The 144,179-nt window shown below is 33.4% G+C and overlaps 11 protein-coding genes and 3 long non-coding RNA genes across 21 annotated transcripts; 4 read left to right on the top strand and 10 right to left on the bottom strand.

Moving 5' to 3' along the window:
• Positions 1 to 3,960: 3,960 nt before the first annotated feature.
• Positions 3,961 to 5,686, bottom strand: LOC126674098 (uncharacterized). Its single transcript, XR_007639437.2, has 2 exons — positions 5,394 to 5,686; positions 3,961 to 4,328 (listed from the first exon to the last, which is right to left on the bottom strand). It is a non-coding gene; the product is annotated as an uncharacterized LOC126674098 (long non-coding RNA).
• A 5,367-nt stretch (positions 5,687 to 11,053) lies between these two features.
• LOC126671702 (protein DETOXIFICATION 12-like) lies at positions 11,054 to 16,026 on the bottom strand. 2 transcript variants are annotated; one of them, XM_050365493.2, is made up of 8 exons: positions 15,614 to 16,026; positions 13,111 to 13,655; positions 12,941 to 13,027; positions 12,716 to 12,772; positions 12,362 to 12,600; positions 11,645 to 11,850; positions 11,358 to 11,437; positions 11,054 to 11,245 (listed from the first exon to the last, which is right to left on the bottom strand). In XM_050365493.2, the coding sequence occupies exons 1-7, from the start codon at positions 15,902 to 15,904 to the stop codon at positions 11,375 to 11,377; spliced, it is 1,488 nt and encodes a 495-aa protein (XP_050221450.1). In that variant the 5' UTR covers positions 15,905 to 16,026; the 3' UTR covers positions 11,054 to 11,245; positions 11,358 to 11,374. The 2 variants fall into 2 exon arrangements, with proteins under 2 accessions (XP_050221450.1, XP_050221451.1); XM_050365494.2 differs by having other exon boundaries at positions 11,361 to 11,437.
• Positions 16,027 to 34,783: 18,757 nt separating this feature from the next.
• Positions 34,784 to 36,850, top strand: LOC126670982 (uncharacterized). Its single transcript, XR_007638898.2, has 5 exons — positions 34,784 to 34,959; positions 35,226 to 35,257; positions 35,328 to 35,385; positions 36,441 to 36,530; positions 36,741 to 36,850. It is a non-coding gene; the product is annotated as an uncharacterized LOC126670982 (long non-coding RNA).
• Positions 36,851 to 66,657: 29,807 nt separating this feature from the next.
• LOC126671675 (uncharacterized) lies at positions 66,658 to 70,110 on the top strand. Of its 5 annotated transcripts, XR_008790251.1 has the most exons (9): positions 66,658 to 67,144; positions 67,400 to 67,468; positions 67,705 to 67,756; positions 67,852 to 68,579; positions 68,735 to 68,784; positions 68,903 to 69,040; positions 69,219 to 69,330; positions 69,426 to 69,462; positions 69,926 to 70,110. It is a non-coding gene; the product is annotated as an uncharacterized LOC126671675 (long non-coding RNA). The 5 variants fall into 5 exon arrangements; XR_007639075.2 differs by lacking the exon at positions 69,426 to 69,462; XR_008790250.1 differs by having other exon boundaries at positions 69,219 to 69,462.
• A 1,644-nt stretch (positions 70,111 to 71,754) lies between these two features.
• On the bottom strand, positions 71,755 to 75,620 carry LOC126673125 (protein DETOXIFICATION 12-like). 2 transcript variants are annotated; one of them, XM_050367113.2, is made up of 7 exons: positions 75,225 to 75,620; positions 73,577 to 74,121; positions 73,386 to 73,472; positions 73,214 to 73,270; positions 72,676 to 72,914; positions 72,388 to 72,593; positions 71,755 to 72,199 (listed from the first exon to the last, which is right to left on the bottom strand). In XM_050367113.2, exons 1-7 carry the CDS (start codon positions 75,489 to 75,491, stop codon positions 72,137 to 72,139), a joined length of 1,464 nt encoding a protein of 487 aa, XP_050223070.1. In that variant the 5' UTR covers positions 75,492 to 75,620; the 3' UTR covers positions 71,755 to 72,136. The 2 variants fall into 2 exon arrangements, with proteins under 2 accessions (XP_050223070.1, XP_050223071.1); XM_050367114.2 differs by having other exon boundaries at positions 73,577 to 74,149; positions 75,225 to 75,315.
• Positions 75,621 to 75,650: 30 nt separating this feature from the next.
• Positions 75,651 to 77,766, bottom strand: LOC126672759 (uncharacterized). Its single transcript, XM_050366713.1, has 2 exons — positions 76,018 to 77,766; positions 75,651 to 75,956 (listed from the first exon to the last, which is right to left on the bottom strand). Exons 1-2 carry the CDS (start codon positions 77,764 to 77,766, stop codon positions 75,651 to 75,653), a joined length of 2,055 nt encoding a protein of 684 aa, XP_050222670.1.
• A 6,217-nt stretch (positions 77,767 to 83,983) lies between these two features.
• LOC126672758 (uncharacterized) lies at positions 83,984 to 85,783 on the bottom strand. Its single transcript, XM_050366712.1, has one exon. It carries the CDS (start codon positions 85,781 to 85,783, stop codon positions 83,984 to 83,986), a length of 1,800 nt encoding a protein of 599 aa, XP_050222669.1.
• Positions 85,784 to 89,856: 4,073 nt separating this feature from the next.
• On the bottom strand, positions 89,857 to 90,457 carry LOC126673128 (uncharacterized). The gene is made up of 2 exons (XM_050367117.2): positions 90,205 to 90,457; positions 89,857 to 90,127 (listed from the first exon to the last, which is right to left on the bottom strand). Exons 1-2 carry the CDS (start codon positions 90,394 to 90,396, stop codon positions 89,873 to 89,875), a joined length of 447 nt encoding a protein of 148 aa, XP_050223074.1. The 5' UTR covers positions 90,397 to 90,457; the 3' UTR covers positions 89,857 to 89,872.
• Positions 90,458 to 92,954: 2,497 nt separating this feature from the next.
• Positions 92,955 to 93,732, top strand: LOC126673126 (VQ motif-containing protein 31-like). The gene has a single exon (XM_050367115.2). The coding sequence runs from the start codon at positions 93,053 to 93,055 to the stop codon at positions 93,614 to 93,616; it is 564 nt and encodes a 187-aa protein (XP_050223072.2). The 5' UTR covers positions 92,955 to 93,052; the 3' UTR covers positions 93,617 to 93,732.
• Positions 93,733 to 93,993: 261 nt separating this feature from the next.
• Positions 93,994 to 94,850, bottom strand: LOC126673127 (VQ motif-containing protein 31-like). Its single transcript, XM_050367116.2, has one exon. It carries the CDS (start codon positions 94,750 to 94,752, stop codon positions 94,189 to 94,191), a length of 564 nt encoding a protein of 187 aa, XP_050223073.2. The 5' UTR covers positions 94,753 to 94,850; the 3' UTR covers positions 93,994 to 94,188.
• Positions 94,851 to 97,347: 2,497 nt separating this feature from the next.
• Positions 97,348 to 99,502, top strand: LOC126673129 (uncharacterized). The gene is made up of 3 exons (XM_050367118.2): positions 97,348 to 97,600; positions 97,678 to 97,821; positions 99,306 to 99,502. Exons 1-3 carry the CDS (start codon positions 97,409 to 97,411, stop codon positions 99,324 to 99,326), a joined length of 357 nt encoding a protein of 118 aa, XP_050223075.1. The 5' UTR covers positions 97,348 to 97,408; the 3' UTR covers positions 99,327 to 99,502.
• A 2,594-nt stretch (positions 99,503 to 102,096) lies between these two features.
• On the bottom strand, positions 102,097 to 105,788 carry LOC126673124 (protein DETOXIFICATION 12-like). The gene is made up of 7 exons (XM_050367112.2): positions 105,253 to 105,788; positions 103,904 to 104,448; positions 103,721 to 103,807; positions 103,550 to 103,606; positions 103,018 to 103,256; positions 102,730 to 102,935; positions 102,097 to 102,553 (listed from the first exon to the last, which is right to left on the bottom strand). The coding sequence occupies exons 1-7, from the start codon at positions 105,544 to 105,546 to the stop codon at positions 102,488 to 102,490; spliced, it is 1,494 nt and encodes a 497-aa protein (XP_050223069.1). The 5' UTR covers positions 105,547 to 105,788; the 3' UTR covers positions 102,097 to 102,487.
• A 3,742-nt stretch (positions 105,789 to 109,530) lies between these two features.
• LOC126674021 (uncharacterized) lies at positions 109,531 to 122,927 on the bottom strand. 2 transcript variants are annotated; one of them, XM_050368373.2, is made up of 31 exons: positions 122,435 to 122,927; positions 121,923 to 122,346; positions 121,548 to 121,805; positions 121,241 to 121,453; positions 120,985 to 121,116; positions 120,768 to 120,897; positions 120,630 to 120,676; positions 120,446 to 120,547; positions 120,290 to 120,361; positions 119,684 to 119,826; positions 119,501 to 119,595; positions 119,324 to 119,402; positions 119,187 to 119,238; positions 119,022 to 119,102; positions 117,252 to 117,347; positions 117,051 to 117,154; positions 114,567 to 115,032; positions 113,519 to 113,560; positions 113,222 to 113,423; positions 112,446 to 112,582; positions 112,170 to 112,350; positions 111,841 to 112,070; positions 111,644 to 111,739; positions 111,285 to 111,374; positions 111,143 to 111,175; positions 110,925 to 111,056; positions 110,738 to 110,798; positions 110,601 to 110,656; positions 110,451 to 110,507; positions 110,260 to 110,380; positions 109,531 to 109,996 (listed from the first exon to the last, which is right to left on the bottom strand). In XM_050368373.2, the coding sequence occupies exons 1-31, from the start codon at positions 122,803 to 122,805 to the stop codon at positions 109,872 to 109,874; spliced, it is 4,428 nt and encodes a 1,475-aa protein (XP_050224330.1). In that variant the 5' UTR covers positions 122,806 to 122,927; the 3' UTR covers positions 109,531 to 109,871. The 2 variants fall into 2 exon arrangements, with proteins under 2 accessions (XP_050224330.1, XP_050224331.1); XM_050368374.2 differs by having other exon boundaries at positions 113,519 to 113,554.
• Positions 122,928 to 124,105: 1,178 nt separating this feature from the next.
• On the bottom strand, positions 124,106 to 128,039 carry LOC126674772 (uncharacterized). The gene is made up of 5 exons (XM_050369277.2): positions 127,335 to 128,039; positions 126,443 to 126,705; positions 125,831 to 125,968; positions 124,961 to 125,200; positions 124,106 to 124,381 (listed from the first exon to the last, which is right to left on the bottom strand). Exons 1-5 carry the CDS (start codon positions 127,948 to 127,950, stop codon positions 124,268 to 124,270), a joined length of 1,371 nt encoding a protein of 456 aa, XP_050225234.1. The 5' UTR covers positions 127,951 to 128,039; the 3' UTR covers positions 124,106 to 124,267.
• Between the last annotated feature and the right edge of the window lie 16,140 nt (positions 128,040 to 144,179).

Here is a 144,179-nt window from a genome sequence, read left to right as displayed (position 1 = left end):
ATTTCAAATGTAATTAATAGATACATGGTTGATACATAATTTATACATGATAATATAAAAATTAAAGACACTTAATAGATACATCATTGATACAAGAGTTATACATGATAGGTACAATTTTTAAAATTAAATGGATATGTCGTTGATAAATAATTTATACATAATATATACACTTTTATAAATATATTTAATAAATATATTTCTGATACATAATATATATGGTAGATATATTATTTATACATTAGATTCGTATTCAGTTTGTATTAACAATGTATCTGATGCATAATTCATAAAATTATTATTTTTTTAAAAATTGTATCATTTGTGTATTTTTATATTTTAAAATTAAAATTAAAATTTAAATATTTAAATAAATATATAAATAAATTATTTATTTTATTAAAAAAAATAAAAAACAATTAAGTATAAAACAAATACCTAATTCAGCTTTCTGAATTGGGCACAAAATGCATTGGACCCAATTCAGCTTAATGAATTGGGTCCAATTCATACATTGACCCGCGCGTGATGCGCGGGTCAATGTTATTTGATCTGGTGCACCAGCCAGATAACGCGTCAGCTGGCCTGACGCACGCGTCAGGCCAGCTGGCGCGCGCTGACGTTAGTGTGCGTCAGGCTGACGCACACTGACGTCAGAAAATGGTAGTGTTGTAAAAAAAAATTTAAAAATGGCAGAGATGAAATTTTTCCTAATGGCATGATAATGTGTGAAAATAGAAGCTATTTTTTGGCAATTTTGTTATTTTCTCTTTTTTATTTTAAATTCAGTTGATTATATTTTCTACTATTAAATTAATAAAATTATTTTTATTTTTTTCTTATGTGAATGCGTAATTGGATTACTCATATAATAATCGTGAAGTCCATAATCTAATACTAATTTTTGTGAAAACGATTCATTACCTTGATAGAATTATATATTTTTTTATATATATATATATTGTTATTTTTGACAAAAAAATTTGAAAAAGTGATTACTAATTGACGCGTATATTGATTTTGTTAGCTTTTTCATCTAATATTTAAACATATATACAAATATAAATAACGCACATTCAATTAAAAAATCATTCTACCTGTTCTTCTACTTTAAGATTTTAATTATGAGTTCAAATATATTTTTTTATTTAGTTTTCTTAAATAATCTTCTAAATAAAAAATTTAATACTTAATTTTTTAATTTTTTCTATCAATTGGTGTCAAAGTCAATTTTATTTAGAATTACCTATATTTAATAATTATATATAAAAATGTTATTATTAATTTATATTTATATAATCATTTTATAAATTCATAATTTTATAAGAAAATTATACTAAAATTTGAGTTAAACGTATTTTTGTTAATAAGAAATAATTTTGTTCTGATAAATAAATTAAATTCGGATTAGTTATTAAATTTTCCGATTTTCTGATATAGTTTTCGGACTCTCTTGTATGATTTGGATCTGATTAATTTTGGATGATTTTTTTTTTTGCCAAAGATAACAATATATAAATATATAGAAAAATGACCATCCCATGAAGGAAATGAACCATTCTTTAAACAATAAATAATAAGTGGACTTTGTAGCTACTATATGAGCCATCCAAATACACATCCATTTAACAAATTAAGATAAACTAAAGTTTAATTAATTTGTTAAACAAACGGTAGAACGATAAAATAAATTGACAATATTAAATAAACACATACCATTATTAGGAGTAAAATGATAATAGTAGTACCTTGTGAGTTTATAGCAACATTTAGTAGCGCAGGTTGATAAAATATCCAAAATGAATTTCCTAGCATAGTATACATGTTCATATATTTCTTAAAAATAAAATAATAGTTTAGTGTAATCATACTTGAAGCTGGAGGAGACTTCTCGAGATATCTGATATCGGAGAAGTCTTCTCGAATCATCTACCGAGAATAATAGTTAGAAGGGCCGCTTGTGAGGCCCCTCTTTTCTAGATGAGTTTACATTAGAACAATTAATTAATATTTTAAATTTTATATTAATTTACTCGATGCATTTTATTCAATGTAATTTATTTAAAAGTACATTTTGTTTATTATATATTCTCAAATGTAAATAAATATTAAATTTCCTTCAATATTGTGTGTGTATAGTGTCATCCCCTCTTCGATATTGTGTGTATATAATGTAGCGTTGAGACGAAACGGCCGGACGTGCCAAATTAGTCATAAAACATTTGTCCATTTAATCTGCAGATCTTTGTAAGATTTGGTTTTTTACTAAAAGATTGGGTATTAATTATGGCTCAACAGGTAAATTAGAGTACATTATCTAGTCGTTTTAGAAACAATTGCTTTCTTCAAATGAAAACCTCAGTTCTATTCCTTCAAAGAATATTTGTTTTATTTATGTTGATTAAATAGCAAAAGATCTGAAAATTAGGGCAGACTGGAAAAAAGAGCCTTAAAAATCATTCTTGAATTTTACTAAGTGTTATTATTAAAACACTTATCATTTCTTAAAAGCCATATTCTCCAACTTATTACTATCATCAAATTACGTTGATAAGAAGTATCATGACCATACAAGATTATTGGATATACTATTTAAACTGAAAATTTTCAATTAATCCAAAAAAATTATTTCAATTAATGCAGAACCGCATAAGGAATACAATAACCTCACAAGGAGTACATAATCTCACAGGAAGTATAAAACCTCAAAAGGAGTACAATAACCTCAAAAGGAGTACAAAACCTCACAAGGAGTAGACAATGAGTACAAAACCTCACAAGGAGTACAAAACCTCACAAGGAGTACAAAACCTCATAAGGAGTACACCAATATATTCAGTATCCTCGTTAGTATTCGCCTTATATTAGTTTAAGAGTTTGTGCATTTGATTAATAGCGCAATGAATGATGAAATATATAAAATATAAGTTCAAAAATGAAAATTAAAAACATATTTTCACATGATTTCTGTTTTTTTGTATACAATTAGTCACTATCTAATTTAAGAAAAAAAGAATTCAATAATAAAAATGCTGAAATAGAAACAAAGATGATTATTGAAAATTTATTTTATGATATATTATTCATTATTATTAAAAATTATCTTTATTTATTATAACATGCTCTTTATAATAAAATACAATTAAGAAATTTTGATTGTGCTTAAAGGATGAACAATTTGCATAATAAAATTCGATAAAATATAATAATTTTAAGATCGTATCATTTTCGGTTACAATTAATTAAATTTAAGTCTCATAGCGAAAAGAAAAAAACCTACTCAAATCATTTGTAATAATGGAAACGCAAAAATATAAAACAACTTTTGTTTGCCTTCAACATACAAACATGCATAGTAATTTTTTTACTATTCAAATCGATTAAATTAAAAAAAATGTAAAATCCACTATAACCAATTTAAAGGTTCAAAAAACATATTAAAACATTGTATTATTAATTGAAAAAGTTTAAAAATGAAAAGTAAAATCAACAACAATCCAGAAAAAGAACTTGACTATCTTATTTCATGCATAAACTTTTCAATTTTCAATTGTCGGACAATTTTTGGATCCATTGAAAGTTGATAATATTAACTTTTGTTATTTTTAATGATTTGAAAGTTACAAAATTAATGGAAAAAAATAATAATGAAACATGATGTGTGTTAGAAATCAAACCTGAAAATTGGAGGAATATAGCGGCTTTGTAGAAATAATTATTCCTTTTCAATATGATGGCTTCTTCTTTTCATGGCCTTACCGGTTTCATTGTTCCATGGAATTTCACTCTCGTTTACGGGAGACAAACTTTTGGCGGTGATCGGTACCATTAAAGAAACTTATATTTTCCATGATAGCTTGATGTCGTATCGTTTGGTAAAAACATCAGTATAATCAGACAGGTAGATTTAGTTATCTTCAGAAAAAATTTATTGCAAAAGAATGGTAGGATGTTTCCAGCTAATTCCAAAGGGCCGTTATATCGATCATGAAAAATGGCCAACATACAAAAAACAAATTTAAGATATTTATGCATATTTCTCACAATTTCATATCTGAGAACTTGCTCAAATAATTGAGGTTAATAAAGATCCCTTGACAATGATTTCAGGACTCAGAATTTCATATTTGATTGACAATTAAAGATAAAAAAACAAAGAGATCACAAATAACAAGTCTACCAGACATACCCCTCTACTGCCACAAGACACCGGCTTTTGGGAAGTAATCGAAGGAAAGAAGCCTTTTCACCTACTGACTCAGATCGAGCGCATTGAACTGAACACTGCAACATGTCAGATTTTTGGGCATTTTTGCAATAGATATTTGCTGCACATGCAATTATTCGATAACAAAAACAACTTTAACTGTAAATACTATCAATATTAATATGAATGCTAAATATAGACCCTTCATAAAGCCAAATCTCAATCATTAAGTAATTGTTATGATGCACACCACACCACAAGATAGCACATAGCTAAAATAGAATGTAAGAAAAAGTAAATTAGTAAAGGAGTTGCCAATGGCATGGCACTAAAAGGAAGAATTGGCCTCATGCCGATTTTTTTAGAATCAGTGTTCCAACAGTTTAGATTCTTAATTATAGGTTATTGAGTATCGACTATGTTCACAGAAGTCGGAAGAATAAAAACTGCTTATGAGCTTCTACACCCACACTATGCCCATTTCTCAAATAATAAAAATAGTAAACCCAGAATTTTAAAAATTGAAAAAGAATCAGAAAATAAATAGAGAGAAATACAAAAAAAATTGAATATGAAAAATATAGAGAGCATTAAAGCAGACTATTGTATTTTGAATTTTGATTTTTCGTCTAGATAATAGATTTGAAACACTAATTAAATTTTGTTTTTGCAAGTTTATTGAAAATTAGAAACACTCCTTTTGAATTATGATTAGAAGAATTAGTTTGATTCTCTTGATATATCACATAATCATAAAAAAGACAACACATTATAACAAATTGGAAGCGGTTATCATTATTCGGAAACAGTTATCATCGTCTCCATACCCATTTGAAGAACAGAGTTTTGGAATCCTACACTCACTACAGAAATTGATACCTTGACTATGCAGAGAGTTATTATTTCTAACAGAAGAATAATCCAAGCGATGATCAGATAGTGTGCTGGCAATAAGAATGTAAAAGAAGAAACAATTTGCTAGCAGGCAAATCATAAACAACCATGCAAATAAGAGACCATGACAAATCTGTACGGTATTTTGTTCAGTAAACATGAACAAACAAGAAACAAAAAAAATTGAAATTTGATAATAAGAATTGAGAATAAAAATGAAAAACAGCGGTTACCATCTTTGTGAAATTTTCCTGTTTTTGCCTTCTCGATCATCAATCATGAAGAAATTTACCTGATTTGGTTTCGACGGTTATTCCATTTTTTGCAAAAACACCGCTATTTTCCATCTGGGATGTAAACCGGAGACGGAACGTTGGCGACGGAAGTCCTGATGACGGTGACGGTGACGCCTCTGGCCGTGAATTTGCTAATCGATTTTGTCTTGCTATTAAATGAGGAAGCAATTGATAATTTTGGATGATTGAGATTAAAAATATTTAAAGTTATTAAATTAAATTTTTGGACCACTTTGATCAGGTTTGTGCAAATATGTTGCACCTTTACTTTATGCATTATTTCGTTTAGTGTGCAAATTTGAAATGCATTGTTTCGTTAAGTGTGTAATTTTGGAATGTTGCACTCTTTCGCGCAGAAGCCAAGAAGCGCACGCTCATTTAGCAAGAAATCTGGGTTTGTAGCAAGAGATATGTTATTACCCATACAGTTCTATTATTTTACCAAATTTCCTGTAAAGTTATCTATTGAGTTCGAAATAATTTACAGTTTGGTCCAAATTATAAACTTTTAACCAAAATTCATCCTTAATTCTCAATACACACACACACACACATATATATATATATATATATATATACTATCTTAATAATATTATGGACTTACATTATATTTTAAAATTTACTGATTAATTATAATAACATTAAATTATATATATTTAGTTCACTTGAATTTATTTACAACAACAGTCACCAAAGTGGTTCCATTGTTCTATTTTTCTTATTGTGAATTATATATGATTTTTTTCATGCGAACAATATATTTTTCTAAAGAAAAGCTATTATTTGGCAGGAATTTACACATACATGTAGTAATGAGTTATATAGTTATTAGACGTTCATTGTAAATATTTATTCGGTCCGAAGAAAGATTAAATATTTTACTGGATATAATTATATTTTTATTAGATTATTGCACTAAAAAACTCAACTATAAGTTAATTTTCTATTCAAAGATTAGATTTGATGTAACTATGATTATCTTTAAATATGTTATTATTATTATTATTATTATTATTATTAATGTAATAATCACTATTTGGTTTCAACTTTTCTGTTATGTGTGAGCTTATTATTTTATTTATACATTGTTCTTTTCTGATTTTGTTGATGCTTATTCGATTATTGCCACAATCAATATCATTATGATGCTTAGTGGTAGTAATTTTAAAATTCGGAAAAACAAAGTGATCATGATATTGGAATGCATGAAATTAGATCTCGCATTGAGAGAGTCAATATCCTACACCTGTTACGAATCCAAACTCTACTGAAGATCGGAAGGATTTTAAGATATGATATTGCTCTAACTGCGTGACTAATGATTATGAAGAATATCGTTCATAAGTTTCAGGACACTATATCCGGAGAAACTAATGGTAAATGATTTCTTGATACCCTTGAAGATCGCTTTGCTAAAAGTGATCAGACAGAGACAAGTGCATCTTTAAACAAACTTATTTTTTTATGATGTATAAGGGTAACATGAGAACAGGAGAGTATTTTTTAGAATTTTTTTATCTTTCAGGAAAACTAAAGACATTAAAAATAGAGCTTTCAAAAGACTTGCTCTTTCATTTAGAGTTAATATTAGTTACTCCCAAATTTGGATAGTTTGAGGTGAATTGTAATTGTCAAAAGTATAAATGGATATTTAATGAGCTTATTTCCCACTTAGAGGGAGAGGAAGAGAAGATGAAACAGTATAAGACTGTAAGTGATCATTTTGCATCAACCTCCTTCAGTCATAAAAGGTCGTTCGTTGGACATCAATAAAAGAAGTGCTTCTTTTGTAAGGAATCTTCTCATAGGAAGAAAGATTGTGTTAAATTAATACCACACTTGGCGTGTGAAGAAAGGTACGTCTTGTTTGTATTTGAGGTTAATTTGATTTCAGTACTAATATATAGTTGGTGATTGGATTCTGCTGCAATAACTAGCATAAGTATATCTATGCAGGATTACCTGAATTACCAAAGACCCAATGATGATGAGAAATACGTTTGTCTGGATACTGGAAATCCGTTTGAAATTTTAGGTATAGGGACTTTCTGTTGTTAAGTACTGGTTTTTATCTAGAATTATAAAAACTTTGCTATATTGTCTTTTAGATGTAATTTGATTTTAATAATTGTTTTTGAAAAATAAGAATTTGTTTGTTCATTTGGAAGCAAAATGTGTAATGTTTATATTAATCTTTTGCTTGTTGAATCTAGTACTCCCTCCGTCCCACTCTAATTGACAAAATAACTAAATTACAATAACCAATACAAACTAATAAATGACATAGAGAGTTACTTGTATACCCTTCTATTGATAATAGAGCTAATTAATGCTATTAGTATATTAGTCAAATTTTCATTAAATATTTACCATTTTTTCATAAGAGACATGACTTTAAATGAGGGTAAAGATGGAAAATTAAAGGAAAAAATTATAGTTATGTTAGTTTTGCCAATTAGAATGGGACACCAAAAACTCCATATTTTGTCAATTAGAGTGGGACGGAGGGAGTATATTATATGATTATGACAACCTTTATTTACTTTATATGATAAATTTGTATAATAAGTCTCATCATGTTGAAACCAAAGGCATTAAATGCAAATTCTCAGATGAGAACTCTTTTACAATATGAAATAAGCGCTAGGGTCATGTCTCGAAAACAAAAATTGATAGGCTTTTATGAAGGAATTTTTAAAATTTTTGATGAATCAAACAATTAATTTTGTGTTGTATGGGTAAAAGGTAAATGATCCATTCACTATTCATGAAGCAATTAAATTTTTTAATCCATAAATGAGGAAATGAAATATATGAAACACAATGACGTTTGAGATCTTGTTCCACTGCCTAAAGTTGTGAAACAATTCGTTGTAAATGGATTTTTAAAACCAAAAGGGATTCGTATAGAAATATTAGGAGATATAAAGCTCGTCTTATCACTAAAGGATTTACTCTTAGATAAGACATTGATTACAAAGAGACTTTCTCTCACTACTAGAAAACTGCTTAATCGCGACGGATTTTAGCGACGGATTTTAAATCCGTCGCTAAAATGAAGATTACCGACGGATTTAGCGACGGATTTTATATCCGTCGCTAAATCCTACTAAAAATTGGCGGGATTCATCCCGCCATTTCCGTCGCTAAAATGGCGGGATGAATCCCGCAAAAAAAAAATGCACTTCTAGCGACGGATTTTAGAATCCGTCGCTAAAAGTATATCAATTAGCGACAGATAGTTTAATCCGTCGCTAATGTCTAAATTTTAGCGACGGATTAAATTATCCGTCGCTAAAAGTCCTATTTTATTAAAAAAAATATTAATTAACAAAAAAATATTTATTAATTAAAAATATTTATTTATTAAAAATAAGTAATTATTAAAAATAATTAACTATTAAAAAGTAATTAATTAATTGTTTTTATTTAAAATAATTATTAAAATAATTATTTATTAATTATTTATTTAAAAAATAATTTGTATGAAAAATAATTATTTTATAATGCGGGAGTATATAAATTACGAGAGTAAATATTTTCTCATTTTAGTTATATTTAAATATAATATACATACATATGTAATAAGAGTTTGAGTTGGTTAAGATGTAGCTGCGCGCGGGGGAACTCCAAAGTTAAAGAGCTTTGGATGGGAGCAATTCAATAATGGGTGACCTACTGGGAAGTTAGGTCGATTGCGAGGATTGTTGGTGGGTGACAGTGTGTGGTCTATCGCGGGTGAGTGGGTTACGGTGGGCTATTGATTAAATAAAATTTCATTTTACGATTTTAATTAAAAAATATATTTTTTTAATTTTAAAAAATTAGCGACGGATTAAAATCCGTCGCTAAATTCCGTCGCTAATTTTTTTTAAATCCGTCGCTAATTTTTTTTCTGTCGGTAAAAAATTTTGCGACCAGAAATCCACCGCCGAACTGAGTCCGTCGGTAATCCGTCGCTAATATCAATTAGCGACGGATTTTAGGCATTTAGCGACAGAAAAATCCGTCGCTAAATGCCTGATTTCTAGTAGTGTCTCTAGTTTCATCAAAAGAATCTTTTAGGATTATTTTGGCACTTATGGATCAAAAAGATCCAGAGTACCAACAGATGTTCAAGAATCATTTTGCATCAATTTATAACCTACAAGTGTAGTTTGTTCAGTTGGCTAGTACTCTGCAAGCAAAAAACTAGGGAGTGTTTCTATCCACTACTGAAGCAAATCCGAGAGAGCAAGTTAAGGCAATAACACTAAGGAGTGCAAAGGTGTTACTAGAGCCTTATTATTAGAAGGTTGCATTAGAGGTGGGCAAAGAGTAATGTGCGGGTAGTACAGTCGAGCCACAAGTGTCAAAACCTTATGTGCCATCTTCACCATATGTTCATAAGGTGTCATTCCCATATAAAGTGAAAAAACTACAAGAAATTTCAGAAGTTTCTTGAGACGTTCAAGAAGCTCAAATCAATATCAGCATGGCAGATGTTCTTTAAGAGATGTTTCACTATGCAAAATTCTTGAAGAATATCATTATGAACAAACACTTGGGATGAGACGATACAGTCCTATTCATTGAGAATTGCAGCTCAATTACATTGAGAAAATTTCCCATGAAGCTAAAAGACCTAGGGAGTTTTTCTATTCATTGTACTATTGGTGATTTAAAAACTTCTGATTTACTGTGTGATTTGGATGCCAATATAAATTTAATGCATCCGTCTTTGTTTAGACAATTGCTTAGTGACCAATAGGTTAAGGCTACCCCGATGATATTGCAGCTGGGTGATCATTCGATCAAGAAGTTGTATGAGGTTGTGGAGGATGTATTAGTTAATGTCGATAAATTCATCTTTCTGGTGGATTTTATCGTCCTCGACTATGAGATTGAGAAAGAATGCCTTATGATATTGGCGACCCATTTATGAACACAAGAAGGGCATTCATTAATGTGCATATTGACAAGCTGACTCTATGAATTGAGGAAGAAAGCGTAGAGTTCGGTATGAAGAAGAGCAAGTGCAACCCTAATGAATAAGCAAAATGCACTAGGGTCGAAAATGTGTATAATTGTTAAATGAATTCATGGTATTGGTAGAGTCAAGCACATTATAAATATGATTAGTGTGAGAGCGATTGAAATAACATAATTAGGATGGATCAGGTGGATGTGTTATCGATCCCATGCGATTAGAAAAGATCGATTGGTTGTGTTATTAGTTTCATGCGATAACGATTAGGATGAATCGATTGGCTGTGCTATCTATCCCATGCGTTTTGTTTACATCGGTTGGTTGTGCTATCAATATCATGAGGTTAGGAAAGATCGGTTGACTGTGCTATCGGTTTCAAGCGGTTAGAATTGATCGGTTGGATTTGCTATCAGTTCCATGTGGTTAGTTCACATTGGTTGCTTGTGTCATCGATGTGCAAGCGGGTGAGACTGAGAAATTATGATTATGAGTTATAGGTTTAATTGATTATAGTAAATACTTTATATAAATACTTTCAAAGTATACGAAAGAGTTTTAATAGTGAGTTTGAATGTAAGCTTTTTAAATCATTTTCAAAGGCTTTGAATTTACGTAAAGTAGTTTTAAAGTGTTTTTCACTTTATATAATATTTATTAGTAATAATGTGAACTCACCTAATTTTATACTGACCTCATTATTCCTTCAAATATTCAGGAAAGCAAGAGTTGATTTGAAGAAAGCTTTCAAAGTTTTATTTTCTCGGAAGTCATTTTATACAGGACTTGAACGAAGATTTTATATTCTGGACCTCCACACCATGAAGTTTGAACCCATAACTTTTACACCATGAGAGAGAACCTATCACTAGACCATACCACCTGGTTCATAAAAAAAAACAGTTGATCTAAGCAAAATTAAAGATCATAATTTTTTATTGATTCATCAAATTCATTTGACAAAACGTAAATATAATTCTGAAAATAGGCTCACCACCTGTATCTTGCAGTTCACATTGTTCTGTCATCAACGGAACATCTACCTTTACATACCAATTCTCTTGCCTTCCTTGCCTGCACACACAAACATGAAAGGGAAATCCATCCATAGATCAGATCTCGATCTCAGTTTCGATGGAGTTGGAATTGAGTTTTGATCTTTACGTTTTAGAGTCGAACTCCATTCGAACTTGATATTGTTTCGACTCGACTCGATTACATCCATCAATACAAACATGAGGATTTAGGATAAGCATATAGCTGCTGAATAAGAAAGAGTACCTGTTTTTCCCAATTTACACAACCTGTAACAACAGAAAGTAGCACTATTTGTGCAAAGGCGCCAACTTGTACACCAATCCAAAGGCCCACACCTCTTAACTCTAACCGGAAACCCAAAAGGGCGGCAACCGGAATCCCGCAAAGATAGAAGGCGCCGAGATTGACATAAGCTCCTATATGCTGCCATCCGCACCCCCTTGCAACTCCTGAACCATATATATTTCAGAAATCCTAATTATAATTAACATATGCAAGAAATTTTCAAGCACTGACAACAGTCATAGGTTAACGGAATTTAGCCATTTTGAGTTACTCGAGATTGATTCAAAATATATTTGAAACCAACTTGATGTCAATCGAGTAGAGCTCGAGTTTGAGCTACTCGAGCCAACTACATAGTAGATCTTTGCTCAACAGGCTCGCGAGAAAATCAATTTTTGATTGGTTGAGCCTAATCGTGAACACTGAATAGCCCTTATTTTTATTTAATTTTCAAATTTATGAATATATATAATCGAGTTGAGTAAGTCGAACTCAATTCTCATTATTTTACTGAACACTAGCTCGAGCTCCTAAAATCATATTAGATAGAGTTCGAGTCAAGTTTCAAGCTTTGAATTTGATAGTCGAGTCGAGCTTCAAATTCTATAATCGAGTTGAGATCGATCTTGAAAGTGTTTCGACTCAATTACACACCTAATACGGGCATAAACTAACCTGAAAGCACTGCTTCCAAGCTGCTCGTTGCAAATGACAAACAAACCAGAGGAGACATGGTTGTAACATAATCCACTACTTCCTTTTCGTTGCTGAAAATGTAACCGAATATATGACGGCTGGCAAAGAGTGTACTACTAACTATAGTTGTCTGCACCACGGCAAGAAACATCACTACATAAACAGCAATCCGAGCAGCTTGTGAGTTTCCTGCTCCTAATTCATTTGACACTCTAGTGCTACAAAACAAAAATTATCGAACATCAAAAAGTTAGGTATCAAGTATCACACCTCATTTATACGACGAAACTAAAATAGTATTTGTTCATGTAATATAAGATATGAAAAACAGACCTTACTGCAGCACCAAATCCATACGGTATTGCATAGAGCGTAGAAACAGTTTCAATACTGCATCAATGTATATAATAGATTAAGAACAAAATTCATTCTAGCCATTATATATACAAGGATATCATAAGCTTCGAATCATAGTATCAGTTTTATGATACGAGTTAGATTAATCTGTCATGGGCAACCCGACCTAACTACAAAAAATAGCATTTAAGGAAAACGTACCAGACAGATAGAACAGAGGTTTCAAGCTGTGGGTTTGGCAAGAGTCCTGAGAGCAAGACAAGCAGTTCAAATGTCCACCACTCGAGGCTACAATAACATCAAAATAATCAAGAATAATGTACAGTTGAAATGAACTTATTCTACAAGAACACTAGAATTAGATGAATTACCAGGTCATTACTGCAGAAGGGACAGCCAAGCCAAAGAATTCTCTAATCCCATGGAACAGCTCCATAGAAACCGGGGCACGAGTTTCATCACAAGAAGAAGAGTACTTCATGAATAGTCCAAGGACAATCACATTCAGCCAGTTTGAAATACACATTGCTAATGCGGCTCCAACATTTTCGAGTCCCGATTTAAATACTAAAACCCAACAGATAGGTATATGGAAACAGAGAGTTACACAAGAACTAATTAGCATGGGAGCGATCAGGCTTTGCATTTGAAAGTATCGTATTAGCGGCTGAAGAATTGCATAGGCGAAGAGTGAAGGAACAAGCCACATTACAAATTTACCAGCTGCATACGAAATTTCAGGGTCTTGGCCGATGAAAACAAGAACCCTCCCCATGAATATCCAAATAATAGAAACAGGAATGCAAACTAAGATTAAACAGAATATTGCAGTATGCGTTAGAATTCCCAGTTTTTTGTACTGTTTAGCACCGTAAGCTTGACCGCATAAAGTTTCCAATGCACTTGACATTCCCAACTGTTGCATTGCATACAAATCACAGAATTTTGTTACTTAGGTGAAGGCATGTTAACAAAAAACATATATATTACGGAAACTCGTCGAGTGTTACATATCAGCATCTTATTTCTGTTTCCGGGAAGCACTTTTGAGATTTTGAAATTTTATATTTATAACCTATTTTTACATAAAATACTTTTCGAGGTTTAGCATTATCAACTCTTTTTTTCTGTCTCGAGCAGCATAACAGAAAACCAAGTCCATGAATTTTGTTAATAAACCATTAATACCTGTCAAGTGTTAAAAACTCATCAAATCCTTTGAATGAAATGCAAGGCTAATTTTCCTGCCTAATTAACACTAAAATATGTATCGTTCAGAAAAGCATACTTGCAATTCTGTTGATGTAATTAAGGACATTGTAATGCCACTTCAAAGTGTTAAGATCATGGTTACAACTATAGTATAGTATAAGAACTTTTCATTATTTATGTTCTGAAATTTATTTAAAGAAATCTCTTATATTCCTTTGTCTCATACTAATTTATATTCTAATTGACAATTTTCATTTATATTACATTTTTAACGCAAATGTTTCTTTTTACTTCCATATCTTTGACCAAAATTATTAATATATCACTAAAAGAAACATTTTAACAATTTAGTCCGTCAATGTTACGATTTGTGAAAATTATATCCAATCTTTAGTTAAAATTTATTTTTGAAATCTAATTTATAGTTGATAATTTAATTTTTGATTCCATTTATAATTATTTTACATGATTAATTTTCTATTTTCGTTTAAGAAAGGTTGTGCGGGTTTAAAATGAGAGTTATGTGCTCCATAATAAGTCTAAATTGAGAGTTTGATGAATTCGTAACAAATTACAATACAAATTATAAAATTGACGGAACATATTGTCGTATTTTTTTAAGGATATATTTATCATTTTGATCAAAGTTACGCATATAAAAAATTGCCTATTTTTAGTCTAATTCTTCTATTTTTTCCCTCTTTCATTAGTACAACTTTTTTCAATAAAGTTTGAAGTATTTAACGTGATAGAAGATATAAAAGTAAGGCAAAATATATCTGTCAACCCACAACTCTAACATATTTGTTGTATATATCATGATCTTTATCTTTCAATTCTGTTATGTATAACGTCACTTTATCAATCTTTGCCAAATAAGCTACGACTCATTTAGTACTGATGTGTGACGATGCTATTTGTTTACATATACAAAATAATCCTACCATAGCATATATAATATCGTGTCGCCTCCACTGACGGAGGGAGGGGGAGTCATGGGATTATCATTGCCCCCTCCAAATTTTAAAATTGTTGAAATTAGCACCAAAAAAATTATATTTTACTATTTAACCAACCAGCCACCCCCCCCCCCCCCCCCCCCCGGAAAAAAAAAATTAAGATTGCATACATATATTGCATATTACAATTTGACCCTTCTTATGTTGAAATCCTAGCTCTGTCACTGCTCAGCTTCAAACAGATTGCGAGTATATTGACAAAGAATGACAAGATGATGGTATATATGGCAATATTTAAAGATCATGATATGTAAGGAAATAAGTAATGGTTTAAGTTTTTCATTATGCATTTAGAGTAATGCTATATAACCCTCCTTTTTAATCCACCTTCTTTAACCCACCTTATGTGGCATTAAAAGAGTGGATGAATTAAAAATTGAAATTTAAGATATACACTTTTGGAGGAGGATTTGACGAATTAAATGCTGTCACGTAAGGAGGGACAATGAAGGTGATATAAAATGGTGGGTTAAATAGCATTTTCCATGCATTTATACCTCTCTAAATCAATTTATAGGCAAATTAATTTATGCATGCCTAATCAAGTTAAACTTTAATTTAATGGCAAAATACCCAAAACAGAAAGAAAGTTAAAATGAAGAAAAATAAAAAGAGAAAGAAAAAGATGATAAAAGGAACTTACAAGAAGGCTAAAGCCAGTGACACCAGCAAGAGAAATGGCTATGGCAGAGCTAGAAAGAGCAAGTTTACCAAGATGACCCACCATCATCAACGAAATAACTTGCAGAAGATACTGTGAAAGAACAACCGCCGCCATTGGTCCTGATAAGTAACCCTGTTTTTTCACTTCTTCCCTGAATCCGCCCCATGTCACTGCACTTCTTGAACCCCCTTCTTCTTCTTCTTCTTCGTTTTCCTCTCTTCTCTTAAGTAACAGAGACTGTTGCATGGCTTTATCAGCTGTGTCCGCCATTGCTATGGCGCTTGCTGCTAGTGTTCTCCTTTTCTCCTTTGGTTTTGATTATGGACTGTATTTATGATGGCGAGAGAAAAAGCAGAAATGATGAGACGTGGGAATTCGAAACAGAACCACACGTGCTATTATTACCCAACCTTTATATTAAAGCTACACAAAATATTGCTATACCGATTTCTCTTCAAAGTTTATTTTTCTTCGATGTTAACGAAAATTGCAAGTTTTTGTATTATTTAAGGATAAAATCATTAAACCCAACTAAATAAAAAGGATACATTATACTATATCTTTCTGATATTTTTTTTTAAAATACAAATCATTAAACCCAACTATTTAAGGATAAAATCATTAAACCCAACTAAATCTGTCGGTAACGTATACCAACGGAAACAGTCCGTCGGTAAGACCTGAATTCCGTCGGTAAGCGTCGGCTAGCTTATCGACGAAGTTCCGACTTATTGCCGACGGATAATCCGTCGGCAATATCCGTCGAAAAATGTTTCTTTTGCCGACATATAATCCGTCGGCAAAGGTGTCTTTCGGTCGTAAATGGGGAAGTATTTGGAGACGGAATATTCGTCCGTAAATTCAGATATTCCGTCAGCAACGTAGGCAAATTTTCGGCAGATTTTTTCTGTTTCCCGGTAATTTTTTGGATTTTTCCTGTCAAATCAAACATGTTTCATACATGTTATTAATACATATAAACACGTTGAATATCAGTCAATAAAAAGTATTATATATAATATATAAAACAAACGTTTACAAAATTATTCGGTAACATAATACTGAATCTAAAAACCTGCAATCTAGTAATGTCCTCGTCATCCGGGCCTCGTGGGGGCTGCGGCGGGAAAAGACTTGGCGGCAGAGAAGTCATCATCCTCGCCAGCTCCGCACGGACTCTATCGGCAATCCGCTTGTCCATGGTAGCCTCTACGTCCCTCTGAACCTGCCCTCGCACCCGCTCCTCCATCCCTTGGACCCGTGCCTCGACCTCTCTCTAGATACTCTCCTCTATTTCCTCTGGTGTCTGAGTCTGCTGGGACGACGAGGAACTTCCACGGAAACGGCTGGTCTGTGACGCCAGGTTCAAAACCCAACACTCTGCCATGATTTTCAGCCAACGAATCCCCCACAATACTAGTAAATCCAACACCGGCCTGGTCTTCTTTAGCATCAATCATCCAACCAAAGGCCCCTAACTAACCAGCGGCATCCCCATCAGTCACTGCAGCTATACGACGAGCAATGACACCAATCCCTTATGCTTGACAAGCAACAGAAGCCACCAGACCCTCTGTAGAAACACAAACTCGACGAGCAGCAGAAGCTGGATGAGGTAGAAGTCCAGAATCCACACGAGCTCGACGAGTACGACCACCAACATAATTAGTTGAATCCGAATAACTACAGGAGGTACTCGACGTGCAGGATGCACAAAATTGCAAATATACAATATCGTGATTAAGTAATATATAGTAAGTAGAGTGTCGAACCCACGGGAAATGAATCTAATACCAAAATAGTTAGCTAAACTATTATTTGAGCAACCAAATATATGATGATTTTGTAATTAAAATTAAACTAATAAAAATAAAAAATACTATGTACAAAAGAAATTAACAATGATAACAAACAACCTAAAATATTGCTTTCACATTGGTTCTTGATGCCTTACAAATCTAACTCATATCAATCCTATTTAATCATTCATTGCAACGGAGGATAGATCAAATGTTAACCCCTATTTAGTAAACGATGTCAACCTATTAATTATAATCTGATTACCCTGAATTGTCCTTACTGTAATGACTTTCAGAATAATAGAAAATAACCCAACAAGCATTAAGAATAAGTTATTTATATAGACAAGGCAATGCAAATATAGTGGACAGATTCATGTTTTATAATTACATTTTTATTATCTTTACCAACCAACTTGTTTTAATGACACCACTACAAGAAATTAGTTATTGTGAACAATTTTTATTTTGAGTAAATATATTTTATTACAAATTTATAATTTAATAAAATATATTGTCATAATGTATATGATGATGAAAATTGTTGGCGAATTCTATCAAAAGAGTATATTATAATTTTTTTTATTCATGCAATCTTCATTTATAAGAAACATAATCAGTACAATACCATGTTACTAACTAATAGGAAAAGGAATTGATAAAAAATTTATTTACTTTAAATACAAAAAGGATAAATAATAATTCAACAAAATTGACTATATAAATTATAAATACAAGAATCCTGAAATCTATATCTATACTATACTATAATTCTGAGCTACCAAAAAACTTCTCACACAATTATGACAAGTGGCACTCTATTATGCTGACATGTGGACTTTAGGACTTGTAAAATTCTAAAACGTAAGACAACTGTTCATTGAAATGTGCAGCTCTGTTTAGTTCATACAACTCTTAAATGACATTTACTACTCCATCTCAGGTCCATTAAACTCCTATTTACTTAGCTGAATTAATCTATCTTAGACCTATCTTTTCCGTTTCAGTTGGGTATAGCATGAGCCTGAGCTTGAGCCATAAGCCAAAAGACAAAGACGAGATACCGCTTATTAAACACCATATTTTCATATTGATGTTTTATATTACTCTGTTTTCTATAATATGTTCGGTTTGCTTAATGCTATGAAACTTTCGCACATAAGCTGTTATTGGTGATGGACCATCAAAGCACTCTAATAATATTATTGATGATGCTCGTGTTTTTAGTAGACTAACTAAAACTGATGTTAAGCAACTTTTATCAAATTTGGAAACTAGAAAGAACTTCAAAATTAATTGCCCTTAAAAGCCTGATTTTGATTTATATTTATATTGTTAATTTTATTTTTCATTGCAGTAGATTCTTTAGCATGCTTTTTCTTTTCTGGTCAATAGGCATCCCTGGTAGAGTTTATCTATGATTTTATGTTGAAAATTGATCTTTCTAAAAGTGTTAATCAGAAATTGACCGTTGGTCACTCTTATTTTCTTGTCAAAAGAATGTACTTCATTCAAGTTAGTCAGTCTTTAAAAAATTAGTTACCGATGAAAAGTCAAGCTTTTCTTCACATCTTAAAGGTCATTTTAAAGCAATTATGAAAAGAATTGCAAAACAAAACAAAACCATTTGGTTTTATAGTTTCAACTATTACGTTCACCTTCATAAGAAAACCATGCTTCAAGATTTAGTGACAAGAAACTAAGAAAACCGTACTTCAATATAGCCAAAACTTTGAGTTTAATTTTTTAAAATTCAAAGCTTTACATCTTTTATTAAGACCAAATTCTAAAAAAATTGTCTAACTTTTAAAAAGAGTTATAAATTTTTTGTCGCAATTGATAAAAATTGAAAGATTTGAATTTTAAAAAATAAAATTTCAAGTTTTGGCTATAACTGCAAAAAAGTTTTCAAATTAGACATAATTGTAAATATTAAAAGATTTGGTCGTAATTGATAAAAAACGCAAACGTTTGGAAATGGTTAGGCCAAATATAATCTTATTTGAATTCTAAGAGCATTATAGCTATGAAGTTTAAAGAATTTGATAAATTGTTAATATTTATATGTTTTTCATATATTTGTAAAAACAATAAAATCTTTCACCTTTCACGTTTGTAGCAATTTAAGTATATTTTTTTAATTTTATTAAATAGATAAAAAGTAAAAAAATTTAGTGGTCAGGTTTTTGAAGGTGTACTTAAATCGCTATAAATGTACATGATATTTTTTTTTCTTTCAAATAAACATATATTATATTATAGTAGTATAATATAATACAATTATATTAATTTAATAATGTAATTCTAATATTAAATTATATTATTAAATTAATATATCTAAAGTTTGAGCTACCTACATGATTTGCATAAATTATATATTAATCAACTAATTAAATAAATATATAAAATAAAATAAATTTATTTTAAAATCAAAATAATATTTTTAAAATATTACCTAATAACATCCGCGTAACACGCGGGTATCGACCTAGTTCTAATATAATATCAAGATAAAAACAAAACAAAAAATAACCAAACAAAATTTAATAGAATATCTATTTGGATGTTGTTTCTTTACCAACTCATCAACTTCGATCTGCAATAAAAATAAACATCAAATAATTAGATTTAAAAAATGACATTTGTGAGAAATGAATTTTGTGAAAAAAAAGTAAAAGCACAATTCAAATCAACAAACAGAAAAGTATAATTTAGGGGTATTGGCGAAATAAATCCCAACATTTCACTTTTTTAGCGATTTAAGCCTAACGTTTAAAACTTTATGAAACAAATCCTAACTTTTTCAATTTTTTCAAATTGTAGCCCAAGTTCTAATTTCAGGCATTTTGTCATCTTTTTTATGCTACAAGTTGCAAAAATGCGAAACGTTGGGGTTTTTTTTACAAAATTTTAAAACGTTGGGATTTAATATACCAATAATACGGCTGCCGCATAAGCAAACAATGGCCGGAAAACGGCTTAGGCTACAATTTGCAAAAATTAGAAAGGTTAGGATTTGTTTCGCAAAGTTTTAAACGTTAGGTTTAAATCGCAAAAAAAAAAATGAAACGTTAGGATTTGTTTTGCCAATACCCCTATAATTTAAGAGTCGAGAATTCTTCAATAGCCAAATTAAAGTAAACTAACCTCGGTGTTTGATGAAATTAAATTTCATAGTCTCTGCAAAAGCTCATTAGTTGGACAATCATAGTAACCATTTTATCCCACATTTTTAATTTCAGTCTAAACTAATCATCACAATAATAGACTAATGATTTCGAACTGAATCTGAAACACTAGCAGAAGTAAACTGATATCCATATAACAAATTTATTCATTTTTACGAATTAGAGTCCCATCATCAAGAACAAAACAAACCCACATAAATAGTAAGTAGAAGACAGATAAATATGAAACAGCTTAGTGTACAAAGATATAAATACTATTGGCTTCAAATGCGCAAAAAAAAGTTACATATTTAGAATCCAAGAAGGAAATCGGAAAAGAAAGTGGTGAGATGAAAATGAGACAAATTAAAAAAACAATTTGAGATTTAAGAAAATTATTGTTAAGAGTTGGAAATTATACGTGAAACAAAAAAGAAAAAGCAGACTGAAGGGGTGTTTCGTGGGTGAAATGAATAAAACAAGGTTAGAAAAAACTGCTAAATATTAATGCTTAAGATGTGTTGAGAAAATTTAAGGGTTAATGTCAAAAAAAATCACGAACTTTACACGTTTTCTCATTTTAATCACATAATTTAAATTTTCTCATTTTCATGCACAAACTACCACTTTTCTCCAAATTCATGCATGGCGTTGAGGTGGCACTCATTCATTGGTGTAAAATGACCTCCACCTCAGCAAATTACACCAATGGAGTCGTGACACCTTAGCATCGTGCATGAATTTGAGAAAAAGTGGTAGTTCGTGCATGAAAATGAGAAAATTTAAACTACATGATTAAAATGAGAAAACGTGTAAAGTTGGTGAATTTTTATGACATTAACCCAAAATTTAATTCAATGATCCAAATTGATTCTAGAAACCTGTATGGATTGACATGGTTTTCAAATGGCCTAATTACTTAAAAAAACCTCACCTTATAACGTTTTTTCGTTTATACCATGATCTAGGAAAAAGTTCATTTCCACTCTTTTTTTGATTTTTCGTTTTCAACCGTACCCTGAAGCATCAAATTGAACATTTTTTATTTTTAAAAAAGTTTAAAATAGTCCTTCATTTTTTAACTTAAATTCTATTTAGACTTTAATAATATTAATAGTACAAAAATACCTTCTTCTTTGCAAAATTGAACTTATAATAATTATTTAATTTATATTAATTATCAAAACCGAAAAAATATATAATTTTTGAATAAAAAAATTTCCGACCTGTCAAAATAGGAGCCCACTGCTCCTCCTTCATGAAAGGAGGAGCGGCTGCTGCTCCTCCGGAAAAAATAAAAAAAACATTATTTTTTGAAAAAAATTATCGGATTTTAATAGCGGATTCGTAAATCGAAGGCGTACAATGGTGGGTTGGAAGTTTTTTAAATAACAAATTTCAAACTATTAATTTTAGGATTTATTTGAATAGTTTTAAAGTCAAAGGGTTTGTTTGTATTTTTACAAATATAAAAAAAGTATAATATAACTCCTCTATTTAATTATTTTTAATATTTGCATCCTTTAGTTAATTAAATTTTCAAAAAAATAAAATTTAGGGTACAGTTGAAAACGAAAAATCAAAAAAAGGGTACAAATGAACTTTTTCGTAGGTCAGGGCATAAACGAAAAAATGTTATAAGGTGTTTTTTTTTTAAATAATTAGGCCTTTTTAAATAGAGAGAGGATATATTTACCTAAAAAAAGAAAATAATTTAATTTTTTACCTCAACATGGAAAAGTCAACAAAAATACTCCATAATTTTAACTTTTTTGTATTTGTACACTCCGTGTCCTAAAAAATTATAATTTTACTCTGAGCCATATAATACATGCACCTAACATGTTAACACAACTCTATTAGAAGGAGTTATATTAAGTGTTAATTGAATCGGATACAGTGAGTTTGTGGGTGTTTGGAGACATTTGAACGAAGAGTGATTGAAGACGGCACTTGATTCGCGAAACAGTTAGTAATTTATTTTTATTTTTGTAAGTAAGTTCTGCGAATCATGCATCATGTTGTCTGTTTCATGTCAGGTCATCGGGTTTAGTTTTCAAATTATCCCGAGTTTCTTACAAATGTAACTGTTTCATATCAAATTAATGAGATCCGATGAATTCAAAAAAAAAAAACTCTATTAACTTTCTTTGATTTATTCATTCAGTTTTTTTTCATTCTTTAAATTAATAAATGTACAGATTATTTGATGTCTTTTTTTATCTCTTTAACTTTTTAAAACAATATTTTACTTTTATAATAATATTTTCATAATAAATAATATAGTTTATTTTTAATTTTTTAAATTACTAAAAGGATGTTAATAATAAAAAAAAGTTTTTATAAAATATTTAAATATATTTTGTTTAAAAAATATTTATTTTTTTGTATTTAATAATTATTTATTAATTTTTTTATCTTTAACATCCTCCCTATCATAACATTTTTAAAAAACTATCGTGGTATTATCATGAGCTTATCATAACAATAACATTGATATAATTATGTACGTATTATCACGTTATCATCTCGTTATCATAAGTTTTCTGTAATTTGTTTTCATGCATGTTCCATATTATCATTTTATTATCATAAAACTTTAAACTTTATTATACTATTATCTTCACATTATCATCTCTATATCATAATTTTTTTCATACATGTATCATATTATCATATTATTATCTTCACATTATCATCTCGTTATCATAATGTTTCTGTAATTTTTTTCATACAGGTATCATACTATTATCATAACTTTATTATTTTATCATCATCTAGTTATCATACTGGTATCATGAATTTTTTTATAATTATAGTTTCACGTACGTTATCATCCAATTATCATACTTCATTATCCTCTAATTATCATACTCAAATGTTATGATAACGATATGATAATATAGTGATACTCACATGATAATCAGAAATTGTTTTATAATACATTATCATGGATATTATCATAACATTATCATATAGGTACCATAAATATTATCATCTCGGTATCATAGTGATATTAACATGATAATCAGAAACTGATTTAGTTATCATAACATTATCATTCTATTATCATGAAATCCTTCTATATTTTTTTACATACGTTATCATAACCTTATCATACATCATTATCACATAGTTATCATACATCATTATCACATAGTTATCATAACATTATCACACTAGAGTGTTATGATAACAGCATGATAATAAAGCGATACTCATATGATAATCAGAGGCTATTATCTATAAGAAAAATATTTTTTTCTGCAGTGTTATGATAATGTGATTATAATGCTGTGATACTCATGATGATCATATGCTGTTTTGTTTTTACAAAAAATCATTTTTTGTGCAGAAAATCGTTTTTTTCATCATAAAATCGTTTTTTATGCAGATTTTTAGATATAAAATTGAAAAAATCAAAGAGTAATTTATTTAGATATGAAAATTAACATAAATCGTATTAATCACCACGAGGAGGAGCATGAAGGAGGAGCTCCTCAGAAAAAAAAATTAAAAAAATTATTTATTTTTTGTAAAAAATATTTATCGGATTTTGGTAGCGGATTCGTAAATCAAAGGAGTACAATGGTGGGTCGGAAGTTTTTTAAATAAAGAATTTTAAAACGATTAATTTTTAGGATTAATTTGAATAGTTTTAAAGTTTAAGGATTTATTTGTATTTTTACCAATAGAAAAAAAAAATATAACCCTTCTATTTGTTTGTTTTTAATATTTGCATCCTTTAATTTATTAAATTGTCAAAAAAATAAATTTTAGGGCATAGTTGGAAATGAAAAATCAAAAAAATGGTGCAAATGAACCTTTTTTCTTGGTCGGTGTATAAACGAAATATTATTACAAGATGGGGTTTTTTCAAGTAATTAGGCCTTTGAAATAATGAACAAAGGATCACTTTCACCCCCGAACTTGCGTGAAAATATCAAAAAAGTCCAAAACTGAAAAACCGGATAATTTATACCCTGAACTTGTGTAAACCGGCTCAAAAAGGCCCTTATGCTGACGCGGCACCTTAATTGGAGAGTGAGATTTATAAAAAATCACAATTAACTCTAATTATTCACATTTAAATACTAATTAACCATGATTAAATATTAATTCATCCTAATTAAAATAGATTAAATTAATAACCTTTTTATTCTTTGAAAATTTTTTTTAAAAAATAAGTCTCAAGCAAGGAGGAGGAGCAGCCTATTCGCCTAAGACGAGGAGTAAGATGCTGTCACGACCCAAAATTATTGAGCCGCAACCGGTGCTAGGGAACGGGAGTGGTAGCTCCGAACTCGTAGCAAGCCTCAAACCGCTAATAATTTTTCGCAAATAATAAACAAATCACCTTAAACAACGGAAGCAAATATACATATATATATATATATATATATATATATATATACACAATATTTACACTAACTGTGTTGTTAACCTCGCGGGCTCTAATTACCGTACCCTGTATGAACTGGCCTCGCGGTACTATATACAAAAAATAGTGTAATAAAACATATCACTGTCATATGGGGCCGTGAACAAAACATATTACATGTAGCCTATCAAAAACATATAAACAAGACAGCATGTAATATGTACAATCAAAATGTACTGCTGTCTAGGCTACGACTCTATCACACGGGACCACTACTGCAGCATTCACAGAAGTCAGAAACTATACATACACAGCTGACTTCTGGACTTCAAAATTGGCTTCTAGCTAATTCCACAAACTAAGCACCTGAAAGACATCAAAGGTGAAGGGTCAGTATTTGGGAAAATACTGAGTGAGTTGGCATTTACTAACGGTATTATCATAAAAACATAGCATCGCATTTCAAGAAAACAATAATTTGAAATACATATAAACAGGTATTTGATCCGTACGAAACTAATATCCTAGCATGCGTCACATCTCTTGAATAATCAAATCATACTAATCATATATCGTCCAATCTAATCATTACATTTCAAGTTGTGAGTCCAACTCACTGGTGGGTCCAACCCACTAGATACGGGGACTCTAGGTTATACCGTAACCGAGTGCTCACTCGTATCAAATCATTATTCAACTTCGAATTTCTTATTCATGTCTTGTCATACATATCGATTTATTTCTTCAAATGCAAACACACTAGACTGACTCGATACTGGTGATCACACAGCCTATTGACACCCAATATGTAGCTAGTTTCTTCGGATCGCATACTAGTCCTCGTATATATACTTAATTGAAATATCTAACATTTAATCAAACCATATAACATGCGATGCGTATATACAATATAAACATCTATATGAAATAACTTTAATATATAATACACGAAAGTAAAGTGCAACTCACAGTGACCGCTATCCACTCTATAATATAGTCAATGGGGTGGTATGCTCGTACTAGTCCTCGTCTAATGCCATGACTGATTGCTCGTACGTCTAATACATATAGTTTAGTTTAATAGATAGATATTAATCTCGTGATTTTATACGTATATTAATTTAAATTCTAGGGTTATATTTTATTCTTAGTGTTATTCGTGATCTCGATATTCCTTTATCGTATTCACGATATAACGAATCTTGGTTCTCGTATTCGAGAAACGTATACTATCTTTAGTGTTTTCCATTATCATTGCCCACGTAAAACGTCGAGTTAAAACTTCACTTTTTAAATTATCGGGGTCCTTAATCGTTTTTAGGGTCTAATATTCGAAAATACTAAAATCCCGCTCAATTAGGGCTAAAAGCCCATTTTGGTCCCTGTGGACCCACTGTGCGGGCGCAGAAGAATAATGTGCGTCCGCACAGTGTAATGTGCAGACGCACACTGAAGTGTTTGCACACTACAGTGTGCGAACGCACACTTGGAAGTGTGCGTTCGCACACTGCAAGTGTGCTTTCGTGAATACGATCGCATACCGAGTGCAGCCCAAGCACAGCCCCGGAAACATTGTTTCCGGGCTTTTTCGTCGCACCACGACTTCCCTAATACCTTCAAAACGTTATTTCCAACAAAACCCGTAACTTCACTTTTCCAAAAACGATAAAACCGAGCTAAAATCGATAAATTTTCATTTTATACTAAAATCGCCATAATAATCCGATTTTAACACCAAATCTCGAAATATTACCTTGAAACAAAGCTTAGAATCGATAGAGCTCTCGATTCTGAGGAGATTGCCGCGAGAATCACTCGATTCGGACGTCGAACAGCGAAACGGCAGCGAAACGACGGTATCGGTCGAATTTTCTCCAACTCTCTCGACTCTTCTTCTGTTCTCAGATCCAATCTTTCGTTTCTTATATAATTCGGCTAAAATTCCACTTTGGTGCTTGTTCTTTTTATTTCTTATCATTTATCCTTTAAACTTTTCATTCGAACGATTTAGTCCATAACTAAATTAATAAATTCTTAAATTATAACTTATACGTATTATTTATATCCGATAAATAACGAGAAGCTCGATATTAGGACTTTCCCGTCAAAACCTACAATTTCCATTTTTCGACACAAAGTGGCTAAATTACCACTTTGGTCTCTGCACTTTATTTTGGGCTTGTCTTGATATTTTTCCATTTAATTCCAATTCTAATTTTAGAATTGAAATATATCATTAAATGCTTTGCTATTATCTTTTTCAAAACCGACCTACTAAAAGTTATGTATCTTTATTTTATCGGAAAACTTTCCGATAACGCCTCTCGGGCGAGTCCAAACTGGACATGTGGCCTAAATAAATAATTAAATTTTTTGGAATATTACAGATGCTCCTTGTAAAAACGAGAAACAGAGCTCCTCGTGAAGAACAGACTAAGCTGGATCTGTTTTTCTTTAAGGAAGAACATTCTTCTTTAAAGGAAGAGGAGACCTAATGTTGGGTCTCCTCTTCCTAAGGAAGAGGTGACCCAATGATGGGTCTCCTCTTCCTTCGAGAAAGTGTTTCTTCCTTATAGGAAGAACAAACCCAGCGCTGGATATGTTCTTCCTATAAGGAAGAACACTCTTCCTTAAAGGAAGAATAGACCCAGCTGAGTCTGTGCTTCTTTAACGAAGAACAAACCTAGCTGCATTTGTTCTTCACGAGGAGCTCTGCTCCTCGTTTTTAAGAGGAGCATATGCTCCTCGTTGTTCCTCGAAACGGAGGAGCTGCTGCTCCACACCGGAGCAACATCTCCTTGTCGGAGCCTCCTCGCCTGAGACTAATTTTTTTTTTTAAAAAAATAATTTACAAAGAGGTCCTCTATTTTTTTTAGTTAATATTAATTTAATATATATAATTTTAAAACTAAAAGGATTATTTTGTTTTTTTTATTATGTGTTGAAAGAAAAAATCTAAAAATATTTAGGACCAATTTAAATCTTTTTACTATAAAAACCCACTTTATCAACAAAACCACTGTTCAAAACCGGAGAGTGTACCTCACTCTCTGAGGTGAGAGTGGGGGGGTTGAACAAAAATACACAAATTCAGGGTATAAGTGATCCCATTTTCCAGTTTTGGACTTTTTTGATATTTTGACGTAAGTTCGGGGGTGAAAGTGATCCTTTGTTCTTGAAATAATATTCGTGGTCCTAATGATTTTCCGCACGAATTATACCAAACTGTTAGAAATAAATTTTCAAACCGAACAGTACTCAAAGATAAAATCTAAAGCCAGTGACACCAGAAAGAGAAACATAAAAAGGAAAAAGAAGAAGAAAAAGGACTTACAAGAACGCTAAAGTCAGTGACACCAGAAAGAGAAGTGGCTATGGCGGTGCTAGAAAGAGCAAGTTCATCAAGATGACCCGCCATTATCAAGCAAATTACTTGCAGAAGATACTGTGGAAGAATAACCACCGCAAGTAATTTGCTTCCACAGTATCTCTGAAAGTCCTTTTTCTTCTTCAGAAGATACTGTGGAAGCAAATTACTTGCAGAAGATACTGTGGAAGCAAATTAATTCCTATTTCTAAATATTGTTCTATGATTGCTAATGAATTAATTCATTTAGCAAATAGGCGAAAGGATAAACTGCTTGTTCTAAAGATTGATTTTCAAAAGGCTTTTGACACTATTGATTGGGAGTATTTGTTGTCGGTTATGCGTTGTATGGGTCTTCCGCAGCTATGGCTTGATTGGATGTCGTACTGTCTTTCTTCCGCTACCACGGCAATTTTGGTTAATGGTAGTCCTGTGGATCCAATTAAGCTACAACGGGGAGTTCGGCAGGGAGATCCTATTTCCCCTTATTTGTTTGTATTAGCAGTTGAAGGACTAAAATGCATTCTTGATAAATCTCGCCATTTGGGTTTTACTCGAGGCTATTCTTTTGCAGATGATTATGATCCAATTTCTCTCTTGCAATTTGCTGATGACACTCTTATTTTTGTTCCTTATGATTTAGAGCATCTAAAGAATTTGACTCGGATTCTTCGATGTTTTGAAGTTGTGTCTGGTTTGAAGATTAATTTCCATAAAAGCTCCATTATGGGAATTAATATTAATACTGAGGATGTAGCTGCAGCTGCTCATATGGTGGGTTGTAAGGTTGAATCTCTCCCTATTAAGTATCTTGGTCTGCCGTTGGTGCGACGGCAGCTGGCTTCTGGGTTTTGGGATCACGTTGTGGACAGATTCAAAGCTAAGTTGGCATTATGGAAGGGGTCTCTGCTTTCTCCTGCAGGAAGGTTAGTCCTTATAAAATCTGTCCTGTTTAGTGTGCCAGTTTACTTTATGTCTGTATTCAGTATGCCTTGTGGGGTTCAGAGAAAGCTGGAATCTTACATGAAACGCTTTCTCTGGAAAGGTGATTCTTCATCTAGAACCCTTTGTAAAGTTTCTTGGAAGGTTATTTGCCAAGATTTTGATACGGGTGGTTTGGGTATTTCTAATCTTAGAGTTAGAAATCAGAGTTTGTTATTCAAATGGGTGTGGAAGTTGCGTTTTAATAACAGGAGTTCACTATGGTTTAATGTTGTTTCGAGTTGCTCCAATATCTCTGATTGGGATTCATTACGTTTCGGAGATTCTACAAAAATGTCAAGTATTTGGAAAGGAATAAAAAAGAAGTATTGTGGTGATGATTTTATGTGGAGACTTTTCATTAATAATGTTCAGTATAAGGTTGGGGATGGTGGCTGTGTGATGTTTTGGCATGATAATTGGTTGGGAAATGGTATGGCTATGGATTTATTCGCTAAACTTTTCAATCTTTCTAATCAAAAACATGCTCGTATTGCTGATATTAGGCGAGACGGATGGAGGTGGAGAAGACGTTTGAGAGGGTCAGAGTTACTGCTTCTTAGTAATTTTCAGATTTTATTTAATGAGCTTCATTTTATAGATGACAGATTGGATGAAATTTCATGGAATAGTCCTTCAGGTATTTATTCGGCAGCTTCATTTTGTAAGTTGGTGTCAAAAGCAAATTCTCCTTTGCATGAGCAGCCCTATGCACGTACAGTAGTAGTCGAAGGCAGTGAGATTTTTCATCGTGGTGAGCCTCCTTTGTCCTTGCGTGCTGCTGACTTTATTAATGAGTTGATGCCATTTCCCACTTCTCATCATAATTTAAATGTTGGGCGTGGGTTAAGGGATTGGGCAGTGGACATGGAAACTAATAATATTAATGCTAATATGGGTAGTGATGGTTCAGTTGTTAATTGTGAAGTGAACCCATCATCCTTTGCTCAGGTTTGGAATTCTCAGGCTCCACCTCGTGTTAAATTTTTTATTTGGGTTGCTTTACACAATCGAGTTCCCACATTAGAATTTTTAGCACGACGTTTTATAGTCACCATTGATAACTCGATGTGCTCTCTTTGTAATATGGTGGAGTCGCAGGATCACTTGTTTATTCATTGTGTTTTTGCAAGGAGTATTTGGTGTGGTGTGATTCAGAAATTGGATATAGCTTGGGTGTTTCCGAACTCTTTTGAAGGATTTATGCTTCAGTGGCACTATATTGTCCCGAGGGGTCCTTACTGGAAACTTTGGCAGATTCTATGGTCCTTAGTGGTTTGGGAGATATGGAAATGTAGAAATTGCAGAGTCTTTCGGAACGAAAGCTCTTCTAAGGAGGCATTGATTTTTTATTGCTTTATTAGAGCAGCTTTTCTTTTTAAGTGTAGTAATAGGAATTTTTGTTACTCGGGTTTAGATTTCTACAGAAATCCTTTCTGTATTTTGTATTCGAACAGGTGATTTTTTTTAGTTCGTTTCCTATAGCCTAAGCCTTTAGTGTGCCACTTTGAGTGTGCCACTTCTTGTGCGAAAGCTATAAGTTTCGGCTTTGCCACTTCTTGTGGCTGTTATATAAAATTCTATTCATCAAAAAAAAACTACATCACCATCTTTAAGTAACAGAGGTTGTTCCATTTCTCTTAATTGCTTTTGTTTTCTTTTTCTTAAGCTTTTGATAACGGGGAATGAGAAAAAGGAGAATGAAACATTGGAACTCGAAGCACTGGCATGGTACAACTGTCGGGTTCAGCCAGTGTCCTTTTTTTATTTTTCTTCAGAGATACTTCGTTTAGTTTATTAATTCTTTTCATTAAAGCCGTTACAAAGTCCATCAATTTAATGTGTTCTTTCTTACACGTATGAATTATAAAAATGACAGCCACCGATCTGAATCTTACTTAGGGCTGGGCAAAAACACCGGTCAAACCGATTAACCGTACTGAAACAGTAAAACCGAATAAAAAAATATGGTTAACCGGTCCAAAAATTAAGGTTTAGGATTTAATTTTTAATATTTATCGTTAATGGTTTAGGTTTAGGTTTTGGAGTTTTAAAAACTAGATACAAAAAAGAAGAAAAAGTATAGATAAAATTTTAATGATTAACCGATTTAATAGTGAACCGTTTAGAGTTTGAGGTTTAGATTTTTAATTTTAAAAATCGTACTACTATGTACCGGTTTATAAATTACTTTCGCAGACCGGTTAACCGGTTCATGCCCATCACTAATCTTACCTCAATGTTACTTTGTCAATGTTGATTTTTTGGCTTAATCTATTATTTGTAAGGCGGTTCGATTTTATGGTTTTACTTTTTTTTTTGGCTTAATATCTTAAAAATCCTGACCTTTCAACCCCTTTTCAATCCTACCCTGACGTTGCAAATCTTTCAATTTTACCCTATTTTGCATTTTTTTTCATTTCAATACCGTAAAGCATAAAATTGACCTTTTTTTATTTGGCAAAAAATCTCTAAATTGACCCTTTTTGCATTAAATTAACTTTTTATATTAAATTAACCATTTTAAAAAAAAATATTGAACTTTTGTTAAATAAATAAAGGTCAATTTTATGCTTTAGGGTACAATTAAAATGAAAAAAATACAAACTGGGGTAAAATTGATAATTTTTCAACGTCAGGGTAGGATTGAGAAAGGGATGAAAGGTCGGGGTTTTTTTAAAGCATTAAGCCTTAAATTGTTGTTAAGGTGGGCATTTTTAAAATAAATTGAACTCATGACCTAGCAGATTGTTGTCAAGCGCTTATACTATTTATCTTCTACTTTAAATTGTTTTATTTTAAAACATTTACTTTTATTTTAAAGTTTATTTTTATTCTAATTATCTTAAAAGAAAATTTATTGTAAGCGCGTCACCTAAGACCGATAGGTTATGGATTCGAATCATCACAGAGGTAGGAGTGAAATCGTTTAATTCTCATAAATGTTTTTAGTAATTTCATAAAAATCATGACTTTTACACGAAATTTCATTTTAATCACAACCTTTAAAAGTTGTCATATAAAATCATGACTTTTTTATTTTATTTTTGGCTTAATTACTTAAAAAACCTTCACCTTATAATATTTTTTCGTTTATACCATGACCTAGGAAAAAGTTCATTTGTACCCTTTTTTTGATTTTTTGTTTTCAACTCTACCCTGAAGCACTAAATTTAACTTTTTTTATCTAGAAAAAGCTTAAAATAATCCTTCATTTTTTAACTTATTTGTATTTTTTTCAAATAGAAAAAAGATGATATAACCCTTCTATTTAATTATTTTTAATATTTTCATCCTATAATTATTAAATTGTCAAAAAATAAAATTTTGGGGTACAATTGAAAACGAAAAATCAAAAAAAGGGTACAAATGAACTTTTTCCTAGATCAGGGTATAAACGAAAAATTGTTTCAAGGTGGGGTTTTTTTTAAGTAATTAGGTCTTTATTTGTCAAATCTATCATTTTAGTGTATTTTTTGACTAAATTTTTCATTAATCCAATCATTAAAGACCCAAATTATAAACTGACAACAAATACTATTATCTTTCGGTTAGAGTATGTAGGATTAGTAATTTTTGTCAAAAAGAATACACCTAATTTTACTTTAATGATAGATTAGAAACAAAATGAAAGGTCGTGCCTTTAAATGCCAACTTTTAAAGATTGTGATTAAAATGAAATTTCGTGTAAAGGTCGTGATTTTTTTATGGAATTAACTCGTGTTTTTATAAAAAAAAAAATTAGCATTATCATTAATAAGGATGAAATGTAAAAAAAAAAAAATGTATACATTTTAATTTTTAATTCCCTCCAGTTCATTATTTTTGATGCTTTATATTTTATATAGATTAAAAAATAATTAAAGTACCTTGCTTTATATGATTTTTTGTTTGATTGTTCATATTAACTTTTATTATTTTTATATTTAACTATATTTTTTAGTCTTATTAATAGATATAAAATTTAAAAATATAATTGAGGTTTTGATATGAAAAGTATTATAAACTAAAATAAATTCAAAATGATAAATATCACACTGAAAAGAGTATAGAAGAAGAAATGAGACTTTTGAAATGAAAAGAATAAAATATTTTTTTAGTCAAATTATATGTCGCCTAAAAATCGGCTGCACTAATCATTGCGAGCAATAAATTAGACTAATAATTATCCATAACCCTTAAATTTAGCCTTCCTTACAACGAACTTTCTAAACTTCATTTTTGGTCAGTAGCCCCCTGAGCTTTAAGGTAGCATTTTAACCCTTTCCGTCCAAATTTTAAGAATATTTTGGATATTATATATTTATAAAATGTTTTGATGACGTGTTAAGTGATGTGGAGCTGTATGTATTTTTTAAAATGATAACTCAACAATAGTTAACATTGTTAAATATTTTTTAGCCGAAAGGTGTTTACAAGCCAAAATCCTAAAGTTTAGAGTTTACTGACTACAAATGGTAATTATAGAGTTTGTTGGAAGGCAGTTCTAAAATTAGAAGTTATGGGTGATTATTAATCTAGCAAATTAACAAATTTCCTAACTCCTTTAATCCTAAAACAGATATGCATCGTAAAAAAACAGCTCTAAATATCCTAATTCACAATCCCTCGACCGAACGTCCTTCCCATAACAGAGAAACCCTAGCAGCCGCATTCCTTCTTTTGCCATGGGAGGTGATTTTTGGTCTTCTTAGACTAAAAATCACCTTCCTAAATCCACAATTTAGCTTGTTTTTTTTTTTATTTCTTCAGTATCATCTTAGTGTTTTTCAGGCTTTCAATTTTTTTCTCTCTCAACCATTTTTTGTTTAGATTTAGAAATTCTTCTAGTTGTGCCTTAGTTGGGTTAGATTTATTCTAATCTAACCACTACCACATAAGTCACTTTCAGCAACACTAACACAGCAACACTTTCAATACCATTGCAATAGTATATATAAGGCAACATAAAAGTTACAGTTAAAAACCGTTGCAAAGAAATTAACAAAATTCACAAATTTATAACATAAGGTAACAGATATAGAATACTGCTGCATTAGCTTAAGAAAATACAACAGTTTGACTGAATCTAGCAACACTTTTAAACTGTTGTCTTATCTTAAATACAATAAAAAAAATTGAAAATTTTTAATTATAATTTTTCATTAAAATGTGAAATCTTTTACTATATTTTCATTAAAAAATTCAAAATCACTCTCTTAAATTTTGAATTAAAATCTCAAATTTTTTAGTTTTGAAATTTTTTTATAATTTAATTTTTCTCTTATTATGTTATATTTGTAATTATCATTCTCCACTATTTTTTCTAAAAATATTTAACAATCCATTTCTTCTAGGATAGTTAAGTCATAGTTTTTTTGCTAAATTTTTTATTTTTGCATTGTACCAGTTCCACAAATTTGTACAAATTTCATAAATATGATGACAAGCAGCAGTAGATGATGAGATATTAGAATTATTTTTCAATCTCAACAATCACTAAATAACTCTATGTTTGGTTTCATTAAAGCTTCACCAAATTACTAAAATCAATGTCAATCTCCGAGTAAGTACCATAAACCTAATCAAACCAATGTCAATCTCCATATTCTTTTTTGTAATCTCTCTTCGCCATCTCTCTTCGATTAAAGGTAAGCGATCGTTCTTCATTTTCATTTTTGATTTTATTTTCAATTTCAATTTGATTTACAGTGCACAACCTAGGGTTTATGGATCATTTGAAGGTAATCTCAATTTCAATCTCATTCTCTTCTCCATCGATTAAAGTTAATCTCATTTTCAATTTCATTTATAGTGCGCAACCTAGGGTTTACATATTATTTGAAGGTAATCTCATTTTTAATCCATTCTCTTCTCCATCGATCGAGGCTAATCTCATTTTCAATTTCATTTACAGTGCGCAACCTAGGGTTTACGGATAATTTGAAGGTAATCTTATTTTTAATCTATTCTTTTCTCCATCGATTAAAGCTAATCTCATTTTCAATTTCATTTACAGTGTGCAACCTACAGTTTACGGATAATTTGAAGATCTCTTTAATGTCTTCACCTACTAAGTAAGTATAATTTTAAATATAATTATGCGTGTTTTGGTATACTTTTGATAGTAATAATTTAGCTAAATTAATTTATCTGAATTTGATTTTCATTTTTCTAAATATGATATCTGAATTAATCTATCTATTTTGATTTAATAGAGATTAGAATTGTTATCGATTAATCAGTTAAAATTCTTGATATTCTGGTTATGATTTGATTGTGTGAAGTTTAGATTTATTTTGCCAAGTTTTGATTACAATGGAGCAGTGAGCTTAAGTTTGAGCATTTATAAGGGTGATTTTATTTATCACACAAAGCTTTTGATTGTGTATTAGTATCTAATATTTATGATTAAATTATGTGTTTAGACATAATTGTTAGATTCAACAGTTTGTTGTACAACTTGTTTTGAATTGTTTATCAGCCTGCTTTTACTTAGTTCCGAGTTTGCTCTTCTTTTATTGACATAATCTCAAGAGAAATTTTAAATGATTCAGATGTAACCTTAATGATAGCAAAAGTGGTTCTATGTCATAGCTTTTATTTTTTTTTATTTTGCCTTTCATGCTCATTTACTTTTATTAAGCCAATTTCTCTACTGTCAACTTTTAAACAATGGAGGCTACATGTTTTTACTTTGGACATAGCTATTTGCGTTTCACCATGAATTGATATAGAGAACTATAATGTTCCAATATATTATACCGATATTTCTGTTTCAGGAGTTATTCTTTTGCTTATTCTTTGTTGTGATGCTAGTGATACCATTTTGAGTTTAAATGAGCATCAGAATGGTATGCAGTGCAGTTTGCGTAGTCTACTAAATTAGTATTCGTTGTTACTAAGTTATGATAGTACATAGTTTGTTACAGACATACATGAGTATACTATAATTGCCAACTCAATAAACATTTAGGTGAATAATCATTGTAGTTATTATTTCAGTTACCTACTTTATATTTGAATATGATATTGGACTTTTGTTAATGAATCATTGAATGTTTTTATACATGTTTAAAGGTATGTATGCTTGGTCTGAGTTTTGGTTTGCTTATGTTGAATATCTTTGCAGAGTTGCTGACTGGAATTAGGAAGGAAGCAGAGACCGACTTTAAATGTTACAGCAGGAATGGAAGAAGTTCTCCAGAATATTAGAAATGCAGTAAGTATTATACCTGAAACACCTATTTAGTGCACCACATTATGTATGTTCTAGTAGCATTTAATTTCTGAACCTGCAACTAATATGAGATAGACCACATGAATTGTATTCTCTGACTCTTTTTGTGACCCTAGAAATTTTGTTTGCTTTTTCTCGTCTGCATTTGTTTATGAGATAAGTGTGGTCTTTTATGCATTATCTTTTATGCAGGTTTGATAAAGAGCTTAACTAAAAAGTTGCCATCATTGGCGGAAATGTTCATTGCCACGCGCAAGAGAAAAGCAGGCCGTTTTTACAAGGAATTAAGGGAAGATACAACTAGCAAGATTGTAAGATTCCCATCTATAACTCTGTTTTTGCAACCAGAAATTGTTTCTACTGTACTTTTGTTAAATTTTGTGTTTTATCCAAATAGTGGTTTATATCCAGTTATAGGTTAGCATTATATCCACATTTACAATGATGAAACTTGTTGTTTGAAGGGAAAATCATACTTGTCCTGAAGTCAAAGTCAAAAAGTGTTGTTTAATTTGTTTTTAATTTAGTGACTTTAAATAAAACACAATATCAAGAATTAATCAAGAGAATTTAGCTTTAACTAAACAATGAAAGTGTTGTCTCAAGTGAATCCGATGGAAAATGAACGAAGTGAAAAATCGGATTCTAAAAGCGCTTAATTTTGAATGCTCCTCTAGTTAAGTACTTGTTCTTTTGCACATTTATCTTATTATATATTATGCTTGCATATTTTCAGTATTATTGTTTGTGGTTTTGCAGGATTTCAGGAAAATATTTGTGGAAAATGGTTCCGTAGCAGAAAAGGCGTTCAACGTTTAGTTATTTTTGATGAATACTTTAGTGAACATTTTCTGTTTGTGATGTAATGGATGGATGAAATATTTTCCGATTCTGAATTTTATGAATAATTTCCGTTTTCTAATTTTGGTGAATATTTTATGTTATTCCAATTTAGTGAATGTTTTCCGTTTCTAAATTTAGCGAATAATTTTAATTTTTGCTTTTAATTTTTGTTCCTCAAATATAAACTGTTGCGTTTTCTATAAACCATTGCATATAATACTATCCAAATCGTTGCCTTATGAAAAAATATGTTGCCTAAAGTATTATCCAAATCGTTGCGTCATAAAATTAAATGTTGCCTTTATAAAAATAAATGTTGCGTAAAGTACTATAAAAATCGTTGCCTAATAAAAATAGATGTTGCCTAAAGTACATTATAAAATCGTTACAATAGATGTTTGAAACCGTTGCTTTTGCTATTAATTGCAACAGTTTTATTTCTATTACAATAGTATAAAAAAACTGTTGCAATAGCTATCAAAGCCTACTGCAGCGGCCGCAAATGTAGCTGATTGAAAAGCGTTGCAATAGGCCTAAGACAATGGTTTTTATACATACAGCAACACTTATCCAGTGTTGCTGAAAGTGACTTATGTGGTAGTGAACTTAAGGTTAGTATGTCTCCACTTTATGGAGTAGTTTTTGAGTTCGAGAGAATCGAATTCTGGCAATCTGGCGGTTTGCGATGTCTGTTCCGACGACTCCAGCCTTGTCTGTCGGTTTCAACCATCTCTGGAATCTTTTCTGGCGTGTTCAGCCGTTCAGAGACTCCACAGGAATGGTTCAAGCTGCTGATTTCAAAATTCACACTGCAATCCGAGAAGGCATCATCATAGCAAAGGAAACCAATCTAATTCCTTTTGAAGTAAGATCAGACCCAACAGTTGCAATAGAGGCATCCAGTAACCACAAAATGTTGTGTATTGATGTGAGCTTAACAGCGGAAGACATCATAAGTCCATTTAATAGTGAGGAATGTATTTGTATTTCTTGTTGTAATAGGGGTACTTATATGCTTATCCATTGTTTAGCTAGAGATGGTTTAGCAACCAATGTTAGGAGCAGTGTTTGTAGGGACTGTGTCCCACAAAAGTTTCAAAATCATGTTCTAACCGATCATATGACTTTTTGATTAATGAAATTTTATGAGTTTCAAAAAAAATATCTGAATTTGCTTAGACGTATGTTTAGAGATTATAGACTGAGCTTCTCTATATTATATTCAGTTCATTAATTTCCCACCTGTAGTAGGAGTTTTTAAACTTAATTATGATACTGCTACGAATAAAAGATTCAAATTTGGAAACAATAGGAGTGATAGCTAAAGATAATTCAAGAAATACTCAAGTCAGGTTCACATCTTTTTTCAGATACATTTAGGATCCAAGTGTGTTAGAGTTTTTAACTTTTCGATTAGCAATAATTATTTGTTTGATGAATGTAAATATATATAGAAAAAGTTGCGAGGAGAATCACAAAAAACTCTAACTCAAGCACTTTCGCACAAGAAGTGCCAGATAGAAAGTTGCATACTATAGACTATGATACAAGAGAAATAGGATACAAAACCAAAAGAACCTAGAAAGAAATACAATCCGGCGATCTAAAGAAGTATATACTAGAGTAAAGAACTCTAGAATCATTATATTTATAAATAAATCCCGCTTTATAAACCCACTGAAAATCACTTCTTGCACTATATAAGAAGAATTTTCAAAAACAAAATTGTTAGGATTCTTCCATAATTCCCAAATGGTATTATCCCAAAGAGATTGTCAAAGTTTCCATTTAGAACCGGAAGATATAATAGAACTTCATTGAATAAGAAAAGGCTAATCCCCTGAAAAACCCCCCACCTTTCAATCCCCCTTCGTTTGCACCCTCACCTTTCAAAATCTCCAATTTTACCCAAATTCTCACCTTTCATTTTCAATTGCACCCTAAAAGTATTAAATTAGCCCCTTTTCACTATAAAAAAGTTCAAATCGATAATTTATATTTTAATTCATATTCTAAATAGTCCTCAATGTTTAAATTTCAACAATAAAACAATATTTTCTAAAATTTTAAAAGTTAATTTTTTTTATATAAAATATAAATCAATTAAAAATCTCATTAAATATGGTTTTGTTGTTGAAATTTAAACATTAAGAACTATTTAGAACATAAATTAAATTATAAAGTATCGATTTCAACTTTTTTCTAGTGACAAAAGCCCAATTTAATACTTCTAGGGTGCAATTGAAAATGAAAGGTGATAATTTGGGTAAAATTGGAGATTTTGAAAGGTGAGGGTGCAAACGAAGGGGGGTTGAAAGGTGGGGGGTTTTTCAGAGGTTAAGCCATAAGAAAATCCTTCAGGAGACGAGGCATAACCCATGAAATCCTTATTTTAGAAAACATTCAGCTCCAAACAGCTGCTGCAAATGACCTATGCAACAAAATATGCTCTTGAAATTCAACATCACCATAAAAAGCATAATACTCCATATCAACAGCCACAATACTTCAGCGAAAAAGGAGGATATTAAACTCCCTGGGTTACTCAAGACTCAGGAAATCTCAAAAGGTCATTAAAGTCAATTTTCTTACAAAATGGTCACTGAACTATATCTTTCATTACAAAAGGGTTCACCCATATAAAACAACGCAAAAATCTAACATTTTTGCTTACGTGGCAAGCCAAAATTACAAAAAAGAAAATAGTTCAGTGACCTTTTTGTAATAAAAGAAATAATCCAATGATTTTTTTGTAATTCACAAAAAATTTAGTGTTCTTTTCGTAATAATAAAAATATTTTTGTAATAAAAGGTATAGTTCAGATAAGAAAATTGACTTTAGTGACTTTTTTGAAATTTCCAGAGACTTAAATGATCCATGGAGTTTAATATCCCGAAAAAGGAAGAGCAGCGAGGGAACTCATCCGTGAATAGCAACCCATGCAAAGAACTCGATTCTTGGATGACATATAGACTTCTAAACCTGCATAAACGGCTTGAATGCAGCTGGAGAAATTCTTGTAATTCTCTATTTGACGAATATGGAGCAGATTGTTATTTCCAGCAAATCATATCTCTTTCAGATGTTGCAGAGAAAAGCTCAATTGCATTCTGAAGATTAACTTACTATCGCGTCTTGTTTAATCGTAATCTATGAGTCCAAGCCCAACCCGAATCTTAACCTCCTAAACTATCGCCATGTTCTGCTTTGAAAGATTAAATATGCGAGTATAAGTGATTGCTAGAGTACCTAAAGAACACTAATTATCTAACCAAAAATAAACTGAATCTCCCGCCTGAACATTGATGCTAACATTAGATGTGAAAGCAAGCCAACTCTGATTGTCTAGGCACCAACTTCTTCTAATACCTTTCCAAATAAATGAAAAACTTGCCACATTCGAAAGCAAAATAGAATCCCAATTTTTGATATTGGTAAATAAAATAGCTTTAAGCCAAGGAATTGTACTGACTAAAATGGAGTTTCCAAATCCATTTCAACAAAAGACTTTGGTTTCCGAATACACAGCCTGTATAGGCCTAGGTCGGATATTAAACTCCCTGGGTCACTAGACTTACCTCGAATTACATAATGATCACTAAACTTCATTTTGTTACAAAATGGTCACTGAACTATACCTTTTATTACAAAGGGGTGTCACTCATATAAAACGCAACGTTTTGGCTTACATGGCGAGCTATAATTACAAAAAGGTATCAGTGACCTTTTTGCAATAAAAAGTATAAATCAATGACTTTTTTGTAATTCATGAAAAGTTTAGTATTTTTTTTGTAACAACTTAAGCATGAAAACGATGCGTTTTATATGGGTGACACCCCTTTGTAATAAAAGGTATAGTTCAGTGACCATTTTGTAACAAAATGAAGTTTAGTGATCATTATGTAATTTGAGGTAACCCTAGTGTAATATCCCGTAAAATTTTAAATTTATTTTTTTTATTTCCGACGTGGTTCCGGATGTATTTTATGGGGTATTCGAAGTTTCGTAAATTTTTTGTGGTTCGATTCATCCTCGGTTCGGTTTTTTAAAAAAAATATATTCTCCTTTGGGTCTTGGTTCAACCAAATGGTTGAACCAAGGGGGTAAACCAGGTCTCGTAAGAGACCTGATGAAATCCCGTATGGTCCCGTACGGGACTGGGCCTGTCCCGTACGGGACTGTGCAAAATTTGCACTGGTCCCGTTCGGGACCAGGCCTTTCCCGAACGGGATCAGGCCAAATTTTGGCCTTTCCGTTCGGGAATGGCAGCAGGCTCTTGACCCTTCCATCCGGCCCTGTTCGATCTCGTTTTCGGCTCACTTCCCTTCGTTATTTAAAGTCGATTCCTTCACAAAAACCCTAGATCACGCTACAAGCTAGCCCTAGCCGTTTTCCGTTCGTCCATTCGCTGAGAAACGAAGCCGAAATCATCATCCAAACTCTGCTGTTCCGGTTAGTCTTATAATTTCTCTTTTCCAGATTTCATTTTGAAACGCCTTACGGTTTTCTGATTCGTTCTCTTTCGTTTCTAGATCGAAATTGATTCCGTTCGATTCCAGACGATCTAGACTCACGTATCTACGTTTCCCTACCTCATTTTCGCTGAACGGTACGCCGTCGATCTCGTTTCAATCGCCGCACGATTTCCGTTTTCTGTTTTGTTCAAGCTGTTCTTGTTTCTTTTTGTTGCTGCCGATTTCTTCTTGATTGCTTGGCTTTAAATCATTCACTTTAATTGTTATAAATAGCTTGATAAGTTAGTTGCTGATTGATTAAACTCAGTTTGATGTCGTTTCATTGTTTCGGTTTGCTTTATATCCCTGTTTTGGGTTTTTGAAGTTTCTGCCGCACCCTTGTTCTTGAGTTTCTGTTATTGGGTTTTGCTAGGTGATTAGGTTTGTTCCTTGTTCATGAGTAATGTGTTGTTCTTGTATGGATTAAATTGCTTTGGTGATGAGGTTTGATGTGTGAGCTTAGTTTTAGAATCAAAAATGGTGAAATGGGTTGGTTGAGCATGGCGGGTCTGTTTCTTTTTTTGAATTTGAGAATGATGGTTAAAAAGCTATCTTGATCATCACTTTTGTTTAACTTAATCAAATGAATTCCCTTAGTTTTAATTTTTAACTTTGATTTATGGTAACTTTCTAATTCGTAATAAATCGTAATTGATATTTTGTAAAGCGATAATTAACTATAAAATAAGTTAATTTAATTACTCGGGTAATTATATTTGCCTTTAAATGTCGTTTTGTCAAAAGTTGGCTAAATTACAATTTAGCCCCTAAACTTATTTTATAACTTAATTAAGTGGATTTTTGGTTATTAACTTTATTGTTGGTTTTAATTATAAAATAAAAGTAATTAATTTGATTTTTGGAAATCAAATTGGCTAAAGTGCAATTTAGCCCCTAATTGGCAAAAGTACAATTTGGTCCCTAATTGGTTAAAGTACAAATTGGTCCCTGAACTTTATTTGACTTATATGATTAAGTTTTTGGGGTTGTAACTTGAGTTACTTGAAATTGAAGTTATTGAGTTCCGCTTTTAAATTGGATTATTATTTTGTTAAATTGTTTTATAAATATAAACTCGGGTTTATATTTGGTAAACGTTTTGAGTCGGATTAGACTTGGGTCATCCGACAAGTGAGGTTAGCTTGGTAGTTATTTGGTAACTCGGCAAACCCACTATTTGTAAATTATTTATTATTTAAAGTTATTAAATAATATTTATAAATTGGATTTAAGCGGGAACTCAATAGACTTATATTAATTGGGCTTTATTACCTTTTGGATATATTTGTGTTATTTTGGATTGATTAATTGCTACGTGATTATTTGTGCTAGTCTTGTGTGGTGTCTAGTACTCTCTAGAGTTAGGGTCTAATTTTATAATTATTTTATTTGTCTAGACTCGTCTACTGTTCGTGCTTCAGAGGCGAACCAGAGTTAGTTGCTTGCCGGTATTCACGCGGATTAGCAAGCAGTGAGTTTATATTTACTATTTACCGCTTTATTAAGTAAATTGTTATTTTAATATTAAATATATATACTGTACGTATATTTCGAACTGTTTTTATATTATGGCTCTTAGTTGGAACGTGCTACCTAATGGGCATCATTAGGACTGCGTGCGCACCGGTATTGATCTGGGTAAGGTATTTATGGAAATGTGGTAACTCGGTGTGAGCATAGCTCTCGGGACCAGGTAGAGTAACTCGGTGTAGCTCAGCTCTCGGGACTCTGGTATAAGTGTGGTCAGTGGTAACTCGGTGTAGCTCCGCTCTCGGGACCAGACCTATTGGATTATGATTATTATTTAGAATTGTGGATTAGGGTTCCAACTATTATCCGTAATATCGTTATTAAATGTTTTAAACGTTTTAAAGGTTTTCCACTTAATAAATGTAGATAGTGGTATGAACTCATCTCAGTATATCTGACCCCGTTGTTTTCCCAATTTTCCCCAGGGTTATTATCTGAGAGAGTCTGGTGATCTCCGCATTTACTTTTCCTCGGAGGTTCCTTTTATTTTAATAAAATTGTAAAACTGTTTTATTCTTAGACCGCAGTAGTAACTAGACGTCCTTGTTATTATTATTTATTTTGTCGGATTGGTTCGACTGGTTATATTGCTTTGGCATGTTATATTATTTATATTGGTTCATGATAAATCTATTTTAGAATCAGAATTGAATAAGCATGTTATATTAATTGTTGATTATTATATCTGTTAGATTAGGTTGAAGTCTCGGATGCCCCCGAGCATTGGTTTTCTGCAGGTTTATGTGTTTATGATTTATTTGGAGGCTAGCTACGGGTTTCGGTACTACATTACCCATACCCTAGCGCCGGTCGCGATTCATGAAAATGGGTCGTGACAAACTTGGTATCAGAGCTTTGGTTTCAAACCAAGGCCAATTGCTTGCTATGTGTTTACTCTGTTAAGTTTGGTTGTGTCTTAGGAACTACTGCGGATATAGGATTCTGTCATGTCTTTAAAAACGTCATCTTTTGATTTTAAAACTTTCTGCCTACACCAATAGGATTGCGTCGAGTCAGTCATTATTTGTTGATTTGATGCTTTTAATTGTTAATGCTATTTCACTTGGGTGAACATTTTATTGCTGTTGATTTCTTGGGAAATCATATATGTTGCTTGTTTTGTTCATACTTGGGTATGAAATATCTGTTATTTAAATTGTTGTTGTTCAATCTTAGGATATGGACAATGTTATTCGTACTCGTGCTCGTGCTGCGGCAGAGCAAGAAGCTGTGGCTGATGATGCGATTTCCATGGAAGTCGATCAGAACGCACCACCTGTTCAGGCAAATGCTGGACGTGGTCGAGGTGGAGGTGCTGGCAGAGGTAGAGGTGCTGGTAGAGGCAGAGGAGCTGGTGCTGGTAGAGGTGGAGCTAGAGGGCGCGGTGCGGCAGGTGTTCAGGCACCGAATGTGCAGCAGGCACCAGGGGTGCAGCAAGCACCAAATTTGCAAGCGTTCGACTTCACTACTTTCTTGGCTGGCGTTGTCGAGATGCAGAACAATCAGGCTCTACTGCAGAATCAGTGTAATATACTGGGTCAGTTAGCGCAGCAACAGCAACCTCAGGCTGGAGCTGTAGCTGGTATTGGTGGAATTGCTGGTGTCGGTCATATTCCAACAGACAGAGAGTTGGTGATGACCTACTTGAAGTTGAATCCGACTTCTTTTGATGGTACTGGGGATGCTCTTGACTTTTTGGAGGAATTTGAGTACAACAGTCAGAGGATTCAAGCGTCTGATCGTCAATCAGTGATGCTTGTGGAAATGTCGCTGAAGGGTCCAGCTAAGGATTGGTATCGCGATAATATCAGACCAGTTATGGATACTTTGCCTTGGGCTGATTTTGTGATCAGGTTTAGAGGTTACTATCTCCCCTTCTCTGTTACTGAGAGTTTCAGAGAAAAGCTGCTCACTTTGAAGAAGGGGGATAGATCAGTGACAGACTACACTACTGAGTTTGTACGTTTGGGGCGGTTTGCTACAGATCTACAGGGTGATCAAGAGCGAGTGAACGACCGTTATGTTAGGGGTTTAGGCTCGGAGTTTCTTCCTTTGCTGATAGGGACAAACATGGAGTTTGCCCGGTTAGTGGATAGTGCGCGACGGATGGAGAATTCGATGGTTCAGTTTGGAACGATCTCTGACCCTTTCCAGAATCAGAAGGGAAAGAGTGACGTTCCTAGTGGGGGGCAGCAGGCCCCAGTGCAGCATGGTAGTGGGAACTACTACAGTGGCTCTTCTCAGGCCAACAGGGGGAGTCGTCGGACTCACAACAAAGGGAGGCATAGTGCCAGGAGTGCTCCGTACAGTTCCAGTAGCAGTGGGAGTAACCGTGGTTCAGGACGCGGGTACAGTGGTGGATCGAACATTCCGTTCTGCCAGAATTGCAGACGCAGGCACTATGGTCAGTGTCAGTTAGCTCCTGGAGGTTGTTTTACTTGTGGCCAGCCGGGTCATTTTTCTAGGGAGTGTCCGACATCTGGGCAGCAGATGTCTAACTCCAGTGTGGCGCAGTCATCTTATCAGCAGCAGAGACCTGCGTTTACACAGTCTGTAGGGTACTCTCAACCTGCAGCATCTTTTGGTGGCCAGCGGGGCCGTGGTTCTGGTGGCAGAGGTTTTGGTGGCCGTGGTAACGGCGGTAGAGGTTCCAACGGTTATGGTACCGGACAGAGTTCGCAGCAGCAGCCGCAGGGTCAGGCCAGAGTGTTCGCACTTACTCCTCAGGATGCGCGTGCATCAAATGCGGTGGTGCAAGGTACCATTCCGATTTCTTTTACTGATGCTTTGGTATTATTTGATGCGGGTGCGACCCATTCGTTTGTTTCTACTTGTTTTGCTGGGAAATTGGGTAGAGCACCATCTGTTTTGAATGAACCTCTAGCTGTGTCTACACCTATGTCTGAAGGTGTAGTAGTGGACGTTGTTTATCCTTCGTGTCCAGTGGTTATTCAGGGTAGAGAATTATGTGCTGATTTGATTGTACTTGACGTTCTTTCTTTTGATGTTATCTTGGGGATGGACTGGTTGTCACGCCATTATGCTTCTATTGACTGTCGAGAGAAGTCAGTCGAGTTCAGGATTCCAGGTGGTCTACCTTTTTCCTTTCAGGGAGAAAAGGCAGAAACACCTAAGAATCTGATTTCCGCCATCAAGGCGAAGCGGATGTTAGGCAAGGGTTGCCAGGGTTTTCTTGCTGTGGTTCGTGATTTGGAGGCTGGTGGTAGTGATATGCATAGTGTACCGATAGTGAATGAGTTCACCGATGTGTTTCCAGAGGAATTGCCTGGATTACCACCTGATCGTGATATTGAGTTTTGCATTGATGTGGTTTCTGGTACAGCTCCGATTTCGATACCGCCGTATCGGATGGCTCCTGCAGAGCTGAAAGAGTTGAAGGACCAGTTACAAGAGTTGTTGGATAGCGGGTTCATCAGACCGAGTACTTCTCCGTGGGGTGCTCCAGTTCTGTTTGTGAAGAAGAAAGACGGTTCCTTTCGACTCTGTATCGACTACAGACAGTTGAACAAGGTTACTGTCAAGAACAGATATCCTCTTCCTCGCATCGATGATTTGTTTGACCAGTTGCAGGGTGCGAAGTGTTTTTCCAAGATTGATTTGAGGTCTGGGTATCATCAGCTACGGATCCGTGATGCAGATGTGCCTAAGACTGCTTTCCGGACTCGTTATGGGCATTTTGAGTTTCTGGTTATGTCCTTCGGTCTGACGAACGCACCAGCAGCGTTTATGGATATGATGAACAGAGTGTTCAAGCCGTTTTTGGATCAATTTGTGATCGTCTTCATTGATGACATTTTGATCTATTCTCGGAGTGAGGAGGAGCATGCTTACCATTTGAGGACTATACTACAGACGTTGCGTGAGCATCAGTTGTATGCTAAGTTTTCAAAATGTGAGTTCTGGTTGGATCAGGTTACCTTTCTAGGACACGTGGTGTCGAAAGATGGGATCAAGGTTGATCCGAAGAAGATTGAGGCGGTCATGGATTGGCAAAGGCCAAGGTCAGTTACCGAGATCCGAAGTTTTCTGGGTTTAGCTGGCTACTATCGTCGGTTCGTGCAAGATTTCTCCAGAATATCTGCACCTTTAACTAAATTGACACAGAAGGGTGTCAAGTTTGAGTGGACTGACAAGTGCGAGGCGAGCTTTGAGAAGCTCAAGGAGATTTTGACTACAGCTCCGGTGTTGGCTTTGCCTTCTGGCATTGACGGTTTCACAGTGTATTGTGATGCGTCTCGGATTGGTTTGGGTTGCGTTCTGATGCAACATGGACAGGTGATTGCCTATGCTTCCAGACAGTTGAAGAAGCATGAGGTGAATTACCCTACTCATGATTTAGAGTTGGCAGCTGTGGTTTTTGCGCTGAAAATTTGGAGACATTATTTGTATGGTGCTACTTGTGAGATTTTCACTGATCACAAGAGTCTGAAATATATCTTTGATCAGAGAGAGTTGAACTTGAGACAGAGGAGGTGGTTAGAGTTACTGAAAGACTACGACTGTACTATTCAGTACCATCCTGGTAAGGCTAATGTGGTAGCCGATGCGTTGAGTCGCAAGTCTTCGGGCAGCTTGGCTCATATTTCTGAGATTGGGCGTAGACCCATGGTTAGAGAGTGGCACAGTTTGATAGCTTCAGGCTATGAGTTTCAGATTTCTCAGACTGGTTGTTTGTTAGCACAGTTGCAAGTGCAACCCGTTTTGATTGATCGGATCAAAGCTTTACAAGCTGAGGATCCACAATTGAAACGGATTATTGAGGAAGTTCAGCAGGATGGAAATTCTGAGTTTACTTTTGTGGATGGTGTTCTGAGACATGGTTCGAGATTGTGTGTTCCGGATTCAGATGGTTTGAGGGACCAGATTCTGGAAGAAGCGCACAAATCTGCTTATAGTGTTCATCCGGGTTCTACTAAGATGTACCATGATCTTAAGGGTACCTACTGGTGGGGCGGGATGAAGAAGGATGTCGCTGAGTATGTTTCTAAGTGTCTGACGTGCCAGCAGGTGAAGCTGGAGCATCAGAGACCTTTTGGCTATCTGCAGCCACTACCTATTCCAGAGTGGAAGTGGGAGCGGATTGCTATGGATTTTGTGGTTGGGTTACCACGTACTCGACAGGGATACGACTCCATCTGGGTGATAGTTGACCGTATGACCAAGTCAGCTCATTTCCTTCCGATTAAGGTTTCGTATGCTGCTTCGAGGTTGGCTCAGTTGTACATCGACAGGATTGTCAGTTTGCATGGTGTACCGGTTTCTATTGTTTCAGACAGAGGTTCTGTGTTTACTTCGAGGTTTTGGAAGGCGTTACAGGAATCCTTGGGTTCTCGGTTGGATTTCAGCACAGCTTTTCATCCTCAGACTGACGGTCAGTCTGAGAGGACTATTCAGACGTTGGAGGATATGCTCAGGATGTGTGTTCTCGATTTTCAGGGTAGCTGGGATACTCATTTGCCGTTGATTGAGTTTTCCTATAACAACAGTTATCATGCGAGTATCGAGATGGCGCCGTATGAGGCTTTGTACGGGCGCAAGTGTAGATCTCCTATCTGTTGGGAGGAGGTCGGAGAGCGTAAACTCTCGGGAGCGGAGATTATTCAGATTACCTCTGAGAAGGTACCGTTGATTAAGCGGAGGTTAGAGACTGCTTTTAGTCGGCATAAGAGTTATGCTGATCCGAAAAGGAAAGACATTGAGTTCCAGGTTGGTGATTTCGTATTTCTTCGGGTTTCGCCTATGAAAGGCGTGGTTCGTTTTGGCGTCAAGGGAAAGTTAGCACCGAGGTATATTGGTCCTTATGAGATTTCGGAGAGGATTGGAGCTGTGGCTTATCGTCTGGTTCTACCGCCAGACATGTCGTTAGTACATCCTGTGTTTCACGTTTCTATGTTGAGAAAGTGCATTTCTGATCCTTCGCACGTGATTGTGCCTCAGAGTGTTGAGATTGACCAGGAGCTGTCCTATGAGGAACAGCCAGTTGAGATTGTTGATACGCAGGTGCGTAAATTGCGGAACAAGGAGATTCCGATGGTCAAGGTTCTCTGGCGCAATCATTCTGTAGAGGAGTGTACTTGGGAGACCGAGTTGGATATGCGGAATCGCTATCCTTTTCTTTTTCCGTGAGGTACGATATCTTGATTTTCTGTGACTTGTGTAGTTTTGCTTGTGCTACGTGTTGTTCTGTTGTGATTTACTTGTCGTGTTAAATTCGAGGACGAATTTTTAATTAGTTGGGGAGAATGTAATATCCCGTAAAATTTTAAATTTATTTTTTTTATTTCCGACGTGGTTCCGGATGTATTTTATGGGGTATTCGAAGTTTCGTAAATTTTTTGTGGTTCGATTCATCCTCGGTTCGGTTTTTTAAAAAAAATATATTCTCCTTTGGGTCTTGGTTCAACCAAATGGTTGAACCAAGGGGGTAAACCAGGTCTCGTAAGAGACCTGATGAAATCCCGTATGGTCCCGTACGGGACTGGGCCTGTCCCGTACGGGACTGTGCAAAATTTGCACTGGTCCCGTTCGGGACCAGGCCTTTCCCGAACGGGATCAGGCCAAATTTTGGCCTTTCCGTTCGGGAATGGCAGCAGGCTCTTGACCCTTCCATCCGGCCCTGTTCGATCTCGTTTTCGGCTCACTTCCCTTCGTTATTTAAAGTCGATTCCTTCACAAAAACCCTAGATCACGCTACAAGCTAGCCCTAGCCGTTTTCCGTTCGTCCATTCGCTGAGAAACGAAGCCGAAATCATCATCCAAACTCTGCTGTTCCGGTTAGTCTTATAATTTCTCTTTTCCAGATTTCATTTTGAAACGCCTTACGGTTTTCTGATTCGTTCTCTTTCGTTTCTAGATCGAAATTGATTCCGTTCGATTCCAGACGATCTAGACTCACGTATCTACGTTTCCCTACCTCATTTTCGCTGAACGGTACGCCGTCGATCTCGTTTCAATCGCCGCACGATTTCCGTTTTCTGTTTTGTTCAAGCTGTTCTTGTTTCTTTTTGTTGCTGCCGATTTCTTCTTGATTGCTTGGCTTTAAATCATTCACTTTAATTGTTATAAATAGCTTGATAAGTTAGTTGCTGATTGATTAAACTCAGTTTGATGTCGTTTCATTGTTTCGGTTTGCTTTATATCCCTGTTTTGGGTTTTTGAAGTTTCTGCCGCACCCTTGTTCTTGAGTTTCTGTTATTGGGTTTTGCTAGGTGATTAGGTTTGTTCCTTGTTCATGAGTAATGTGTTGTTCTTGTATGGATTAAATTGCTTTGGTGATGAGGTTTGATGTGTGAGCTTAGTTTTAGAATCAAAAATGGTGAAATGGGTTGGTTGAGCATGGCGGGTCTGTTTCTTTTTTTGAATTTGAGAATGATGGTTAAAAAGCTATCTTGATCATCACTTTTGTTTAACTTAATCAAATGAATTCCCTTAGTTTTAATTTTTAACTTTGATTTATGGTAACTTTCTAATTCGTAATAAATCGTAATTGATATTTTGTAAAGCGATAATTAACTATAAAATAAGTTAATTTAATTACTCGGGTAATTATATTTGCCTTTAAATGTCGTTTTGTCAAAAGTTGGCTAAATTACAATTTAGCCCCTAAACTTATTTTATAACTTAATTAAGTGGATTTTTGGTTATTAACTTTATTGTTGGTTTTAATTATAAAATAAAAGTAATTAATTTGATTTTTGGAAATCAAATTGGCTAAAGTGCAATTTAGCCCCTAATTGGCAAAAGTACAATTTGGTCCCTAATTGGTTAAAGTACAAATTGGTCCCTGAACTTTATTTGACTTATATGATTAAGTTTTTGGGGTTGTAACTTGAGTTACTTGAAATTGAAGTTATTGAGTTCCGCTTTTAAATTGGATTATTATTTTGTTAAATTGTTTTATAAATATAAACTCGGGTTTATATTTGGTAAACGTTTTGAGTCGGATTAGACTTGGGTCATCCGACAAGTGAGGTTAGCTTGGTAGTTATTTGGTAACTCGGCAAACCCACTATTTGTAAATTATTTATTATTTAAAGTTATTAAATAATATTTATAAATTGGATTTAAGCGGGAACTCAATAGACTTATATTAATTGGGCTTTATTACCTTTTGGATATATTTGTGTTATTTTGGATTGATTAATTGCTACGTGATTATTTGTGCTAGTCTTGTGTGGTGTCTAGTACTCTCTAGAGTTAGGGTCTAATTTTATAATTATTTTATTTGTCTAGACTCGTCTACTGTTCGTGCTTCAGAGGCGAACCAGAGTTAGTTGCTTGCCGGTATTCACGCGGATTAGCAAGCAGTGAGTTTATATTTACTATTTACCGCTTTATTAAGTAAATTGTTATTTTAATATTAAATATATATACTGTACGTATATTTCGAACTGTTTTTATATTATGGCTCTTAGTTGGAACGTGCTACCTAATGGGCATCATTAGGACTGCGTGCGCACCGGTATTGATCTGGGTAAGGTATTTATGGAAATGTGGTAACTCGGTGTGAGCATAGCTCTCGGGACCAGGTAGAGTAACTCGGTGTAGCTCAGCTCTCGGGACTCTGGTATAAGTGTGGTCAGTGGTAACTCGGTGTAGCTCCGCTCTCGGGACCAGACCTATTGGATTATGATTATTATTTAGAATTGTGGATTAGGGTTCCAACTATTATCCGTAATATCGTTATTAAATGTTTTAAACGTTTTAAAGGTTTTCCACTTAATAAATGTAGATAGTGGTATGAACTCATCTCAGTATATCTGACCCCGTTGTTTTCCCAATTTTCCCCAGGGTTATTATCTGAGAGAGTCTGGTGATCTCCGCATTTACTTTTCCTCGGAGGTTCCTTTTATTTTAATAAAATTGTAAAACTGTTTTATTCTTAGACCGCAGTAGTAACTAGACGTCCTTGTTATTATTATTTATTTTGTCGGATTGGTTCGACTGGTTATATTGCTTTGGCATGTTATATTATTTATATTGGTTCATGATAAATCTATTTTAGAATCAGAATTGAATAAGCATGTTATATTAATTGTTGATTATTATATCTGTTAGATTAGGTTGAAGTCTCGGATGCCCCCGAGCATTGGTTTTCTGCAGGTTTATGTGTTTATGATTTATTTGGAGGCTAGCTACGGGTTTCGGTACTACATTACCCATACCCTAGCGCCGGTCGCGATTCATGAAAATGGGTCGTGACACCTAGTGACCCAGGGAGTTTAATATCCGGCCTAGGTCCCATCTTTGAAATCACAACATATATTATCCCAAGAAACTTTGCAAATAGATCTTTTGGACGAGTTACCTTTCCATAAAAATCGAATCATGTAGCTCTCTAGTTTATTTTGAATCTGTGTGAGCATATGGAAAATAGAATTGTTGTAAACCGAAATGCTATATAGGATAAATTTTATAAGAACTAACCTTCATGCAGGCTAGAGCAACAAACCCTTCCAAAGAGATAATTTAGTTTGAATCGTTCAACAACAAAGTTCCAAGAACTGACAGGCAAAGAACGATTACAGAAAAGTAAACTCAGATACTTGGTTGGGACTTGGGAGCGAATCGGTTTTGCAATGCAAATAACCAGCAACCAAAGCAAGATCATCATTTTAAATATTAATTTTCATAATGGAACTCTTATGAAAATTAATTTTCAACCACAAAATTAGCTCAAAATAAAGAAGTATTTTTGAAATATTTTTAATATTTTCCATTTCGAAAGACAAGAATAACAAAGTATCATCCGTGAATTGGATGAGCAAAATAGATTCTTGGTAATCTACGTTATAAAATAATTCAATCAAATTCATAATTTTAGCTTTTAAAAGAATTCTATTAAGACCCTCAAAATCCAAGATTCATTTGGCGAACTCCGCTCTGCATTTTAAAAGGATTCATATGGCTGCCATTCACTAAAATGGAGGTTGAAGCCGATGACAAGCAATTTCAAATCCAATTAATCCAAATATATGAAATTCATGGACTCCAATACTAAAAATAAGTACTGCTAGTTGACATTGTCAAAAGTCTTGTGGAATTTAGGCTTCTAGTAATGGTTGGCAACATGTGATTTTTAAAGGAGATGTCTTTCAAATTACTCAAACTCTGAATTCAAATTAATTATGCAGTTCTTCATTTAAAGGAATTTACTAGGATATTTTGCATCTTTGTTCTTAGTTTCAAGAATCACATTTTAGATATGTCCCTAGGCGGTTTAATGGTGATGCTCATAATTTGGCTCGTATTGCAAAAACAATTGTTTTACAGATGATGTAATCGGGAGTTTTAGTTCTAAATTGTAATATCTTTCTCATTTCCTTAATATCATATCCCTTTTGATAAAACAAAGTTCATTATTACTATTTTGCGTTCTAAACATAAGTACTCTCTCCGTCCTTAATCAACTCAAATTTTTAATAAATTTTAAATTTTATAATATTTTATTTTCTTCGTTCTTTTTAAAGTTATGTTTTTGAAATAATCCATATAAAATAGATGGTTCCTTTCAAGAAGCTATACGAAAGATCCAAGCTTTCAATCTCATTAAAACTTCGAAAGGTGGTCAAATTCATGCGAGAATGAATTGATAATTGGTCAAGACCGAAAGACGACAATTGAGTAAGTAAAGTTCTTCTAGGTTTATGTTATTGTTTAGTAACCAACAAGAAAATATCGATTTAAGAGAACAAGAGACACAGTGTTATGTTGATGTTGATGTTGATGAAATAAGAATTTAGAAAATGACTCACCATATCCATAACCATACAAACCAAGATTATTAAATTGGAATTTTGGTGCCATATCATTACACATGTTCAAAAGCCTAGATACCCCCCAACCCGCCTAGGCCCGTACCCTTAGGACCAGACTTGGATATTAATTTTTGGTTCCAAACCTGGCCAGAGCCCGAACCCGAAAAAATATGCTATTTTATGGGTGGTATCGTGCTCTTATTTTTATTAATTTTACATGTATGCCCAGAAACATTCGGCCCGAGCTCGCAATAATAGAATGTAAGGGCCGAGTTTGGATAGTAAAAATGAATCACGGTCCGGGCTAGGATTGGGCTTGGGCTTACTTAAAAAATGATAAAGCCAGTAAGCCCGACCCTAAATGAAAGAGAGAGATTACTAATGATGAAATAATAGCATACTCTTCTCCAATTAGGGTTGATGTACATAACTGTAGCTATTGTTAGCAACACCATAATTAAACCACTACAAAGCTCACATAAAAATAGTTTTTTGTCCATGAAGGCTTGACTCTCCAAATTGCGAGTTTCAGCTATTGGTATAACCTAAGGCGATTCCCATACGCTACAATTTAAAGGATATCCATAGAGAAAAGGACCTCGTAAATAACTGCTTTGATCGAATGTTGCAAATTCTTCTACCATTTCTGGGTTTCTATAAGATAGAATATTTTATGGCACATTGAAGAAAGACAAAAGTTTTAACTTGGTGAGCTCATAAGGGATGGTTCTTATCACGCTGTTATATAAAATATCCAAGCTTTCAATTTGGCTTAGGTTGGAAAATTCTCTCGGAATTTATCCTATTAAGTTGTTATTTAATAATTTAACATATTAATCTCATTAAAATTTTCAAATTCAACCAATATTTTTCCGGAGTTGCTTCCTTTATAAAAATATTTTATGTTCTTCATTCTAAATTCTATATCTCCTTTCATATTAATTTTTTTACCTTCATCACTTACTATAGAGAATAACCTATCAATATAGCTACTACATCTTAAGCATGGAAGAAAATGAGTAGAAAGTTTATTTGAGAAAGAATAACTATACTTAATCAATTTAACTTGCATAGTTGAATTGGTAGTTCACCTCCAAAACTATTATTATTTAGGAGAAGATAGCCCAAGTTACGTATTTCTCCAATCCATGATGGAATGCTTCCGGTCATAAGATTATGGATAACATCAAGCACGAAAATCTTTTGAAAAATGCAAAAAATGCATTCTATAATGATCCTTGTATTCTATTTCTTGACAAAAAAACTACTACTAATGTTGAAAAGCCCAAAAGAGAACAGATACTACGAAATATGATGTTTTTTTATAGATCTAAAATATAGAGATGCCATATTTTATATCCAATCAGGAATTCTTCCGAATATGTAGTTAACACTAAGGCCCGAATATTCTAAAAAACGGCAATTTGATAGATCAAGAATTTTACCTTCAAATTCATTTTTAGAATTTTTAATCAAGGAAAAAATGCTCTGAATTGCATTGGTATACTACCGTGGGAGTTATTTTCAGAGATATCAAAGGTATTAAATTCATGTGAGAATGAATTGGCAACTGGACAAGACCGGAAAGAGAAAAATTGGGTAAATAAAGTTCTTATAGGTTTGTGTTGTTATTCAGTAACCAATAGGGAAATATCTCTTCAAATCTATTGTTTCAGAGAATAAAAGACACAAGTTGAGGTTGATGATATAAGAATTTAGGAAATGACCCACCATATTCATAACCAGACAAATCAAGATTATTGAGTTAGAATTTTGAAGATATATTATTAATCATGTTCATAGGCATGTATACCCGCCCGGCCCGCCTAGGCTCGTACCCTTAGGGTCGGGCTCGGATGTGATATTTGGTTCCAAGTTTGACCCGAGCTCAAACCCGGAAAAAAGTCCGCGATTTTGTGGGCGGTCTCGACCTTTTATTTTTATTAATTTTACATATACGCCCGGAAAAGCTCGGTCTGAAACTGCAAAAATAGAGTGCCAAGGCCGGACTTGAGTAGTAAAAATGAAGTCCGGTCCAGACTCGGGTTGGACTTGGACTTACTTTAAAAATGATAAATTATGGTAGGCCTTGCCCTAAATGAAAGAGAGATTGTTAATGACGAAATAATAGCAATTTTCCGCACTCACTTGCACGTAGTAAAACCATACTCTTCTCCAATTAGGATTGATGCACATAACTATAGTTATTGCTAGCAACACCAAAATATAGACCACTCCAAAGCTCGCTTAAAAATAGTTCATGTCCATAAAGGATTGACTTTCCAAATTGCGAGTATTAGCTATAGGTATCACAAAAGGCGATTCCCACACGCTTATGGTCATAAGATTATGGATAACATCATGCACGAAAATCTTTTGAAAAATGCATTCTATAATGATCCTTGTATTCTATTTCTTGATAAAAAAAACTACTACTAATGTTGAAAAGCCCAAATGAGAGCAGATACTACGAAATATGATGTTTTTTTTATAGATCTAAAATGTTGAGAGATGCCATATTTTATATCCAAACAGGAATTCTTCTGTATATATAGTTAACAGTAAGGCCCGAATATTCTAAAAAACTGCAATCTGATAGGTCAAGAATTTTACCTTCAAATTCATTTTTAGAATTTTTAATCAAGGAAAATATGCTCTGAATTGCATTGGTATACTACCATGGGAGTTATTTTCAGAGATATCAAAGGTGTTAAACTCATGTGAGAATGAATTGGCAATTGGACAAGACCGGAAAGAGAAAAATTGGGTAAATAATGTTCTTATAGGTTTGTGTTGTTATTTAGTAACCAATAGGGAAATATCTCTTCAAATCTATTGTTTCAGGGAATAAAAGACACAAGTTGAGGTTGATGATATAAGAATTTAGGAAATGACCAACCATATTTATAACCAGATTTTACCTTCAAATTCATTTTTAGAATTTTTAATCGAGGAAAATATGCTCTGAATTGCATTGGTATACTACCATGGGAATTATTTTCAGAGATATCAAAGGTGTCAAATTCATGTGAGAATGAATTGGTAACTAGACAAGACCGGAAAGAGAAAAATTGGGTAAATAAAGTTCTTATAGGTTTGTGTTGTTATTTAGTAACCAATAGGGAAATATCTCTTCAAATATATTGTTTCAGAGAATAAAAGACACAAGTTGACGTTGATGATATAAGAATTTAGGATATGACCCACCATATTCATAACCAGACAAATCAAGATTATTGAGTTGGAATTTTGAATATATATTTAATCATGTTCATAGGCATGTATACCCGCCCGGCCCGCCTAGGCTCGTACCCTTAGGGTCGGGATCGGATGTGATATTTGATTCCAAATTTGACCCGAGCTCAAACCCGGAAAAAAAGTCCGGTATTTTGTGGGCGGTCTCGACCTTTTATTTTTATTAATTTTACATATATGCCCGGAAAAGCTTCGTCTGAGCCTGCAAAAATAGAGTGCAAGGGCCGGATTTGAGTAGTAAAAATGAAGTCCGGTCCAGGCTCAGGTTGGACTTGGACTTACTTAAAAAATGATAAATTCTGGTAGGTCTGGCCCTAAATGAAAGAGAGATTGTTAATGATGAAATAATAGCAATTTTTCGCACTCACTTGCACGTAGTAAAACCATACTCTTCTCCAATTAGGATTGATGCACATAACTATAGTTATTGCTAGCAACACCAAAATATAGACCACTCCAAATCTCGCTTAAAAATAGTTCATGTCCATAAAGGATTGACTTTCCAAATTGCGAGTATTAGCTATAGGTATCACCAAAGGCGATTCCCACACGCTACAATTTAAAGGACATCCATAGAGAAAGGGATTTCCTAAATAACTGTTTTGATCAAATGTTGCAAAATGTTCTACCATTTACGGGTTTCTATAAGATAGGCTGTTGTACGACACATTGAAGAAGGACGTAATATTTAACTTGGTAAGCTCACAAGGGATGGTTCTTGTCTAGCTATTATATGAAAGATCCAAGCTTTCAATTTGGCTTAAGTTAGAAAATTCTCTCGGAATTTATCCTATCAAGTTGTTGTGCAACAATTTTAACATATTAATCTCATTAAAACTTCCAAATCCAACCGAAATGTTTCCTGTGAAGTATTCTGAGAGAAATCAATTATAAAGATTATAGTTGTGAAGCTTCCTTTATAAGAATATGATGTGTTGCAAATTCTACATTTCCTTTCATATTTAATATATTACCTTCATCACTTAGAAGAATATGACCAGAAATTTTATTTTAAGAAAGATTAACTATACTCAATCAATTCAACTTGCATAGTTGAATTGGTGGTTCACCTCAATAACTATTATTATTCATGAGAAGGTAACCCAAGTTACGTATTGCACTAATCCATTACGGAATGGTTCCGGCCATAAGATTATGGATAACATCAAGCACAAAAATCTCTTGAGAAATGCTAAAAATTACATTCTTTAATTATCCTTGTATTCTATTTCCTCACAAATAAACTGCTACTAATGTTGAAAAGCCCAAATGACAATGGACACTACCAAATATGTTGTTTTTTGATAGATCTAAAATGCTGAGAGATGCCATATTTTTTTATCCAGTCAGGAATTCTTCCTAATATGTAGTTAACACTAAGGCCCGAAAATTAAAAAAAAACTGCAATTGGATAGGTCAAGAATTCTACCTTTAAATCCATTTTTTATATTTTTAGAATTTTCAATCAAGAAAACAAATGTTACAAATTGCATTGGTATAATACAATGGAAGTTATTCTGGAAAATATTAAAGGTGGTTAAATTCATGTGAGAATGAATTGGCAACTGGACAAGACCGGAAAGAAACCAATTGTGTAAATAAAGTTCTTCTAGGCTAGTGTTGTTATTTGGTAACCAATACGCAAATATGTTTTTAAATGTATTCTTTCGAAGATTAAGACACACAAGTTGATGTTGATGATATAAGAATTTAGAAAATGGCTCACCATATCCATAATCAGACAAATCAAGATTATTAAGTTGTAATTTTGGTGTCATATCATTAGACGTGTTCATAGGCCTGTATACCCGCTCGGCCCGCCCAGGCTCGTACCCTTAGGATCGGGCTTGACTTTGCTTTTGGTTTCAAGTCTGGCCCGCTATTTTAAGGGCGGGATAGGACTTCTATTATTATTAATTTATATGTAGGTTCGTAAAATTCTAGCCCCAGCCTGCAAAAATAGAGTGTAGGGGCCAAATTTGGATGGTAAAAATAAAATTCGGTTCAGGTTCGGGCCAAGTTTGAACTTATTTAAAAAGTAAAAAAAGTCATGTAGGCCCGATCTGAGTACGGCCCATGAACGGATCTGCATATCATGCACCTTTATTTCTGCATAAATATGATTATTCAAACAACAAAGAGTTTTGAGTTCTAAGAGTTTGAAGAAAGGATATAATGAGATCGGGATTCTTAAATTATTATTTGAAAGAGAGAGAGAAATTCAAGTGATGGCCAGCCGGTGAGAGGATATAAACTCAGATTTCCATTGAAAAAATTATGAAATAATAATTATTGAAGGATGCAAAATTCTATGCATTAAGGAAAATTACCACTTATATTGTTTTCTAAAATAAGTAGTTGTTTGCGATTTTCAGTTTGCACATTCTTGAAAAATTAATCTATATTAGTTGGATTTATCGTGAGAAAAAGAACATAGAGATGAAAAAAAATTATTATCTTAGATCATATGTTAGTAAGTCCACAATTCTGTAGTGTTACATTTTTTAAAAATATCATCTTTTCAATGCTCTGTGAAAAAATGTTGAATGTAGAATACTCCAAATTTAGATTATATAAATTTGTTAACGTCAAAAGACATGTAATAACCGACTAGCATGTGGTATAGTTTATTAATTTAAATTTGGTATTAAATTTATTCTTGAATTTAACAAAATAACAAATATTTCGTATATAGAAATGATGAGAAATTTAAAAAAAACTCAATATATTAGTTTATGAATAAATCACGTGAATTGAATTACAGAAAAATAAAAAAGAAATTAATAGAAAGGTAAATTATCAAAGATGCCATATTTTTTATAGAGTCATGAATTCTTCCTAATATATAGTTAACACTAAGGCCTGAAAATTCTAAAAAGTGCAATTGGACAGGTTAAGAATTCTACCTTCAAATCTATCTTTTATATTTAAAATTTTCAATCAAGAAAAATTATGTTCCAAATTGCATGGGTATACAACCATGGAAGTTATTTTGAGAAATATTAGAAGTTGTCAAATTCATATGAGAATGAATTGGTAACTGGACAAGACCGGAAAGAAAATAATTGGATAAATAAAGTTCTTCTAGGTTTATGTTGCTATTTGGTAACCAACATGCAAATATCTTTTTAAATTTATCCTTTCAAAGATTAAAAGACACAAGTTGATGTTGATGATATAAAAATTTAGAAAATGACCCACCATTCCATAATCAGACAAATCAAGATTATTAAGTTTGAATTTTGGTATCATATCATTAGACGTGTTCATAGGCCTATATACCCGTTCGGCCCGCCCAGGCTCATACCCTTAGGGCCGGGCTTCATATTGATTTTTGGTTTCAAGTCTAGCCGGCTATTTTATGGGCGGGATATGGCTTCTATTGTTATTAATTTATATGTAGGCTCGGGAAATTCTGGCCTGAGCCAGTAAACATAGAGTGGAGGGGACAAATTTGGATAGTAAAAATGAAGTCCGGTTTTGGTTCGGGCCGGGTTTGAACTTACATAAAAAAATAAAAAAAGCTATGTAGACCCGATTTGAGTACGGCCCATGAACGGGTCTTCGTATCATACACCTTTGTTTCTGCATAAATATGATTATTTAAACAATAAAGAGTTTTGAGTTTTTGGAGGTTGAAGAAAGGATATAATGAGATTAGAATTTTTAAATTATAAGAGAGAAAAATTCAAGTGATGCAAGCCGGTGAGAGGATATAAACTTAGATTTATATTGAAGAGAATTTGAGAGAAATAATTGTTGAAGGGATGTAAAATTCTAGGCATCAAGGAATACTATCACTTATATTATTTTCTGAAATAAGTAGTTGTTTTAGATTTTCAGTTGGCATAATCTTGAATAATTAATCTATATTAGTTGGATATATTATGAGAAAAACAACAAAGATATGAAAATAATAATTACCTTGGATCATGTCTTAATAAGTCCACAACTCTCTAGTGATAAATTCTTTAAAAATGTCATTTTTTCAATACTCTCTGAAAAATTGTTGAATGTAGAATACTCCAAATTTAGATTATTTAAATTTATTAACGTCAAAAGACCTGTAATAACCAACTAGCAAATGGTATAATTTATTAATTTAAATTTGGTTTAAACTTATGCTTGAATTTAAGAAAATAACAAATATTTTTTTTATAGAATTATGAGAAATTTAAAAAAACACAATATATTAATTAGTGAATTATTCACTTGAATTGAATTACAGAAAATAAAAAAGAAGTTAATAGAAAGGTAAACTATTAAAAATGTCATATGTTTTATCCAGTCGGGAATTCTTCCTAATATGTAGTTAACATTAAGGCCCAAAAATTCTAAACACTGCAATAGGATAGGTCAAGAATTCTACCTTCAAATCCATTTTTTTTATATTTTTAGAATTTTCAATCAAGAAAAATATGTTCCAAATTGCATTGGTATACTACCATGGAAATTATTCTGAGAAATATTACAGGTGGTCAAATTCATGTGAGAATGAGCTGGCAACTGAACAAGACCGGAAAGAAAATAATTGAATAAATAAAATTCTTCTGGGCCTGTGTTGTTATTTGGTAACCAACATGCAAATCTTTTAAATATATTTTTTCAGAGATTAACAAAAGCCACACAAGCTATTACAAATTTTGAATTACATTTATAGCAAAAACAATAGAGCGATGGTACTTAACACTGTGAACTTAGCTATCAAAATGTTTCTGATCTTGCGAACAATCTGCCCTCGAGTGAATTCTTCATTGAGGAAGGCTTTTTTGTTTCTGATAAACCAAATCAAGTAGACAGAAGTGGTAAGAACCACTTTTCAAAATCTAGCAAGCATGCTATTACCTCTGGCTTTTCTACAAAATCATCTTCTCCAATTACTGATCTCCACAGTACAGTTACAAATAGGTTTAATAGTCCTCCAAATATGGTTTGCATACACACACTCAAAGAAACAACGATAAATGATTTCAGTGATATTACCATAAAGCACGCAAAGATCATCATTGCAAACCCCCCCCCCCTCCAAGATTTGAGCTCATCTTTAGTCTTCAACCTGTTTTTTATAGCCAATCACAAAATGAAACTGTATCTGGGAATGGAGCCCTTATCCCAAACAATTATATGCCAAGAAATCTTAGAATGATGATCTCTTAGCAACTCTCAAGTTTTACTAGCTGAGAATTTCTCCACTTTCCAACAGATTTTCTCTTCCTCATCATCATTAATGTGGAAATTGTCTTTGATGAAATTCCATGCCTCTTCAGTGTCAGAATTGCTAACTTCAGGGAGGTTCCAAGAATTGTTGCTCCATAAATTAGCCACTAAAGAGTTTTTCATAATGCTAAACTCCTTCAGTTTCATTTTAGGGAACTTTTCCTATAAGGAACAACCCTGAATCCAATAAGGATCATTCCATAAGTCTGTATTAACTCCATTGCCAAGCTTGTAATCAATAATCTTTTTAACATCTTCTCTAATACTGAGAATGCCCTTCCAACTCTAGTTAGTGTAATAATCAGACTTGGCTCTTCACAAACTCTTTGTTTTCAACTTGTTGCTTTTGATCCACATAACCCATAAAGCATTTGGGTTATTCAAAATGTGCAGAATATGCTTGCAATTTGCAGCTTTGTTCCAAACACTCATATCTTTAATACTGAGGCCATCCTCTTTTTTGAGTTTTTCGATACCCTTCCAAGCCACCATACCTTTATTCCTTCCCCTTATTTAAACCAAACCATAAAAATCTAAAACAAATTCTATGAATTTTCTTGATCACTTTATTAGGCAGAATGAGAATTGAAGCTCAGAAAACTTGCATATTCAGGAGGACAGACTGGATTAATTGGACTTTACCAGCATAAGAAAGGAATTTGTTGCTCCAAGAATGAATTCTGCTAGTAATTTTATCAATTATACCATTGCAATCATCTCTAGAAACCTTTGTGGGGATTAAATGAATGCTTAGATATCTAAGGGGAATAGAACCCTCTATGAAGACAAGGGAGAGGAACTGAAAGTCTCGACTGAAAGGAGAGGAGAGATTTGGAGAGGTTGGAGCGAAAGAGCATATGATGTTGCACTTAGTACTATCATCCACATTACTAAAAAAACACTTGGATTTTATTTCTATCAACTTGCAGCACATAGGTGTTTTAAACTCATTTAGACATTTTATAAGAAAACTGACAGAATTAGTATATCAATATCAGAAAAGAAGGAGGTCATCAGCAAACATCAAGTGATTAATCTTAAGAAGACCACAATCCTGGTGAAATTTGAAATTAGGTCTAGAGTTGCTAATAGTTTTAGATAAGTACTCCATACAAATCACAAATAACAAGGGGGGTAGTGTCACCCTGTCTTAACCCTTTCGCACCATTCCAGAAAATATAGAAGCTAGGAGTTTTAATGTAATTCATGATTAAGACAATGAAGTCATTAGGAAAGTTCGGGGATATCAAAATTTCTTCAATATAGTCCCAAGAAACAAAATCATGGGCTTTTTTAAGGTCCATTTTGAGGGGACATATAGGATAATCCTTTTTTAGTGGTAGTTTTTAACTATTTCATGAGCTAGCATGACATTATAGGCAATGGACCTTTTGAACACAAAAGTAGACTGATAAAGAGATATAATCTTATCTAATAAGGGACTAAGTCTACTAGATATGACTTTGGAGATGATTTTATATAACACATTACAACATGCTATGGGTAAAAAATCTTTGAGACAGTTGGGGTTACTAGACTTAGGGATCACAGTCACAGCAGTCACTACAAGAAATTATGTATTTGGCAATAAATATTTTTGCAGTTAATTTCTTTTTGCTGCTAAAAGACATTTTGCAGCAATAATTTTGAAAGTTGTTGCCATTAGTTAAGTTATAGCAGCATTTTACGGTAAATTTTGTTAACAATTATTTAAGACAACGTTTTATTAGCAGCAACATGTTATAATCTTTTTGGTTGCTACATGTTATTAGAAACAATTTTAGTACTATTAGCAGTAAAAATGTTTACTGCTAATTCTAGTGTTTCTTGCAGCGAGAAGTGTTAATTTGCTTCAAAATCTTACCCGAAGTGAAGGCCTCTTGAACAAATTTCACAAGATCATCTTTAATAACTCCCCAAGCAGCTTTGTAGAAAGGGCCATTATAGTCATTAGGCTCAGCAGCCTTGTCAATTCCAATGGAATAGACGACATTCTTGACCTCCTGCTCAGTAATTTTCCTCATCAGCACCAAACCATCTGTATCAAAAAATTTAGGACCCCTTTTGAACTCATCTCTATTAATGCTTTTTCAGATAGAATCCTCTCTACTCAAAAGATTTTTGTAGTATCTAGTCATTTCAGCATGAATGTCCTCACTAGTATTTATAGTTATTCCATCCTCCAAATTCAGTAAATGAATACAATTCACAATCCTTCTTTGTTTGATGGAGTTGTGAATACTTGGTGTTAGAATCCCCCAGATTCATCCATTGAACTCTAGATTTCTGCTTTAGAAAGCTCTCTTCACACTTGAGCAGAAATTTAAAATGGATAGTCATAGCTCTTTCTTCTTCTATAAGATTGCTTTTGCAAGGATCCTTGTTAATGTTTAATTGCAGATTATCAAGATTCTCCCTATAATCATTAACTTTATGAGATATATAAGAAAATTGCTGCCTATTTAACTTACTTAATCTGAAACTAATAGCCTTGAGCTTCTGCACAAACTTATAGATGGGAAAACTTCTATGATTGTTCTTCCATTCCTCTTCAACAATACTCCTAAAACTAGGAAGTAAAGTCCAGAAATTATAAAACTTAAACCCTCTTCTTCTTTCATTCTAAGAGTTCTGAAGATAAGTAATGTTGGGGCTTTGGTCAGAAATACCGCAGGGAAAGGCCTCAAAATAAACATTCTGAAACATATCACTTAAATCACCATTAAAAAAGACTCTATCCAATCTTCTCCTAATATTTTTTTCACCTAGCTGGTTATTATTCCAGGTAAAATAACACCTTACACTTCTGAGCTCAGTGATTCTTACAACATTAATACAATTTATAAGCTCATAAGAGTGATCCTCATCAAGAGTATACCCAACACATTTTTCCTCATTACACAGGACTGCATTAAAGTCTCCTTGAACAATCCAAGGACCCTCAATGCTTTTAAAAATATCAATAAGCTTGTTCCATAGTCTTTGTCTTTCAGTAATCTGATTAGAGCCATAGATGACAGACCATATGAAGCTATAATCCTCCATAACTACTCTACAATGCATAAATTTATCAGAGGACAAAACACACTAGACCTTCACTTTGGAATCATAAAAAATCCAAATCTTACCAATGTTAGAGTAAATATAGTTATCCATAAGAGTCCAACCCTGACATTTAATTTTCTTCCAGATTTTATCCCTGTTAGTTTCTAACTCTAGTTTCAATCAAACCAGCAAGAGCACAATTCTCATAGCAAGCAGTTTTTTAACTTTTGCTTGTTTAAAGGGTTCATTAAGACTCTTATATTCCAGGTAATGAACTTTATCTACCTCTATCCAAGGGATCAATAAGCCTCTTGGCAGGGATTTTATCAATATGTAGTGGTTGAGATTTATTACCTCCACTTTTAGCTTCATTTCTCACAATAGCCTCCTCATTTTTGTTAGTTCACTACCACATAAGTGACTTTCAGCAACAATAGCACAGCAACATTATTAATACTGTTGCAATAGTATATGTAAGGCAACAGAAAGGTTACGGTTAAAAACCGTTGCAAAGAAATTAACAAAATTTTAAAAATTACAACATAAGGCAACAAATATGGAAAACTGTTGCATTAGATTAAGAAAATGTAACAATTTGACTGAATCTAACAACACTTTTAAACTGCTGTCTTTTATTACATATACTAAATTATTTTTAACTATAGCAACACTTTTAAACTGATGTCTTTTATTATCTCATACCAAATTATAGAAGCAACACCTTCAAATTATTATAAATATTTTTTTTACAATTTCATATGGTCAATTGTGAATAATAGTACTAATTAATCTCCGCTAATCCCGCTAACAGCTAACACAGAATAATTATATCTCTGCTAAGAAAAAATAACAATTTATTTTGGAATTATAATAGTGATAATAACAGTTACTGTTTTTTTTTGCCAAAGATAGCAATATATAAATATATAAGAAAAAAATTGATAAGCTGGCCGCATCCTTAATTGCCCCTTCAATTTCTCCAAACGCCTCTGTCTCTCCTCTTCCTTAAAAATATAAAAAATACTTAAAACATATACTACTAATAAAAGTAATTAAGGATAATTAAGAAAATTTTAAAAACTGTTTTCCATAATTTAGTCGTTATTTTCATTGATGAACCATAGTTTAGTTTTCATCTCATTTTCAAACTCATAAAAAAACTCAAATTTCTCTCTTCGCCATCGATTTAAGGTAAGCCAACTCTCTTCACTTTTTTGTTTGCTCATAAAAATCAAATTCAAACTCATAAACGAAACTCAATTTTCATTTTCGTTTGCTCTCAATTTCATTTTCGTTTGCTCTCAATTTTCATTTTCGTTGCTCTCTTCGCCAATTTCATTTCCGTTTGCTCTCAATTTCATTTTCATTACAGATAATTTGAAGATCACTCTAATGTCTTCACATAAAAAAAAAGTAAGTTTAAATCATATTTTGTATATATGTTAGGGTTTATGCTTTTAATTTCTTGATAAAATTAGCACAATTTTAGTTAGGGTTTATGTTTTGATTATTTTATATATATGTTAGAATTGTATTGCCAAAGTTAATCTGACATTGCATGCTTGAAGCAATTGGCATTTTCTTTTTCGATTATTTTTTCTACTCTGTTCTATTTTTGAGTTTAATTTAACTTATTAATTAGTTTGTTTTTGTTGTCTTAATTTGCAGGAGAATTTATTGAATGAGAAAGCTTCATTGTCTAACACTGTAAATAAGCTTCAAAGAGATGTTTCAAAGGTAATTGAATTGATTATATTGAATTTTCATTGCATTTGTTTATCTGCGACTGTAATGAGTTTGATTTAAATTGAATTACAGTATAATGATAATTATAACTTTGAAAATTTTAATTAGAACTACAGTCAATGCTTAAAATTGATGGATTTTACACAGGCCAGGTTAAATTGGAGGGTTTTTGGGTTTATTAGTTGAAGTTAATCTAATAATTATTACTGTTCATATTGCTTTTGCAGTTTGAGGTGTTTAGAAAGACCCTTATGAAGTCACTTCAAGATAAGGAAGAAGGTTCTGTAAGTCATCTATTTTGTTCTCTGTATATATACTTATGTTTAGAACACTGCACTGAATTTCTGGACTTAGTTGGTATGGTTTTGTGACAGTCGGGAGGTGTGCCTATTGCCAAGCCAACACCAACTGGTATGTATTTTTACTTTTTACTGGTTGCAGCCGATTATGGGGTGTTAATTTCTATTCCACATACTATGAAATCTGAGATCTTTATCGGTTCATTCTGATTATGCATATGTCATTTGCATTTTAATGGAGGTTTGGGCATGTTGAGTAACGAAAGCAGGCTAAGAAATCAATACTAATAGGCAAAAGCCTGAAACTTCCAATGCTTCGACATGGTTCGTTCTATGTTGATATGAAAGGCTATGGTGTTTTATATATTAAATGAAATGCGAAGTCTTGATTGTCTTCTCGACGTCTAACTATTTATATTTTTGATATTATTTTAGTTTTTTCGTAATTTAATTGCCATCTCGGAGAAATTCTGATTCTTATTTGATTCAGAAGATGATACTTTGACGCAACCTACAAGCTTCAATGCAGAGCCAATTCTCTGAAATTGGAAATTCACTTGCAGAGGATTTTGAAGTAGATGGTATGCCAATTATTTTTGTTTCTGAATGAATCTCTTAATGTGCAATTCTTCCTTTATGTTGTTTTTGTGTTTATTGGTTCATTCTCTGAATGAATCTCTTAACTACACTAAATAAGGTACACTCACAGACAATGGAACAAAGAAGACCGATTATTTTAAAGGCACATAGCCAGAGACACAGTTAAGGCTTTGCTCAAGTATTGGAGTTCCGAGTTTGTGAAGGTATTTTTTAATTATTTTGTTAATATATCCTTATCAAGGTTTTCCATATTTAGTATAATCTGTTGGTTCATGTTGGTCTGCTTCATTCCCTGTTCTCATTTAGCATTCAATTCCTTGATTTGCTGTACACTTATGACTCTATTTTAATTTTACAGGCATTTTTAATTTTTTCAACAAAATAAAGAAGATTCTTCTTCTACTGCAGGTTTTTCAAGCTTTTAATTATTTAATTGTAGAATTTTACTTGGTATCATCTATTATTTATACAAGTAAAATTGTTTTATAATATCGTAGAAGGTGTTTCTGTGTTTGATGCATCACAGTATGCATTCTTTGGTGAAGAACTTGATGAGATAATTGAATTAGATGGATTAGACGACGAAGAAGACGAGTTATTACCAGTTGTTGCTTATGATTTCGAACCAGAGAAAGAAGAGGAGCTTCTGTTTGGTAGAGGAGATGTAAGTTACTGATTTCGAACTTGTTGAGGAACTTGTATTTAGTTGTGAACTGCAAGTTGAACTTGCTGCAATATATGGTTTTGGAAATTGAGATTTACTTTCTTTCCCCTGTATGTGCATAATTATCCTTCTCTTTCTTGGTGTGATTCTTGTTTATTCTATTTTTGTCTTGGCATAGGCTTTGCTGTACATTGCAGCCGAAGTATGAAGCTTTTATTGCTTTCGATAAAGAGATTGATACTCGTTCTCTCCTAAATGAAAGGAGAACTTCACTAGTTCAAATCCATCAGGTAATAGTAATCTCATTGTCTTTTCTTTTCCTCTTACTTTCTAACACTAGTTTTTCTGCATCGACTTCACTTATGTCAATTTTATTTCCTTGTAGTTGTATCTCCTATTAGCAACTCTTCGTTTAGACAACGGTTAGTTGTTATTATTTTAATGGGGTAATTGGATATGTAGAAATGATGATTACATGTAAACTGACGTATTAATGTGTTTAGATAAGCTGAAGCAGCTATTCTTTTTGCTATTCTGTTATTTTGTCTGCATGAATCATTATGTGAGTGTTTGGATGATTATAAGATAATACAATAGCTACACTTGAACTAGACCGAGTAACTAAACGGTTCAGGTGGATTTCATAAACAAGACTGTTCTTGTGTCTTTGAATACATGACAGCACTAGTATCTTATTATTGATATAGCTTAAATGGAACTTGGCTGCTATTACTTTGGCTACCAGCGGTTGCCACCTAACTTCATCTTTCTTGGTTTGTTGGTGCATTTTGAGTGACAGCTCCTCAAGTACTCGTTCTTTTGCACATTTATCTTACGATGTATTAGATTTGCATATTCTGAGTATAATTGTTTGTGGTTTTGCAGGATATCAAGATGATATTCGTGGAAAATAATTCCGTAGCAGAAAAGATGCTCTGTATAATCGTTATTTTTGATGAATATTTTGGTGAACATTTTTTGTTTGTGATGTAATGGATGGATGATATATTTTCCGATTTTGAATTGTATGACTATTTTCCATTTTTCAATTTTGGTGAATATTTCTCGTTTCTAAATTTAGCGAATAATTTAAATTTCTGCTTTAATTTTTTGTTCCTCAAATATAAACCATTGCATCATAGTAAATTTAAGTGTTGCATCATAGTATATATAAGTGTTGCCTAGAGTACTATCCAAATTGTTGTTTTACAAAAATAAATGTTGCCTAAAATACTATCCAAATCGTTGCCTTATAAAAATAAATGTTGCCTAAAGTACTATAAAAATCGTTGCCTTATAAAAATAAATGTTGCCTAAAGTAATATACAAATCGTTGCCTTATAAAAATAAATGTTGCTGAAAGTACTATACAAATCGTTGCCTTATAAAAATAAATGTTGCCTAAAATGCATTAGAAAACTGTTACAATATATGTTTAAAACCGTTGCTTTTGTTATTAATTGCAGCGGATTTATATCTATTATAGTAGTATAAAAAAACTATTGCAATAGCTATCAAAGCCTACTGCAGCGGCCGCAAATGTAGCTGATTCAAAAGCGTTGCAATAGACCTGAAGCAACGGTTTTTGTACATACAGCAACCCTTACCCGGTGTTGCTGAAAGTGACTTATGTGGTAGTGGTTAAATCTTGTTCTTCTATTTTCTGTTAGTAACTAATCGAAAACCATCCTCCTGAGTGCTTAGGGGAGCATTACAATGTGGATTAGTAGTTACCTTTGCAGTTTTAGTTTCAATCATTGGCTCCTTTATCTCATTTACTTCTTCCACTATATTATCCAAATTGCCAACTGAACTACCTCTTTATCTGAAGTATTTGCCATCCAGATTTACTTCTTTTCACAATTTCTATGACCAAGCTTATTGCAAACTTCACAAAGAATGGGCTTCCACTCATAATCAACAATCTGAGTATGCTGATTACCACTGCTATCTTCAATAACCACAACATCTGGAAAGAATCCATTTAATCTCATTTCAATCAGGACTCTTGCATATGGCATCTTTGATCTTTCTATAGTACATCTAACTTCAAAAAGGGATTTACATAGCGTGCTAGCAATGGAGCTCAAGGAATTAGGGCTCAAAAACTCCCAAGGTAGAATAGGCAGCTTTACCCACACTGGTACTGAGGCAACTTTAGTTAAATCAAACGACATGTTCCTTCTCCACTCTTGCAGAATGAGAGGGTGTTTGTCGAAGGTTATAGGGCCATCTGCCATAGCTTTAATTTTCCTTCCTTTCAACAATAAAAGCGTATGGATTAGGTTTTATTTGATGGAAATCAATTAAACCTATCTTCCCTCATCTGTTTTTGATAAATTTCTACAGCTTATATTATCCTGAGGATAATCCAAAGACACATCCTAGGATATAGATCTATAACTATTACACATATTTCAAATGAAAAATAAAAAATACCTTTAACATAAAATATATGTTTAATTCAAATAAGAATTCAAGAAAAAGAAAAAAAATATAAAACATTTACTAAAAACTACAAAAGGAGAAGGTCAATAATTAGTGTTGGAGTCATTTGGATTGGCCGTTATTAACCTAACAGTTCAATAAATATTATGCAAGTTTTTATGAAAAATAAATAAATTTAATGTATAGTTATATAGTTCAATTATATTTTAATTTTTAATTTTTTTCAATTAGATAGTCAATCGAATTAAAATTTAATATTTATAATCTAAATAAAAACTCTTATATTAAATTATTTAAGACGAAAGCAGAACGAGCAAAGCGCCAATCCGATCCCTCAATTTGTAATTCAGCATTAAACAATTCAGTTTCTGTCATTTTGATTATTTAGAGACAATTATCTTTATTTTTGGATTAATTAAGGACAAAATCATACAATATGAATAAGTTCAGGCACCGGGATGCTCCAATTTGTTCTTAATTGGCCAAAAAATAGAGAGTACTATCCTTAATTAATCAAAAAAATTGAAAGTATTGTCCTTAATTGATCAAAAACGTTGAGAGTGAATTATTTGACCTTGAGTCACATTAGTTCAAGGACCGGATTGACCTTTTCCTCAAAGTACAACAACACCAATCGTATCTTGCAATTCACGTAACTATATTGGCAACAGAAGATCTTCCTTCAAATATCCTTTCCCTTGCCTTACTTGCCTGCGATACCAAGAAACACATGTAAGAAACAATCAAGCATTCAAATTCTATCAAATATGCAGCTAGCACCGGAAATTATACTAGTTTACGCTTCAAAACCGATATATAAATTTCTGAATAATGCATTTTAATGATAATTCAAACATATCATATGACCGATCCATCAGATTCTTTAACAAAAAACATACCTGTTTCTCCCAATTTACAAAACATGTAACGATAGCGAGTAGAGTCACTTGTGTAAATGCGCCAACTTGTATTCCAATCCAAAGGCCCGTGCCTCTTAACTGTACCCAGAAACCCAAAACGGCGGCGATTGGAATCCCACAAAGGTAGAAGGCGCCGAGGTTAATATAAGCTCCTATTTGCTGCCATCCACATCCCCTTGCAACTCCTGAAATATTGAAGTATTGCTAATTTAACATACATCCGTTAGCCAGAAGTACTTATCGGCTGAGAAAAGGAGTTTAATTGACCTGAAAGCACCCCTTGTAAGCTGTCCATTATAACAGATAAGCAAACCAGAGGAGATATCATTGTCACGTAATCCACTACTTCCTTTTCGTTGCTGAATAAGTAACCAAAGACGCGGCGGCTGGCAAAGAGCGTACTGCTTATTATAGCTGTCTCCACAAATGCAAGAAACATGACAGCATAAACAGCAATACGTGCAGCTTGCGGGTTTCCTGCTCCTAATTCATTTGAAACTCTAGTGCTGTCGAACAAGAATTATTAAACACACCAAAAACACATAGTTTTGTTAGTCTACATTGAAAAGGAAAGGAATGTATTTTCATGTAAACTAAAGAACTATATGGCACGAAATAACTTGTCGAATCTCCTACTTTTCGGTGTTCCGTTTTCCTTTCTAAAAAGGTTTCTGCAAATTTGAAACTTTATATTAATAACCTTTGTTTTAAAGAAAGATCATTTCGTCATTTTCTATTTCAGCATTACCGGTATCAACATTTACATTTATGTTTTCGTGCAACATAGTTTAGTAGGGAGCTATACCTTACTGCAGCACCAAATCCATATGGAATTGCATAGAGTGTAGAGATAGTCTGGAGACTGCAGAAAAATAGATAATCTATCAAAGAAAACTTCATTTCACTTAATCTGCAAGGAATTCTAGAATTGAAATGATAGTTTCAGTTTTATGCAGAGATAATTATATAAAACATACCAGACGGATAAAACAGAAGTTTCAAGCTGCGGATTTGGTAAGAGTCCTGAGAGCAAGACAAGGAGCTCAAATGACCACCATTCAAGGCTACAAAATAAAACATGCATCAAATATAAATAACTGCTAAAGTAGTAAACACGTATTCTACGGAGAAAAAGATTCTGAGCAAATAGATAGATGAATTTATATACCAGATCATTACTGCAGAAGGAATAGCAAATCGGAAGAATTCTCGAATTCCATGAAACAGCTCCATAGAGATTGGGGCTCGAGTTTTAGCACATGCAGTAGAGTAGGTCATGTATAGTCCAAGGATAATCACATTCAACCAACTTGAAATACAAAATGCTAATGCTCCTCCAACGTTTTGCAGTCCCGACTTGTACACTAAAACCCAACAGAGAGGTATGTGGAAACAAAGAGTTGCACAAGAGCTTAGCAACATAGGATTGATCAGACTCTGCATCTGAAAGAACCGAACTAGCGGCTGAAGAGCCGCATAGGCGAAGAGTGCAGGAATAAGCCACATTAAATATTTACCAGCTTCATGGGAAATTATGGGGTCTTGGCCAATGAAAACAAGAATCTTGCCCATGAATGTCCATATTATGGAAAGAGGAATACAAACTAAGATTAAACAGAAGATCGCAGTTTGAGTTTGGATTCCGAGTTTGTGATATTGCTTAGCTCCATATGCTTGTCCACATAGAGTTTCCAGCGCACTGGCCATCCCTAACTGTACGGCACATACAAATCACCAGATTCTGTTACATACAATCACCAAATTCTGTTACATACTAGATTAATTATGAATCTTGGATTATTCACATTAAACCCATTTCAAAACCTTTATAACTTATATTCATAAAATCATTTATGAATATCAAAAGCCTTTGATGAGTACTATAATTCATGTCTGCAACATATATTTCCTTCCAGGACAAACCCCCTGTGTTCATCCAACTTTGGTGAATTTTCAATCATTTTTGCAAAGAAATAAAAATGCTGAAACGGAAAATGCTTAGAGTCAAAATATTATTTTTTTACCAAAATAGGTTATAGATATAAATGCTGGAGTTTCAAAAGCGTTTTCGAAGATGAAAACGAATGCTAAAAAATAGAACTCGACAAGTTCACAATAAATATAATCTTATCAAAAAAAAATGATGATGTTGGTCCCAATTATACGGTGCAAAGCTTCTTTTGTTGGCTATAAAAAAACTAAACCTTCCGTCCCGAATGGATAGGCCAACTCATTATTTTTTTATCAATATTCGGTAAATAATGTAAGACTAAAATCTGATTTATCTTAATAAATATGTATAGTTATCTTTAAATGAATTAAGATGCACCAATAAACAAATAAATCATTAATAGTATATATATGTCTAGAAATTTTAAAAGGATGAAATTTTAAATACTAATTTTAACTATATTTTTTAAATTTGTATACTTGTTGAAACGAACTACTATCATTTTGGGAGCAAGTGATAATAAATTAAATCCATCAACCTTTACAAGTTACAACCAACAATATTAATTATTTGTTGTCCACGTAAGACCCAAAACCTAATGAAATATCACAATCAACTACTACATTTTCTTCTTCTTATCACCACTAACTTTTCTTTAATAATTAAAGATCTTTCATTCAAAGTTGAACATTCCAACCTAGCTTGCTGCTATCAATTAACAAGTTCCTAAGAAAACAAACCATGTCAGGCCATTATTTCAATCCCCATACAAAGTAAGACCAACATTTCAAATACCATCATTTTTAACTAAGGAACAGACACGTGTCCACATGCAAACAAGAATTAAAAAGAAGGAAGAACTTACAAGAAGACTAAAACCAGTGACACCAGATAAAGAGGTGGCTATGGCGGTGCTAGAAAGGGCGAGTTCACCGAGGTGACCCACCATCATCATCGAAACTACTTGCAGAAGAAACTGAGAGAGAACAACGGCCACCATAGGAGCTGCTATGTAGCCAAGTTGTTTGACTTCTTGAGTAAAAACAGGCCATGTTAGACCATTTCTTGAATCCTTTTCTTCGTCTCTTTTATGGTATCTGTTGTGATCTTTAAGTAACAGATGATCTTCCATGGTTTTACTTTTATGTTCCACTGGATAATGAATCTTGTTTCAAGAACACCAGCTATATAAAAGGAGGAAAGGGAAGAGAAGAGAAGTAGCAATTTAACACTCTGTCTGTGTTATCACTTTATTTTATTATGATTATATTGGTGACTTTTCCAATTTTTCTTATTGGTGTAGATCCTGTACCTCACAGTGAGTTGGTTCAAAGATGACTCTGTTTTGCTTATCACAGAGCTGACTTACACTTAAAAGATTGTACTTCAGTCCATCCACTAAAGAGACACCTTCAATAGATGGATATTTGCCAATAGCTCCAATTCCGATAATTTTAGCTTTACTGTCATCACCGAAGCAAACTGTTCCTCTATCCTTTAGTTTGATACTGGTGAATTTTGACTTGTCACCAGTCATGTGCCTTGAGCAAGCACTATCCATATGCCAATTTTGATCATCCTTGCTCCTTAGGCAGACCTGTAACAAATCAAGCATGTTTAGGTACCCAAACTGATTTGGGTCCTTCTGGGTTAGTGACTTTCTCAGGTTTAGTTCCTTTGACAACCCAGATAAGTTTAGTCTGAGATATTTTCTGTTTAGCTTTACAAAACTTCGAAACATGACCTTTGATATTGCAGTAAAAACAGGTGGCATGTGACATGTAAGGAATGAAGGTCCTTTTGGTTATGGTTTTGATTTTTGTGGGAATATTTTTTAGGAATGATTCCATTTTCTTTGGTTTGGTAAAACCTTCAAAACCAATACCGCCAGTATCTCCATAGGGACGTTGATTTCCCAAAAGCATGTTCAGATTAGCTTTTCCCTTAGTGAATTTTGCGAGATCTTGAATGAGAAGATCAATCTTCTTTTGCATAGCATCATTCTGTTGCAAAAGATTGATTCTAAGGTTGTTTGAAGTTTCAAGTTCCTTCTTTAGGAATGAAACCTCAGTTTCAGCTTTCTGAATCTTTTCAGTCATTAAGTCAAAATCCTTTTGCATTATGTTTTCTTTTTCAGTTTCATTGGCTTGAGAAATTTTGACATTAGCTTCAGAAATGACATTTTTAGTTTTAGCTTTCAGTTTGACATACTTCTTTGAGACAACCTTATAAGCCATAAAGATATCATTACAGTTATGAAGTAATTCATCATAAGATAAATGTTTTAGGTTTTCTACCTCATTGTCAAATGAATCAGCCTCATATGCATCAGTTTGACCACTGTTATCTCCGGTTTCAATTGCCATTAAACAGAGATTAGCTTTCTCTTCTGGTTTATCTTCATCTGAGTCATCAGAATCACTCCAAGCTGCTAGACCCTTCTTTGGTTTTTCAACTCTTGTTGATCTTTTCAGTTTTGGACAATCAGCTTTGAAATGTCCAGGTTTGTTACACCCAAAACATAAGCCATCAGCTCCTTCCAAATCTACTTTTCCTTTAATGAATTTCTTCATGTTGTTTCTGTATCGTTTGTCTCCCTTGCGATACATCTTTGAGAATCTCTTGGTCATCAGAGCTATTTCTTCATCTGAGCTGATTTGATCATCACTTTCAGATTCAATCTTCAGAGCCAGATCAGCTTTCTTCCTTCTTTCCTGAGCTATCTCCTTTCCCTTGTATTTCACCATTTCATGTGTCATGAGAGAACCCATGAGTTCATCAAAGCTGTAGTTTTTCAGATTTTTAGCTTCAATGATTGCTGTGGTCTTGCTTTCCCATTTCTCAGTCAAAGATCTTAATATCTTTTTCACCAGCTGTTCATCAGTAAAGTTTTCTCCCAAACTTTTGAGACCATTTATGATGTTAGAGAATCTGGAGCTAAACTCAGACATACCTTCATCAGATTTCATTTGGAAAAGCTCATAATCACGTTGAAGAAGATTGATCTTAGTTTCCCTTACTTGGTCGGTTCCTTCATAGGTAATCTGTAGTTTTTCCCATACATGTTTTGCAGTGACACAGTTTCTAACACGATTGTATTCACTGATGTCAAGAGCACAGTGAATCATAGTAATAGCTTTTGCATTAGTCTGTACCACTCTCCAATCAGCTTCAGTAAACTCAGTTTCATCTTTTCTTACTTCTGTTCCATCAGCATTGACCTTGGTTGGAGGAGTAACTCCATACAAGATGCTTTTCCAGCATTCAATGTCCTGTGACTGAATAAAACTTTTCATTCTGTTTTTCCAGTAGTCATAATTAGATCCATTGAATAGAGGAGGTCTAGTAATGGAATTTCCTTCTGGTAGCCCAGAAGCACTTAGGTAAGATCCACCATGAGTAGCCATTGATCAACTCTGAGAATGCTAAAATAGCAAGAAGCAAGCAGAGCCTGCTCCGATACCAATTGTTGGTCCAGATGGCTTCTCAAGAGGGGGGGGGGGGTGAATTGAGAATTAAAAACTTTGATAAAAATAACTTATAAAAATATTCGAAAGCTAATGCAAGTATGATTAAAGCTAAACTGGAAATAAACAGATAAGCAGTAAACGAAGAACACTGAATTTTTATAGTGGTTCTGCAACTGCATACATCCACTCCCCAAGCAATACTTCTTGGGAATTCCACTATCCAGTTTCTTTTACGGGCAAGAAACAACAGCCTTGAAATACAGAGCTAAACACTACCCGTTCTAGTCTGATTTCCCAACCACTGGTTTTACCAAGATCCAGAAAACTTAAACCCAGTAAACTTATCACCTAGGTGTTTACAAAAACCTTTAACCAAAACTGTTTATGCAAAAATAACTCGTTGAATACAAATCAACCTATTAAGTAAACCGAGTTAAGTAAAGCATTAAATAATGAAGCTCAGATTTAAAACCAAAGAGTAAAAAGCATCTTTTAGCAAAACATTAAAACCTCCATTGAAAAGCTTTGAAAAGATTGTTTACTCAGAAATCTTGCTTAAGGAGAAAGGTGAGGAAGATGGTCTATTTATAGAAAACCTTTTCTCCAAAAAGCCCTCAGATATTTTCAAAGATTCCTTTAAAGATTTGCCACCTATCCAGTTTCTAGAAGCAATAGGAAAGAGAAAATGATTGCTTGTGAAGAAACCGTTGCACCAGAAAACAAGAGAATGTTTTTATTCTTTGTGTGTGCATGTGACTGAAAAGGACATTTTGATGATGTCACAATCTTTAAAACCGTTTTGATCAAAAGAGAATCAAAAACATTTTCTAGAGCTTCAGAATTTTAATGACTTTATTTAGCCCATTTACCTTTACAGATAAATCTATAAACTCTTGAGGCCCATTGTTCTTGATGATCCAGACTTGTTCATACTTTGTTCTTTCTAGATCTTTGACTGTTCTTCTGCTTCCAGAATTAGCTTGAGCCTGGTTCTGCATTTACTCAAGTTCCACTGAATACTCCACATTAGCCTTACTTCTTTAAAGTTTATGTTATATCAAAAATAGGGGTAACCTTTAGCCAACAATCTCCCCCTTTTTGATAATGACAAAACTTTGAACAAGTAGAATGATTTAAGAGACAAGGAGTAAATCACAGTATGAATGAATGAGATGCAGATTTTCGAAAACTAGTTTGATCTCTGCTCAAATTAGCTCCCCCTGAATTTGTGCCAAACTAATTTTCAAGAGTTTCTTTAACTTCTTTCTAAAAAACAACTGCACGAAGACTCTTAATCAAATTATCTTGATAGAAGCAAAAAGTGGATAAGATCAGTTAGAATACATAAGACTTATAGCAGAAACAGCCATACTGAAAAGATAATGTAGAAAATTCTGCAAGCAAATGGCATTCATATATATAAGAGCAAGAAAGAAAAAGCACAAGTATTTACTCCCCCTTTTTGTCAGACATCAAAAAGAGTAAGGGGAATAAACAAAATAGCATGGATAGGAAAATAAAATGAAGCATAAGCTATCTTAGCAAAACATAAAGAGCATAGTTTTAAGGGAAGATAAAAAGTGCTAAAAATCTAGAAGCAGCTAGATTAATCTTTTAACACAGCAGGTTTGTCCTTGGAACCTATTTCACCAGGTGAGATCTTTGCGGTTTCAAACTTGGTGGATGAACGGGTGGCTCTTTTAGAAACAGAAGGGGGAATGCTGGACTGAACAGCTTTTGAGATAGGAGAATCAATGTTCAAAGGCTCAGTAGTTTCTGGATCAGCTCCAGAGATACTTCTCACCACATCAGTACCTTTTGATTCCTTCTCAACTTGCTTTAATGGAGATAAGGCAGGGATAGGAGCAGTTGGAATCATCAAGTTCAGAAGCTCCTTTTTCATCTCAGTGAGCCATAAATCCAAGCTTTCCCTTGCAGCTCTATCAAACATCTGAAAGTCTGAAGCTTTCTTGATCTCACTCTTCTTGGCTATTTTAGCTCCTCTGTTTGGTATTCCAAAAGCTTCTGAAAGAACATCAAGAGTGATGGTAAAGCTTTTACCTTTGAGAGTCACCTTAAAGCTGTCTTCTTTTCCCACAGAGAGTGTAGAGAAGAATTCTTTCACCAACAGAACATACATCACCTCTTTGATCTTTAGAAAGCTTAACCATCCTTGAACTTCGAACCATTCTCTGAAAGGCATGTCCTTTTTCCCAAAAAATTTCCAATCTATAAACTTTGGCCGGATCAAAGTGTTGACAGCCATTCCTCCTTCTTCCTTCAACCCTTTGCTTTTGACTGAACTAGCTCCTTCAGTTTTTGCCTTTTTCGAAGTGGGAGTCTTTGAGGTAGACCCATCAGACTCAATGACAGCAGCCCTTTTCCTTCCTTTAATAACCATTGCAGTCGGTTGAGAGAAGATGCAAGAATCAAGTGAGACCGATGTGTTGAGGAGTAACTCTAAGGGATTTGAACTTTAGAAATAAATCAGTCAAGTGATTTTCTTTTTAAAGAAGAAACCAAAGGTGGTTCCTTTTTGAATTTTGAAGAGCTGATCCTGTGGAGATTGCGTGTTATCAAGGATATTCACAATAAAGGGAGATCTTTCCACGTGGCAGAGATAGGAGGCAAGGACATATTACCGTTTTAAAGAGAAGTCTAGAAGCTAAAGATCCGTTAGAAACAGTTTTATCCCTTTTTACCAGCAAGCTTCGAAATTTGAAAAGATAACTTATGATAATTTATTTTTCAAATTTCTGCTATTTGAGCTCAAATGACAAAACTGATCTCTTTTAAAAAAATAGCTACACCTTTTTTTTTTTTTTTTTTTTTTTAATATAATAACTATTAAAGATAAGATTATAAAGATGCAAAAAAAAAAAAATAATTCAGAAAAGAGAAGTAGCACAGATTGATTGCTAGAAGAAATCAAAAATAAACTGAAAAAGCATTTAAAACCCAAAAACAGGAAAGATATTATTTTGAGCAGAAAAAAAATGCAGATGCATGACCAATCAACTTTCTAGGATCATAAGTCCTATCTCTCTACGAATCCTGCAAAAAGTTTCTTCATTTAAGGGTTTAGTGAAGATATCAGCAAGCTGTTTTTCAGTTGGAACAAAAATTAGCTCAATGTCATTAGCTTGAACATGATCACGAATGAAATGATGTCTGATTTCAATATGCTTAGTTCTAGAATGCATGACAGGATTTTTTGTCAAATTGATAGCACTGGTGTTATCACACATAATGGGAATCTTGGTGTACCTCAGGTTGTAATCTTCTAGCTCTTGTTTCATCCAGATTATTTGAGCAACACAGCTTCCAGCAGCTATATATTCAGCTTCAGCTGTGGATAAAGCCACAGAGGTTTGCTTTTTGCTGAACCAAGAAATTAGTGCATGACCTAGGAATTGACATGCTCCTGAAGTGCTTTTCCTGTCTGTTTTATCCCACAAGATCAAATGAGATATCTCTTGGATACCAAAGACCAAGTTCTTGAGTACCTAGAAGATATCTAAGAATTCTTTTTACAGCAATAATATGAGACTCTTTAGGATCAGCTTGAAATCTAGCACACACACAAACACTGAAATGAATATCAGGTCGACTGGCAGTTAAATAAAGTAATGAACCGATCATACCTCTATAGAGTTTGCAGTCAACTGATTTACCTTTTTCATCTTTCTCAACTTTGAAGGTGGCACTCATTGGAATTTTGGTAGCTTTAGCTTCGGTCATTTTGAACTTTTTGAGAAGTTCTTTGACATATTTAGACTGAGTAATGAAAGTACCATCCTTGCATTGCTTGATTTGCAGACCCAGAAAGAAGTTAAGTTCTCCCATCATGCTCATCTCAAACTCATTTTTCATCATGTCAGAGAATTCTTTGCACAAGCTATTTTTGGTGGATCCAAAAACTATGTCATCCACATAAATTTGTACAATGAGAATATCTCTGAGTTGCTTTTTGATGAATAATGTTTTATCAACTCTCCCTCTGGAAAAACCATTTTTAAGCATGAAGTTGCTTAATCTTTCATACCATGCTCTAGGAGCTTGTTTTAGCCCATACAGAGCCTTCTTTAGCTTGAACACATGATCAGGAAACTCATAGCTTTCAAAACCTTGAGGTTGTTCCACAAAAACCTCTTCATTCAGATAACCATTTAGGAAGGCACTTTTTACATCCATTTGCTGTAGTTTGAAATTCATGTAGCTGGCATATGCACAAAGCATTCTTATGGATTCAAGCCTTGCAACTGGAGCAAATGTTTCATCATAGTCAATGCCTTCAGCTTGATTATAACCTTTAGCCACAAGTCTTGCTTTGTTTCTGACAACATTGCCTTGATCATCAAGTTTGTTTCTGAACACCCATTTAGTTCCAATAATGGTTTTGTTCCTTGGTCGAGGCACAAGATTCCACACTTCATTTCTCTCAAACTGATTCAGCTCCTCTTGCATAGCTAGAAGCCAGTTTTCATCTTTCAGCCCTTCTTCTATTCCTTTTGGCTCTACTTTTGAGACATAGGCTATGTGAGCTACATTGGCAATCATCTTTTTTAGCTCACTCCTAGTCATCATTTTGTGAGAAGGACTAGTAAGAAGATTTTCTTGAGAGTGATACTTGTGATATCTCCATTCTCTTGGCAGATCCTCATTGCTGTTAGAAACAGCTTCGTTCTGAAAATTAGCTTGATCAGACTGCTCATTAGTCTGGTTCTCTGTTTCTTCAGTTTCAATTTGTTCCTGATTTACGTTCTGTTCATCCAGGATATTTTGCTGCTGATTCTCTTCTGAGTTGTTGCTGTTACCTGTAAAGAGTTCATCTCCAGACAAATCTCTACTGGGTAGAGGATTGTTAGTTTCTTTAAAGACTACATGCATGGATTCCTCAATAAGAAGAGATCGTTTATTAAAAACCCTATAAGCCTTGCTGTGCTCAGAGTAACCCATAAAAATAGCTTCATCAGATTTAGCATCAAATTTTGCAAGATGAGTTTTATTGTTATTATGAACATAACAAATGCAGCCAAAAATTCTGAAGTAACTTACATTGGGTTTTCTTCCTCTCCATAGCTCATACGGGGTCTTTTTCAGAGTAGACCTTACTAAGGCTCTGTTCTGAATGTAGCAGGCAGTACTCACAGCTTCAGCCCAGAAGTACTTTGGTAGATTAGCTTCACTAATCATTGTTCGAGCCATTTCTTGCAAAGACCTATTCTTTCTTTCAACCACTCCATTTTGCTGAGGAGTTCTGGGAGCAGAGTAGTTATGAGATATGCCTTGAGAGTTGCAGAAATCCTCAAATTTCTTATTTTCAAATTCCTTTCCATGATCACTTCTAATGGAGATGATTTTGAGTCCTTTTTGATTTTGGAGCTTTTTACACAGAACTTCGAATCTCTCAAAAACTTCATCTTTATGAGTTAGAAATAGTGTCCACGAGTACCTGGAGTGATCATCAACAACAACAAGGGCATAGAATTTTCCTCCTAAGCTAGAAGGGGTAATTGGTCCAAATAAATCAAGATGCAGCAGCTCTAAACAATTAGTAGTTGCAATATGACCAGAGGATTTAAAAGAAGATCTAGCATGTTTACCTTTTAAGCAAGCATCACAAACATCGTTTTTCTCATAGTTCAGTTTAGGCAAACCACGAACCAGTTCCCTTTTAGAGAGTTTAGAAATGAGATGCATACTAGCATGTCCTAATCTTTTATGCCAAAGCCAACTTTCATCCATAAGAGATGCAAGACAAATATCAGGGATAGGAGAGTCATTGAAATCAACCAGATACACATTTTCAAATCTCTTACCAAAGAAGAGAGTTTTATTATTGTGTAGATCCTGTACCTCACAGTGAGTTGGTTCAAAGATGACTCTGTTTTGCTTATCACAGAGCTGACTTACACTTAAAAGATTGTACTTCAGTCCATCCACTAAAGAGACACCTTCAATAGATGGATATTTGCCAATAGCTCCAATTCCGATAATTTTAGCTTTACTGTCATCACCGAAGCAAACTGTTCCTCTATCCTTTAGTTTGATACTGGTGAATTTTGACTTGTCACCAGTCATGTGCCTTGAGCAAGCACTATCCATATGCCAATTTTGATCATCCTTGCTCCTTAGGCAGACCTGTAACAAATCAAGCATGTTTAGGTACCCAAACTGATTTGGGTCCTTCTGGGTTAGTGACTTTCTCAGGTTTAGTTCCTTTGACAACCCAGATAAGTTTAGTCTGAGATATTTTCTGTTTAGCTTTACAAAACTTCGAAACATGACCTTTGATATTGCAGTAAAAACAGGTGGCATGTGACATGTAAGGAATGAAGGTCCTTTTGGTTATGGTTTTGATTTTTGTGGGAATATTTTTTAGGAATGATTCCATTTTCTTTGGTTTGGTAAAACCTTCAAAACCAATACCGCCAGTATCTCCATAGGGACGTTGATTTCCCAAAAGCATGTTCAGATTAGCTTTTCCCTTAGTGAATTTTGCGAGATCTTGAATGAGAAGATCAATCTTCTTTTGCATAGCATCATTCTGTTGCAAAAGATTGATTCTAAGGTTGTTTGAAGTTTCAAGTTCCTTCTTTAGGAATGAAACCTCAGTTTCAGCTTTCTGAATCTTTTCAGTCATTAAGTCAAAATCCTTTTGCATTATGTTTTCTTTTTCAGTTTCATTGGCTTGAGAAATTTTGACATTAGCTTCAGAAATGACATTTTTAGTTTTAGCTTTCAGTTTGACATACTTCTTTGAGACAACCTTATAAGCCATAAAGATATCATTACAGTTATGAAGTAATTCATCATAAGATAAATGTTTTAGGTTTTCTACCTCATTGTCAGATGAATCAGCCTCATATGCATCAGTTTGACCACTGTTATCTCCGGTTTCAATTGCCATTAAACAGAGATTAGCTTTCTCTTCTGGTTTATCTTCATCTGAGTCATCAGAATTACTCCAAGCTGCTAGACCCTTCTTTGGTTTTTCAACTCTTGTTGATCTTTTCAGTTTTGGACAATCAGCTTTGAAATGTCCAGGTTTGTTACACCCAAAACATAAGCCATCAGCTCCTTCCAAATCTACTTTTCCTTTAATGAATTTCTTCATGTTGTTTCTGTATCGTTTGTCTCCCTTGCGATACATCTTTGAGAATCTCTTGGTCATCAGAGCTATTTCTTCATCTGAGCTGATTTGATCATCACTTTCAGATTCAATCTTCAGAGCCAGATCAGCTTTCTTCCTTCTTTCCTGAGCTATCTCCTTTCCCTTGTATTTCACCATTTCATGTGTCATGAGAGAACCCATGAGTTCATCAAAGCTGTAGTTTTTCAGATTTTTAGCTTCAATGATTGCTGTGGTCTTGCTTTCCCATTTCTCAGTCAAAGATCTTAATATCTTTTTCACCAGCTGTTCATCAGTAAAGTTTTCTCCCAAACTTTTGAGACCATTTATGATGTTAGAGAATCTGGAGCTAAACTCAGACATACCTTCATCAGATTTCATTTGGAAAAGCTCATAATCACGTTGAAGAAGATTGATCTTAGTTTCCCTTACTTGGTCGGTTCCTTCATAGGTAATCTGTAGTTTTTCCCATACATGTTTTGCAGTGACACAGTTTCTAACACGATTGTATTCACTGATGTCAAGAGCACAGTGAATCATAGTAATAGCTTTTGCATTAGTCTGTACCACTCTCCAATCAGCTTCAGTAAACTCAGTTTCATCTTTTCTTACTTCTGTTCCATCAGCATTGACCTTGGTTGGAGGAGTAACTCCATACAAGATGCTTTTCCAGCATTCAATGTCCTGTGACTGAATAAAACTTTTCATTCTGTTTTTCCAGTAGTCATAATTAGATCCATTGAATAGAGGAGGTCTAGTAATGGAATTTCCTTCTGGTAGCCCAGAAGCACTTAGGTAAGATCCACCATGAGTAGCCATTGATCAACTCTGAGAATGCTAAAATAGCAAGAAGCAAGCAGAGCCTGCTCCGATACCAATTGTTGGTCCAGATGGCTTCTCAAGAGGGGGGGGGGGTGAATTGAGAATTAAAAACTTTGATAAAAATAACTTATAAAAATATTCGAAAGCTAATGCAAGTATGATTAAAGCTAAACTGGAAATAAACAGATAAGCAGTAAACGAAGAACACTGAATTTTTATAGTGGTTCTGCAACTGCATACATCCACTCCCCAAGCAATACTTCTTGGGAATTCCACTATCCAGTTTCTTTTACGGGCAAGAAACAACAGCCTTGAAATACAGAGCTAAACACTACCCGTTCTAGTCTGATTTCCCAACCACTGGTTTTACCAAGATCCAGAAAACTTAAACCCAGTAAACTTATCACCTAGGTGTTTACAAAAACCTTTAACCAAAACTGTTTATGCAAAAATAACTCGTTGAATACAAATCAACCTATTAAGTAAACCGAGTTAAGTAAAGCATTAAATAATGAAGCTCAGATTTAAAACCAAAGAGTAAAAAGCATCTTTTAGCAAAACATTAAAACCTCCATTGAAAAGCTTTGAAAAGATTGTTTACTCAGAAATCTTGCTTAAGGAGAAAGGTGAGGAAGATGGTCTATTTATAGAAAACCTTTTCTCCAAAAAGCCCTCAGATATTTTCAAAGATTCCTTTAAAGATTTGCCACCTATCCAGTTTCTAGAAGCAATAGGAAAGAGAAAATGATTGCTTGTGAAGAAACCGTTGCACCAGAAAACAAGAGAATGTTTTTATTCTTTGTGTGTGCATGTGACTGAAAAGGACATTTTGATGATGTCACAATCTTTAAAACCGTTTTGATCAAAAGAGAATCAAAAACATTTTCTAGAGCTTCAGAATTTTAATGACTTTATTTAGCCCATTTACCTTTACAGATAAATCTATAAACTCTTGAGGCCCATTGTTCTTGATGATCCAGACTTGTTCATACTTTGTTCTTTCTAGATCTTTGACTGTTCTTCTGCTTCCAGAATTAGCTTGAGCCTGGTTCTGCATTTACTCAAGTTCCACTGAATACTCCACATTAGCCTTACTTCTTTAAAGTTTATGTTATATCAAAAATAGGGGTAACCTTTAGCCAACAATTGACAAGTGGCACTCCCACATTCATTCTCATATATTTCCTTCTTTCTTTCATACATTTTTTTATTTTCTTTAATATTTTTGAATCTTTAACTCTCTAATTAATGACCACTACTAAATATTAAATTTAAACATTTTCATAAAAAAATACTACCAAATGGAAGCTAACTAAATAAATTTTCCGATATAGTGTTTTTCTAATTATATTAACAATATGTTCAAATAATTTTAAATTTTTATGTTCTCTACAATGTGATCTACTTTAATCATAAGGTAACAAGAAAATTTTTCTATATTAATGCTTTAAAAGTAGCTATTTTTTTGAAAAAAAAATTAGAGAATTTTCTTCTGAGTTATTTTTACTAACATTATTCAATTTCACTTGATGAAATAGATTTATGGTAATAGATTTATTACCTTTTTAATATGTAATATAAAATTAAAAAAAATACAAAATTAGTTTTAGATATATAGATTTTCTAACCTTATTTGTAAATTGATAGCCTAATATAAAAATAATTAACTCAAATTTATGTTACTAGAAATAAATTATTTTCATTACCATTATTATTGACAGAATAATGAATTATTTTCATTACCATTATTATCGACAGAATATTTGTTTGGTAAGTTTTATTTGTATTTATTTCATATTAAATTATTTTGTTAAATATTTTATAAACTAATCCGTACAAATTTCATATGTCTATTTTAAAAAATTTAAAAATAAATTAAATTGAAGAAGCGTTCTTAATTATTTTCTTTTATACTCTTAATTTTTTCCTTTTATATTAAATCCTTAATACTTGAATTAATTCACTTTTTTACTGCTTAAACTCACTAAATACACATTTATATTTCCGTTATAGACATATATAATACACCTTTCTTAGTATATATACCTTTTCAATTAGAAACGTATTAAGCTTTTTATAACCATCTATGCATTTAAGTTAGATGTTTCCTAATTTTTTGCTTTTCCATTTTGGAGACCAATTAATTAACCTTTAACCTTGAAAAATCATTCCTTACTTTTCTTTAACCTCTTCAAATTACTTATTCTACCGTTACATTTTGTGAAAAAAATAAATTTAACAAGATTAGATTTCTATAAATTAACTATACGTCCTTTTGTTCCAGCAGTGGTGATCATCACTACTAAATTCATTATCATGTCTAACTATGAGATTGTTTTCATATATGTATATTGAGCTAATTTTTTCTCCGATTCTCGCTAATAATTTACAATAAAGGTTTGTTTTCACATATTGTTTATGTTTTTTTATTTTAATTTAGTTTAGTTGGGATGTTATATATGTAATCTATAATCTAATGTAAATTTCAGCTGATTAAAAGGAATGTCTAAAAAAATAAGATTATTTACTATATCATAATTCATGGTTTACAAATGAAAAATGTCTACTCAAGAATTATGTAAACGAATTCTAAGGTAAGTAAGATCTTGATTTTCAAATGTCTTTTTTTTATGATTGGATATTGATGTTAATCAAAATTGATTTTTTGTTGTTGCTAGAATCATATATTAAATTAATAGAAGATGAGCCAAAACGAATTGAAAAGGAGGTTTTAACCAAAGTCCCAGCTGCCATCTTTGTTTTTTTGGCACGTCCAGTCCCCGATTCAAAGGTGCTTGCATTCTACTATATTTTATATATACATGTTTTTTTAAACCTAATCATTTTTTATAAAATTGTAACTCAATTAATTATTTCTTATACTTTAAATTTTATCAGTAGTATATAGATTGTCAATTGATCCGAGCATTTGATTGCAATTATTTATATTTTTAATTATAAAAATGATGAGGAATTTACAAATAAAATGACGAGGGATTTACAAAGAATATGAGAGCAATTTCATCTTCGTGGAAATCGAAAAAAGTAGGTGTTCTCCAGCCCCTCTAAAACCTGATGATAGTTTATCGTGTGATGAAGATGAAATTTTTTAATTTATCCTTGGCTTAATTTTATTTTAGAATGAAAAGTTATGTTTTATGTTCTTAATATTTTACATGTTATTAAAAATAGAAGCAAATCAAATCTCTATGAATATGTATAAAACCAAGATATTTTTAAAAGAAGAAATTGATTTGTTTTTTTTAAAAAAATATTAGCTTAATGTTGTTGCTTTGAATTTATTTAAATATTTTCTTTAATTAGTAAATTAAATTATTGTCGAATTTTTGAATCATATTTTGATAATACCGATAGCAGAGGGTGTCATGGTGTTAGCTTTTTTTAGGAGTCACTTATAAAACTTAAAAAATTTACATTCACATATTCACTTTTATATTTTTGCTCATTTAATTTCTTCCCTAACATAATTTGAAACCATTTATTTATCTTAATTATATATTTAATTTGACTCACGTTACTACAACATTTGTTAAATTAATTATTTTTAACTTAAAAATACAAATAAAATTCTATAAAATAGATAATTTATAAAATAATTAGCTAAAAGGTAATAATTTTATTTAATAAATTTGATTAAAAAATTAAGTGAAAATAAGATAAATATGTGTAACGCACGGGTCTAACGCTATTATTATTATTATATATAAAGCATTCCCATGGATTGATAAGTGCCACATTACCTATTGAAATTAAAAAAGTATAAAATACTTTCAAATAAAAAATATAAAGTTCTACTAAATAATTTTTTTATAAATTAATAAAAATAAAATTAGATAAATATCGTGCAACGCACGGGTACTTCATTAAAAAGGCTACAACTAACACTAGCATTAAGGAACCAGTTAATTGCTATTCAATTTAAGGGAAAGGTAGCCGGATTAGACCAATTTATTGAATATTTGCAGGTATAAAGTGCGAGAAATTGTGAATAAAGTGTGGAGCTATGCATACATGGTTTTCTCAAAGAAAACTATTACACAAGACATGAATTATTGATAGGATATATCATTTTATTATGAAACAAGGAAACAAGGAATTAAAGTTAAAGTAACCAGCTAGGGCTTCCATGTATAAAAATACACCACAATAGCATTGAATTGAATTAGTTAAACTCACGTCAAGATAAGCAGCATCCAAATAGGAAACGTTGATCTCAACAGAAACTCCGGTGAAAGGAGCTCCGACTGTGAATATGACAGCTGAACCCACCAAGTCCACCAGCGTAGCTGTAGCTCCGCCGTGCAAGAAATTCCCAGAGTTCTACCATAGCAATGAATTAAAAATCAATAATTAGTAAATTGAATTATAATTAAAAGAGAGAGAGGGAAAGAGAGTACCAGAAGACGAGGAGGGACTTTCATGGAGCAAAGAAGACGGCCGCGTTCAACGAGGTCAACGTGAATGCCTTGCATTATAAAGCGTTCGAAGAACCTGAGAGGCATTCCTTCAATGGCGGATTTGTTCTTGTTCTTGTTCTGATCATCATAATCTCCTTTCTCCAGGTATCTCTTCACTTTCTCTAACTCCATTTCTCTTATTTTCTTTCTTTCCTTTGCAATCCAAACGCCTCTTTCATTTCCTAGTCCAAAAAACTCTTTTAATTAAATTATTTATTCATTATTCAGTAAAATAGCTTTTTTTTAGAATACAATGGAATTGTTTTTTTTTTTTAAATTAAATTCATCAGTAATAATATAAAATATTTATTTGACAGTAACAATTTGATCTAATAATTTAAAAATATCTGAATTTTTGAATTTTATTATTTATAAACCAATAAACCAATTTCTCAAAAATGTCAATATTTTAAACAAGTATGCATTAAATATTTATTAATTTAATAAAATAGTCCTGTTTTTATCTGATATATATACACATTATTTAATTTGAATTATATATGGTCTGACGCACTTTTTTCTAACTGTATGTAGTAGTAAGACCATTTCTAAGTCAAAACAATCTTTGTTCAAGTGTTTAATTATAGGCTTGATTACTTAAAAAAACCCTCACCTTTAATTTTGTTTTCTTTTATACCCTGATCAAATTATGTTTCACCTCTACCCCAAATTTCAAAAAAAAAATGATTTATTAAAAACAACTAAATATAAGGGTTATTTTATATCTTTTCTATTTAAAAAAATACAAACCAATACTTCATCTTTGAAAACGTTCAAATAAGTCCTAAATTTAATTAATTTTTTTAATTTAAATAAAACCTTATAAATAAAATATTTTTTATTAATTACAATCTACAATTATACTCCAATTTTAAAAATCGCTAATATTATTATTTAAAAACAAATCGATTTTCAAAACCGACTCTAGGCAAGGAGGAGCAGCTGCTCCTCCCTCCATGGAGGAACCATGGTGCTCCTCCATGGAAAGGAGGAACACGCTGTTCCTCCTTTCTAAGGAGGAACCATGGTGCTCCTCCTTGGAAAGGAGGAACACATCTGTTCCTCCTTTCTAAGGAGGAACCATGGTGCTCCTCCTTGGAAAGGAGGAACACATCTGTTCCTCCTTTCCATGGAGGAACAACGTGTTCCTCCATAGAAGGAGGAAGGAAGGAGGACGACGGTTCCTCCTTCCACGGAAGGAGGACGGTGGAGGTGGAAGAAATATTTTTTTAAAAAAATAATTTAATTTTGTTTATAGAGTTTTTTTACGGTTTTTTCTAAAATTGGAGTACGGTTGTAAGTCGGGAATAATTAAATAATTATGATTAATTGATTTTATTAAAGAAGAGGGTGTTTTTGTATAATTAATAACATTGACGTGTAATTAGAATATATCCTAAAAATGAAGGATTATTTTAAATTTTTTTTCAAATAAAAAGAGGTAAATTTAATACCTCGAGGGTAGAGGTGAAACATAAAGATAAGGTCATGAGTATATGTGACAATTTTCGTAGGTCAGGGTATAAACGAAAACAAAGTTAAAGGTGAGGTTTTTTTAAGTAATTAAGCCTTAATTATATACTATGATCTAACGCCGGAACAATATTTATTTAGGCGTCCACATAAATATTTTTTTGACGGAAAATTACTTGGTATTTTGAATTGTAAACAATTGATAATTCATATATTAAATTATTAAAATTGATAATTAATGTGAAAATAGCAAAACAAGGTAAACTTTATGATTTTGTAAATTTATAAAGAGTAAATATATATAAATATATATAAAATGTTTCGTTCGGGATTTTATTCCATAAAAATAACAAATCTTTCACTTTAGATAAAATTCATTGGTCTAAATTGAATGGGATGAATTCCATCTCGATATCATATCGGAGTTATCAAATGGATTCATCGTCGAGAATTGAATAGTAATAATATAGAAAAAGATCATTTATCCATATCGAATTCATAAAGGGCTTGGATTCTTGATTCAATATATATAGTTTAATGATGTTGTTGAGTGCAAAAGTCTGTTATATTGTGAAGAAAGAAGGAGTAGAGGAGCGTTAGTTAGGTAAGGAATTGAGATTCACGGAGAAGAAAAGGTGACGGGTAGAGATAGAAGTATAATTATCCATATTGTATAGCAGTCATACATTACAAAACTGCAAAACTATTTTCACAACTGACACATAAGAAACACCTCATAACAAAGTGGCAGTGAGGAGTCAAAACACATAAGAAATAAGAGTCATTGGTATTTTTGGAATGGAAGCTGCTAACTTGCTCACTATTTTTAGCCAATCTTCTTGCATCTTCCTGCAATTACATCACATTACATTACATTACAACAGACTCACTTAACTGCCTCTCTTTTGCAACTCTCACTTGTTTGTTTATAATACCACTTTCATCCTTTCTTTCCTATTTTCCTTCTCCTTCTTTCATTTTTCTTCTTCTGCTCCCACATCTCAGGTACGTCATTTTTCAATCCCCCTCGCCAAAATTCTCATAAATTATTAATTCATAATTACCATGTGGCATCTAGTAGGGTTTAATTAAGTTTTAAGATTATTATTCTTCATTTCCTATCAAATCTAGAGGCACCACGGGCACTTCATTCAATCAACCAAAAATGACAGATACTTTATTTTTTACGTAGGAAACCTTAAAATAAGACAATTTCGTCCTGTACGTGTTCGAGTGTCCCGTTTTTCCGTGTCTGTCAGTAATCTGCAGACAGAAGGATAACAAAAGAGTTCAACTTTAGATGAATTTATAGCATATGCCCAGCTTACCACATTTCTCACGTATTGGAACTTGTTGCAGATCATTGGAAAAAATAAGGTTGTCCGGATCCATGGAGAAGCACACAGGGCAGGGAACAGCAAGTTGTAAACCATTAACTACCTTTGTGCAAACGGATACAAATGCTTTCCGAGAGGTTGTGCAGCGATTAACAGGCCCATCGGAGACTGACGCAGCGCAGGGGTCAGCAGCTACAAAGGTGGCAGCAAGTATGAAGAGATCAACGTCTAAATTACATGAAAGACGGCAGTACACAAGGCCGAAGCTAGTGATCGTTAAACCCACTGTCAACTTCAAACCTTTGACTTCTCCGACCACATCACGGAATCCTTCTCTGCACCCAAGTCCTGTTGGCACCCCTTCCACAGTATTCTCAAAACTGACGATAGAAGAAGAAGAAAACAAAGGAGAATCGATAATAAGTGAGGAAGAAGAGAAAGCTATAAAAGAGAGGCGATTTTACTTGCACCCATCACCTCAGTCTAAACCACCACCGGAGCTGCTTACCTTGTTTCCTTTGACATCCCATAAAACAAGTTAAAAACTATAAATACAGCTCAATGATGTCACCATACATACCAAAGGAGTAAATATGTAACTGCTAACTTTTAAGGCCCTGGATGAAGGGATTTGTGTGCAGACTGCAGCAGTAGGAATCCTAACTTGAAAATTGTATTATGTATATGAAACTCAACTTGCCTTGAATTGTAATATGTCTAGAAGTTGATGTAATTGAAATGGCTCTTTGATTTGTAAATTGTTAATGAAGTATCCATTATACAAGTTATCCATTTCGCTCATTGCTACACTTGCTTGGAGCCTAGTTAAGAAAATGGTAATCCGCCAATGCTTAACTGAAGCAGCCAGATACTTGTATAATGGATACTTCATTAACAATTTACAAATCAAAGAGCCATTTCAATTACATCAACTTCTAGACATATTACAATTCAAGGCAAGTTGAGTTTCATATACATAATACAATTTTCAAGTTAGGATTCCTACTGCTGCAGTCTGCACACAAATCCCTTCATCCAGGGCCTTAAAAGTTAGCAGTTACATATTTACTCCTTTGGTATGTATGGTGACATCATTGAGCTGTATTTATAGTTTTTAACTTGTTTTATGGGATGTCAAAGGAAACAAGGTAAGCAGCTCCGGTGGTGGTTTAGACTGAGGTGATGGGTGCAAGTAAAATCGCCTCTCTTTTATAGCTTTCTCTTCTTCCTCACTTATTATCGATTCTCCTTTGTTTTCTTCTTCTTCTATCGTCAGTTTTGAGAATACTGTGGAAGGGGTGCCAACAGGACTTGGGTGCAGAGAAGGATTCCGTGATGTGGTCGGAGAAGTCAAAGGTTTGAAGTTGACAGTGGGTTTAACGATCACTAGCTTCGGCCTTGTGTACTGCCGTCTTTCATGTAATTTAGACGTTGATCTCTTCATACTTGCTGCCACCTTTGTAGCTGCTGACCCCTGCGCTGCGTCAGTCTCCGATGGGCCTGTTAATCGCTGCACAACCTCTCGGAAAGCATTTGTATCCGTTTGCACAAAGGTAGTTAATGGTTTACAACTTGCTGTTCCCTGCCCTGTGTGCTTCTCCATGGATCCGGACAACCTTATTTTTTCCAATGATCTGCAACAAGTTCCAATACGTGAGAAATGTGGTAAGCTGGGCATATGCTATAAATTCATCTAAAGTTGAACTCTTTTGTTATCCTTCTGTCTGCAGATTACTGACAGACACGGAAAAACGGGACACTCGAACACGTACAGGACGAAATTGTCTTATTTTAAGGTTTCCTACGTAAAAAATAAAGTATCTGTCATTTTTGGTTGATTGAATGAAGTGCCCGTGGTGCCTCTAGATTTGATAGGAAATGAAGAATAATAATCTTAAAACTTAATTAAACCCTACTAGATGCCACATGGTAATTATGAATTAATAATTTATGAGAATTTTGGCGAGGGGGATTGAAAAATGACGTACCTGAGATGTGGGAGCAGAAGAAGAAAAATGAAAGAAGGAGAAGGAAAATAGGAAAGAAAGGATGAAAGTGGTATTATAAACAAACAAGTGAGAGTTGCAAAAGAGAGGCAGTTAAGTGAGTCTGTTGTAATGTAATGTAATGTGATGTAATTGCAGGAAGATGCAAGAAGATTGGCTAAAAATAGTGAGCAAGTTAGCAGCTTCCATTCCAAAAATACCAATGACTCTTATTTCTTATGTGTTTTGACTCCTCACTGCCACTTTGTTATGAGGTGTTTCTTATGTGTCAGTTGTGAAAATAGTTTTGCAGTTTTGTAATGTATGACTGCTATACAATATGGATAATTATACTTCTATCTCTACCCGTCACCTTTTCTTCTCCGTGAATCTCAATTCCTTACCTAACTAACGCTCCTCTACTCCTTCTTTCTTCACAATATAACAGACTTTTGCACTCAACAACATCATTAAACTATATATATTGAATCAAGAATCCAAGCCCTTTATGAATTCGATATGGATAAATGATCTTTTTCTATATTATTACTATTCAATTCTCGACGATGAATCCATTTGATAACTCCGATATGATATCGAGATGGAATTCATCCCATTCAATTTAGACCAATGAATTTTATCTAAAGTGAAAGATTTGTTATTTTTATGGAATAAAATCCCGAACGAAACATTTTATATATATTTATATATATTTACTCTTTATAAATTTACAAAATCATAAAGTTTACCTTGTTTTGCTATTTTCACATTAATTATCAATTTTAATAATTTAATATATGAATTATCAATTGTTTACAATTCAAAATACCAAGTAATTTTCCGTCAAAAAAATATTTATGTGGACGCCTAAATAAATATTGTTCCGGCGTTAGATCATAGTATATAATTAAGGCTTAATTACTTAAAAAAACCTCACCTTTAACTTTGTTTTCGTTTATACCCTGACCTACGAAAATTGTCACATATACTCATGACCTTATCTTTATGTTTCACCTCTACCCTCGAGGTATTAAATTTACCTCTTTTTATTTGAAAAAAAATTTAAAATAATCCTTCATTTTTAGGATATATTCTAATTACACGTCAATGTTATTAATTATACAAAAACACCCTCTTCTTTAATAAAATCAATTAATCATAATTATTTAATTATTCCCGACTTACAACCGTACTCCAATTTTAGAAAAAACCGTAAAAAAACTCTATAAACAAAATTAAATTATTTTTTTAAAAAAATATTTCTTCCACCTCCACCGTCCTCCTTCCGTGGAAGGAGGAACCGTCGTCCTCCTTCCTTCCTCCTTCTATGGAGGAACACGTTGTTCCTCCATGGAAAGGAGGAACAGATGTGTTCCTCCTTTCCAAGGAGGAGCACCATGGTTCCTCCTTAGAAAGGAGGAACAGATGTGTTCCTCCTTTCCAAGGAGGAGCACCATGGTTCCTCCTTAGAAAGGAGGAACAGCGTGTTCCTCCTTTCCATGGAGGAGCACCATGGTTCCTCCATGGAGGGAGGAGCAGCTGCTCCTCCTTGCCTAGAGTCGGTTTTGAAAATCGATTTGTTTTTAAATAATAATATTAGCGATTTTTAAAATTGGAGTATAATTGTAGATTGTAATTAATAAAAAATATTTTATTTATAAGGTTTTATTTAAATTAAAAAAATTAATTAAATTTAGGACTTATTTGAACGTTTTCAAAGATGAAGTATTGGTTTGTATTTTTTTAAATAGAAAAGATATAAAATAACCCTTATATTTAGTTGTTTTTAATAAATCATTTTTTTTTTGAAATTTGGGGTAGAGGTGAAACATAATTTGATCAGGGTATAAAAGAAAACAAAATTAAAGGTGAGGGTTTTTTTAAGTAATCAAGCCTATAATTAAACACTTGAACAAAGATTGTTTTGACTTAGAAATGGTCTTACTACTACATACAGTTAGAAAAAAGTGCGTCAGACCATATATAATTCAAATTAAATAATGTGTATATATATCAGATAAAAACAGGACTATTTTATTAAATTAATAAATATTTAATGCATACTTGTTTAAAATATTGACATTTTTGAGAAATTGGTTTATTGGTTTATAAATAATAAAATTCAAAAATTCAGATATTTTTAAATTATTAGATCAAATTGTTACTGTCAAATAAATATTTTATATTATTACTGATGAATTTAATTTAAAAAAAAAAAACAATTCCATTGTATTCTAAAAAAAAGCTATTTTACTGAATAATGAATAAATAATTTAATTAAAAGAGTTTTTTGGACTAGGAAATGAAAGAGGCGTTTGGATTGCAAAGGAAAGAAAGAAAATAAGAGAAATGGAGTTAGAGAAAGTGAAGAGATACCTGGAGAAAGGAGATTATGATGATCAGAACAAGAACAAGAACAAATCCGCCATTGAAGGAATGCCTCTCAGGTTCTTCGAACGCTTTATAATGCAAGGCATTCACGTTGACCTCGTTGAACGCGGCCGTCTTCTTTGCTCCATGAAAGTCCCTCCTCGTCTTCTGGTACTCTCTTTCCCTCTCTCTCTTTTAATTATAATTCAATTTACTAATTATTGATTTTTAATTCATTGCTATGGTAGAACTCTGGGAATTTCTTGCACGGCGGAGCTACAGCTACGCTGGTGGACTTGGTGGGTTCAGCTGTCATATTCACAGTCGGAGCTCCTTTCACCGGAGTTTCTGTTGAGATCAACGTTTCCTATTTGGATGCTGCTTATCTTGACGTGAGTTTAACTAATTCAATTCAATGCTATTGTGGTGTATTTTTATACATGGAAGCCCTAGCTGGTTACTTTAACTTTAATTCCTTGTTTCCTTGTTTCATAATAAAATGATATATCCTATCAATAATTCATGTCTTGTGTAATAGTTTTCTTTGAGAAAACCATGTATGCATAGCTCCACACTTTATTCACAATTTCTCGCACTTTATACCTGCAAATATTCAATAAATTGGTCTAATCCGGCTACCTTTCCCTTAAATTGAATAGCAATTAACTGGTTCCTTAATGCTAGTGTTAGTTGTAGCCCTTTTAAATGTGTAAAATTCTTTTTTTGCTCTCGTTTGCTACTCCGCTCCACTAATCTAACCTTCAGCTCCCGTAGCTATCTGGAACATTTCCCTTTATCCTAGTTGGTTGGCTAATGGCTACATGTCTACATTAGAGCTGTTAATTCACTTTCCACTACATTTTGCATAAGCTCAACTCGGGCCTATACTCCCCCAAAACTTCAAAGACCAAAATGCTTGAGCTTTATTACATGTACTTGTGTAGAATTGTTTGTTTGTGATGAATTTGTCCTAACTCCTAACCCTCTCGATCCCTTTCTAAACGTACCTCTGATCGCTGTTACTTTCATCTTCTTGCAAACGCAATCCTCATAGGAAGCCCACATACATTGTAAGCAACCATCAATATTTTGGTTCCGCGTCTAAAATGTTGAATAAGTCTCTCAGTTTTATGCATCAAGAATATTCGGATCACTGGAGTTGGTGGTCTTTTAACATATGGAAGGTTCTTACTTCTCTCTAGCAGAAGTCATATTTGAGATTATAGTTGAAAGCACTTTTTCAAAAAATTATAAAAAACCGTCAAGTTTCTTGAGTTTTGAAAATTGATATTTGAGAAAAGAAGGTAAAGATTATTTTTTCAAAAAGTAGGTTGGAAGAACTTCAACAACAATCCTGAACAGCTCCTGTATATCTTTTGCTTCTCCCTTATTAGTATTAAGTCTGGTGGTTGATGCTATATGTAATGAAAAGTGATCTGGCTGATATGAGCTCAATATACGCTAATTATGTTTTGGTATCGGAAAGAAGGATTATAATTTTTGTTAGATACGTGAGTAACTCGGTTGAACTATCTCGGGACCCGTATCTAGTGAGTAACTCGGTTGAACTATCTCGGGACTCACACCTTGGGATTAAGCAGTGACATGATGTAACTCGGTTGAACTATCTCGGGACTATGTCACGTGGTAACGAGTAACTCGGTTGAACTATCTCGGGACCGTACCACTTGGATTAAAATGATTTGATATATGGATACAATATGAGTAGGATACGAATAGGAAATAGTATTAATTTAAGATTAGGGTTTCATCGGATCAAATATTGTTGTTTGTTTTAATATATGTTTATGCAATTTATATTTATAATATCTTAAGTAAATGCGAACTCACTCAGCGTTGTCTGACCCCCCAATAGTGTTATGTTTCAGGTGTATAGTATCAGATGTAACGGACTTCTATCCTTGTTCCAGAAGTCCGCGAATACAGAAAGAAGGAATAAATCAGTAGTGCTGCAGTAGTCGAGTCCTAGAGTGTAATTATGTTTTGTCAAACGGTTTTATATATGTTGTTTATACTCTGACATGTATAAAGGTTTTAAACTGCGCTTTTAAACCGTTTATATATATATATATATATATATATATATATATATATATATATATATATATATATATATATATATATATATATATATGTGAGAAACAGGGCATTGCTTGATATGAGATATCGCTTTGTAAGACCCTGATTTCTAAAGATCGTTTTGTATCGTTTAAAGAAGTTTTATAAAAACGTTTTGAGAATGTTTCGCGAAAAATTTATAGTGAAATTTTAGGCTTGCTACGGGTTTCGGAGCTACCACTCCCATTCCCTAGCGCCGGTCGCGGCCCTCAATTTTGGGTCGTGACAATATGTTAGCAAAATCAAATAGTACAATATTAATAATTTTATTAAATTAGAATAATAAATACATTAATACATCAAATTTGGCCAATCCTATCATACCAAATTAAATTAAATGATACAAAAATTTAGAAGAAAAAAATATTACCATTTTAGATTATAAAACCAAAAAACATGTTTAAAAATACCAAACCAATTAAAAAGAATTCTTTCAAACATTTAAAAAATAAAAAAAAATCAAATTCGCAAATTAATTAAGAGGGCATTAAATTTTGATAATTGGGTTATAAAGTTGAATATTAGTAAATCATTAGCAATGGGGTAACGCAACAAAAAGCATTTCTTTTTTGAGAGAAAAAGCATTTCAATAGCTTCAAATTACAAATAAGGTTAGAAATTTAATAAATTTTGCAATTGTATTTATGTAGTTTGGCTATTGAGAAGTCAATATATCCTTAAATTGTAATTAAAACTATATAAAATATTAAATTGTTTCCAAATGAGGCTCTCAATTGGAACTAATTTTTCAAATTATAATTAAAGATTATATAAAAAGGGAAGAATGATAATCAATTATACGTTTTAAGCCTAAGAAAATATAATTGTTTATAGATTATGATGCTACTTAATTTGGTAATTTTATATCATTTAATTATATGTTTTAATGTAACAATATATAAGCAAGACATTATTTCATTGTTTATGTAAATAAGTATAGTTTACCGAATCTAATAATACAACATCAATTAGGATATAGTATTAGGAAAGAGAGTAATTTAAATAATTAAAAATATAAATTATTCTATAAATAAAATACCACCTAATTAAAAAAATAAAAAATAAAATCTATCTATTCATAATTTTATTTAAAATATTAATTAGAATAAAAAATTAAATAAATATCATGCAACGCAAACATTTGAACAATAGAAAACACCAACAACTAAAGAACAAACTTTATAGTAAATAAGAGAAAAAATAACATATTTACCTGGGAAGTTAGTAGCTTTTGAGATTGATATATATATATATATATATATATATATATATATATATATATATAAAACCTAGGCTTAATTCCTTAAAAAAAACCCACCTTGTATTTTTTTTTTGTTTATACTCTGACCTTGTAAAAACATCATTTGTACCCAATTTTAAGTTTTTATGTTTCATCTCTACCCAAAAGCATTAAATTGTACTCTTTTCATTTGAAAAGGAGTTTAAAACAATCCTTCATTTTTAACTTATATACTAATTAGATATTAAAGTTATTAATAGTACAAAAATAACATCTTCTTCAAAAAATTAAAAATAATAATATTTTTTTAAAAAAATAATTCCGAATTTTTTGTTTATTTTTTTAATTTTTTTTAATTTTTTAAAAAATATTTCTAACAAAAAAATTAAAAATAATAATAATTTTTTTAATTTTTTTATTATTTTATATAATTAAAAAATTAATTAATTATTTGAATATATTTGATCATTTTTTAAGTTTAAGGATTTATTTGTATTTTTAAAAATAGAAAAAAAGTATGTTTTAACTCTTTTCTAAATGAAAAGAGTACAATTTAATGCTTTTGGGTAGGGATGAAACATAAAAACCCAAAATTGGGTACAAATGGTGTTTTTACAAGGTCAGGGTATAAACGAAAAAAAAGTGCAAGATGAGGGTTTTTTAAGAAATTAAGCCTAAAACCTACTCATAATTTAATAATAAAAAGGATTATATATGCTCCAAAGATTTGATTTCAGAATTAAGTAAGACCTTAACGTCTGAAAAAATCTAAATATACTTCTAGCTTCTGAAAAAATAAACAATCACTATCCGAACGTCTCATTTACGCGTTAAAATTGGGGATGTGGTTGTTCATTTTTAAAACATCAAAGGCATTACACTTAAATCTTTTGGGATGTTTGGTTATTTGATTCTGAAATCAAACTTTATAAGTTATAAGTATAGACGACTTTTTTTCCTTTAATAATAAATAGAAAAAGTTTTATAATTATATTATATGAGTAAATTATTCTAAATCCCCCATATATGTTATAATTCACATTTTAATTCTTTTTATTTGAAAAACAAATGATATGATCTTTTATTTTTATTTGCATCCGTCTATTTTTAGTATTAGTTAACTGAGTCAAAAAATTTAGGGATAAATTAATTTGCTGAGGTGTAAGTCATTTTTAACCAATGAATAAGTGACACGTCAGCACCGTGTATGAATTTGGAAAAAATGAAAGTTTGTGTATTTTTAGAAGAAGTTTTAAAAAACGTGATTAAATTAAAAAAACATGTAAAGTTAGTAAACTTTGATGACATTAATATTAAAATTCATACAATTAAATTTGTTAATGAAAAGTGACGAAAATTGTAAAAAAAAATTGTATTTTCTATACTATAGTCCAAAAGTCAGAGTCTGATACATGCTTACTATAGGCAAAATTGGGTAATTATACTACCATGAATATAGTTTTAACCTTCTCTCACTATTGGATAATTCTATTCAGGCCCCTAAATAAATATTTTCCTGCTGTCACAGCAAAAAAGAGAGAATAGATGCTCGGCTTATGAATCTATAAGCCACAGTTCTGTCTTGCAACTACTCTGACTTGAAAATTGATTCACTGACCAAATTTTGATGAAGTAAAAGAGCAACTTATAGAAGCCGATCCCGAATCATATCTTGCAATTCACGTTACTATATTGGCAACAGAAGATCTTTTTCCTTCAAATACCCGTTCCTTTGCCTTACTTGCCTGCAATAAGGAGCATTTATTGATCAGAAACTACACACATTCTATCAAAGTTGCAGCACAGGGAATTACGCAAGTTCCCGCTTCAAACCCAATAAGATTATGAATGCGCATTTCGATGATAATTGAATTGTATGACCGACATATCAGGATGAGCAAATGTTTAACACGAAGCGTACCTGTTTCTCCCAATTTACACAACTTGTAACGACACTGAGTAGAACAATTTGTGTAACCGCTCCAACTTGTATTCCAATCCAAAGGCCCGTGCCTCTTAGCTTTACCCAGAAACCCAAAATGGCAGCGATTGGAATCCCACAAAGGTAGAAGGCTCCGAGGTTAACATAAGCGCCTATATGCTGCCATCCGCACCCCCTTGCCACACCTGAAATATTGAAGCAATACTAGTTCAGCATACATCCCTTATCCAAAAGTACTTAGCGACATAGAAAAGGAGTTAAATTGACCTGAAAGCACTCCCTGTAAGCTGTCCATTATCACTGATAAGCACACCAGAGGAGCCATCACTGTCACATAATCCACTACTTCCTTTTCGTTGCTGAAAAGGTAACCAAAGACGCGGCGGCTGGCAAAGAGTGTACTGCTTACTACAGTTGTCTCCATAATTGTAAGAAACATGACAGCATAAACAGCAATACGTGCAGCTTGTGGGTGTCCTGCTCCTAATTCATTTGAAACTCTAGTGCTGTAGAACAAGAATTATCAAACAGAAAAATGCTTAGCTATGCTAGACATACTGAGATGCAAAGGAGTCCATTTTCATGTTTATTTAAGGACTATGTTGCACGAAAAACTTGTCGAGTCCTACATTTTTCCGTTTCATTTCCCTTTCCGGAAAGGCTTCTGAAAATATGAAACTTTATTATTATCATCAATTCTTTTAAATAGTATCATTTTTCTGTTTTTTCGGTTCAACATTTTTTCGTATCAGAGTTTCCGTTTTCATGCAACATAGTTTAAGGATTTAGGGAGCTATACCTTACTGCAGCACCAAATGCATATGGAATTGAATAGAGTGTAGAAATAGTTTGGAGACTGCATAAAAAAGATAATCTTTCAAAGGATGCACAATTTCAATTGTTTTGCAAGGAAATCATGAGTTGAAAAATTAGTTTCAGGTTATATCTAAAACAGTTAAGTAAAACATACCAGACAGATAGAACAGAAGTTTCAAGCTGGGGATTTGGTAAGATTCCTGAGAGCAAAACAAGCAGCTCATATGACCACCATTCAAGACTGCAAGACAAATTATGCATCAAATATAAATAACTGCTAAAGTAGTAAATACATCTTACACGGAGAAAAGGTTTCTGAACAAATAGATGAACATACCAGATCATTAATGCAGAAGGGACAGCATATCGGAAGAATTCTCCGATCCCATGGAACAACTCCATAGAGATCGGTGCTCGAGTTTTAGCACAGGCAGCAGAGTGTGCCATGTATAGTCCAAGGATAATCACATTCAACCAACTTGAAATAGACAGTGCTAATGCTGCTCCAACGTTTTGCAGTCCCGACTTGTACACTAAAACCCAACAGAGAGGTATGTGGAAACAAAGAGTTGCACAAGAACTCAGCAACATAGGACTGATCAGACTCTGCATCTGAAAGTACCGAACAAGCGGTTGAAGAGCCGCATAGGCAAAGAGTCCAGGAATAAGCCATATCATGTATTGACCAGCTTCATGTGAAATTACAGGGTCTTGGCCAATGAAAACAAGAATCTTTCCCATGAATGTCCATATTATGGAAAGAGGAATACAAACTAAAATTAAACAGAAGATCGCAGTTTGCGTTTGAATTCCGAGTTTGTGATATTGCTTAGCTCCATACGCTTGTCCGCATAGAGTTTCCAGTGCACTGGCCATCCCTAACTGTGTGACACATACAAATCACTACATTCTGTTACATACAAGATTAATTATAAAAACTTCAGATTATTAACATCAAATCCATTCCATAACCTTTAAAACTTCAGTTCATAAAATCATTTCTAAACATCAAAAGCCCGTTCGGACTTTGATCAGTACAATAATGACTTCAGGGGTGGATTCTCAAATCATGTATGCAACATATGCTTCCTATCAGGGCAATCCCCTATTTTACTTCCAACTTCATTGACTTCCATTTCATTTTTCACGGAAACGAAAAAATATGGGAAACGCTCCAACCGAAAAAGTATAAATTATACACTTTTTACAAAAATAAGTTACAAGTTTTGTAGTTTAATTATAAGTATTTCCAGAAACCGAACTAAAACGCCGAAACATATAATTCAATAGTTTTGGGGGGCAATATAGTTTTCAATTATCATGAAAAGAAAATGATGTTGGTCCTACTCATAATTATGAAACTAACTTGCAGAACTTCTTGTTGGCTATTTTGAAGCCATTAATTAGTCCCATCAACTTTTCCAACATACCAATGCCCATAATAACATGATGAAATATCACAACCAAGCATTTATAACTTGAAAGAAATGAATCACAACCAACTTTTGTTGAACATTTAAGAAATTTTATCATGTCAGATTGAACATTCCAACCTAGCTTGCTACTATTTCATTTCAAATCCCCATCATTTTCAATCGAAACAGTAAAGAAACAGACACGTGTCCATATGCAAGCAAGAATTAATGCCACCTTCAACAGGAAAATAATTCAAAAAAAAGAACTTACAAGAAGACTAAAACCAGTGACACCGGAGAGAGAGGTGGCGATGGCGGTGCTAGAAAGAGCGAGTTCACCGAGGTGACCCACCATCATCATCGAAATAACTTGGAGAAGATACTGAGAAAGAACGACGGCCACCATAGGAGCGGCTACGTAGCCAAGTTTCTTCACTTCTTGAGTAAAAACAGGCCATGTCAGACCCTTTCTTGAATCGCAATCTTCTTCTTCCTCGTCTCGTTTATGATCATATATATTATGATCTTTAACTAACAAATTCTCTTGCATGGTTTTATCTGCCATTGAAATTTAATAAATGTTGCGGCGGTTTGTTGATTCTCCGCCGCCGAGCTCTCTGCGTGCTCTTCCACAATATTTCTTGGAAAAGGGGAGAGAAAAACAGAGGGAAAGGCAGAGACTTGGCAATTTAAGAGTTTTGACTGTGTTTTGTGTATTTATTTGATTGCGATAAATTAGGAAGGTTTTACTATTTTTCTTGAGGTCAGCCTTTTACACTCAAGACTCCATACACAGACTAGTCGCTACAAAAACTGACGTATTCCCTTGGAAATTGTTATTTCCCTTCCTGTCCATAATATTTGTAGCGTTTGGTTTTAAAATAAAAATTAAAAAAATAGTTAATATATTTTAATATGTAAATATTTTTACTAAATTAATTTTATATTAAAATTTATTTATATTTATCACTACTATTTTTATTTTTTAATTTTATTTTTTCAATAAATTAATAAACAAATATAAAAAAATAGCAATTAATATTTTTTTAATATTTTAAAGTGGCAAATATAATGGACAAAAAAATTATCAAATGCGATAAATATTATGGACTGAAAAGAGTATTTTATTTTTTCATTTAAAAAAAAGTCAAGAATAGAAAAATTTCATATTTCCTCGTAAAAAAAGAGCGAATAACTATAACACCTCTCACATTTGATATAATTCACATTTTAGTCTCTTTTATTTGAAAATCGAACTATATAGCCTCTCGCTTTTGTTTTTGTCAATGATTTAGTCATTCCGTCCATTTTGGATATTACGCAACGAAGTCAACGAAATTATATGGTCCCCCATTTTTTTTTTCAATGATTTCATCCCCCACTTTTGTTTTTATTAACGATTTCGTCCCTCAGATTTAAAAATTAATTTACCCCTAAATGTTTTAACTTCGTTGACTAATATTAAAAATAAACGAAGAGATTAAACTGTTAACGAAAATAAAAATAAAGGATCATATAATTTAATTTTAAAATAAAAGAAAATAAAGCGTGAATTATATTAAATGTGAGAGATCTCATAATAATTTGCTCATGTCGAAAAGCTCAACTTTCAGCAATACTTATTGCGGGCAGCATGGATCATTATTTGTAGAAATGGACAGCATTGATCATTAAATTTCTTGCACTTTTGTTCATTAATATGCATTGAATCTGCATTTTTATATTCGTAAACGTATCTTTTACCAAGAAAAACAAATGATTTGCTTTCTATATATACTACTCCCTCCGTTCTTTTCTAGTTGTCCATTTAACCAATATTACACATATCAAAATAGTGCTTCTTTTGTCTTAATTTATAAAGAAAAATATAGTCCTATTAGTTAATAAATGCCTTTTAAATTAAAATATAAAATCATTTATTAGAGATAGATAAATTTGGAAGATAAGTAGCTAATATCACATGGGATTTCTAAATGAACAACTATTTGTAGACAAATAAAATTTGTTAAATGGACAACTAAAAAAGAACGGAGGGTGTAGTTTTTTTGGCCATGTGCTACGCACGTTAACGATATCTATATGATCCGTTTTTTAAAATTATAGCTGTATATGTTTTAATAATATATTATTATTTAAATTATATTAAACTTGTGTTTTTTTATTTGTTTTTGTTTAATTATTTTATAAAATTTTAATTTCTCTTATTGAAAATGTTAAAAAGTTAGAATTAAGCAATAATTTAATTTTTAATATTGTTGTTATTAAAAAATGATAATATGATTGAAGCAAATTTATATTATTTTTCATAGTAAATAACTAATAAATATAAAAAATATCAAAGTTTTACCATAAATATTATAACATGATTATTTAATGTTAACAAAATTCGTCATATTCTTTTATATATAGTGATATATCTGTGCAATTCCTTTTAGGATTAGAAATTTAACACATAATGATAATTGTTGCACAATTTCTTTTAGGATTAGGAATTTAATACATAATAGTTGCTATTGCGATAATTGTTTTTAATATGTTTGCTTTACGGATTAGGAATGTCATCTTTCTATTTGTTAAGCACATATATTCTTATATGTCACAATTTTTTTTTTGAGAATAAAAGAGCCTCTTTATTAAGCCATAACGGAAGCAATTACTAGCGTAAGAAATGCAGGAAAATTATGAAACCATTCCTGCTGACCTGACATAGAACGAGAGGCTTGCGCTAACAAATGCGCATCTTCATTCGCAGACCGTCTTACAAAAATAAAACGACAGTTACTAAATTGCTTCGATAAAATATGTAGAGGGTATTTTTGTCCGTGAATGGAAGAGTTCCCCCCGCGAATACATTTTTATATTTGTTATCGATAGATACATATATACGAGTATCTTTTAATAAATGTTTAAAAACTGAACGGATGGTCAAACCAGCTCCTGTATCAACCACTGGTTCAACAAATTGAATAAATTATACTCCTTTTTAGTTTAATATATTAACCTTTAAATTTTACCACTTTATTTCTTGCGATCTCTAAATTAATTTTGTGTTCTTTTGTACCTCTTAACTATTTTTTCGTTCTATTTAACCACTCAAACTTCTATTTGTTCTATTTAACCCCTTAAGTATTATTTTTACCTATTTTACATTTATATTTTTACCCTAAACCCTAAACCCAATCCATTTAACCTCCTCAAAAATATAATTATTTAATTTTTAGCCATATTATATCTAGCATGAATACTTAAAAGCATATAAATTAATTTATATACGATGACATATAATTTTAAAAAAAAATATTTATTTAAAATTTTAATTATATTTTCGTAAATTGTTGACGACAGTAAAAATTAAAAAGAAAGTGGTAGAAATAAATAAAAATTATTTAAATTTGATCAGTAATTTTATTATATTACTTCTTAAACATGTATATATTTTTAACATTTCAACAATGATAAAAAGAGTTTGTCTCTTTTTGTTAACGATATTTATAAAATACATCAATTTATTATACTTTGATAATCTTAAATGAATGTTTAATTGTTTAAAAAATTATAGATTTTATTGTGTTTCGTAAATTTAACTCGAATTTATAATTTTAGAAATTTTAAGATACCAACTTCTATTTTTTTTTGTAATGTTAAACTTTTCAAATCAATTATGAATCTTTCAAATTTGTATTTAAATTGTAAAACACGCTAAAATCCATGATTTTTAAAAGCAATTAATCTTTAAAATGGATTTTCAAATAATAAAAATACATCGCTCTTTATTTTAAATGTAAAAAATATATTTATATCTTTTATAAAATTAATACATTGTGTGAGGTTAAATGGGTAAAAAAAGTAGTTTAGATGTTCACTGGGAAAAACATTTAGTTAAGGGGTTAAATAGAATAAATAGTATAGTTTGAGGGGTTAAATAGAACAAAAAAAATAGTTAAGAGGTTTAATGGAACACAAAAATTAATTTAGGAATCGCAGAGAATAAAGCGGTAAAATTTAGTGGTTAAATATTAAGCCTAAAATAAATTATAGACTTGTATTATGGTATAACCAGTTGAACCGCTAAATTGTAGACATAAGCTATGGTCTAACTGGAAAATGTAATATGCAACCACGTGTTGTTATATGATTGGTCGGTGTACCAGTTTGTCAAAAAATGAAAATTAGAGTAGTAAACATTAAATTTTAAAGTTTGTATCATAATTATAAATTAAGGTGAAGTTTGTATATTAATTTACAATTAACCCTAAGAAAAAAAAATTGTCTTTTGTTACAGATCTTACAGTCAGTTGGGGGTGAGGGTTTAGCATGAGAGCGTCATATTTCGGCTGTTTCAAATTTTCGAGCTCCATTTCAAATTTCATGCAAAAAGAGAAATACTGACTAATGAATTATCAACAGCCAAAACTCTAATGTCAAAACATCCTGATGAGGAGGTCTTGTATTTATTTATTTAGTTCGGGCAAACCGAATCCAGGATTGGGGTATTGATCAACTCTTATGTAACGACTATTATTACCAAAGACTAGAGTGGATGAATTAATACGTTCGTGAAATGTCTAAGTTGACATTAGAGTAAAATAGAAATAGTTAAGAGCTATAGCTCAAATGGTATAAACGCTAGACAGCAAACTGCTAGTCGTGAATTCAATTCCTCCCACAAGCGTTCCACCCTCCCCAATTATCAAAAAACAAATACTGACCTATGAATTATCAACGTCTGGTACTGGATACAAAGTAAAAATGACTTCTACCTTCATGACTACATAATTTGTGCCTATAAGCAGTAAAAGAATGAGAAAATATGTATTCAAGGTATGCCAAGAAACTATATACAGAATCGAAATAAAACACTGAAGCTGAGCATACAATATGCTTAGGAGATCAAAGGACGTTCGGAATACTACTAGGTTGATCATTATCTGCTAAACTTTCATCACTTTGATCATCATCAACATACACTTGGGAGCCTATCACCTGACCCGTTAAATCTTTGTGCTTTAAATTTCCTGGAAAGACAGCAATTACCATCAAACACACATGCAAGTTTTCTCTAACAGAATGAGCCATTTCCAGTCTGCTAACAGTTTTCATAAATTTAACAATTCTCATCCATTTTTAAGCACCTAATCACGAATTCCGAATAAATCTAGTACCAGAAGACAAGTGAAAGATTATGATTGCCGGTAGTAGTACTAATGACGATTGTGTGCCATAACCAATGACTTTATGAGAATTAAATAAACAATAATTGTGCTGAAAATTTCCATACCCATCCAGAAAGTAGGCGCATTTGGTGCTGTATGAAGAAGAGCCTTTACATGAAACAAAAAGCGTTCCACAGCTCGCTTTGTCGAAGGAATTTTGCTGGTTATAGTAATTTGTTTCGACACCTGGCAGAGAGAAGATTAATTAAATTGAAAGATAAAATTCTGGAAGTACAAAATTTACAATGAGATTGACCTTGGCTTCAGAGCATAAGGTTTGCATTGTCCTTGTAGCCTTTTGAAGCTCCTTCACCTGATTTACAATGAGAAAGAAAATAAAATAACTGCTGAGTTACAAGTCAGGGATGCTCGCTCAAGGATACTACCACACTGCATGTGATCCTACCAATTCGATTACGAGCTCATTGTGAGTTTGAAAGTGGCTCTGCAAGAAGTCAAACACTGTACAATATTTTAACATTTCAGTATCCCAGATAACTGCATCTAAATATCCAACTTCACATCGAAAAGCCACGATAATACCTTTGAGGAATGAATCAACAAACTTCCCACCATATTTGACAGCCATGGCATGTACAGTTACCTGCCATTAATTTCACAGTTCAACAATTTCATAATTGAGTAAATTCCAAACTTTGAACCAGAGAAAATAAAATTGAAGAAATGACTCAAAATCAAAAATGATATCTCCGAAAGTCTATTTGGTTACCTTGTTATTAGTCCTGCACATATTAATTAATGATACCACCACATTCACCGTTCTTCGTATTTCGATTAAATGCTTTTCAACAATTTCAAACTGAATGTCAGCTCTAGGTTTATTGATGATGGCATCCTTGACCTAATTATAGGACAGGAATAAGGAAATAAAATTTTGATCTCATGAATATCAATATCAGACAGCAACATCTTTTATGTCCAACTCACCCTATTGTTAAGAGTGGCAAGATTCACTTCATGCTGCACATAAGAAACCACCTCAAGTGAATTCAGAAATTGAAACGTTGGCAGCACCAAAAGTATAGGCAACAAAATGAATAACCAGGTGTAAGACTAACTGCAACCGTACCAGAACCCGATACCACACAACAAATGTTTCATTGCAGAGAGTCCCAAAACCATGATAATCTTCCTCTGTTACAGTTCTAGATGAAGAGGCCTATCAAAGAAAGGAAACATCATTTAATATTTCGCTCATAAGGCAATAAAATCACTTTGCCTGGGTCCAAATGATAGTGTATCTATGGTTCAAGAAAAACAATATTTCTTCTAATTATGGAAAAAACGGGTTTCTCTAAGAAACATTAGTCTCAAACTCACTTCAATATCAATTTATTATCAAGCAGAAACATTAGGATACACTTTCATGGCCAATGAATGAGATGCTAACAGAGTCGGCAAAGGCTAAAAATGGAAAGTTCAGCTCGCCTGAGTTAAAACGGAGCCAGCCAGCTCATCCAACAAATCTGATTGAGAGTCATTATTCTCCAAGTAAATACGCAGCATTTTTTGCATAATTTCTCCCTGAGCACCAAAAGAATTTAACATCCTTTAGTATGCTGTTTAAGTCATTAGATGACAAACTAAGGGAATAGAGCTAGAGGGAACTATAGAAATGACCGCACTTTGCTTTTCCAACCATTCTCAAGATTTTCATCATCCCAGTTATGACTTAAAAGCTTATGGGCAGAAGTCCCAAGTCTTCTATGCAAAGTTGGAAGTATTTTCTGAATGGATATTGAGCTTGTGCTTTTACCAGTCCCCTCCATCTTATCAAGGAAATTGTGAACCGAGATAACAATTGATTCTAGAGTAAGAATACATTCTGAAGCTAATGTAAAGGAGAATGACAATGCTGCATGGAGCCAATGCAATTGCAATTAGGTAAAATAAAAAGAAAATATAATAAAACCATAAAATAAAACACCTTCATAAACAAGGCAAGACAGCAGACCTGTGTTCAATACATCTTCAAAAAATGATGAAGCGCCCAGATATAAATATTCGAGTGTCCCAGGTAAAGAGCTAGGTTGAATGGAAGAAAGTACAGTTTCAGGTATTTTGCAGGGTTGAAACGCTTCAAGTAGATCTGTCAAAACTTTCTTTTCCATTTGACTTTCAGGAAGGTTTAGCATCTGTAATCAGCAAAAATCTTAATGATTTCATAAACATAATAACCAAGTGTATTGGTACCCAATATGGATGTAAAGAATTAAAAAGAATTGTTTACCTTTCTGAAACAACAAAGTACCTCTTTAGATACTGAGATGGAAACTGAAGATTTTGAAAACAAAATGTTCGCAGTATCTGGATTGCCAGCAGATGCAGAATGCACATTCCAATGTTCTTCACAAGTTTCTATACCATCTGTAATGCATTTGTTCAAAGATAATGGTCAAACTTAAGGTGTTTACTTTTCCCCAATTGATATTTGTGCTTGTCAATTGTGCCTGTGTGCATGCATGTGCAATCAGATTTTGTAAATAGAGCATGTAGAGAGGGCAAAAAGCATCAACCAAAACAATAGTCCTTTTTGATGAAATAACAAATATCAATGCTCATGCTCATACCGGATGCCGGATACCATTGCCCATAACTAAAGAATCACAAAGAAATGTGATGAAAATAAAAAATCTCAAATTATTGCACAAGCAAACTTTGATTTAGAAGTCAGAAGCCCTAGCACTTCATATTTCAATGAACAACGCATTCTTTACATCTTATGACATCTTCCATGCTGCAGGATAACCCTACTTTCATCAAAATGTCATTTGACAAATTGGACTAGGACACAGCATAAGGAAACAAGTGACGTCTATGTGACCAGCTAATAAAATAGCATCTGATGATACAAGATCCTCCTTATCAGCAAAATGACTAACATCACAATCAAGATGTGATGTCATGATCTTTCATCAAAATGTCAAAAGGTAGCATGTCATGGGATTCACATGTCAGCAAAAAAAAACTAAGGTTCCAACCAAAATTTGATGTCATGATTTTTACCTTCTTTAAGAAAAGAAACTGCACATTCGAAATGCCTCCTGAGATGTGGGAGAAGTGGTGTAACTTTGCTCAAGAATTTTTCTAGTGGCATTCCGCTGAAGCCAAAAGTAGGTCCCATGCATTTGGACATAATTTTTCTTCCAAGAGTAAAGTAATCCAGCTTATTGTGCAGGTCGCGCAAAAGGTACAGATAAAGGGATAACTACAGCAGAAACAACGCAAAAACCATGATTTAACGGTAATATTTATATTTTTGACTAAATTTAGATTGAAAATGTTACACAAAAAGCTTGATACCTCAGCTGCAGGATCTGAGCAACAGGAGTCTCTTTTCTGCAATTGAAAAGGCACAGCTGCATCATTCTTATGTTTATAAGAACTACATAAATTATAGATAACAACAGATTTGCCGATGTTTAGGCAATCGGGTCAGAGATTTAAATGCAACTTTTTCAACAAAGAACTCTTTGGATTATTCACTACAGCAAGAAGAATGGTAGTTCTATTATTCCGTAATTAGTTTATTATATGTTAATAAAACATAAAGTAGAATGCTTATATCAATAATGACCCATCTCAAGGATCCCTATCGAAAGGCTCTATGAGGCGCAAAAGGGGTTCTCCAAAAGGCGCTGAAAGAAAAAAAAAATCATGTAATAAAGCTAATAAAAGTCATAAATAAAACATGCATCAATATTTTTTAAAGGCAAAATGATATTCTATATCCATAGCTTTGACCAATTAGTCAAATATATCCTTAAGTAATAATTTGGACATTCTAGTCCATCAATATGTTTTTTTGAATTAAAATAAAATAATTATAAACTATTTTTAGAAATTGATTTGATTTGGATAACTTTTTGTATTTTTGTGGAAGAAAAATTAGTTCATGGATTAAAAAATGAAATCTAACTTTTAACAATTTGATCTTTTGACTAAGAAAACTAACACAGTTAGCTGACAAAGGGGGGTGTTAATGAATATAACCAAACATTAAAGGGAAAACTGAAAATTATATTTCTAAAATGTGAGGGGGGCTAAGTTTATTAGACCTTACCTAAAGAGTTTTTAGTTATTATCCCAGAAAATTATGCACTTTCTGATTGACTTGGGTGAGACGAGAGAAGTCTGAATACTAAAAGCTATTGAATTAAAAATAAAAAAAATGGATATCCATTGCTTTTGTAGCAGGAGGCAATATTGTAGGAAAAGAAATAGTAAGATCACTTGAAGAACTCCTTCAGTTAAGTTTCCAGATGAAACAGAAAACGCAATAATAGCACCATGCAAAAACTAAAAAGGAAAAAAGATCACAAGCTGCAGATATTAAGATGCTGAGACTAACCTTAGAAAATTCCAAAAGGGAGAAGCATTGAATCAGGAGAGGCCTGAATTTGAATCTCTGTCCATCAAGAGCCTTGGTAGCTGCCGGGACTTCAAGAACTAGTGGTGCAGCAGAATCAAAGGAACTTTCTTCTGATGAAATGGTTGGTTTCAACGATTTATCAGAAGAATCCTCATGTAAGGCCTGTTGACTGGTTTTAGCTCCCCCCCTCCTCAACACATCAAATAGTGTTGGTTGGTGGAGATTTCCATTCATATCTGAACTTGATGACTTTAAGATCTTCCTAAATTTATTGTCCTGAGATGTGTTATCATTTACTTTCCTTTGCTCATTCTTGTTTTCAACATGAACCGGACTGTTAGCATGATCTAAGGATAACGTTCCAGAACGCTGCACATGAAGGCAGAGCTCTGGTAGACACATAGGATAGAATTGAATGAAATTATTCAATGAACTTTCCAGAAATCTGCAGATAGAAATGCTTTCAATCAGTATCTTGAGAAATTCGCAGTTATAGATAAGTGAGTATTACTGTTATTCCACTAACATTAATAATCCAAAAGTTACAAAGCAAGTGTGTGGAGATGGACTATGACGATAACCTCTCAATGGCGATATAAATGATGAATTGAATGAAGATTGGAGTGACATACTTTGAATAAGACAAAAAAATAGTATATCACAAAAACCTTGTTGCTAATTAACAGAAACTGTTCATGTTCTGCTCATGCACTGCATAAAAGCAATGTAAGTATCAAAAAGGTCACAATAGAATAAGATGCTGAAAGCCGAATCTGAGAACTCAATTCCAAAAGGTCCAAATCCCAAATGATTCAAATAGAACTCAGCTACTTGGTTCTTTCTTTTTTCTCATTCAGCTACTTAGAAGAGTAATGACATGTTGAAAGGATGAATGAGAATCTACTGCTAACAAAATCAACAACAATAATGTAATGACTGACTTTAGATGTTTGAATGCCAAACTCTCCAATTGCTAACCTGACATATTGATAAACATATAACCTAATAAAAAGAAATACAATGGCACATGTAAGGAGAGGGAGAAAATGTGAGGGTAAAAACAGTGAAATATTTGAATTAATTTTAAGTAGTTTTGAAAATATCAATTAATAATTTTTTAGGGTAATTGGTGCCTAAGCATCTTTTTAAGGTGAAGGCAGAGTGCAGTTAAAGTCTAACAGCATTATGATTCCCCTCCCTCAGTGCCTAAGGCAGTCAAGAGATGTATCGCGTTAGTACCACCTAGCGATTTTAACTACCTTGGACAATAACATCATATAAAAACGCAAGCATGAAGATTTGATAAATCAAATTATGACATATTATTGATTTGATTGTTCTGGCACATGTCCATTCAAATTTTGCTGTAACAAATTGCCATAACCTATAAGATTTTTTATATACACAGTTCAAAGGGTGCAGACGGAAAATTTCACCAAGAGTTTAGATTTTTGACCATCAACCCTAATAAAAAGAAACTACTAGTCATTTAAAAGACTCAAAAAAATGATCTATGGATTTAGTTCAAAGATTTGGCATAAGTTTTCCTCATAAAAGTATCGCTGCAGAGCTACCAAAGCTCAAAATGGTATGAAGGCAAGGCCTGTAGTTTGGTAAATCAATCAACCCATCGAAGACTGCTTGAGAAAGACTAATGAATGAAAATATGCAAGAAACTGAAATTCAAAAAAGATAAAAGTTATCAGTGCAGCGTTTTGAACTTTCTTTCAGAAAAACTAAGCAGAATTTTAACATACAACAAAGAATAATGTATAGAGAGAAAAGATTGGATAAGATAGTTTCTTCAGTACTTCTTAACTATGAAAAATCCATAAAATGTTTATTTTCCAATGGGCAAAGATAAATAACACTAGCAAAGCTATTGGAAATGCATCAAAACCAAATACGATTGCAGATACAACTTTCAACAATGCTTAATATAAATCTAATTGCAAGTTGCAACTGTTACATTCAAACGTTTTAAGAACAAAGGTCAACGCGGCCGTCAAACTTGTGTCTCGAGATCAAATAAACTCAACTCTTTTGAGTCAATTAGGCCTTCAAACTCTCTTAATTTAGGTCAAGTAACTCCTTCAAATGCGTGACTTATTTGACCCCTGAGATGCAAGTTTGGAATCTAGTTGACTGATAAAATGAAAATTGACTTACTTGACCAGAAAACACAAGTTTGAGGACCTAATTGATCCAAAAAAGTTAAATGTACTTACTTGACCCCGAGACATAAGTTTGAGGGCCGCGTTGACCCTTTCTTCATAGTTTTAATGCACTTAGTTTTAAAACCTGAACCAGAGGTTTTGACAAGAGGAGTAAGAAGTTGCCCATTATCAATAATTTTTGTATGCCCATCACCCTAAGTTATGTCAAATCTTCCAATACATGAAAATAAGTTATGTAAAGAATCAATGCACCAATTGTCACGGAGCTAAAAGAGATATAATTTACATTAGGTTCCTCATACGCTTCATTAATTTGGCTATTATGTCCTCCTTTGTAGCTTGGCTTATGCATTCAATTCCTTGTGCAACTTGTGTACAAAAAGCATTAAGCTGCATACGGAATTAAAAACACTAAATACATGTACAAAATAATTTATAATGAAAACCCAGCACAACCACAAAAGTAATGATGCCAAAAAAAACATACCAATTCTCTGATCCAATTAGTTGCATAATAAAGAGAGAGGCACACAATCTCTTTCTGCTTTGTTGTCAGTGTCTTTCGTCCTGATTCAGATAGATACTAGCATAGCAAAACGTAAAAGTATCAATAACCTGGTTAGGACAAGCAATGCTGATAGACAAGCTAATAGTATAGAGCCAAGTGAAAACACAAATACGTAACTGAGGTTAAGACAGTCTGTGTATGTTTAAAATTGGATTTTTGGCATTAAAGCATTGTCAAACCACCATTAGTGCTTCGTATCTTTCTCAAATAATGATCAGCTGCCAGATGTTAAAAAATGATAATACAAAGTCAACTTAAATTACTCTTCAAAATGGCAGCTGTTTCAGTACAAAGTTTAAAAGGTGCTTCTGGACATAATAAACATTCAAAGTTTACTAACAAAGAGTTGTTTTCATTTTATCCAAGGTGTACTTTGGAATGAGAATATATCAAGTAGAAAATTTTAAGGCAGCATTGACAATTTATCAGAGAAGGAAACAAAACCACGTTCGACTGAGAAACATGTTTATAATTTTCTGTTGTTTGTAAATAAAATTACTTTTCTAAATACAAAATATTTGTTTCTTTTTGTGTACACTTTTGCCTCTCTTTCCCCCAACGAAGGATTATTAAATTCCAAATATGAATGGGAATTATTCCAGTTTCCATAAATTAATTCTCCGGAGAATATTCAAGATCTTATTTTGAAAGGTAATGGATGTGCTATGTTCATCCATGTATGTCACCTCACAAATTCACATATTTGTCAAATATAAAACTTTAAATCCTGCTGATAAGTAATTAAACATTTTTAAAAATCTAAAGACATTTATTTTGTGATACAAGATCAAAATTTCTTTGTGCACATAAAAAGAAACTTGAGTAATTAGATCATTCCACATATCGGAAATTTTGGAATTACTATTTCTTCCCAAAATTGCTCTTTCATTTACATGAGAGAAATATACTTCTTTTTTTATGAATGACAGAAATATACTTTTACAGGGCAAATGTATGAGTTCAGCAAATTTCTAGTAACTGATTATTTTAAATTCTTGCTTATCAATAAAGGGAAACTGACTCCTTCACATTAAGCCATTTCCAAAACTTTCTAGTTAGCACCACTTTTGAGCAATAAATTCCTAGGAACAACCCAGCTAAACACATATTTGTTCAAGACTTCAAGTCTTCACCAAATAAAGTGTCATAAACAATTCCAAGTTAAGTATCAATTGCTCATATAAAAGGTCATGATCTTTTAGTTATTTTACTCTCAGAATCTAGATCATATTAGATGTACCTCAATTAATGAGCAATGTAGCACCTGTTTCTATTGCCCCATGCAAAGAGTTGTTTATACAATTATTTATATATATATATATATATATATATATATATATATATATATATAATATATATATATATATATAAACATAATTAATGACAAAATGCTTACTCCGATACTTATCAAAACAATCAACCATGATGTGATAAATGAAGTCATTACCAGCTTGCAAAACAGCATGCTCTTGGTTGAAGTGTTCAAAACAATTCCTTTCTTTTAGAAAAAATCAATATTCATAAAGACCAAGTATCCTAACTATTCCAACTGAGCAGCAGCTTAAAATGCTTTGGTAAAGATTTAGCAAGAAAACCAGATGTTCAAGATAATTCTGATGGAAATTAAATTCAGTAATGCATTATTTAACAATGACAGAAAAAAATATAAACGATTTTTCTTGGTCTTGCCTTAAAAGAGGGAAGGTGTAAAGGACAGCCTAGTAATGCATCAATTCCACCAAGAGAACCTTCGTTTGACAACCTCTCCACCTGAAAAATTAACATGCAAGAAGTTACAGGTCAAACTTGCATTTTTATTTATATCGTCTCCATGCCTTAGAGATCAGCACTTACAGATGAAAGTAAAAGAAAGTGAGCAGGGAGAATCTGTAAAGTAGACATAGACCTGCACATAACAAATTTCAGCTTTCAGCCAATCAGTTCTGCAAAATGACTCAAGACTGATAAGGGAGAGAATAGGCAAACATTACTGCAAGAAAGAGGAAGCCAATGGAAGGATACTCAAACATATGGGAGATATGCTGCCATCTAGGTTCATCCATAATTCCCCTAAAAGGAAAAAGTTATAAACTATTATCTACACCAAATTTGATTTTTCAAACTTAAGGAAAGAATACATAAGGCAGATACTGTGTCAAACATCTCACCTTCTAATCCTCCATGTAAATCTGCACCACATAGTTGACCACTATCAAGATCAGATAAATATAAGGATTCAAATTCTCCAGCATGTCTGGCAATCCTAATGCATACAAACAAGTCGAGATATATGAGTTCTTGCATGGCTGAAAAGCTCAGCCACCAAAAGTAAAGCCATTGTTCTTACTGACCATTCCATAATTGCGGGCTCAAGTTGTTTATGTTGCAGCATTTCTGTCAATTCATCATAAAAAAGTGCCAACGGTAAATGCAAATGTTTGCAAGACTCCAGAGATGTTCTTAAGAGTTCCAAAGCCTCCTCACAGCTGGTTTTCTGTTCAAATGACATTCAAGATTGGTAAATTGGCCTACCAAAATGTAAGGTTGTATATTGCATGACAAGTAAAAAGTTGGAAAAGCATTAAAATATCAAAAATTCACAGCCAAAAATTTAAGTAAAAAAATACAGTTCAGAAAATACATTCATTTTCAAAAAGTTTGCTTCATCAAGATCATAAACATTAAGAATATTATCACCAGCTGATACGACACTTACGATGGCAATGCCTACAATTTCCCTTACTTATCCACATGTTTCAATACAAATATAAAAGTAGTCATTCAGCTTTTTATAGCTCTAATTTCTCTTGTTTGGCTTAAAAATAAACAGTTTCATTTTGTTTTAACTTTCTCAAAGATTCAATTAATCAATTGACCAGACAAGTATAAATCATGGATAAGTATCACAAACAAATAAATAAGATCATTATCACAACAGTTTGGCTGACTTGACTCACCTGAAGACAAGAGACTATTTTTAGTGTTCCAATTAGACCCATCTTTTTGTACTTCATATCTGGATGGTTGACCTGTCACGAAAACTAATTCACCATAAATGAAGGAATGGTAGAGCAAAGAGGGGGGGAGCAATGTTTAAATGTTATCCAGAATACCTGTTTCTTCACTATAATCAACAGTTCATTTACAAAGGAAGATCCAAAACATTCTTTGCTAGATCGAGCTATCATTGCCAGTTGGCTGAAAACTTCATAAACCTGCAAAATGCTATTCAATACAAACTACAAACTCTTAACATAAAGTGCCAAGAATAATGGTCATCTTCGAAAGTGTAGCCACCTTATGTATGTTTTCAATGCTAAATCCCTCCAAGTAATCCAGTATACCTACAACAAAAATAGCAAAGAGAAAACATTGGCAAATGACCACGGCTTGTAAAAACTAATATCCATGCTAAACATGAAACAGTTAAGCTACCATTTATATGAGTAGAGTAAGGAATTAATTCTTGGTCATGTTTAGCGACCAGTAAAGACAAGGCTTCCAAAGCAGAATTCACTTCAAAGCTAACACCAGATCCAACATGAGTTACAAGTGCACCAAGAACCTGAAAACAAAAGTACTATAATGGAACTGCACAAATGTGTGTGAGATAAATAAAAAAAAATAGGAGATATTTCTCTATGATGCTTACTTCGTGTCTATAGTAAGTACTGTCAAACTCTTTGAACAAACATGTAAAAATGTGAATACCAAACTCCCTAGCCTTGTGTTCTCTACAGGCCAGTAAATACTCGGATAGAGAAAGAAACAATGGAAAATAATCCTGACCAAAGAGGGAGGCAAAACAATAAGAAAACAGTTACAAGGAATCCGTGAAGTAGCTCAATTATGATTTGAAATTCGTCAGAAAATGGCATCATTATTCCACATGATTTTGGCATATATACCTGTACTAAATCCTTGTTCCCATAAATGCACCGGTCAATCATAACTTTTGTAATACAATCATCAACAACCTTCTTCTTAAAAATCTTCTCGATGCTCTTTTGCATGGAATCTCCATTCATATATATCAGCACAAGGAGCCACAAATCTATTATCTTATGATCTTGAGGTTTCTCAAGGCTAATCAATTCTTTCAAGATCTCTTGACGTAGCATCTAACAATAACAAAAACAATGTATACATGTGTGAAACAAAGTGATAGAGCAAACACTTCTAAACTAATAACATCAGTTAATACAAGACGCTTACATTCTTAAACAATAGACTAGTTCTCAAAGCATCAAGAACATACGCGTCAGTATTTTCCACGAGTGATTTTCCTTTAAGTTTTTGATTCTGGGTAGCATGAGAATTCGACGACAATCCTATAAACTTTAACTGGTGACGAATCTGTGATATAATTCTTCGAACATTTTGAGGTGTCGCTGAAAGTAGTAAAAATCTAAGCAAGTGAGGCATGTATTCCCCGTCAATTGTTCGAATGTAGGATATCGCTATAGTGACAACCTACAGTAGTTCAAAAACAAACACTCAACATACGTATCAGCTCATCAGTCATCACTTGCACTAATTTCCATATGTAAAAATGAAACAAAGCATAAAACAATATAGTAGCTTAGAAACCTGTTCTTGCAACACATCATCCAAATTGAGATTTGAAAAACAGTCTAGAACCGAAACGATAATGGAAGAATCATCCTGGAGCAATTGTCCAAGTGAATCAACAACAGTTTTGCTGCTACTATCACCAATGATCTCCGGTAACGATCCGATGATCTCTTTTTTCAAATGTGGAGGGCAAATCGAAAGAACTTGCATCAATTTATCGTTAAAAGCATTCGAATGAACAATAAAATCAAGCCAACGAAACTGAGTAACAATGAGACGCGCCACGTCGTTCTCAAGAGAACATTCAGAATCAAAATTGAAGTGTTCAGGGAGTTTCTCCAGAAGTAAAAGTTGAAGGTCCAATTGAATTGATGGCACCAGTAATAGCTGTCGCATTAAGCTTTCATTTCTGCCGTATTTATTTGAAGAAACCAAAACCCTAAAATTCACAGCCAAAAAAACAAAACTAAATCAACTGAGGATTAATTTCTAAAACTGAAAACAAAAATTGTATTTACGAAACTGACCTTTGAAGATTATCGGGAGAGCTGTTGATGTAGGAAGTGAAACCGGCGAGGAAAGCAGAGCGGAGAGCAGGGGCATTATCGGAAATGGAAAATAGACGGTGGAGATGGGAGCGGAGTTTGACATGATCGGAAGGAAGGCAGGGTGGACCCGAGGGGTTTAGTAGAGTACAGCCTGCTTCTGCTAGAATAGAGACGGTTTTATCAATTGCTTCGACGGCGTCGTTTTGTGCGCGTGATGGAGATGATGGTGTTTTGGTGTTGTCGATAGCGGTGGTGGATTGGGGGATTTTGGACGGGCGGAGAGGGGATAAAAACGACGACGAAGAAGGCGGTCGTTTACGGGACGGGAGTTGATTGTGTAGGAATACCATTTTTTGTTTGTTTCTAACGGTCGGAGACGGCGGAGACGGAGTAAAAACGAGGACGAAGATTGAAGTCGCCGTGTGAAGTGGTGTTTGGGGATTATTTGCCGCCTGCTTTAAAAAGCTTTCTGTCTCCCGCCTTAATTTCAATGTCCTACTCCTTAGATGGTTAATATCCAATTTCAGTTCTTGTAAATATTAATATCTTGTTTTTAGTCCTCAACTTTACTTTTTCAAAACTGTCGACTCTATAGTCTATTGTGAGCAATGAATCAATACTTGTAAATATTTGGAGAAACTATTTACATACTTGTTAAAAAAAAAAATAGGATCGCACTTGTAGAATTAAAACAAATAATAATAAAATTTAATAACCATATTATTCATTTTTTGCCGGCTTCGTTATCTAAATAGAATCAATAAGAATGGATGCGATTATTGTTCATCAAAACTTTGAGCTAAAATAACTGTCCTAAATTATCATATAATCGAAGATTATTCAATCTTTCAAGTTTTAACTTTAGAGAAGTAAAATGAATTATACATCTATATACCTTCAATGAATATGGTACATTGAGCTTCTGCAAGTCTGCAACTACTTCCATTTCCTTTCAATTCTTCATGTAATTACCGTTTTCTTTAATCTGCTTTCGGACTTATTGCAGATATATATTTATTGGGCAGAGCAAAATGAGATTAAAACTTAAAACGTCCAATGATTATTTTCAGAGAAATACAGTCGAATGATGAGATGTTGTGATTACTAGTTAAAAGAGGTGTGTGCCATTTGATTTAGCAAGTCTCTATAACTTTTTGCTTAGATCGTCCGTTTTGGGTTTTCAACTTACGAGCTTTTTATTTTCTTTTTATAGACTTGACTGTAAGAAAAACTAGAACTATTGAAATATCACAAATGGTTACATGTTGATTTGGACCGATTTGAATTTGACCAGTTCCGAGGCAATTTTAACCAGGCTGGTTCCATTTCGGTTGAGGGTCCAAAGCGGCTCGTGGCCTGCCCTAGTTCGATTTGAGCAAGGGTGGGATTTGATCCTAGTGGTTGAGGATCGATCTGGTAATTTTCACATGTAAATCCAGAAACACCATGTGATGAAGAACTAGTAGAAGCTGTATCTTTCTCTATTGGATGTTTGGATCTCTCAGGTACACATTATTTTAACCTCGCGCTGCTCTAAAACGCTCGTATACCGGTGTTGATTATAGCAAATGCAGCTAATTTTCAACTACTTACACATTACCTAAAGTAATGACTACTGCAAATATTTGCTATTTTCTAGTACAAACAATGTCAGAAAAATGAGGAATTTATTCAGTCTACTCATCATAACCATGTTCAAATGGCGCAAATCCATGACATGAACCACTTCTGCTCATATATAGCCTACTTATTGATATATTTCTTAATCTAAAGTCTCAATATATCAAAAATGGCAGAACAGTGAGTGCTATCTTACAATTCATCTTTAGTTTCTCCAATGGCCGCATGCTCAACATGAGATGCAAACACTTTAATTATTGACTCGTACACATCAATGCCTTTCAGGTACTCCGCTTGGTTCAAAAACTGCCACATAAAGAACACGAGGAATAGATTATGCCATTGTTAAATGCATATTATACATTGATAATTCTACAAAAGTAATCAGCGAAGTAGAGATTATCATGACTGACTAGTAAGTGGTGACATATAGAATTGCATTAGGACAATAAATCTGTTATCTCAATTAGAGGTGTGCAAAAAACTGAACCAAATTGAAGAGCCTAACAAAACTGGAAGAAAAAAAATTGTTCAGTTTTGGTAAAAAAACAGAAGTAAACTGAGAAAACCTGCTGAACCAACTGATTTTGTTAGGTCCCATTCGAAATATTTGCTATACTTCTAAATTTGGTTCAGTGTGATTTTGAAAAATTCAAAATTTTAGTTCGGTTCAATTTTTAACCAAATGCATACGGCAATACCCCTAATCTCAATCACCAAATTTCAGAACAATACATTTATTGACCGATTCCCGGAGATGGTGACAGGAATACGAACTTGCATCAATGTGATAATAACCAAAACAAGAAATGAAGAAAGAAGTCACGAAACACTTTAATGATGACACTATCAAGTACTTGATGAAAAAATTACACTTCCCCTTACCTCATTATGATCATGCAGAAGGATAGGCGTGTTTGCCATAGGTGAAAAACCGATTGCGGGAATCCCTTGCCGCCGGAAGTAAGGGGAATCAGTGGCTCCAGGAATGATCTCTGGTTTACCAAGTTTTCCATTTGCTTTCTGGACAGCTTCTTCGAGCAGAGTCCACCATGGGTTAGAATTATCAGTCTTCGTGAGTAGTGGCCTCCCATACTTGTCGTGTACAGCACTTTTCTGCTTAAACTGCCCAACAATTGCACGCGTAACATGTGGCAGAAAAGGATAATAGCAGCCTTTTTTAATTACTTATCCTTCTTCAGAATATATGCATCTTCAAAAAGGACATATTAAGCGAGTACATAAGAATAAATTATCACATCAAAAAAGTACACAATCATAAGCACCGACCTTCTAGCAGCAGCAAATGTTATTCACTCATTTGCATAGCCAGAATTCTTAAAACTAATCCAACATGTGCAACAGACTGAAATGGGTCATTAACTCTTCTTACTTGCCGAAAGTGATGCAAAAACAAGAATTACCATAAAATTGTCCTAAATATATATATATATGCTTCAGCTGGATAATCAAATTGATACAGAAAAAAAAATCAATCCTCGTACTTATTCTATATTTTCGAAATACCCTTTCATCTCAACTCAATCAGGGTGAGAATGTATGTTGATTCTCTTTGACGTTAAATCATTGGCATACTCTACTCTAATCTAAAAAACAGCAGAATGCATAAATCAACTAAGAACTGGCAAATGCATGCATTAAGAACATATCACTAGTTACTGAGAGAAACTGTGGTTTTCAATGTTCGGTGCTATACCTAGTGCTGTTCAGACTTTCTACTAGTTTATTAGATACCTGGAATGTCATATTGCGGGAAGCAGGAGCCCATTCTTCGGCAATTCGCCTTTCCAAAGATTCAGGCTCAGCAGTTGGTGGGACCCGAATATCAAAACCTGCTTCTGCTTCAGACGGCTGCAAATTCATGACAAATCCCTGACACAGAAAGAAAGCCATGAATTGCCCATAACCAAGAGAAATGCATGTCAGATTCTTTGAGGAAGCAATAATTTTGTGGATTGCCTCATATCTAAAAATAGTTGACCGACAGTGAAATAAGGACTTCAACTAAATACAATCAACTTTTTGGCCTTGGGTTAAATGTGCTAAAGTGAAATGCATCAAATGGGCATATGCCAGTAATAAAGTAAAAACAAAAGCAAATAGTAATTCTCCGGCTCCGGTGTATCAAAACATTAGAATTTCTTTTCAGGATACATGACGTAAGGTCTGCAAAAGGATTGTTCCTACAATGTTCTATTATAGACATTAAAAGAGCAGATAAATAGATAAATCTCTTGTGTTTAAGTAGTCTTGTTTTTATTTTTCAATCACCAGATTGCGAAATTGATTGGTTAGACATTCATTGCAACAAAAGTGTAACAGAGAAAGAGAACATGGAAGGCTTACAGTTGGTGATGGAGTGCCAGCTTTAAGAAAGGCCATATTAACAGAAATAACCTCTGCTTCAGCCTTCAAACCAGCCTTGACCAAATCAAACTGAGAAGCACGAAATCTCCTCACAGTCTCAATACTTTTTAGAAGGTTCTCCATGGCACTGTTGTCATAAAGCTTAGCTCCATGCCCTGGAGCCCCAGTTGCCTTAATCACAAGCCACCACGGACTTTTCTCTCCATAAAATCGCCTATAGTACTCAGCAGGAGATGCCAAACCTGTTATCCCGGATACAGCAGAACATACATTATTGAAGCATAACATATCCGGGAGCCATTTTGTAAAATCACACTTATATTAATTCATGAATTGTAAACATCTAGATAGGCCATTAATTGGTATTCAACTAAAAGTTTTTCTGTATAAATTGTGTTGCACAGGAACTTTTCAACATTCGATTTTGCTTCCGAAAAGGTTTTCTCAAACTTCAAAACTTTATATTTATAAAGCATCCTTTAAAAAAAATGTCATTTTCGTTTCGGTACAAAATATGATATACATAAATTCCATATGAATTTTATGGAAATTCAATAGTTAACAACCTAAGCACTTCATTCAATCAACATTTTCCGTCTCGTAAACATGTTGAAAACTTGGCGTTTTGGACACGAAACTTAATTTTTAAAATATAAAACTTTAACATAACACAGTTTCGCCGTGTCTATGTCCAATGTTCCGTTTTCCCGTATCCTTGTCCGTGCTACATAGTTAACAAACACTAGTTTTGCCTAGATTACTAATAAATTCATTAGGAACTCTATTCTCAATCCAAAAGAACTACAAATGAAACACATTAGTAAACGCAATAAATTCCTAAAAGAGGTAGTAAAACAAAACCAAAACATACCCTCATCAAGAACTACCCCAACATTCATGGACTTAAAGACATCAGAATCCGCAAACTCCCCAGCCCCATCAAGCCCACCAATTTCCTCATCAGGAGAAAACAACACATAAACAGATCGAACCGGGCGAAACCCGGACAACTTCAACCTCCGAACACCCTCCAAATACTGCATACCAACGCACTTCATATCCTGGGAGCCTCTCGCATAAATATTACCATCATCATCGATATGAGCTCCAAAGGCAGGGTAACCCCACTTGTGCTGCTCCACTGGGACTACATCAGTGTGAGAATAAAGGAGTATGGAAGGAAGAGAGGGGTCAGAGCCCTGCCATTTTAGGAGGAGGAGGGGCTTCCCTGGGACAAACTCTATGGAGTGGGATTCAAGTCCTATGGAGTTGGCTTGGGATGTTAGGAATTGTTGGGCTTGGTGGTAGTTGGGATTGGGGTGAGCTGTGTTGATTTGGAGATATTGTTGGAATCTTGAGATAATTGGCGACGGTGAATTATGTTGGGATACTGCTGGATTTGTAATGAATAAGCAGAAGTAGATACTGAAGAAGAGGTAGTGATTACTGTAACGGAAGTTTTTGCTAGCTAAATCACTGGTTCCCATCCTGTTGCAATGCTACTCCCACATTTCTGAATTTAAGCTCTCTTAAAATTTTAAAATAACTGAATTGCGTTTTATTATTAAAGCAAAAAATTGCTTCTCTCTTTATGATATGCAGTAGGGATGTCATCACTGTTTTTATGGGCAATTCCGCCATTGTCAGCAGGGCTGTATATAAAAAATTCAAAACAATCGAATTAAATTAATTTCTTTTTTCCAAACTAGAAAATATCATATATAAAAACAAAATTATAAATAGTGAAAGGCATATAACAAAAAATACAATATGAATTTTTAAATTTGAATCACTAAATACTAAGCCACAATCAAAGATAGGCGATAATAAATAAATCGAAAATAAAAACATCCATGATATAGATCCCGTAAACTTAACAAAACGAAAAAACTATGTTTCCGTTGAGCGTAGTATTTAAATCATTCTTCTTCCGATTGGACAAACAATCCGCTCTATCTGATGAAGTCTAATATTTTCGGTTTTCATCTTCAATATTATTCTAAAAAAAAGGTAGATCTACAACTTTTCAATTCTTAGATCTACCAGAACATGGATTTAAAGTTCGAACGGACACTAAAGAGTCTTGAACAGTCTAAAACATTGGATCAAATAGGCATAAAAAGTCCTTAAAAATTTATTCAATCAAAAGAAATTCAAACAAACATCTTAAAAAAATTTATTGAAACAAGAACAATAGACCTACAATAAATAGTATTATGGACGGAGAGAAGATGATTTTGGTTTAACCGGAAAAATCATCTTCTCCCACCCTCAAAAAGAGGCTATTAATCACCTATGACACTCCAACTTAGACATTCAACTAATCAAGACTACTGAACTAAATTTTGGCCTGCAAAACACCCCCTAAACTTAACTTAATGATCACCTGTGGCATTTTTGGTGTAATTTGACTAAAATACCCTTCAAATCTATAATAATAACAAATAAACCAATACCAACATAATCTAACCAAACCTTAAGTCACTTTTGCAATCAAATCAAATATAATCTAACCAAACCTAAATTCATTTAAAAATTATTAAATAAATATTTATTTTTCAATTTTAAAAAAGTAAATAAATAATTACTTTTAATGTTAAACAATTAAATAAAAATTATTTTTTTAAAATATGCAGACCCAAGCCGGTGGGTCTGCCAGCTGCAATTGTAGATCCATGCCGGTGGGTCTGCTTTGGAGCAAACCCGCTGGTGGATCTTCAATTGCAGACCCACGCCGGTGGGTCTACTGGCGTGGGTCTGCATATTTTTAAAAAAATAAAAAAAATTAATTTTTATTATACTTTTTAGTATTAAAAATATTTTTTTTTTCGGTGATGGGCGGTGGTGGCAGGAAAAAATGGCGGCGGCAGCATTCGATTAAGTGGTCTAATTTAATTAGGTGGATTGGTAATTTAAGTATGATTTGGCTTGATGAATGAGTTATATATGATTTGATTGGGTGGGTGACTTTAGATTTGGTTAGATTGGGTTGGCTTGATTTTTCTTATTGACTTTAGGGGTATTTTGGGCATTTTTTAGAAAATAAGGGGCTTGGAGCGATTTTTTAGGCGGTTTTGGGGTAAAAGTGCCATAGGTGATCATTACGTGAAGTTTAGGTGGTTTAGAGGGCCAAAATTTAGTTCAGGGGTCTTCGTTAGTTGAATGCCTAAGTTGGAGTATCATAGATGATTATAAGCCTAAAAAAGATGAAGAAGAAAAAAAAGACCTTTGTTTTTACAGAGAAGAGAGAGCACAATTTTTATAAAGAGAAGGCTAAGTCCTAAAAGCAACTCTTTCTAAATAGAATTAAATTAATTTAATTGCAAGAAGTATAAAAATATTCTTAAACTTATGCCTAAAGAATTTGCATGCCTTTTTACTTTGATTCGGTGTAACTCAGCTCTAAAACTTTTTAAAATGGTTTAACTAATCCCTTTCGAGTAACTGCGTCATATTTTTTCTTAACGTCATCCGCTCCTTTAATGCCTTCGTTTAATACCATTGCATCCTATTTAATGACTATATCGTTCTCCTCTTCCATAAATTCCTTTTGAAAACCTTAATTTTGTATCTTAAGTTAAAATCAAAACCATTCCAATATGATTCATACTGTCAAAATAAGAATCCATCGCCTTCTACAAACTAAAATGGCTTCGTTATCTTCAGCTTCAAGAGCATATTCGTCAAGGGTTAGACAAACGGGAGTTCCCGACTGTGATTATATATCTTCGCCTTTAATTTTTAGTTTAGGGGAAAAGATTATGATGTACACTGCCTAGATAGAGAAAAATCATTGTATGGGGTTTTATGGTTGTCGAAACTATCTGGCGAGTTGTTTGGTTGATTGTTACAAATGGATGCACAAGTTTGATCTATAATTCATGAGCTAAGTGAGGACCTGGAAAAGATTGGCAAGGAGAAGAAGAAACTGGGAGAAGCTTTGCATGAAATGTCTAAGAAAAGGGATGTATACAGATGGACATGTTTCATTGCTCTGTCTTGTTTCTCTGTTTTATTTAGTGTAATTTAATAATTTGGCAAGGTTTGAGTGTAATTTCTAAAAAAAAGGATATATTCATGTCTTTTGTTTGACTATGAAATGAAATGAAATAGGTTCTTTTTGAATTTGTATTGCAATGTTTATGTCTAATAAAATTTCTGTTGAAATGAAACAATGATTCATGTTGAAATGAAACAACGAAACTATAAAGAGGGCCTTCATTCATTTATGCAATAAAATACAGAAAAAATATTTTGCTTATCTGTTCAAATGTATACATTCATATATAACAAAATAAGGATCATTCTCAATAATTTTACAATAGGACGAGCAATGCACTTCCTATTGGAACTTGAATTTAAACAGAATTTTAAGTTCTTACTTGAACTGGAATGCTCATTTGCAATCCATCTATATGCTAAAAAAACACTTGTGCATACTTAAAAAAGCAAAAACCAGAGCTCATCCTATTATATCAACAGCAAACATTGCATATGATCCTACTATATTAAAAGCAAAAGTAGTTATGATCCCACTAGATCAAAAGCAAAAGTACTTGGGATCCCACTAGATCATAAGTAAAAAATAGTAATACTTCAATAATTTGATGATAGTGGAGCTTGTGAACTTCCAGCTTGTGAAATCCCTGCTGGAACCTTATTGCTTGATTTGCCACTTAGGTTGTTAATCATTTGTTGCCTTTGAACTTGCAACTTTTTAGCAGTGGTAGCCGATTTGCGTTTCCATGTCAACTCTGTTGAACGAATGAATCCTAAGTCTCCATATCCACGTCCTTCTTGATAGAACTTGATCTTGTTCAAGTTATTTGGATCAGATTGCATTTTATGGCTTCGAAAGCTAGAAGGTTGTGTTAGGCCATGTCTAAATGACCATGCATCTCCTTTCATCTCCTTTCTTCTCAATTCTTTGAGATGAAAAAGCATGAATGTTCAGCTGAGCTGATGTCATTGATCCCTACAATTAATAACCAAAAGGTAACTAAAAATATTATTTTTTTCAACAATAAGAACAGAAACATGAACTTGTGGTTTATATGCATAGCAATAGCATGAACAATCATGAACAAGTATATTCACCACTAGCAGAAGCATATAATAGTACAAGTGCATCAATAATATGATAATAGACAAGAGCAATGAGTATACACCTGAAATAGAACAATGGTGTCATCATATGTTACTCCTACTCCCATTCCACTAATAGAAGAACTCTCAGGGCCTTTAAACTTCTTTGCATAGTTTCTAGCAAGGCTTTCACATAATCTCTTGAATTTTTTGGGCCTCCTAGGACCTTTATTAGTATGCTCAGTACCCAAATGGCTCTACATTACACAAAAGCTCATTATCATATCAAACATAATTGAGAATATTAATCAATTAAAGTATACATGTGATGCTTGATCCCTCAAACATTATCAAGTAGCGATACTATTTGTTACCTTTGGACTCTTTGCTCTGAATTCCCATTAAGCAATCTCCAACAGTCTCATTGTCCCACCATCGATTAAAGCTCCAACAGTCTCATTGCCCCCATTCATTGCAGCTCCAACAGTCCCCTTACAAGTTTTTTACTATGACCAATCCCGCCACACTTACTGCAAGTCATATGGCCCACTTGTCTAAACATTTTTCCAATTTCAGGTCTCTTCTTGGTCTCATGTGATGGTCTTATTCTATTCTTCTTAGGTCTTTCAGACTGTCTCCTAAATTGTGGCGCGCGGTTCTATAGGGGAAATTTTTTCACATCTCCAAAATTTAAATCCTTAACATGCTCCATTGAGTTTATAGGTCCTGAAGAATATGATTTTATTGTAACAATTACATATGTACTATAGAGGGTTTTTCTTAGCATGATGGAGTGCACAAATTGCATAAGGGCATGGAATTCCAGTGAAATCCCATGCCCTGCAAGTGCGAGACCTTTTATGTAACACCCTGTAAATTTAAAGAACTAAATTATTCCATTTGAGAAATAATTATTAGGACCGAGAGAATGTAAATTAAATTTAAGGATAAATTTAATTTATGATGTCTCTAAAAATATAGAATAGTTATAAAAGTTAAAATTTTAAATTTTAAATTTGGATATTTAAATTTGAACTAACAGGAATTAAGAGACGTTTATAAATTGAAATAAAATAATTTATAAGTCCCGAGTGAATATTTTTGGAGTCAATATTCACGAAATATTTTTAGCAAGTTACTCCTAAAATTTTATAAGATTTGGACGTAGAAATTTTATTGAGTGGGACTAGTTTACCCTTAATAAATCTTAAATGATTTATTAAAAGTAAAATATAGGTCCTTTGAGAATACAAATTATGTTTTTATTCTTTTTATAATTTATGAAATTTTTGGGTAAAATTTCATAATGTTTGGAGTTCATTTTCCGTTTTAATTACGGACGAGTATTTAAGAATTTGAATTAAAGTGACGCATAAGTCACTAGGAGCTAGTTTGACATTTAGCCAAACTATATAAATCAAATGCATTTGAAAGGTTTTCAAACACAGAAACCATTTCTTTTGCTCTCAGTTTCTCTTTTTTTCGACGCGTGTGTCCGTTGATTCGAGAATGATCAAACAATAATTAGAACCTTCAAAAGTTAAAAAAGGACTTAGACAATTAAAGACGTTTGATTAATTAAAACATAAAGACATTTTAATTAGGTCCTATATTAATCAAAGTGATTCATAATGAGAGGACTATAAGTTGGTACCGAGAATGAGGATAAATTATATACGTTATACGTCTAGTAATATCAATAGAGTCTACTCTTTAGTTAGAATTCTTATGTAAATTGTATTTTAACAATTGAATTCTAACTAGATCCGACGGGCCAGTGGGCTACCAGACCAGTAGAGTAGGGGAGATTCAAATCCTGTTTTGGGATAGCGGTTTTGTGAGTTTGCATTTTACTGTTGCAAATTAATGCTAAAATATTTATAACTTAAAATGTAATTTGAATCGCATTGCATTGAGTCGATTTGAAACCGATATAGATCCATTGAAACATGCTACCTATTGAGCGGCAATAGGGCTGTGTGATCACCGGTACCGATACTATAAACTAAGCATGTGATTATCTATAGAGGTAGGGATGATTATATTAAGTCATTGGCAACAAAAATGTTGGTGACCCTGACTTAATGGGTAGTCTTGAGGCGGTAGTAACTTGTTTACGGCCTAGATATCCAGTATAGAATTTGAGACGACAGTGATTCAGTGTTGGGTTTTTTAGGTTCTTAACGCAACAGAATTTCAAAAAAATTATCTAAAACCCAAACCAAGATCCATGTAATTCGAATAAATAGATGAATAACAGAATTAATACTTACTTGTATGTCGAATTCAACAGCAATGTAGGAAGAAAGGAGGTGGTTCACTTTGATGATGCCTGGCCTCGGATCAGAAACGTCTCCAAAAGAATGCGTCCTCTACGAGTATTCACACGAACAGACCTTAGCCAAAACTAGTGCTTGTGTGCTAGCACTATTGCTTCACAAGCAATTTCGAATTTTAGTGATTTAGTGAATAATGAATTTCGTGATTCTCAAACTCATTCCTTAATGTGTATTTATATTCATACAACAACACTAGGGTTTGAGACAAATTCGTATTTCAATCTCATTGCAACTCTTACAAGTTTATGTTTATCAAAAACTCCTTTTTGATAATCATCCATATATATTTATTATTATATTTATTATCTTCAGAAAATAATAAATTAAGAAAAACACTTATCCTTAAATTTTGAATTAATATATATTTATTAATATATATATATATATATATATATATATATATATATATTACGAATTATATATATATATATATATATATATATATATAATAATTAATCACTTAATCATATTCGGCTTGTACAACCCATAACTGTTTTGGGCCTGTTCTTAGTGTGCGACCCTGTAGGTTCATATAACGTTGACAGTAGGCCCGAAATCCCTATTTCAGCCCACAAGTCATAAGTGGCCTCTAGCAAGACATTATGACTACCCAAGTTATACAAATATCGACAATCCGATTTAACCATTTACAATAATATTTTTATCCTTTTGTCTCTCGATATCCAGATTGAATATAAGGCATAGTCATGTCATCCTTATAATATTCAATCATTAGTTTCTTAATTCTAAGTAGACTTAAAATGATATCTCTTTATCAATTCATTTAGCACGGCCATGCGTTTCCTTCAGTCTATCTTCTTCAAGGGGCCCATAGATATCTTACTCAAATAAATGAGGGACAAATTCCTTCTCAGTCACTCACATTTCTCACATAGTTACTTTCATATCCAATGACAATATATTCCATTATCCTGTTAAAGATAATGTAAGACTGTATCAAAATATGAAATAGCTATGTAGAAATCCATGATGATTTCGAGGTCAAAGGATTATACTAATAGAACTGTAATGAGAATTACTTATAATAGTGATCTATGTAGTATTCTCATAGTGGGTCATCCAGTGCCTTATTTTTCAAATAGCACCTATGATTTGACTTAATATCTCATATACATGATTAGTAAAACATAATCATCAGTCAACATCATACTAGTCTCAATGTTCTATTAAGACTGGGGATAGATGGTATATAATTCTTTTATAAAATCTTAGGGTTCTACTATCAAGTCGCATACTTGGTGACATTAAAAATAATTAACCATTCAAGTATTTTAATCATTAATATAAAATGATAAAAAGTGCCAATCAATAAATAACAAAATGATTAAGTCAAAATATGGTCAAACATGATTGACCTAGTGCATATCACTAACATTCAGGTCATGGTCTAAATTGTTGTATCAAATTATGGCGTGATATATTGTGGTTCATACTATAGTTTTACCCATTAAGGTTTGTCTGGCTGCATAATGTATGTTTTACATGCGATTTCTATTTTATTAATATTCCTACGTAATTATGTGAACTCACTCAATATTGACCCCGTTGATATTTCCCTTTTACAGGTAAATAGAATTTTGAAGTGACAAGACTTCCATATCTTTCTTCGGAAGTTGTATATAAACAAGGTCACTTTAGAGCTGCATAGTAGTTCAGTCTATCCCACACTAGTTCATTTGTTTATACGCTTTGCTCTAATATGAAACTATTGTTAGTATCAGCAATTTTGAAAATACTGCATGTTTGTACAAAAAGAGCTTTTGCCAGTTGTTTATAAAGAAACTAGATTTGTGTTTAAAGCTACGTGTTTGTACAAATATTTGTAACCGGTAACCTGATGTGTGAACTGGTTTATACTGCCGGCATTGTATTCAGACAAGGCTATCATATGATATATTATGTGTACGCGTACTACCATGAGTCCAGGAATGCAATTGCAGAGTTCTGATTACATGTTTGTCTAAAAGTTTTCAAATACTTGGAAGAAGAGATTGAAACCTTTTATGTTTTCAAAACGCAAATTTTTTTTACTGTTTTTCCCAGGCTTGCTACAGGTTTTGGAACAACTATTCCCATTCCTTAGCGCCGGTCTCAACTCGAGTTTCAGGGTGGAAATCGGGTCATGACATTTTATCCATTAATATGGTGTGTTGGTATTCGCCATGAATACCCTCATAGCCTGTATCACTATTGAAGAGGACATCACAATCAATGCTGATAAAAAACTTTGTCCTATGCATCTCCATTGCTGAAGGTTAGAATTCATCCTTCCACTTATTCTGATAACCTTTGTACCGATCAATTTTTCCCATAACCTTCCTTTTAATTGCTTCTAACATAGATATAATTGACTTGTCTCTACATTCTAATATCCAAGATGTAAAAGTTTTTGAGACATTGTTATCTATCATGTCACTCTTGCATCTTGGACTACAATAGGCTCTACACCATTTTGTGGGTTCATATCTAATCAACTCCTTAACATCAGTTCTCCATGTTCATCAGCCATGATCTTCAAATTTTCCTTGAACTCGTCTTTATATTTACTCCAAGCACATATTCAAAACTTTTCCTTAAGTTTTCTCCCTTTGAAATCTTTGCTCCAATTAGCATAAATATGCCTAGCACGCCATCTATGCTCAGCTTGAGGGAGTGCTTCTTGGAGAGTAGGAATCAGACCCTACAACAATGAAACATCACATTAATAAAAATTATTGAAACATATAATATTAGTGAAATATTATACTAACCTTTTGCATATCAGACATAATAGTCAATCCAATTCCATTCTTTAGGTCCAACATTTGAGTCAACCAGTCCAAGCACCATCTCCAATTCATTTTGTCCTCCACATCAACTATAGCCCAAGCTATTAGAAACATATAGTTGTTTCCATCTTTCCTAACTGCCACCAGTAGCTGACCTTTACATTATTCCTCTAGGAAGCAGCCATCCAATCCTATTATATGCTTACATCTATTCATTTACCCTCTTCTACAAGCCTCAAAGTAAACAAACATCCTTCAAAAAAAACTCTCCTTCCATCTCTAAGATATTTTGGGTGTGATTGCACTTCACAAGCACTCTCAGGATTAGTCCTTTTAACCTTTGATGCATATGCTTCTAGCCTTGCATACTCTGTCAAGTAAATAATAAACAATTCCTTAATTACTGTCCTCTTAGCTTGTTTACACAATGACTCTGAAAATATTTACCCTCAGTTCTTCTCTTATAAGCTTCTTCATAACTTTCACCTTACAAGCATAATCATTCCTCAATCTGTTCTTAAAATGTTGAGCTAAAAAACGAGAACTGCATCTTGGATTATCATAAACCCTACCACATTCATGACCATCTCTGAAAGTTCTGACCACCAACTTCTCGTCAGGCTTAATTCTAACAGTATATATAAGAAAAGGGCATTTATCTTCACATACTTCCCTCAACCTGTTAGGCTCATTCTTTTTAAATGTCACTATTTTGTTGGATTTTTTAGGTCCATAATGCATCGAAATTTCAATTTTTTTAACAAAACTCAAAGCAAGATCCATGTATAGACAGATAGACATAGTTGTATAATTAAATCATACCAAATGTCGAACACAGTAGCAATGTAGGAAGGAAGAGAGGTGGTTCACTTTGATGATACCTTGCCTCAGATCAAAAACGCCTCCAAAAGAACGTGTCTTATACGAGTATCCACACGAACGATTTCTCCCCAAAACAAGCGCTTGTGTGCTAGCACCTTTTTACTTCTCAAAGAAATTTCGAACTAAATGATTAATATTTCAGGAGTGTTTTATGTTTGATTTTGAAAACACACATGTTTAAAACCCTAAACTTAAGTGTGTATTTACATGCAAATAACATATTTAGGGTTTACTCAGTTCTGATGCTCTTTAGAACAATATATCTCTCCCGACTTTGTGGAGCCCTTTCTCTACCCTAGGTTTTCTAGGGTTAGGGTTTTGATATCTCTTCATTATTGAAGCCTGCTCGGACCAGTCCCGCGTCAGTTTTACCTGACTTTTGCTTTGCTTTCTTCCACTTCGTGAGGTGGTATAGTATGGAAGGTGATTTAGTTGAAAGATGTGCTAACATAAGGCTTACAGATGAGGAATGTACGGCCGTTAACCTGGAGGATGTAGTAGATGAATCCCTGGAAACTAAGGCTAATCTGAGCCTCGTTGGAAAATTGCTAACGACAAAACCGTATAATCTCGTCCATATGCGAAACGCGCTTACCAGCGCTCGGAGATTGGCCAAAGGATTTGATATGAGGGACGTAGGGGATAACCTATTTGTCTGTGAGTTTCGTTCACAGGTAGACAAAACTAGGGTTTTGAGGGAGGCACCGTGGCACTTCGACAAGCAACTGATTATTTTCGAACCAATGGTAGGCAATATGCAGCCTAACAACATGGGGCTTCAATATTGTCCGTTTTGGATTCGAATATACGACTTACTCCTTAACTGCCGCGGGAATGCTGCGATATGTAAGATTGGAGAAAAGGTTGGGCGTATTATTGAATATAACGACGACAGTGATGGGAGATGGAGCAGATTTAATTATGTGCGAGTTATGGTTGATGTCACAAAACCTTTGGTTCGAGGAACGAAGGTTATCAACCCGATAGGAGACCAATGCTGGATTCCGTTTAAATATGAGAAAGTTCAGAACTTTTGCTATTGGTGTGGTTATCTTGATCATACATTAGCTGATTGTGAAACTAAACCTGACGAGATGGAAGTGTCAGACTGCCCTTACAGTGTTGGACTTAGAGCAACGCCTCGTAAACGAACAATGATGGGACAGAGCCACGCTTCTTCTCAAGCTGGTTTTCAAAAGAAAAGTACGAGGGGAGTTACAGAACCTAATAATACTAGCTCAGCAAACATTGCCCCCACAGCGAAGAGGGGTCTTGTTATGGAAGAAGTTGCAGGTGGTATAACATTCGCCCCCAATGTTACTACTCCGATTGCTCAGGTTGTTTCAAAGGATAATAATGGCAAAACTATTGTGGATATGACGAGGGAGGTCGGGGATCAGGGTCACTCAGCTGGAGGGTTTATCGAGGTCAGCGTTGGCCAAGTTCAAAGCTCTGAGCAGATTGTAGCGTTTTCCGGTGCACTTCAGTTCAATGAGGGAAAGACGCAACAGTCTTCAAAAGGCAATAAGAAGGGCAAATGGACCCGTAGTAAAGGTCAAAGGAGTGCTGGGAGTGATAGCGGAGAGACTTCGAAGTCAACCGGAGTTTCAAAACGATCTCTTACTGAGGCACAGTTACGAGCAGATCCAACAAATCTTTTCTCAAAGAAAGCTCGAGATGGATTGTTGGATAAGTTTGACAATATTGAGATATCGGCGGAGACTGTGGAGCAGTCTCGCCGGATGCAATGAAAATCCTCAGTTGGAACCTCCAAGGTGCGGGGAATCCTTGGACGGTACGTGCGCTTAACTTTTTTGTTTTAAATAATTCCCCGGATTTGTTTTTCTTAATGGAAACGAAGCTTGCTGATACTGAGCTGAGTGCTATTAAGAGGAAATTTCAGTTGTTTCATTCTTTTTCGGTTGATTGTGTTGGTCGTAAAGGCGGTTTGATTCTTTTCTGGAAAAAATCTATTGTCGTTAATATTATTGATTTTTCTACAAATCATATTGCCTTCACAGTTGTTGATGAGTCTGTTGATGCTACATGGTTGGGAGCTGGTGTCTACGGTTGGCCTGAAAGTGGTAATAAGCAATTAACGTGTGATCTTATTCGGAGAGTGTATTTGAGTAGTGATCTTCCGCTGCTCTTGTTCGGGGATTTGAATATGTGTCTGTACCATACAGAGAAAGTCGGGGGTAGGCTGCGTGACCAAAGGGAGATAGATGGATTTCGTGATGCCATTAGTGATGGTCAGATTGATGATTTGGGGTTTGAAGGAAATGCGTTCACTTGGTCGAATATGCGGGCAACTGAGCATAACATCCAAGCTCGCCTTGATAGGTTCCTTGGCAATGCAAAATGGCAGGAGCTATTCTGGGGATGGAGAGTACACCACTTGGCTAGACAAAGATCGGATCATTGCCCTATTCTTATGAATACGTTGACGGCAGCAGTTTCAAAGGCTCCGAAACCATTCCGGTTTGAAAAATTGTGGATGTCCCACGAGCAATTTGGTGATGTGGTAGCGTCTTCTTGGCGACATTCGGAGGTCTCTGATGTTATGGACAGGATCGTCTCTTGTGGGGAGAATTTCAAATCGTGGGCTTATGTTAACATTGGTAGCATTCGGCGTGATATCAAGGATAAAATGGCAGCTCTCAAAAAATTGCAGGATGGCCCGGTGACCGAGGGTAGTGCCCAGTCTATTTGTTCTCTTAATGCTGAATTGGATGGGTTGCTTGATAGGGAGGAAACTATGTGGAAGCAGCGGTCTAGAGCGGATTGGCTGTGAGATGGGGATAGAAATACTAAATTCTTTCATCATAGAGCGTCTAGTCGGAAGAAAACCAACACTATCCATAGAATTCAGGATGACTTGGGTAATTGGCGGATAGGGGAGGCTATTCCGGTGGTTGTTTCAGAGTACTTTCGCAAGCTTTTTACATCTTCAAAACCTACCAATCAAGATGAGGTTCTTAGCTGTATTGATTCCCGGCTCCATCCTGATCAAATTGCCGAACTTCAGCAACCTTTTCTTGAGGAAGAAATCACGGCAGCTCTCAAACATATGGGTTCTACGAAGGCTCCAGGTCCTGATGGTATGCCTGCTCTTTTTTGTAGTTCTTATTGGCATGTTGTTGGTAAGGATGTGGTTCAGTGTGTTCTTGAATTTTTTCGGTCTGGTGTGATGCCGCAGAATATGAACCATACCTTTATTACTCTTATCCTCAAAAAGACCTCTCCTGAGTCTATGAAAGATATTCGGCCTATTAGTCTGTGCAATGTTGTGTATAAACTAATAGCGAAGGTTTTATCTAATAGACTTAAAAGTGTTTTAGCAGGCTTAATTAATGAAGCTCAGAGTGCGTTTATTCCTGGGAGGCTTATTACTGATAATGCTCTGATTGCTTTCGAGCTTTTCCATTCTATGGCTAAGCGTTCCCAAGGTAGAAGTGGGTCGATAGCGCTGAAGTTAGATATGAGTAAAGCCTATGACAGGGTTGAATGGTGTTTTTTGGCAAAAACTATGTCTCGGATGGGCTTTCCGGATCACTTTGTTAAGCTTATTTCAGCTTGTATCTCCTCAGTCACCCTTTCGTTTTTGATCAATGGTTCACCGTATGGTTTCTTGAAACCTGAGAGAGGGCTTCGCCAGGGCGACCCGTTGTCGCATTATCTGTTCTTGTTTTGCATGGAGGGTTTCTCAGCGCTTCTCCGTCAAGGGGTTCGGAATGGGGATATTACAGGTAGTCGGCTTTGTAGAGGCTCTCCCAAGATTAACCATTTGTTCTTTGCAGATGATAGTGTGCTCTTTGCTCAAGCAACGACCAGGGAATGTCAAGCTCTTAAGAACATCATTTGCGGATTTGAAGCTGTATCGGGACAGGTGGTTAATTTTGACAAGTCAGAACTTTTGTTTAGTACTGGAGTTAGCCAAGGGATACGACAATCCATTCAGCAAGTGTTGGGTATTCAGGCGGTTGATTATTTCAAGAAATACTTAGGTATGCCCACCATGATTGGCCGGTCAAGGAAACCCATTTTTGCTTTTCTCAGAGATCGGCTGCATAAACGAGTTTTAGGTTGGAAAGAGAGATTTCTGTCTAAAGCAGGTAGGGAGGTTTTGATCAAATCCATTGCGCAATCTATCCCGACATACATTATGAGTTGCTTTGCTTTACCTGTTTCTTTTTGTACTGAAATGCAGAGTATTATCTCCAAATTTTGGTGGAGCGGAACAGATGATAAACGGAAAATTCCATGGATTAGTTGGAATAGGATATGTAACTCAAAAAGAGGTGGTGGTCTTGGGTTTAGAAATTTGTGTGCGTTTAATCTCGCTATGTTAGCTAAGCAGGCGTGGCGTTTGATTCAGAACACAAACTCGCTTTGCGCTAGAGTTTTTAAGGCAAAATATCACCCTAATGATGTCTTTCTCCGAGCTTCATGTAGGAGGGGAGCTAGCTTTGTATGGAAGAGTATTCTTGAAGGGAAGAAGGTCATTGATTCTGGCATAGCTTGGAGGATTGGCGACGGGCAATCTGTTGATGTGGTTAAAGACAATTGGATCTCCACGTCGAGTTATATGAAACCGGTTGGCCAGCTTAGCATCCCGTCGAGCTGTTTGGTAAACTACTTTATTGATGCTCCTTCTCGGTGTTGGGATCGTGACAAAGTGGTGGCAGCATTCTCGGCACAGGAGGCGAATGATATATTGCGGATCCCCATCAGTTATAGGTTGCCCCTGGATAAGCTGTTTTGGCCTCGGAATAAAAACGGAGTCTATTCAGTCAAGTCCGGGTACTAGTTGGCGTGCAATATTATCAATAGAAGTGCGAGTTCGTCGGTTGTCAATGATTTAAACAGGCTTTGGTCGAAAGTATGGAAGTGCTCGATACAACCGAAAATTCGTCACTTTGTTTGGCGGATTTGCCATAACTCTCTACCATGCAACGACAATCTGGTGAAGAAAGCAGTCTCGGTCCTCAATCTTTGCCCCAGATGTGGTTCGGATGGCGAAACGGACCTCCATGCTTTAAAAGACTGCGAGGTAGTCAGGGGATTATGGCTGCTATCTCCTTTAGGGCTGCGGGTTGATGCGTTTCAATTTCCGTCAATGGTAGACTGGCTCCAGTACATGTTTGCTACCCTCAAACCTGAGGATCTCCAGCAGTTTATGACCAGCCTTTGGGTCATTTGGAATGACCAAAATAATCTTGTCTTCTCTAATTTCAGGTTGCCGGCTCAGTTGCTATTCCGTAACGTCCATGCTCTTTGTAACCGTGCTTCTGTTCAGCAGGTTATTAATCCTCGAGTACACGTATCGCCGGTGTGGCAAAATCCTCCTCTGAATTCAGTCAAGATAAACTCAGATGCTGCTGTGGCGAATCAAAAGAATCTTTCGGTGATCTCTGCGGTTTGTAGGTCTGATTCTGGGGCAGTGTTGAAATGTGGCGTCGCGGTTCTGCATGGGATTACAGATGCTGAGTTAGCTGAAGCATGTGCGGTCCGATTTGGTCTTCAGCTGTTTCAATCAATCCCTGGGGATCGGTGGTATGTTGAAGCTGATGCCCTCAATGTCATCAGGCGTCTCCAAGATCCGTCTCAGGCAATGGACCCGATTCAACTCATTATAGAAGATTGCTTGAAGATTGTTGAAGGTCGCAGTGTCGTGTTTAAACATGTTAGTCGAAATAGCAACCAGGTTGCTCATGCCCTTGCCAAATGGGGTATCTTTTATGGAAAAGATTGTGTATTTGACGGTGAAATTCCTTTCCCGCACTACTAAAAAACAGCCATTTAGCGACGGATTTTTCCGTCGCTAAATGGCTAAATTACGTCGCTAAACGAGTTTAGCGACGGACAGCGTCCGTCGCTAAATATCCGGTCGCCAATTTTGCAGCGACCGAATACTTTTTTTTTGCGACGGATTTAAAAAAATTTGCGACGGATTTTGCGACGGATTTAAATCCGTCGCAAATTTTTTAAAAAAAAAAAAAAATTTTAATTAAAATCGTAAAATGAAATATTATTTAAACCATCAACCACCGTCACACACCCGCACTGACCCGCAAATATCGCAAATTTTCCAACTTCCCAGTAACATTACTCCCATCCACTCCTCTTTAACTTTGTAGTTCCCCCGCGCGTGACTCCAACTTATCCAGCTCAGATTCTTATTTTATATCTATGTATATTATATTTAAATATAACAAAAAGGTACTCCCGCAATTTACTCCCATATTATATAAAATAATTATTTTTTCATACTAATTATTTTTAAATAAAATAAATTATTTTTTAATAATTATTTTAAATAAAAACAACAAATTATTACTATTACACTTTACTCCCACATTCTAATATAATAATTTTGTTATAAATAATTATTTTATTAATAAATAATTATAATAAATAATTAATTATTTTTAAATAAATAATTATAATAAATAAATAATTATAATAAATAAATAATTATTTTCAAATAAATAATTATTTTATTAATAAATAATTACAATAAATAATTTTTTAATAAATTGTTTTATAATTAATATTGTTTTTATTAATAAATATTTGTTTTAATAAATATATTTTTTTAATTATAATTTTTTAATAAAA

This window comes from Mercurialis annua, linkage group LG3 (genome assembly GCF_937616625.2).
Source record: "Mercurialis annua linkage group LG3, ddMerAnnu1.2, whole genome shotgun sequence".
In the NCBI taxonomy this organism is placed as follows: Eukaryota; Viridiplantae; Streptophyta; class Magnoliopsida; order Malpighiales; family Euphorbiaceae; genus Mercurialis; species Mercurialis annua.
The sequence above is the reverse complement of the archived record's forward strand: the minus strand, read 5'-3'. Positions and strand labels throughout refer to the sequence as shown.

Coding starts and splice junctions, on each gene's coding strand:
- LOC126671702 (XM_050365493.2), bottom strand. CDS start 15,904: ATGGCGGACACAGCTGATAAAGCCATGCAACAGTCTCTGTTACTTAAG. Junction 13,656..15,613: donor TCACTGGCTTTAGCCTTCTT/GTAAGTTCCTTT, acceptor GCAATGCAACAG/TTGGGAATGTCAAGTGCATT. Junction 11,438..11,644: donor GTGTAAATTGGGAAAAACAG/GTACTCTTTCTT, acceptor TTGTGTGTGCAG/GCAAGGAAGGCAAGAGAATT.
- LOC126673125 (XM_050367113.2), bottom strand. CDS start 75,491: ATGGAAGATCATCTGTTACTTAAAGATCACAACAGATACCATAAAAGA. Junction 74,122..75,224: donor TCACTGGTTTTAGTCTTCTT/GTAAGTTCTTCC, acceptor TGTGCCGTACAG/TTAGGGATGGCCAGTGCGCT. Junction 73,271..73,385: donor ACTTCTGTTTTATCCGTCTG/GTATGTTTTATA, acceptor ATTTTTCTGCAG/TCTCCAGACTATCTCTACAC.
- LOC126672759 (XM_050366713.1), bottom strand. CDS start 77,766: ATGGCTACTCATGGTGGATCTTACCTAAGTGCTTCTGGGCTACCAGAA. Junction 75,957..76,017: donor AAGGAACTAAACCTGAGAAA/GTCACTAACCCA, acceptor GATTTGTTACAG/GTCTGCCTAAGGAGCAAGGA.
- LOC126672758 (XM_050366712.1), bottom strand. CDS start 85,783: ATGGCTACTCATGGTGGATCTTACCTAAGTGCTTCTGGGCTACCAGAA.
- LOC126673128 (XM_050367117.2), bottom strand. CDS start 90,396: ATGGAGTTAGAGAAAGTGAAGAGATACCTGGAGAAAGGAGATTATGAT. Junction 90,128..90,204: donor AAGTCCCTCCTCGTCTTCTG/GTACTCTCTTTC, acceptor TTGCTATGGTAG/AACTCTGGGAATTTCTTGCA.
- LOC126673126 (XM_050367115.2), top strand. CDS start 93,053: ATGCCCAGCTTACCACATTTCTCACGTATTGGAACTTGTTGCAGATCA.
- LOC126673127 (XM_050367116.2), bottom strand. CDS start 94,752: ATGCCCAGCTTACCACATTTCTCACGTATTGGAACTTGTTGCAGATCA.
- LOC126673129 (XM_050367118.2), top strand. CDS start 97,409: ATGGAGTTAGAGAAAGTGAAGAGATACCTGGAGAAAGGAGATTATGAT. Junction 97,601..97,677: donor AAGTCCCTCCTCGTCTTCTG/GTACTCTCTTTC, acceptor TTGCTATGGTAG/AACTCTGGGAATTTCTTGCA. Junction 97,822..99,305: donor TGGATGCTGCTTATCTTGAC/GTGAGTTTAACT, acceptor ACCCCCCAATAG/TGTTATGTTTCAGGTGTATA.
- LOC126673124 (XM_050367112.2), bottom strand. CDS start 105,546: ATGGCAGATAAAACCATGCAAGAGAATTTGTTAGTTAAAGATCATAAT. Junction 104,449..105,252: donor TCACTGGTTTTAGTCTTCTT/GTAAGTTCTTTT, acceptor TGTGTCACACAG/TTAGGGATGGCCAGTGCACT. Junction 103,257..103,549: donor GCATTTGGTGCTGCAGTAAG/GTATAGCTCCCT, acceptor CTTGTTCTACAG/CACTAGAGTTTCAAATGAAT.
- LOC126674021 (XM_050368373.2), bottom strand. CDS start 122,805: ATGGTATTCCTACACAATCAACTCCCGTCCCGTAAACGACCGCCTTCT. Junction 121,117..121,240: donor GGAACAAGGATTTAGTACAG/GTATATATGCCA, acceptor CTCTTTGGTCAG/GATTATTTTCCATTGTTTCT. Junction 117,348..119,021: donor TACACCTTCCCTCTTTTAAG/GCAAGACCAAGA, acceptor TTGCTATGCTAG/TATCTATCTGAATCAGGACG.
- LOC126674772 (XM_050369277.2), bottom strand. CDS start 127,950: ATGGGAACCAGTGATTTAGCTAGCAAAAACTTCCGTTACAGTAATCAC. Junction 126,706..127,334: donor TGGGGTAGTTCTTGATGAGG/GTATGTTTTGGT, acceptor CCGGGATAACAG/GTTTGGCATCTCCTGCTGAG. Junction 125,201..125,830: donor CCCGCAATATGACATTCCAG/GTATCTAATAAA, acceptor ATTGTTGGGCAG/TTTAAGCAGAAAAGTGCTGT.